General features: G+C 40.5%; 2 protein-coding genes across 3 annotated transcripts; both read left to right on the forward strand.

Moving 5' to 3' along the window:
- The first annotated feature begins 15,419 nt into the window (after nt 1–15,419).
- On the forward strand, nt 15,420–69,539 carry NAP1L1 (nucleosome assembly protein 1 like 1). 2 transcript variants are annotated; one of them, XM_032220993.1, is made up of 15 exons: nt 15,420–15,523; nt 26,356–26,392; nt 31,982–32,070; nt 33,500–33,602; nt 47,210–47,351; nt 47,525–47,605; nt 48,231–48,359; nt 48,806–48,877; nt 49,966–50,105; nt 52,588–52,733; nt 63,347–63,366; nt 66,498–66,620; nt 68,267–68,299; nt 68,433–68,483; nt 68,843–69,539. In XM_032220993.1, the coding sequence occupies exons 2-15, from the start codon at nt 26,376–26,378 to the stop codon at nt 68,876–68,878; spliced, it is 1,182 nt and encodes a 393-aa protein (XP_032076884.1). In that variant the 5' UTR covers nt 15,420–15,523; nt 26,356–26,375; the 3' UTR covers nt 68,879–69,539. The 2 variants fall into 2 exon arrangements, with proteins under 2 accessions (XP_032076884.1, XP_032076885.1); XM_032220994.1 differs by having other exon boundaries at nt 48,234–48,359.
- A 5,588-nt stretch (nt 69,540–75,127) lies between these two features.
- Nucleotides 75,128–78,177, forward strand: PHLDA1 (pleckstrin homology like domain family A member 1). The gene is made up of 2 exons (XM_032220995.1): nt 75,128–75,779; nt 77,270–78,177. Exon 1 carries the CDS (start codon nt 75,291–75,293, stop codon nt 75,759–75,761), a length of 471 nt encoding a protein of 156 aa, XP_032076886.1. The 5' UTR covers nt 75,128–75,290; the 3' UTR covers nt 75,762–75,779; nt 77,270–78,177.
- Nucleotides 78,178–144,179: the final 66,002 nt, after the last annotated feature.

The raw sequence follows: 144,179 nt of genomic DNA on the forward strand, positions 1-144,179 counted from the left end.
TCAATGGCTGGTCAGTCTCATAGCTAGGATATCCACTTGACCGTATCTTCCCACATACCTGATATTTTTTGGTCACATCTTGCAACAAACCATCTGATATTACCTCCCAAAAAAGTAATGTCCCTTGGTGCTATAGCAGGACTCTGCCAGCTTAAGCAGGAAAAACTTGTCATGCTCCAGCATATTAGGAAACATTGTAGATATGTTTACCTTATTTGCTGGGGAGATAAGAAAGCCAGTATTGTCATGAATAGTGAAGAATGTTTTAGTGCCAATATAAATTGTAAGTGAGGAAAGAACCTTGTCAGTCCTTGTCCTTCCCATTGTCAATTTCCCCTCATTGTTTTGGTCCATAGATCCTGTGTGGTTGCTAGGATATTTTGCTACTATATTATTTTATATTAATTTATCTACTTGATATCTGGGAAATATACACCATAAGCATAAAAACAATTTAAAAACAAGTAAAACAATACAAAATAAATATATATGGTCACCAATTAGAACTATTGCCATGGGTGTCAATACAGCCAAGAAAGGGGGCATTTATTGCACTTGGGCCTCAGGCCCAGAAACAGAGCCAAGTCTTCATAGCCTTACGAAAAATCAGAAGGGTCAGGATCTTCCTAATCTATGAAGGGAGAATGTTCTAGAGGGAAAAGGTTACAGTTGAGAAGGCATATCTCCAGATCCCTGACAGATGACATTCCTTGGCTGATGGGACCCATAACATGTACATTTATAATACCGTGTTTCCCCGAAAATACGACTTGTCCTCATAATACAGCCATGCCACATTTTTCTTGTGGGCAAAAATATAAGCCCCCCCCACATATAAGCCCCCTGGACAACCCCCCACCTCTGGCCAGGCAGAGCGCTGCTCACCAACCTAGCAATATCCTGAAGGTGCCAAGTCGCGGGAACCTGAGGGGAGGCAAAGGTGATTGTGTTGCTTGGCGCCTTTGGGATACCGCTAGGTTGGTGAGCAGCACTGTGCCCAGCTGAAGAGGGAGGTTGCTGGGCGGCTGGTCTCTTGCAAGCGGGCTTCCAAAGAGCCAGGCACAGCCTCATGAGAGAATGGCTGTGTTGCGCTGTCACAGCAGCGCAACGCAACAGCTATGAAGCAACCACGCTCATGAGCAGCCACCCGGCAAACACCCTTTGCAGCCGGGTACAGTGCCATTCACTGACCTAGGGGTATCGCCAAGCCATATGAGCGCCTGTTTGCCGCCGTCTGGCTTCCACGGCTTGGCACCTTCCAAATGCCAGTGGATGGCCCTCTGCATGGCTGGAGAGGGGGGTTGTGCGAGCGGCTGTTCCGCTCTCGCTCACCCACCTCCCAGCCTCACGATGCATGGCCCAGCTCTCATTATGGAGCCAGGGCACCTCCTAGCCTGGCTTTTTCCGCGGCTTCCAACCTGAGTCTTTCGGCTGTGGCCGCTCTGGGTGCATGCAGTTTAAAGGACAGAATAAAAGAGCCTTGAAGTAATTACATTTCAAAAATGGATTCAGCTTCATTCAAGTAATGTCTGCAATATACAATTTGATAATAATTCCCACATCAGAAGCAACAAAGGAAGCACAAAGCTTTTACTAAGTGATAGGTAGCAACTGATCCACCAAGTTCTGCAAGATGAACTTTCCACACAACATCATCTTTTGCCTTAGAGAAAATGGCAAACCTGAGCTCCCTGATTTCAAACGAATAGTACATTCTTATTGCTGTTCAGTACATAATCAAGAGCAAAGGTACGCTATAGAAAATAAAAGTCAGGTGCACCTAAGCCACTTCTGTAATACAGCTTTCAGCTTTTGTCTGCAAATAACAGTTTGGGGCACTTTATATAATGTAACCTGAGTCACTGCGGATTATTGGATTTCAAACTCAATACCTCTGGAAAGACAATCGGTTGGAAAAGGTTGGTTTAATGTCTATCTTCTGATCATTCCTCTGTCTTTTGAGTTGCAGGTGAACTTTCCTTAGAAAATAACTTGGTTCACATGCTGCATTCAATATTTAATTTTGTACAGTTCTCTATACAAAAGTATTCTGAAGCTTTTACAAAAGTATAAGATGCATAGTAATGAATCAAAACCAGTGGTGGGTTTCAAATTTTATTAGAACCTCTTCTGTAGGTGTGGCCTGCTTTGTGGGAGTGGCTTGCTGGCCATGTGACCGGGTGGGAGTGGCTTGCCAGCCCTGTGGCCCTGTGGGAGTGGCTTGGCAGTCATGTGACTGGGTGGGCATGGCCAACTTGTAAAATGTGGTGAAACTCATTTAACAATGCTCTTGCTTAGCAACCAAAATGTTGGCTCAGAAACTCTGGCATTTGAAGCACACAAGTCTTAAAGCTGTCAAATTTCGAGACCCTTGCATCCCTAACCCTTTAGAAAAAAAACCCCAGGGGTGTTCAAACTTGACAGCTTTAAGACTTGTGGACTTCAACTTCCAGAATTCCTCCTCTCGCTCTTCATCTTGATGATGTGTGGATGGGCAGGGGGAGGGAGCTGGAACCGGTTTTAAATGGCACTGTAGATTTGTGCAACCTCTTCTATAGAAGAAGTTAGAACTGGCAGGAACCCACCCCTGATCAAAACTGATATGCACATCAGAAGAGTAGAAAGGGGTAAGGAGAAGAAAATAATACAACCTTAATACAAAGAAATATTGACTGATGAGACAGATCTTAAACATGTACATAAAATTTATAATAGGTGCATCCCAAATTTTAAAGACTATGCTTAGGGATAGCGTCTTATTGACATCGACAAGCCTTAAAAACTGAAATGATTGATTGGGCATCAGTATGATCTGTATAAAAGCAGCATTTCCAGTTTCATAAAGACAGTGATTTTATTCTCAGAATGCCTTGCAAATCTGTCATAGCATAAGGTTTTCTAGAGTGGCTAATAGCAAGTTCTTGACTACATTTAAGAGTCATACTGGTGGGTAACATGAGCATACAATGAAGTCCACAGGCAGAAACTTTGTTAAAAGCTATCACTGCCATGCAGTAACCACAACATCACTGCTCACACTAAAGGTATAACTATCTGTATTAAGCCATATCTAATCAGCTTTAAGTAGAGACGTGTACTATTTGTACTCTAGTAATCTCTTGACCCACTATCAACCAGAAAATCAGATGAAACTTTCTTGCATTTGGTGCCAATCTTGATTTTTAATTCCATATATCATCAAAATCATCAATGAGAAAACCCAGTTTGTCTACCCAAAAAATCCCAAAGAACATTTTTAAAAAATCAGTTTCCATATATCTCCAGGGTCCATCATAGCAGTAGCCATAGCATTTAGACTTACATGCCACCCTAGTGGTTTACAGTACACTCTGAGCAGTTTACAAAGTTAGCATATTGCCTCCAACAATCTGGATCCTTATTTTACTGACCTTGGAAGGATGGAAAGCTGTATCAACCTTGAGCCTCATCAGGATTAAATTCCAAGCCGTGGGCTGAGTTTGCCTGCAATATTGCATTGTAAGCACTGCGCACCAGGGTTCTTCATAATAAGTCTTTCAAGTGGTGCAATGAGAATTTGAAGTATACCCATGGCTATTATGGGGATTATGAATGCCTAACTAGCCCTACTAGAGCAGCCCCAGCCTTAGTATTGAGGTTCCTAAGGCCACCAATCTTGGATCTGAGATGAAGCAGTGCTCAGGAACCAAGTGGGGAGGTTCCCAAATCCACATCATCCAATTTACTCATCCCAATTTCAATTAAGTTCTCGTGCCACAATCAAGTCATAAACTAGTAAGATTTTAATACCATCAATTTATCAATACTATTAGGAGTAGCATCCTTAGGAAGAGAGAAACTGAAGCTATGCCATACTTGTGATCACTTGTGGCCATCTATGTTCTCTAGCCCTTATCATATACATACAACTTTGTAAAAGTGAAATTTCCACCTATTGTCACTTATATACTGGGTTCCTAATTTTATCTAAGTTCCTGTTAATTTTAATGGGTTTATATTGCTGTTTTATTGTATTGTAAGCTTCTCAGTATCACTTTGGATAGTAACATGAGTGGCATATAAATTTAATAAATATATAAATAATACTCATTAACTTATCATACCTATCTATAGATAAGAGCAAAAAGCAATTAAACAAGCATTTTCAAGAGAAGAAAAGTACCTTGAGTCTAAAAGATAACCTCTTGGGATTAGTCGCAAAAGGTTTGAATGTTCTGCCAGTTCCCTTTTGTTTTGAATTATGCTATCCTGAATCTAAATCATAGTTTGCCGGTTGCCTGAAGAAATATCATCTGTTACTGAGATGGATTAGAACTAGTTAAATGCCAAGCCTTCCTTGAAAGGTAGGGAAACCAAGTTTCTTAAGCGTTTTGAAGCAAATATCATTTAAAGGTCTTACTTAACTCCAAGTGATCTTTTGCATATTGGGGAGGTAAGTAGGCTAAAAACAATTCAGCCTTTTAATTCCTATTAATTCTGACTCAAGGCGATGGTTTAACCCCCCCCCCTCACAAACACCAATAGCGCCGAGACTGAGGAAAAGAAGAAATCCTTTCCACCCCAACCTCTGGCCGGTTCCTCCGACGCTCCCGCGGGTCTCTGGGACCTGGAGCCGTCACCCTTTGCTTTTCCTCCTTTCGCATGCTTACTCCCCACCCCGTGCGGGTGGCGGAGGGGAAGGAGTCTCTGGTGGCTGCAGCAGCAGCAGCAGAAGCAGAAGCGGTGGCGGCGGCTGGAGCGCAAATCCGGGCTGGTGGCTCTGGATCGCCCTTCCCCGAGCATGTCCCATTACTACTGGCGCCGCTTTTGGTGAATCCGGATGGGCGGTGGAGCTCTTGCCATTGCTGCTGCTGCCGCCACCGGCACCACCACCACCGGAGAGCTCGCCGTTCTGAGCCGCGCTCATGAGTATAGCTGGCCCGGGGCGGCGGCATGCACTTTAAAGTGCCAGTGTGCCTCCCGGCCACAAACCAGGACATGTTTCGCTGTATGACGGGCATGCCGCCTCGGCCGCTTCCCTCCCTTGGCTGGGGAGTAGCAATGGGCACACACACCCCGGGGACAGCAGCAGGAGGCAAGTCAATGCGGCAGCCTCCTCAGTGAGGGAGCAGCGCCACGGCGGGAAGAGTGAGTGAGCCACCGACTGACCCTGCGCGTCCTGTCACCGACTCCAGCTCGGTGGGTGAAGGGCCGAACTCTCATTAGCAGCAGGGATGGTTAAATGTTACATCAGAAGATTGATGGGGTATTTTAGAATGCAATCAGCGCACTAACAACTAAACAGGCAGGCATGCCAAGTGGCACAGGACAGGCAAGAATTTACCAGGGGCTTTTTAATTAGGGGTGGAGGGAGATGGATCTCAATTCAGGACCGCGCAAGGGAGTCCTGTTTTTTCAAGCAAGAATTCTCAAAGAGCAGTTGCTGCCGCGAATGAAAAGCAGCTTTTAACCCCAAGTGCGATGCCACAAATGTCACTATTTCCATCCAAGCCTCCACCGCAATCCTTGCAAGCCGGTGAGAAAGAGGAAACAGGAAGAAAAAAATGAATAAATAACCACCCTCCCAAGCAGCTGGAGCTTGCAAAGGGCGACGTTGCAATGAGGGTCGTACTCCTGCCCCTCTAAAACTCTCGGAAACTCCTTCGCAGCCATGGGGGGGACCCCGTCATGGGAGCAGCCCCACTGGTGGGAGAACGACGGGAAAAGGCACAAGGAGGGGGGATTGACAGCAAGGGTCCATCCCGTCGCTCGCCTTAAAGCTCTCGCCTAGCTGAGCCCTGGGGTTGCAGCCGCTGCTCGCCATTCCCTCAACTCGGAGATTGGAGCGCGCGCAAAACCCTGCCATGCAGGACTCCCCACAAACCTCTCGCATATTCCCCCCACCCCCCGCCTCACCAGATTTCAGGGGGTATCTGTAGAGGGAATTGGACGGGACATCCACCTCTTCCACTCCGGCGTTCTGCCAGCTGGTGAGCGCTCCCATGCTTCAGGCGTGGCGGCAGAGGGCATCCGTGGTTGTGGATGGGGGGCAGAGAGGAGGGGGGTATCAGCTTCCCAGTTCGCCCCTTTGCCCGCCGAGCTGGAGTTGGCAACGAGATGCACGGTGTCGGTCAGTGGCTCGCTCGCTCCTCCCGCCACGGCGCTGCTCCCTCACTGAGGAGGCTGTCGCATTAACTTGCCTCCTGCTGCTGTCCCCAGGGGGATGGCGGTGCCTATTGCTGCTCCCCAGCCGAGGAGGGAAGCAGCCATTTCCGGCACCCCCTCCACTCCTTCCCCACGTCCACCACTTTTCCACAGGAGCACCAAGACTCCTGTTTAGCTGGAGGGGGTTTCAATCATGATTGTGCGGCCGCTCTGCAGACTGCAGTACGTGTCCGGCAAACAACACTGTGCGGCAGTTGGAACAGTGATCCCAATGCGAGCAACCCACTCGGTGTCCCTGGCCCGTGCTAGGAAATAATAGCCCCTGAGATCCCACCTGCCACAAAATCACTTCTGCCACATCACAAACAATTCCCCCAAGCAAAGCCATCAACGTCATCAACGCGCAATGGACGCCAGGCTATGCAGTAATGCCTCCAAGTCCAATGGAAAGCCGGCAAGCGTAACTGATAGGGAAAACAGCGTTCGTCTCCGTTTGCAGAGGGGGTTTCGTTCACGATTCCACGGCCATTCTGCAGAGTACAGAGACTGCAGTCCATGTCCAGCAAATGATGTATTTACTTGCCAAAATTTACTTGTCAAAAACCGGATTTTTTAAAAATGACACGGGACGCGGGACAAATTATTGGAAAGCGTGACTGTCCCGCCAAAAGCGGGATGTCTGGTCACCTTAACTTATAGTGTCTTTTGACACTCCTTGTGATAAAATAAGAGTAAGAAGGACATAATTTATTTTGCCTCAGAAGTCACTAATAGAGATTCTGAATAGGAGAGCTTCTCCCAAAATATTGGGATGTAACTCCAATAATTTCCGTCATGACTAGAGTAAAAGTACTGAAAGGTACTGAAAGGTACAAAAGTGGTGGGACATCATAAAACACAAGTTACTATTCTGAAAGAATATTTAGAGAACTTCATAGCCTTTTATTCCCAGTTGAAAGCAATTAATTTATTTTGTATTCTATAAACTTTAATTGTCATGTACCTTAAGTAAATATTTTCATGTTGTATCCTGCTTGGTACTATATTTTTTCCCATAAAAATCTGATCTCTGTAAAAAATATAATACAAATTAATATATTTTTTCATGTAACTATAACAAGTAATGGCTGACAACCCTTCACGTAAATATGAGAAACTATTGTTGTTGTGAAATGTCATATTATATCAATTCTTAAGTCTGTCAACTGCCTAATAAGTGGCAATAAAATGCAAGGTGACCCTGCCATGTGTTGGTTCAATTTAAATTATATAAGGTCAGTGTGCTGCTGAAGTATAAAAACTAGCTTTGTGTTAGTATCAACACAGAGCTGGTTTTTATACTTCAGCAGCACACTGACATATAAATTGTTTTCAATGTAATAGTGATATAATAGCTTTAATTGCAACTTTAAGGACAATCAATTAGATAGCATTTGTAATGTACAGTTATGGTTCCCACTATTGAATAAAAATGCCTTACTTTATACGTTTTTGTGCCCACAAGTCAATGTTGGATGGAACAAAACTAGTCACTGCATTCTTTCTGGGGCTGAGAGAATGTGACTGGCCCAAGGTCACCCAACTGGCTTTATGCCTGAGGCAGGTCAAGAACTCAGAGTCTCTCAGTTTGTAGCATGAGGCCTTAACCACTACAGCAAACTGGCTCTCAATTAGTTGAGCTCAATTTATTCAGACCGAATAAAGTTCTGCATACTGAGAAAACAAAATTTGTTTCTTTTAACTAATATTGTGTCATTTGTTTATCTAATTGATTTCTATCTAATTGATCATTTATCCTGTCAACGCAACTCTAAACAACAAATATAATTTTAAAATGACAATATAAATAATTATTAATAAAAACAACCTACATCTAAATCATGTAATAAAGAGGAAAAATTGTAGTCTGGTACAATTCCTCAATTGCAATTAACCAACTCCACCAATTCCCATTCCTGGGAAGATAGCTAGGTCTTTCTGGAAGTCCAGCAAAGTAAGGGTGCGTCTAATCTCATGTGTTATAGTGTTTCAAAGTACAGATGCCATGACAGACAGGGCAACTCCCTGCATCCTTAAAGTGACCGGATTTTAAAATTGGTAAAGCGAGACACCATTGACGGGGGGGGGGGAATCGAAGGGGTGCCCAACACGTAGCCCAGCATGCCCAGGTCCTTCTCGCCTGACCTCATCTTCACCCTCTGGCCGCCCGAAGCCTTCCAGCCCGAGCACTAGCAGGAGTCGCGGGGCGGGCTGGCCAAGCGGCCTCGCAGAAAGCTCACCTTGCCGCCCAATGGAGGCTGTCCTGCTGCTGCTGCGCCTCTGCTCCGCCGCCGAATATGCCACCGCCACCCCCTCGCTGGCTCTTCTCGCCCGGACGCCTGCCTCCCAGGAGCCGCCCGAAGCCTTCCAGCCCGCCCGGGGTGAGTTGGCCGCGGTGCAGCCGGTGGTGGGCAGGAAGGCCTCGAGCGGCTCCTTGGTGGTGGGCATCCGGACGGGAAGAGCCAGCGAGGGGGTAGCGGTGGCATCTTCGGCGGCCTCCAGCCCCACAGGCCGCCCTCCCGGCGCACAGCCACTATAGGCTAAAATCAACCTTATATACCCCAAACCCATGGCGCTACTCCTTGGAGGTCTTCTGCTGAGATGTCCCCAAGCGGGGCGCCGAAATTTGGAAGGTGAAGGAGAGGAAGGTCAGCCATGACGCAGCGGCCTCCAATACCCAGGACCCGCACAAGGAGGCCCCGATACCTTTTCCCTGTGCTGAAAATGCTCTGGCCTCTTTCAAAGGGAGAAGCTGACTCACCGGAGCTGCTTTTTAGCCCCTGGCAACCGAAGAGAGAAAACAGAACAGCATGGAGGGGGGGGGGGACCGGTAGCTTGGACCCGCTTGCTGCTACGTTTCACGAACTTGTTGCAGGAGCAAAGTGAAGGCTAGCCAAGCAAAAGGGGAAAACCGTTTCAGCGATGGTGGAGGGGGGAAGATTAGGGCTAGACTCTGCCGAGCACTGCTGCGTTCTGACATCCAAGAGAGGCTTGCAAACAAGCCCACTTGGGTCGGGAGAAGTCCTGCCACTCCGAAACTCGTGGAGGATGCAGCTTAGCGACCCATCATCCAGTGCTTGGCGTTTTGCAGGGAAAGGAAGAGAGGCCTCCGCCCCGAATGGCATACAATCGTGTGGGGATGCAGGCCTCTCCCGGCTCTCGCGTACGAGGTTTGGGGAGGCCAGCCCTCTCTCTACACGCAAAGGAAGGCGGTTTCACACAACATTTCCCTTGCTTTAACCTCCACCCTCTCTTCCTCCCACCTCCCCGCGAACCTGACTTCCTTTGCGGAGTCTCCAGAGAAGTTTTTTTTTCTCCAGCCAGTTGCAGAACAGGCGCCGTGTCTGTTCTAAGCCCCGGCAGAGAAAATTTTTCGGTGAAGAACGTGGGATGTGCAAAGCAGGACTTGTGGCTGCAGCTTCCCAGCCGGGGGAAACCTGTGCGCCTGAGTGCCTTGACCCCCAGACACAAACACACAAACAGAAACACAAGCAGCCCCCCCGCAAGTTGGCAATCAAGTCACGTTTCCTGGCCTTAAACCAGACGTCGAGCTGAGAACCTGAGCAGAAAAACTCCCCACCTTCCACTCCCCTCCCCATACCAAAAACGTTCCTGCCAGGAAGGCGCAACATTGCAATATGTCTCACCCCCCGGCGCCCCCCAATGCTCTTCACAGCGAGTCTTGTGCAAGGACAGCCCCGCAAGCAGAGCCTTTCGGTTGCTCCCCCAGTCCCTGGATTGCAAAACGACTAGAGGGGAGGGAACCATCCTGCAATTCCTTAGCGGCGGCGGTGGCAGTGGCGGCCGCGAGACCTCCTCCTCCTCAGCCACCACCATCTTGGCTCCCCCTCCCTCGGCTTCCCTCAGGCCCCACCCTGCTCTTCCCTCGCCCTCGCCCAGCGGGTCCTGGCAGGACCCAGAGCACACTCCTGTTGCTGGATCTAATGGGGTGGGAAGAGACCATCAAAGAGATATGGTCCCTCCAGTATTTTGGTTCCATTCAGAGCTTCACAGATGACAACCAGTATGTTGAATACACCTAGAGACCTAATGGGAGACCATATAACTCACAAAGCTAGGACATACCATGGGTGAAATAAGACACATGCACAATAGCCTCACCATTGCTTTCTGGGTCATTAGTAGCTTTTCAATAATCTTTAAGGCAGCCCAATGGAGAACACAATCTATTTGGGCAGTAACTACAACATGAGGGACCATGCACAGAGCTGGTCCAGGAAAGGGTGCAATTTTCATCCAACATGGTTGCGCAAAAGCCTCTCCAGCTATGACAACTACGTGCTTCTCTAACAGGAGCTATGACATCAGGAGGACTTCCAGGTTCTGTTGGGGTAAGCCACCCCACCCAAAACTAAGTATGGAAAATCACCATGTCTACTAAAGGTACTTAATCTTCTGAGCTGAATTGAAGTCATATCTTTCCTATCCACACTTCCACATCTCCCAAGCCTAATAAAAGTTCCCCAATATTACTTGGTTGGCCTGGAATAGAAACACACAGGTGAACATCAGCATGCCCATGCTACTGAATGGACAGCAGCTTTATGTAGATGTTAAATTGGAAATGGGAGAGTATAGAGCAGTGATGGCTAAACTTTTCTGCACTGAGTACCCAAAGCGTGCATGTGCAAATGACCAGGCAAATGTGCATGTGTGCCCAAACCCCCAAAATGCAATGCACCCGCGGACCCCGCACATGCTGTGCCCCCGCAGATACACATACAGACCCCCATGTGGCCTGCCCCCTGCGCATACACATGTGCCTCCCATATGCCTCCACCCCCCATGTATGCACTTGAGGCTCCCCCACATGCCCCCCGCACATGCGTGGCAAAAACCCAAAGACCAGCTGGCCGGCGAGAGGCACACACACTGCACAGTGGAGCTGAACGGGGGCAACGGCTCGCATGCCATCAGAGAAGGCACTGTGTGCCACCTCTGGCATGTGTGCCATAGGTTTACCATCATGGGTATAGAGTCCTGAAGCATTCTACGAAACAGAAGGCTTTTAGAGTGAAAAACCATATCTAAATCATTATATTTGATTTTAAAACCTCTTACAGTGCTTTGCATACAGTGTACATACTCCAAATGTAGCAATAACTAAATAACTAGCAATAGAGTCAATTTGATTGAAATGAGCAGCTATAAAAATTGATTGATTGAATAAAATATTAGGGTTACCCAATCGGAAAACTAGAAAATATTTGTCTGGGCAACATTTGTCCTTTAAATACTCACTGATATTTGTGGAGAGTTCTTTACAAGAGGGAGTTTGGTAATAACTCCTTTAATAGAAATGAATTCTGCACTGCAGAATACATTCATTACCCAACATAATGGCAATAATTAAAGAATTAAACAACTAAAGAAAAAAACAATTATCAGGCTTATGTGGTATTCTTATTATATGATGAAAATGGAAATATGCTTGACCATGCTGGTTGGATATGATGGGGGTTAAAATCTATGTTATGTAGAAAATATCAGGCTGGAGAATCACTTGCATTACAATAACATTAATTGCATATCCTGTATTTTTTGCCTTTCTGAAAATAGAAGTTATAAAAAATATATGAAAGTTGGAACAGTATTATTTCTGCAATAGTACAATTACTATTGACCAAATAACAAAATATTATGGTACCATTACAAAATTATAGATGGAGAATGAATAATTATACTATAATTTGCTATTAATTCCTTTTCTAAATATGATACAAGATAAAATTTCAAAATCAATGTTTCAAATTGAAGTCTGACAATAGCTATGGCTATTCTGTGTTGAAATAAAGATAATCAGCACATTTTATTTACTTATTTATTACATTTATTTCTCACCCTTCTCCCTGATATTTATATGCCATGCATCTCCCCAATGAGGCACATGTCAGAGCTACTTTCATCTTTGTTATTTTTAGATGTTATTAGTAAATTACTTTTTCAAAAAGTGTAGACCAAGCTCCAAAATTAAGCCAGTTCTACAGCTGAGCTTTATTCCAAACTAAGAGTTGATATAATAGATGAATAGGTATTTTCAGTTCTTCATTGCACTAATGATAAAGAATGCCTTTCAAACTTTCTTTAAATGCAAGATACTAACTAGTTCTTACACTTCTAATTCACTGAAAGAGATGCTGGTTGTAAGAATATGAAGGATGGCATTCTGCATGCTCATTAGGCACTCAGTAATGGGAATTTGAAATGGGTAAGATACATTTACAAGAGATATTTAGATTTCATAAATTTTAACATAATTTGTATATTACAAAAATCTAGCTCTTAATGTTACATAAGTACTTGTTCGTCTATTCCTATGACATAGAGCAATATGAAAATAATCTGATCACCATTTAGAGGTCTTAATTGCTATCATTCATACAATTGTTAGAATACATAACTTGACCAAGAATGATCTAAGCTAATCTATTAGGTCTATTATTCTTGTGAAGAAGGATATCATTATTTTGATCTTTGTGAAAGCCAGGAAAATATGTATACCAAACAATATAGACCAGGAGTGTCAAACTCAATTTCATTAAGGGGCCACATCAGGGTTGTGTTTGATCTCAGGAGTCTGTGGCCAGCTCAAAGTCACTCGTGTCGGAGGGCGCCTGTGGTGACCTGAGTGTTCTGCCCACAAAAACAGGCTCCCGAGCTCTGTTTTTAGCTGCAACAGCCTCCTACAACCCTCTGCCAGTGAAAATGGAGATCAGGAGGGCTGCCCACGGCCCTCCTGAGCTCCATTTTTGCTGGCAGAGGCACCATGGGCCGGTCCTTTGCTATTTTCAGGGCTGCCATGCAGGTCAGATCCAAGCACCCCATGGGCCTGATATAGACCATGAATGATACCATGAGATTAGACAAAAATCAAAGTCTGTTCCAGTCTCCAATGGAACACATTTATAAAAAAAACAGAAGGTATAAATCTGGGAATTATCAGTTTTTTAAAAAAATGAAACTAAAAGTTTCATTTTTTGTTAATTTTTTAGAAGTAAAAAGATGAAATTGAAAGTTGGTTTATTTTACCAAGATTAAGTTATATTTATTAATTCTTAATGTACTTCTGAAATGACAAAGTTTATAGATAAGATTATTTGTTTATAGATAAGAATTGAGATATTGGAAGATGAGTTCATTTGTTGTTATTTTAAGAGAAAGTGATAAAGTTTATAACTTTATATGATTAAGGCAGCACATCATTTCTTCATATATATTTTCTTTACCATAATCTCATTTTTCCTTTTCTGCACTTATAATTTTTTAAGTTTGTATTAATTTAATATTTAATAATTTTAATTATTTAATTAATTATTTAATTATTATTAAATTATTGCACTGTAGTTAACTATATAAAAGTTTTAAAATGAATGAAACACTGAATTTGGTAACTATAATTTACTTAGCAGGAATGCTGAGAACAAATAATTGTTTAATTGAGCTGCTTCAAAGGAAACTTGGAATTTTCCAGCAGGGTAAAATCCAGTCTTTAAAAGGAAGATTTCATAATGATTTTTTTCTGGTGCAATGGCCAACTCAGCAGGATGGGTGAGGACTAATACAAATTGATCAGTTAGGAATCTGAGTGGTCCAGATCACATAATTCCTGGATGATTTTGATCTAATAAAAGACTGAGTCATGGGTCATGAAGAGTTGATTAAATATAGAGAAATATATATTCTGAGTCTGCCTAGGAAAGTTTCCTGGTCATGGGTATATAAAAGGACATAGAGATTAATTTTACTCCAAATATTTATAATATATATAAATGTCATTTATAATAGTAAATAGGAGCACCCACAGAGGCAAATTACAAGTTATATAATTATTTTAGAAGTTGGGAAACAAATACATAATTGCTAAATTTATTTGATGATATCACTCCGCACTGTCATTTTGGCATCATTGCCTTTTGCATCGCCAATAAAATCTTTGTCATATATTTATCGACTGCCACTGTATCATCTTGATCCCATTACATCTATCTTGTAGTGTATTCTGCTGCCAGCATAATTACTCATATTTCTTTTGGCTTTTGTCATGTAATAGGCCATAACACCCTCCATATCTTCCTGTCTACTCCAAGTTTTCTTTTCAAATCTCTTCAAACCTTTATACCTCATTCTTTCTTGACCCTTATACCATTCTGTATCCCAATTTCAGTTTTGTTCCTGCAGTTCCATCACCCTAAATAATCCAAAGGTCTCTTTTCTCTCAAATGAGCCTTTCCCTTTTGTGCTCAGCACAGCTATCTAAACATGTGACTTCAAAGCAACTTTTACATAACCCACTGTAGGTTAACTGTAGTTAAACTGCTAACACAAATGTTCCTATTTCTTTTCCCCCCTATGGTTTCCCCTGGGTCAAATTAGAAATTCTTTATAATCTCTGTCATTTTATACAGTACCAACATCATTGTAAGATTAATTATAGCATTTGTGTGGATCCAGCTCTTTCCAGATGTTTTGGATTACAGCTTGAATCACAGCCCACTAGCCCGACTGGTGGCATAATCTGAACTCATGGCTAGATGTATGTTGTGGCCTAGTGCAGCTTTGCTGGCTGAGAAACTCTGGGAGTTGAAGTCCACAAGTCTTAAAGTTGCCAAGGTTGGACACCACTGGCCTAGTGCATTCAGGGGGTTCCACATAATGTAAGACCGATATGGATGTATATTAAAATAATAAATTACAGTAACTAAATGTAACTGAAATATAATAAAAAAATAAAACAACTGCATCCACAATTTACACATTGAGTCAATAATAATGTCAATTTAAGATATTCATGTAAGTGATAATAATAGCACTCATATGTAGAAATAGAAGAGAGTTAATTTGGAAATGTCTGCCTCAGAAAAAGGATAATTTGCTGTGTCTCATTCAAACACACACCCAGCACGAGCATCCTTCCTTCCCTTTCGCCTGCACGCGTTGTTTATCACAGAGAGTCCGGGAGCACGTGGCCTAACCGCGGAGCGCCAATGCAGACGCCTGGCTTGAGGTTTGGCGGGTTGATTGGCGGGAGAGAGAGAGAGAGAGAGAGAGAGAGAGAGAGAGAGAGAGAGAGAGAGAGAGAGAGAGAGAGGATTCCTTATTTGTCACTAGGCAGCAATTTAGCCTTGGCAGGCGCGCGCCCGGGGTTGCCTGGAGACCGAGGCGCGCGGGAAAGAGAGGCGGCGGCGGAGGTGGGAGGGGGGTTACGTAGTGACGTTAATTCTATATGAGCGCGAGCGGCGGGAGCTTGGGTCTTTTTACCGCCGGCTGCGAGACGCTTCTTCCTCAATCCTGAGTCACTGCGAGACCCGGCCTGGCGCAGGTAACCGAGACGCGTGGCTTTGAGGGTGGGATCACAGCCGGACCGGCCGCCGGCTGGATATCTATCTCGGCCCACCAGTTGCAGGTTTCCTCCTCGCGTCCAGTCGGCACCGAGGAGGGGGGGGGAGAGAAAGCGGGCTGAGGCGGTGCCCTTCTTGGCCGTTGGGCTTCTTGTGGGAATTGTGCCTCGCTTCGCAGCGGTGGGTGGTTGCTCGAGTGGGAGACGGGTCGCGCGCGCCAGGGGGTGCCAAGGCCATTTTTCTCCTTCCGCCCTCCTCACTTTCGCCTCAGGGCGAGGCCTTTGGCCAGGCGGCTGGATCTGGCTTGGCTTGGCCGGGCCTAGTCTGGCCGGCTGAAGCACAAGCAAACACGTGGAAAACAGGCAGGTCTGGGCCGCCTCAGGCGCCTTTCCCTCTGGAGTCGGTGACCTGTAAGTGGTGCTGCGTGGATTAAAACCTCTTACCAGGGCTGAGACGTTAATAGGATTTTGCCGCGTGGGGGTAGGGAAAGGGGATCGAAATAGGCAGCCGGTTTTGATAGTGGGGCCCCCGGGAGAGGCTGGGTGTGGGCATTTGGGGAGGGTGCGCGTTGCGGCGGGGACTCTTATCACTCCTGTTCCCTGAGGAAACGATCGGTTTACAGATAACTTTACGCTGTTTTTCTCCCCCGCCCTCGCGATTTAAAGGCAGTTCCCACACGAACTAATAAAAAGTCCTTTTCTCACTTTCCCTCCTTTTGCACAGAGAGTGCTGTATTTATAGTTCAAAATTTTCTGACTTAATGGATTGGTTTAATAGCTATTCTAAATGGACTTTATAACTTTTGAGATAGTGCCAGGTTTTAGACAGCATCAGATTAACTGCAAAGATGACTGCACTTTAATCTACAGAACACCATCTGATACTGGCCATATGGTTTTTAGGGCAGGGCAGCATGAAAGCAAGTTTAAAGTGTCTTGAACTACTGGCCCTTGCATCATTGTTTTTTAGTAGATAGCTGGTTGTATTTGATTAGAGGGGTGGGACATGCAGTAGTGTATTACCGCTATTTTTTTTGATGGAGCAACAAAAGAAGATGTGTAAAATGAGAGATATCATTTCAGTAGAAGATTAAAAGATAAGTCTGTTTCATAAATTGGGTAATGGTGGGTTTTGAATATGAATTAGTGGGAGGCCTAAGGTTATAAAATATAAGAAGTGTAGCCAAAGAATGCATATACACAAGACTTGATGTGTGCTTTTTAAAATGTACTATTTAATATCTAGAAAGGGTGCAAATAACAATTGGCATTACCTTAAATTCTTTGCATTCTCTGATGTGGCAAGTGAATTTGTCTTTTTAAAAAACTGGCTTGAAATTTTTCATGACTTTCCAATTCAAACATTTTTGATGGCCAATGTGTTGAGTAAAAACATTTTCACAAATTGATATTTTAAATGTCAAAAATACACATCTAGGTTTTGTCTATTAGCATTAATGTTAAATTTTGAGATATAAAACCCTAATTGTTACAAAATCTGTAGCAGTATTTATTTTAAATGATTGGAAGCTTTTGGCAAGTTAACTTTTTTCTGGTTACCTTTCTATAAAGGGAAGTGATTAATATTCCTGAAGGTGCATGTCCAATATTATAAAAATGCATTGGATCTAGCAAAGTAATGAATACTAAGAGAGTTTTGACTCCATTGGATATACTACTGCATGTAAATATAAGCATTATTTAATCTATTTTATTAAACTGAAGTTTTTCAGATAAATTGAATTGCATTTTGCATCTTTCCAGGAAGCACGGTCAGTTGTGTTGAATCAGAAAAGTGGTCCTGCACTTTACAATCTGGTCATGTCTTAGAGTGCCTTAACAGAGGTTGGTTTACTTGTGTTTAGTAATACAGGTAGTTCTCATTGAAAAAAACATGTTTAGCCTTATATTCAAAGTTATAGCATTGTATGGAGGTGACTTATAACTAAGGAGTTACATTGTAATTTTGGATGTTGGAGCATCCCTGCAATCACATGATCACAACTGAGGCATTTGGCAACTGGCTCACAATTATGACATTGCAGTGTCCCATGGTCACATGATTGCTGTTGCTGCCTTTACTGCCAGCTTCTGACAAGCAAAGTCATTAGGGAAGCTGGCAAGAGATTGCAAATGGCAATCACGTAACCATGGGACACTTAGGTAGGATTTGCCTAACAATGATAACTGGGACTGTTGCAACTGTGAGAAATACCTGTATAAACTTCATGCTACTTATGGATTGCAGTTCAAATAATAAATTTAAAAAATGACCTGTTCAACACCTGATGTACAGAACATAATACTGTACTATGTGCATAGGCTATGTCTGTATAACATTGGCCTATGGACTGCATGTGACCTGCCAAATAGCCTTATGTAGCCCACTGGCATTTTTTAAAATACTCAATAAATTTGCTGCTGCAAAGTGTCACAATCATCAGGAAGGTTCCACTGCTGTCCTGAAAGATACACTGCCAAATGGCACAAGTGTCTCCATCTCTGTTGTCACTACTTCAGTAGCCATTGAATAGTTCATCAAACTACTCCTTTGCAATCTGTGATTATTTTTAACTTACCAGTGTGGCCCATTTGCCTCCACAAATTATGCAGGCCTAGCACATGCTTTTAAAATAACACTGCAAATCAGTTTATGTTCATTAACAATAGCTGAGAAAGTAGTTTTTAATGTGTTTGTATACTGCTGACTTTCCATGTTTTCAGTATCGTGTATTTATCATGTAGTATTTATATTAAATGTATGGTAACACTTAGCTTAAAGGTCATTTAGTATTATTTGCATAATTGATCTGTATTACCCTGATGATCAGCAAAACATAATGAATATCCATGTGGTAATGGAGACAGTACTCTCTTGCAATCATGAATTCCTGTTTAAAAACATCCACTTATGTATCAAACACAGGTAGGAAATTAAAACCTAATCCTTTTTATCCTTCTCTTCTGGAGTATTAAATATAGCAACTAAGATGTCTGGAATGTCTATCCTTTCCCAATATTATGACACAAACATTGAAGTGGGCTTTGCTACATTAAGCAGATACTTTCATCATGTGGATTCTGTGCCAGTGGTGAATATAAGAATTTTGTTGAATAAGACTACCATGTTTCCCCCAAAATAAGACAGGGTCTTATTTTCTTTTGCTCCACAAAATATGGCCTTAGGGTTATTATAGGGGGAGGGCTTATTGCACTCCTAGAACATCTGCTGCTGGAAGACTCGGCAGCCGAGTTTTGGAGTTTGGAAGCCAGAGAAGAAGTTATGTTTGGGGTGCAGTGAGGGCGGGACAGAGCTCCATGCACTGACCTAGAGGGTATCCCGAATGTGCCAAGCTGGAGAGCGGGCAGAGTGCCGCATGCCTTGGCTCCTTAGAGATATCCCCATGGTCAGTGAATGGCGTTCTGCCTGGCGGGAGAGGGGGTTTGCTGGGCAACTGCTCTTGAGAGTGGTCACCTCATGGCTGCTTCACCCCTGAGGCTGCGCCTGGCTCTTCGGGAGCCATTTCGCAAGGGAGCAGCCACCCGGCAACTCCCCCCTCCGGCCAGGCAGAATGCCACTCCCCAACCTAGCGGTATCCTGAATGTGAGTGCCTTCCCCCCGGCTCCCGCGACTTGGTGCCTTCGGGGTACCGCTAAGCTGGTGAGCAGTGCTCTGCCTGGCCGGAGGGGGGTTCAGGGGCCTTATTTTCGGGGATGGGCTTACATTTTTGCCCACGTGAAAAATGTGGCAAAGCGTTAGTTTCAGGACAGATCATATTTTCGGGGAAACACGGTAGTCCATCTTAAATTCAGTATTCTGTTTCATTATTAGACAGATATTTATGGCAAACTCGGAAAGAAATGGGTGCAAAACCCTTTTCTGGTTTTTTCCTCTAATAACTGATGTCATGGAATAGATAACCATACTTTTTCCAAACTCTAAGCACCTTATTTTAAAGTGCATGAACCATTATTGCACACAATATTAACCCAAGCATTGTAGTACCATAGACATATACCAGTGTAGCAATATTGACATTCTTTATTCTTTATTGCTTTCTTAAGAATACCTAATAGGGATTTCCTTCTCAATAGCTGCAAACTATATTAATGCATCATTTTTTTCTGTTTTTGAGTCTGTCCTGTTCTGGAGTCCTTTTCTCAATCACCTTTAGTTTAGATTTCATAGTATACAGTACTGTAGGGAATAGGATCTTTTTCTGTTTTATGACTTTCCAAAATTTTTCATGAGATTTGCGGAATTGAGTCCCTACAAGAAAGTTAAATTGTATGGAAATATTTATCTTACAAATAAACTTGCTGAAAGGGAAATCCTGCTTCACTGAAGTTCTGGTTCCCATAATATTGTGTATCATGCTCAAAATGTGTTGGAAAATAAAATAATCAAATTTTCAACTCTTAACTATAGACAGAGTTGCTTCAGTCAGTTTGTATTTATGCAGTGCTCCTCTATTTAAACTCTAAAAATTCATTTTAGCACTGTTTCACAATCTAGGCAACTTTTGAGATGCTTGGATTTCAACTCCTCAGCAAAGTTGCGCAAATTGGGCAGATATTTTCTATTTACAGAGTACCTGTAGTTTTCAAGATATGTTCATGATAAATAGGCTTCATGATGGTTGTATTGATCATGTGACTGACTTTAATTTACAGCCTTTTGTCATGGCAATCATTAAGTAAATCACTGTAGTTGTTAACACTATTCATTAAGATTAAGGATGTGGTTTTACCAAAAAATGGAAGTAAATGCCAGTTTTTGGCAAAGCCATTAAAAAACATAGTTATGTATCTGCAGGACTTTCAAAAGGCTATAAATGTGGTCTGGTTGCCAAGCGCCTGACATGCAATCATATGACCATGGGAGGCACTGTGGAAACTTTGAATCTGGATTGTAAATATCTGCTGGAACTTTGAATGGTTGCTAAGCAGTTGGTCATAAATCGAGGACTACCTGTACCATAATCTTTTAACCATTTGAGGAAAACATTTAGAAATTGGATTAGTGGAATTTATTGAGAATAATATGATTTTTATAGAATATTTTTCTTGACTTATGACTACAGTTGACCCCAAAATTTATGTTACGTGAGGCATTTGTTAAGTAAATTTTACCCCATTTTATGATATTTCTTGTCACACTTACGTGAACTACTGCAGTAGTTAAGTTAGTAACCTGGTTGTTAAATGAATCTGGCTTCCCCATTGACTTTGCTTGCTAAGAAGATTGCATGACCCTGGGAAGCAGCAACCATCATTAATATGAACCAGGTGCCAAACATCTGGATTTTGATCCTATGACCATGAGGAATGAGGATGCTGCCAAGGTCGTAATTCTGAAAAACAGTCATGTCTCTTTTTTCAGTGCTGTTGTAACTTTGGACAATCACTAAATGAACTGTTGTAAGTTGAGGACTACCTGTATTTGGGGTGTTTTCTGGAAATTGTGTTCTCCTGAATATTTAATAAAGAATGTTGTGAAATGGGGTTAATGTTACTGTTAATCTATTAATAAACTAACATTTATTCTTTCCCCAAAATAAAACAACTGCATTTACATTGATATGTGTACTAGAGGTAGAATTCTAGGATGTGAATTTATTTATGCGGGCTTAGGAGGACTTCATATAAAATTTTACTCTTCAATATTTTCTATGGCATAAAATCTAAGAATATCTATAATTTGGACTGTCATGTGTTAACTATATAAATTATTATTTGATGGTGAAGATATGTATTTTAGCATTATAATTTTCATTAATCTCTTCAAACAACTTTAGTGAATAGGAGTGGGCAGAAGAAATATGTAGTCATGTATTCTGCTAGCTTTATGATTCTAGAGTATACAGTATTTAGAATTTTTTTTTGATCTCTGCAGAAGAAAATGTACAGATACAATGACTTGTTTTAAGCTATAGAGCTAAGAATAGGGATTGTGCATCATAAATAATACTTAATCAAGTAGAAGTTAATGACGTTCTGAATTTCATTGTTTGAATATTTTTACACTGATCAAAATTAGTATTTTTTTAATATGGAAGACCAACTATTTAATAATGTTAAGAATTGCAAATACTTGACATGAAGACATACATAACATAGTTTTTTTAAAAAAAAGTGAAATTGCTTTCAAAGGAGTTTTGATGTGTTCAATCAGTCTTCTTTTCTTTTCATCTTAAGAATACTAGGGGAAAAGGGAAAAGTCAGTAAAAGTTATTCAGAGGCAGTACAGATTGGACAATATCCATGTTTTCATGAATTTTCTGACAACTTTTTAGACCTTAAGGGTGACCTTTATTCTACTTTAAATATTCAGCTAAAACCTGATGACCTAGCTAAAAAGTACTTAAGTGTAAGGTCTGATATTGTCTTCATGTGCTGTTGTTTAGTCTGGCAAGACTTTGTGGTTTTGGTATCTTAAATTAAGGTCTCTTGAATCTCATTGCTATTCTTTCTAGTGGAAAATTCAATGAAAGATTAAATGGTTTTCGCTGCAATGCAGAAAGATAAGAGTGGATAGGATGCATACACTGAACTGGGGGAGCAGATTTTGATATAATCAACCTCTGTCAAATCAAGGTACATCATTGATTAAGTATTTACTTGAAGGAACACCTTGCACCCACCATCAAAATTTAATTTTTTTCTTGGATTCAAAAACAAGCAGCAGAATTCTTGTCCTTCTCTTTTGTTATATCAATCAGCTCCCGGCTATCTGCAAAATTTCAGGATCTGATCCTGAAATCTTCCACTTTTTTTGGAAATGCATGATTTTCTTCCAAATTGTGCACATTTAACCATTCTGGGTGTGCACTACATTTTCTGAAAATAAATCCTACAACAAGTGGCAGACTGTTCAGGCAGTCTGGTTTTAATGCCATGTTACTTCCTTTAGATTAATAAATATGTGTTTTTCAAGAAGCATGTACCCGATTTGGATCTCTTTCTTGAATTCTATTTATAGAAAATCTAGTAATGTTAACAGGAAAACAAAATTAAATGAGTATTTTTTTAAGTTGCCAACTGTTTATGTTACAGTATTCAGCCTATACTAACAAAATTCAAGATAGTTACCATTGCTGCAACTGGTGTTAACTCACCTTTATATACACAATAGATTAAAAATATTGGTATCTTGTACTTTTTATATTTAGGGTTTTTTTTGCTTGAATTGTAAATAATTTTCTTTTGTTACTTTCAGTATGACTGGTCCTAAACAAATAAATATTGAGTAATTGATATTTGGTTTTATGCATACAGCTTAGAGAGATAGGCCGAAAGTTTCATTGGTTCCAGAGATGTTCAACTGAATTTTTGTCCTTCATTCCATTTTTAATCAGATCACATTAGCATTTCTGCATTGATGCAAATTTAATATACAAATTATACTATATCATTCAGAAAAAGAGGACATTTCAGTATAGTTTTAGTTATTGCTTAGAGTTCTAAATTTAATGAATAGAGGAACATGTTGTAAATGCTATCAAACTTCAAAAATATTTTTGTAGAGATTTCATAATGAAAACTGGAATTGTTAGAGACATCAGAATTGTTATTTCATTATATACTATTTAAACAAGATTTTACATAATTCATTCAAGTGAAATAAAATGTTATACAAGAGGTTTTGTATTGTGTATACAGATACATCTGTGTTTGAAACAAAATTTGAAGCTATTTGGATCTAATAGAAATATAGTTCTAAAAATTATGATACAAATTTCTTTGTGCCTTGGATGTAATAGTTTTATGAAGAAAGTCCGTGTTTGAGGATCCTTTGAAGGCAGTCAGTCTTTTGAGACATATCTTAACACAAAATAGCTGGAAACTATTACACAAATGGTAGATACATCACTCAATATAGCTGGAAGTATGAAAACTGATGATTTGTTAAATCAATTTGATTACCAATCAAAATATAGAAACATAGAAAACTGATGCAGAAAACTTTTTAGCCGTCCATTGAGTCTCCCCTTTGAGTTTTTTTGTTTTTGTTTTCTTATTTATTTTTAATTTTTATAAATTATTTTAATTTTTTTTGATGATGGATATGTGTTTATCCCAAGCATATTTAAACTCCGTTACTAATGATTGACCAATTACTTTTTCTATGACGTAATACTTTGTAACATTATGTTTGAATTTCCATTTTATCAGTTTGAGGTTATATCCCTGTATTCTTGATTTTTGCTTAATATTGAACCGAGTGGCTGTTGTGTTTCCCCCCCAATAATTTGGCTAATATACCAACGCTTAGGCTGGGGGGTCAAATTCTATACCCCTCAGATAGGGTCCGCAACTTAGGAGTCCTCCTGGATCCACAGCTGACTCTTGATCACCAGCTGTCGGCTGTGACCAGGGGGGCATTTGCCCAGGTTCGCCTGGTCCGTCAGTTGCGGCCCTACTTAGATCGGGGGGCTCTCACAACAGTCGCTCGAGCCCTTGTGATCTCTAGACTGGAATACTGCAATGGGCTCTACATGGGGTTGCCCCTGAAGTGCATCCGGCGACTACAGCTAGTCCAAAATGCAGCCGCGCGAGTGATAGTGGGCGCACCGCGGTTCGCCCACGTTACACCTGTCCTCCGTGAGCTGCACTGGCTGCCTGTTGGTCTCCGGGTGCGCTTCAGGATACTGATGACCATCTTTAAAGCACTCCATGGTAGTGGATCTGGGTACTTGAGAGACCGCCTTCTGCCGATTACCTCCCTAAATCGACCAATTAGATCGCACAGACTGGGCCTCCTGCGAATTCCATCTGCCAGTCAATGCCGACTGGCGACCACACGGAGGAGAGCCTTTTCTGTTGCTGCCCCGACCCTGTGGAACGAGCTCCCCATGGAGATCCGCACCCTCACCACTATCCAGACCTTCCGCGCAGCCCTCAAGATCTGGCTCTCCCAGCAGGCCTGGGGATAGGCTCCTAATTACCCGCCCGAGTGTTTTGTTTGATTGCTGAATGAAAGTTGGGTTTTATTATTTTTCTGTTGTTCACATATTGTTTTGTTTTGACCTTGCACTTCCCCTCCCCTGTGGTTGTAAGCCGCCCTGAGTCCCCTCAGGGAAAAGGGCGGCATATAAATCCCAATAAATACCTAAAATTGAAACCTATCTGCCTTCTAGAAACTTATTCACACCCTTAATATATTAAATGTTCAATCTTTTAACCCCTTTCCCATCTGTTTTCCAGGCTGTACATACTCAGTTCCTCCAATCTCTCCTAACATGTTTTGTCCCTTGGACCTTGCACCATTTTTATTACCCATCTCTGGACTCGCTCAATCTCATCAATATCTTTTTTTAAGTTGTGTTCCACTAAAGCCATCAAATAGTCTTTAGAGAAGCCATTGAAGAAGTCTGCTATTTGATGAACTTAATGGAAAATTTGACCTTTACTAGTAATGTCTTAATTGGCAAGTTCTTTTAACTAAATATGTCCACAGTTCTAATAACAATTGTTCTTCCGGTAGGAATAAAAATACAATATATCAGAATTCAGTAACAGAAATACTCTTAAATTATTATAGCAATAGCAGTTAGACTTATATACCGCTTCATAGGGCTTTCAGCCCTCTCTAAGTGGTTTACAGAGTCAGCATATCGCCCCCACAGTCATGGTCCTCATTTCACCCACCTCGGAAGGATGGAAGGCTGAGTCAACCTTGAGCCGGTGAGATTAGAACTGCTGAACTGCAGATAACAGTCAGCTGAAATGGCCTGCAGTACTGCACCCTAACCACTGCACCACCTCGGCTATTATCTACTATAGTCTTGCATTCCTGAGTATGCAGCTTATATACAAGAAGCAACTCTGCTCAGTTAACAATGACCAGTTATGTGCTTCTGTCTGTCACGGATATCTCTGCAAATGAGTAACAATATTGGAGAAGCAAGTGCTAGGATGAATAAGATCCTTCAAACAAGAGCAATGTTTCTGAACATTGTTACAATTTGCACAGAAAGAAGTGAATAAATTTTTACATGCCATAATCACACATTCGCTTTGTTAATATAGATAAAAGGGAGTTAATTGTGATGACTAACACAAATATAATTGGTTGCAGCAATATCAATTAAAAGTATCTATTTTGAAATAGAGTAGCAATATTCAATTGCATTTCCAGTGAAGGTGGGTGCTACCACTCATCTTTGAATACACAGACAACTTTCTTTTCAAAGTACAAACTATAGTTTGAAACATCAAAATTACTTCTGTAATATACCACTGTTTATTTCCACATCATTACTGAGAAAGATATAAAAATGTGTCCATGTAGTTGATAGGAGATGTTCATGTCATGAGTGTCTTTTTCTGTACCAAGATACATATTGGATTCTTGCACCATTCATAGTGTGTAACATGTAGTTTAGAAATTTTACTTAAAGACTTTTCAACCTAATACATTGGTTGTGATCACACAAAAAGAGGAAGATAGCAATAGCAGTTAGACTTATATACCGCTTCATAGGGCTTTCAGCCCTGTAAGCGGTTTACAGAGTCAGCATATTGCCCCCAACAACAATCCGGGTCCTCATTTTACCCACCTCGGAAGGATGGAAGGCTGAGTCAACCTTGAGCCGGTGAGATTTGAACAGCCGAACTGCAGAACTGCAGTCAGCTGAAGTAGCCTGCAGTGCTGCACTCTAACCACTGCGCCACATCGGCTCATCATGGTTCTGACAGGCTGAAAAATGGTTACAATATCATACCTCTCCCAGATCCATTGCAAGATAGTTCAACATTAGTATAATTTCTGCTTAACACAATTTTAAATTATTTATTTTATTTTCTTAAAGGTTTGCTGCAGTCTGGAAATATGGCAGACATTGACAAGTAAGCATACAACTTTTTTCACATTTTGATTGATGTTAATTTTTAAAAGAGCTTAGATCTGCAAAATTCATCCTTTCAACTTGCTACCTGTGACATTTAATGCTAGATTCAGAGCAGTTAGGCATATTTGCTTTAAACATTAGATATTAATGCTTTTATGTTTGCAAGTAAATTATTTTAAATTCAAAGAGTTGATTCAAATGTGTCATGATGGTTTGTTACATATTGTAAAAGGATGAACAAAGATATTTTCTATAGTTGCCCTTTGACAAACTTTTGAGGATTAAAAAAAGAAATTGATATAGGATTGTCAAATATCTGTATCATAACTCAGTTTTCATAAAGTACAAAGGAACAGTATGTTTCTTTTCCAGCACAATATAAATAAAATGTTTTTCTATTAAATATATGTATTTGATCTGGAGCACATATTGTGGTAGAATAATATTTAGTGATAAAAATGTGTTTAGTATTTGTTTACCTGATGGCTGAGCCCTAAAATGAATAAATTCTGCAAAAATAATTTGACAAATTTGCTATGGAATGTAGGTTGTCCTCAACTTATGGTTTTAAGTGCATAACTCTGAAGTTAAACACAGAAACCTCAGGCTTGTAATAGGTGCAGAAGTTTGACAGATTTTTTAAGGATTGTGCCATGCTTTTGATTCAATTCTGAAAATGTTGCTTTGGCGCACACAAAGATACAAACTTTGCATATCTGTTCCTAAAAAAGCTTGCATTTCTTTAGGACTGTGTGATTCCTTTGAGATGCGTTTTGGTTTCATTGCCTGCTTTAAAGCACCTTTTTCAGACTAAAAGTCAGAATAACGCACAGGCCTAGTTTCTACAAGCGGCCTAATCATTCTCAAGATATTTTTAACCAGCATACGTTTTATAATCTTATTCAATGTTACTTCAGTTAAAATCAGATTTGCTTGTTAAAAACTATTTTATATTACTATGCTATAGTTAGTATAAGATTGTTCATCACCATTTCTGTATTTCTGTACAAAGTTATTTGAAGTATTAATAATGAGATTTTATTCTTGGACATACAGGTAGTCCTTGACTTAGATCCATAATTGAGTTCAAAATTTCAGTTGCTAAGCAAGGCAGTTATTAAGTGAATTTTAATAAGAATTTATGACTTTTTGCCACTGTTGTTAAGCAGATCACTGCAGTTGTTAAGTGAATCATGGAGTCATTAAGTAAATCTAGCTTCCCCTTTGACTTTGCTTGTTGGAAGCCATCTGGGAAGTTTATAAATGCTGATCACATGACCCTGAGACAATGCGGCTGTCATAAATACCAAGCCAAGCATTCGAATTTTGATCATCTAACTATGGGGATTCTACAATGGTCATGAAAAATGGTCATGTCACTTTTCCCAGTGCTGTTGCATCTTTGAACAGTCACAAAAGGAATGGTTGTAAGTCAAGGACTGTATAATTCTAAGCACGTTTTTAAACAGATATTTCTATATTTTTCCAATAATGGTACCATAACAATGATTTAATTTTATGGTGCCTGAGAATATCTACATGTAACAATGTTAAATTTGCTTAAAATAATGTTTTATCCCAAGGATTCTTGTGGGCTAACCATACTTAAGTAATGATAATAACATACAAGATAAGATTGTTGCCCTTTAAGAATTCAACATAAATATGGAACAAGTGAATAGAAGAATAGAATTGAGGTTACATACGGATATAATAAAATATCAGTGTTTTGTTGTGCTGACTTATAAATACCAAATGTAAAATAGTGAACTTAACATGTCTTAACTTCTGCTCCAATGAGAACCGAGTGTCAGATTCATGTTCTTATATAAATTTTAAAAATTCTGTTCTGAAACCAGTAGCTTTATGCTTGACCTGACACTTTGCTCTTCATTCTGATCAATAATGCTAAATTGGAATGACAATGTTGTCTTACTTATTCTTTAAAATGTCAGTTACAGTGTTTTGTGCGCCAAAGGCAAGACAATGTACATTTGGAGAATATAAATGGAAAGAGGGAAAGTGCAGTTAGAATAATTGGAAATGTTGCATAAATATTTAAATGAGCATTTTACTGCAAGCAATGTATACAAGTTATATTCCTTTGTATAATCCCATCAGAACAGTAAAAATCAATGTGAAGCCTTACAAACTAAATTCCAGTAACATCTATCATTTTTGGCACTTAGATTCTTTATGTAACTATAGTGCTGAAAACTTTGATCTTCGTGTATTGCAGCATAATGCAAATTTGCATCACATGTTCTTTTTGTAGGGCAGATAAATTGATTCATCTAGCACCAAAGAGCTTGAGTGTCTTTTTTATTTTTTATTAATATTTATACATTTTAATTTTTTTAAAATAATGTTGCTTCATAAATGCTCACATACGTATTGTTTAGATGCTTTTAATTGCAGAAGCTTATCACAAAACAAGATGCACTATACATTGCCCCGGAAATATTCTCAGTATCCTAAACTGAAACACATTTAATTGCAAATTATCCAGGAGTTCCATAAGCAGAACAAGGATATTTTCCACTTTTGCTATTTTTGGTTCTTAATGTTGAAGCAGAATGCTGAAATAACAGAATCTGATGATTTTTGCATTAATCAATGCATTTTTGCATTGATTTGAAAGACTAACCTTTTTTTTTTTACAATGTAAATGTGTTTTTATTTTCCATTTTCATTTTCGTATAGTCACATATATATACTGTGCATAACCAGGGCCATATAACATTAAACAATAAACACAGCCATTCCTCTTGTCAAAAATAGAAACCCAATGTACCTCTTCGACCCTCCATACACCTTTTCTTTCGCCCCCCTCCAACTTTCAATCTTCCCTCCATCATTCCCCTCTACCCTATTTCCCCTCCCCCTCTACCACTCCTCTCTCCCGGTACACACCCTCCCTTCCTTCTCACCCTCCCTCCAATCCTCTCTCCCACCCTCTCTACCCCTCTTTCTTCTATCCCTCTACTCCTCCCTTCGGTGTATTTCTACTATCTATTAATATATTCAGCTTGTCCTATTTTTACAGTGGGATTAAAGAGCAACAGTATACAAGTGCAGTCGCGTTACTTAAAATCTAACACATACTATGTATCCCCCCCTACCCCCCTAACACCCCACCTCCCTTCCCCCCCCCCGACTTCCCAGAGCCCGTAAACAGTATAGGTTTTTAACAAATACAGTCTAAAATATATTAAGACAAAGGAAATAAAAAAAGAAGTTAATAACATCTCTGCATTGAACTGAGCTTCTTCCTGTTACACTAACACTGAGCAGTTTAGATTATTCCTAATCTTAAGCATAGGCTATCTGGAATTTCTTAGTCCCGTATTTGTTTTGTATATAGTCAATCCATTTTTTTCAGTCTCGTTTATATCTCTCATTTGAATGGTCTTTAAGATATGCCGATATTTTAGCCATCTCGGCTAGGTTTGTAACTTTCAATGTCCATTCTTGAGTTGTAGGCAAGTCTTCCTTCTTCCAGTATTGCGCCACCACCAGTCTTGCTGCCGTTATTAGGTGCAGAACCAAATTAGTCTCTACCGCTGTAAAGTCAGTACATATACCAAGTAAAAATAACTGAGGAGTAAACTTTATCCTTCTTTTAAAGATATTTTGCATAATCCACCACATTTTTATCCAAAATGCCTTAACCTTTTGACAAGTCCACCATATATGAAAATATGTAGCATCGAGAGAACCACATCTCCAACATTTAGGCTGTACATTCGGATACATAGAAGCCAGCTTTTTAGGATCTAAATGCCATCTATAAAACATCTTATAAAATTTTTCTCTCAGGTTTTGTGCTTGTGTGAATTTCACATTTCTTACCCATATTCTTTCCCATGTGTCCAACATTATTGGTTCTTCAATATTTTGAGCCCACTTTATCATACAATTTTAACAAATTCTGTTTCCGAATCCATCTGTATTAGTACATTATATATCTTCTTTATATGCATTAAACTTTGATCTCTTATTTGTTTAAACAAATTATCCTCAACTTGGATAAAACCAATTTTTTGGTCTATTTTCCACCTGGCCTGTAATTGGCCATACTGGAACCATGTTTGAACTACCTTCTCCTCTTTCAATACCTCTAAAGATTTTAGTTGTAGAACCCCCCTTTCCAAAGTGAGAAGTTGTCTGTAGGTGGTTCTATCCTGTTTTTGTGCTATATTCATATTTTCAATTGCATGTCTAGGAATTGCCCACATGGGTAACTTGTCATTTAGTTTATATTGATATTTTTTCCAGACCCGCAGTAAAGCATTTCTTAAGATATGACTTTTAAAATTCTTATCCAATTTTTTGTTGAATAACAAGTAAGCATGCCAACCATATACCAGATCGTGTCCCTCGATATTCAGTATTCTATCGTTGATTAAATGGGTCCAATCACTAATTGCGGATAGCGCCACTGCATCATAATATAATTTTAGGTTAGGTAATTTCAAGCCTCCTCTCTCGCGTACATCTTGCATTATTTTCATCTTTACCCTCGGCTTCTTTCCGGCCCATACAAATTTGTTGATACCCTTCTGCCATTCTAAAAGATTCGCATCTTTTTAAGTATAGGTAACATTTGAAAAAGAAATAAAATTTTTGGTAAGATGTTCATTTTCACTGCCGCTATCCTACCCAACAAAGATAAGTGCAATTTCTCCCATTTTTTCATCTCTATCTGTATACTCCGCCAAAGTGGTTCATAATTGTGCTTATATAATTTCCTGTTTGAGGCTAAAATATTAACCCCAAGATATTTGACTTTTTTGACTACCTCACATCCTAGCATCCCTCCTAGTTCTTCCTTTTGTTTAGTATTCATATTTATAGCTAATATTTTTGTTTTTCCTAAATTTATTTTAAAACCCGACACTTGACCATATTGATTGATCGTATTCATTAAAACCATACTAGATTCCTGCGGTTGTTCCAATATTATGACCAAATCATCCACAAAAGCGCGGACTCTGTATTCTTGCTGCCTAATCTTGATCCTTTTTAGATCATCCAAGCCCCGTATTTTATTCAACAATACTTCCAAAGTTATAATGAACAATAGTGGGGACAAAGGACAGCCCTGTCTTGTACCTTTTCCGATTTGAAAAGGGTCTGTTAAACTTCCGTTGACTATGATTTGAGCTGTTTGCTGTTGGTATATTGCTTTAATTGACCGTAAAAAGCTATCTCCTATCTGCATTTTTTGCAATATCTTCAACAGAAATTGCCAGTTAACTCGATCAAAGGCCTTCTCAGCATCCAGAAATATGAACGCAGCAGGGATTTGGTTGTTCTTTCCCAAATATTCTAATGCATTAATAATTAGTCTAACATTACTCTTCATCTATCTCCCCTGTATAAAACCTGTTTGGTCGGTATGTATCAATTGTTGAATAACCACCATTAACCTATTTGCTAGTATTTTAGTAAAAATTTGATATTAAATTTTAAAGACTAACTTCTGTACATATTTTGAGCAGAATGTTGACAATATATTTGAAGTATTAACTTTTAAGAAAAATTAAAAATCTGATAACAAATTGAAAACTCTTGCTTTGAATAGTAAAGAACAGGCTGAGCTTGACCAGCAAGATATGGAAGATGTTGAAGAAGTAGAAGAGGAAGAATCTGGTGAGGATGCTAACAGTAAAGGTAACGACAGAAACAAATATGAGATCATTAAGTTTGTGACTACTGTAAATCCACATTTTCAAAGGTAATATGAGGCCTAATAAAGCAAACACCTATTAGTGATATGGGGGAACAACACCTTGGTAAATGCAATTGTTATCTTTTAAGTCATAGTCAAATATTTTCTAATTAATATTTGTGAAAAGTACTTTTTAAAGAGGTTTTCTATTGCAGCCTATATGGCTTTATTTCTAAATAAGCTGCTGTCAGCCTTATGAGGTAGACCAGACAGGAAGTATGAATAGATGAGCTTATTTTATTTTATTGTTATTTTAACAACATCTTGCAAGTCTGAAAGTACTTCTCTCCCCTGTCTAATTTACTGTCCAGCCCATATTTATGCTCTGGGCGAGTTGTCTTATCTGATGATTCTCTTGGTTGTATCTCTTCCCTTGTCTCCCAAGGTCATTCCCACATATCATTAGACTTCCACTGAATAGAGTGGACCTTATTTTAGTGTCAATACACACAAGATTTCAGTCTTCATAATGAACACACACTAAATATAAATGCAAAATTTCTCATAAACATATAGTATTTTGTAGACTTAGTTTATTTTGGGGTAACTCTATAGTTTGTTTTATGTTTTACTTGACAAAATAAAAGAAGCACGCTTAAATGCAAAAACTAGAAGATAGATAGTGGCTGGGAGCATGTTTCCCAGATTTTTGATTGAAATATAGAAGTTGAAAACAAAATTTGAAAGTAGAGTATGCTTTGCAGGACAAAAGTAATAAGGATCAGATTTCTATTTTGCATCAGGAAATTAATAAATTGAATGTGTTAGAAAGGAAAATTAAATCCAATAATGAATGCAATATGAATAGTGAGAGTATAAATGAATTCTAATAATGTTTTCTTGACTTTAACCTCATGTCCTAATTTATTTTTGTTAGTATTTCTGACTTTTTGTACTTTATATCAGAGTTCCACAACCTATCCAGGTTGGTGGCCGGGAGTGGGGAAGAGAAGATGGTTTTGCGGGCACCTGTTGCTTGTGCAAGTGAGGCCACGAGAGCTCAGGAGTAATCCACCAGCCAGCCACTCATGGGGCCCAGTTGCGAATAGGCTGAAGCCCAGTAGTGTGCTGCAGCCCACAAATTGGGGGTCCCTGATTTATATACACTGAAAAAGAAATATTGTAATAATATTTATACATTTATAATTTTTCAGCTAGCCAGCAAAGTTTAAGAGACTTTATCCAAGTACCGTAATTTCTTTTGCTGTTATTGTCTAGTAATGAATATAGCTGTTATATCTTAACTAATTAGCTTAAATCAATGATCAAATTGGGGACAATTATTTATGTTGTGTTATTTATTAAAACAAATACAAAGTTAACAGTATTTTATAATAAGAGTTTTAAAAAATATGGTTTGGTTTTCTTTAGCACGCCAACTAACTGTACAAATGATGCAGAATCCTCAGATTCTTGCAGCCCTCCAGGAAAGGCTTGATGGCTTGGTTGGAACGCCTACAGGATATATAGAAAGGTACATTACAGTCTATTATTTTACCATCTTATTGCTTGATAAGTTAATTTTTTGTGTGTGATACCATACACATAATCATTTGGCAAAATAATGGAAGGAATGTGTCTTATATGTGTAATGAAATTGTACAACTGACAAGTACTGGTTACAACAAAAATTGAGACTAGAATTAGTATTAGTTAAGGAAAACACTGGTTAAATGGGTCTCACACACTTTAATAACCTTTTTTGTCATGGTTAAGCAAATCTCTGCAGTTATATGATTCATGTGGTCTTTAAGAGAATCTGGCTTTCCCAATGACTTTGTTTTCCTGAAGCCTGCTGGGAAGGTTGTAGGTAACAATCACATGACCCCAGAACTACTACAACTACTTACATACATATTGGGTATCAAGCAACCAAATTTTGGCCCCATAATTATGGGGACACTTAGTTGAGAACTGGTTATAAGTCACATTTTTCAGTGCCATTATAACTTTGAACAGTCACTAAATAAATGGTTATAGATTGGGGACTATCTGCAATCTGTTTCAGAGAATGTCAGTTGGTCCTACCTGAACTGCATGTCTCAAGGGTGGGCGTGGGAGCAGTCACTGTGTGGGTATTGTTACGGCCCAATTGCCTGGAGACTGAGGAAATCTGAGGTCACACCCCCTGTTCCTCCTGGAGACTCCCCAGATTAACCGATGGTTCGGAAGAAGGACCTGGAAGGGAAGAGAAGAAAACAAAACCAACGACAGTTTCTCTTCCTGAAACGTGAATGGTCTGTGAATGCCACTCAGGCCCGGCGCTGGAGCCTGACGGGCGGGAAGTGACTGCTCCCATGCCCACCCTTGAGACATGCAGTTCAGGTAGGACCAACTGACAGTCTCCAAGGTGGGGCATGGGAGGAGTCACTGTGTGGGACATACCCAAGATAGATGTCCATGGGAGGGATTATTGGGCCAGAGTTTCCTGAGTGTCCAGGACACCCTGAAGAACCCGCCTCCAGAAGGATGCCTCGGCCGAGGCATAGGTATCTAGCCGGTAATGTTTGATGAATGGTGAAGGAGAGGACCAGGCTGCAGCTCTGCAGATGTCCTCGATGGGGGCCTGGGTGGACTAGGCCGCTGAGGTGGCTGCACTCCTGGTGGAGTGTGCAGTAATGCCCTGTGGCACGGGCAGCCCTCGGGCCTCGTAGGCCTTGGAGATGGCCAGCCTAATCCACCTGCTGATGGTGGTAGGCAAGACCTTGGTGCCTTTGGCAGACGTGTGGTAGGAGACAAAGAGTGCCTCCGACCGTCTGAAGGGGGCTGTGCGCTTTAGGTAAATGCGCAGGGCCCTTACGTCTAGGCGATGCCAGGACTTCTCCCTCTCGGAGGAAGGGTGAGGGCAGAAGTCTGGGAGAATGATCTCTTATCCCCTGTGGAAGGGGGAATTGACCTTGGGCATGAAAGCTGGGTCAAGTCTGAGGACGACTCTGTTATTGTGAAAAGTACAGAGGTCGGCCCTAGAAGAAAGAGCGTTAAGCTCGGAAACCCTCCTGGCCGAGGTGATGGCCACAAGGAAGACAACCTTGAGGGTGAGAAGTTGAAGGGTAACTTCCCTAAGGGGTTCGAAGGGTGGCTCCAGGAGTGCCTGGAGAACCGTGGGAAGATCCCAGGTGGAAAACAGGTGGACCACCAGAGGCCGGAGGTTAGCCGCTGCCCTAAGGAATCTCTTGATGACTGGAACCTGGGAGAGGGACTGTGAGCCCTCCCCTCGGAGGATGGTGGCTAGAGCTGATACCTGTCTGCGTAGAGTGTTGTGAGCCAAACCTTTATCCAAGCCATCCTGGAGGAAGTCCAGGACCTGAGGGACGGAGGCTGATGAAGGCTCTACCTGCCTGGGTTGGCACCAGACGGCGAAGGCGGCCCATGTCGCGTCATAGATGTGGGTAGTGGATCTCCTTCTGGAAGCCTCCAGGGTGTTGATGACTCTAGAAGAGATATGGGACACCCTCAATTGCTCCCACTCAAGTGCCAGGCGGTTAGATTGAGCCACTCCGGGTCTGGGTGGATCAGACTCCCGTGGCGCAGCTCTACCCTCTCCTGTGGGAGACGCCAAGGGGGAAGGACTGACAACTCCACCAGATCCGCGAACCAGGGTCGCCGTGGCCAGTGAGGGGCTACCAGGATGATCTCTGCCCTCTCTGCCACTAGCTTTCTCACGGCCCCTGGTATGAGAGGGAGCGGGGGAAGGCGTACAGGAGGCCTGCTGGCCACCTGCAACGTAGTGAGTCGGTGTCCACCGCCCCCCGGGTGGGAAACCGGGATATGAACTTCGGAACCTGTGCGTTCGATGGAGTGGCGAAGAGGTCCACCGTCGGATGACCAAACCTCTGGCTGATCTTGGCAAAGGTGCTAGGATGAAGTTGCCACTCCCTGTGGTCCACCGTCTCCCTGCTGAGCCAGTCTGCCTGTTGGTTGTCCACTCCGGAGATGGGCTCCGCTCGAATTGACAGGAGGTTCCGCTCCGCCCAGCACTCCAGGCGTTTTGCCTCGTCGCGAAGAGCCACTGAGTGAGTGCCCCCTTGCTTGTTGATGTGAGCCTTTGCTGCCACGTTGTCCGTGAGAACCAGTACGTGCTTCCCGGTGACCGTCTGCTTGAACCGGCGCAGGGCTAGGTGGATTGCCCTTAGCTCCAGCCAGTTGATGTTCCTCCGCAGGTCCGTTGGTGTCCACCGGCCCTGGGCCAGCTGGGACTGTAGGTGGGCTCCCCAGCCGAACAGACTTGCATCTGTGGTGAGGACCAGCCTGTCCGGTTCCCTGAACAGAAACCCCTTCTCCAGAGAGGAAGGCCTCCACCAGCGAAGGGAGAGCAGTACCTGCGGGGTCACTAGAACCTTGAAGCTGGCATCGGATGTTCCGTTCCTCTGGTGGGGAAGTAGGAACCACTGCAGGTCTCTGGCGTGGAAGCGAGCCCAGGGGACGATCCCGATGCAGGAGATCAGCTTCTCGAGGAGCCTGGAGAGAAGTGCTACGGGAACAGATCGGAGCCTGCGAATCTCCTGGACCAATTCCACGATGCTGTCCCCGCGCTCCTGGGATAGGAAGACCCTACCTTCCACTGAATCTATAATGGTACCCAGATGTTAGAGCCTGGTGGCGGGAGTTAGGTGGCTCTTCAGGGCTGATAAGGTACTGATGGTGGTAGCTAAATCCCTCTCTGCGCGGGGAGCTGAGGGGGCTAGGACTAAGATGTCATCTAAATAACAATGTAATCTGACCGGAAGGGAACGGAGGTAGGCCGCGGCCATTACCTTGGTGAAGGTTCTGGGAGCAGAGGCCAGACCGAAGGGAAGGACCCTGTATTGGTAATCGTCTCTCTGGTAGGAGAACCTGAGAAACCTGCGATGGTCGGGGGCGATCATAATGTGGAGGTAGGCCTCCGTGAGGTTGATGGAGGCTAGGAAATCCCCCTCCCTGACTCCTTCCAAGATGGATTTGAGTGAGGCCATCTTGAACTTCCAATAGACTATCCTGGAGTTCAAGAGCTTAAGGTCTAAGATGGCTCTCCATCCCCCTGAACCTTTGCGGACTAGGAAAAGATGTGAGTAGAAACCTGATCCCTTCTCCTCCTCCGGGACCGGCTCTATGGCACTATTGTCCAGGAGGTGGTGGATGGCTTCGCGCATGAGAGCGTGTTTAGCGGAAAGGTGCGAAATCTACTGGGTGGAAGAGAGCGGAACTCCAGGTGGAGTCCCACCTTGATGGTTTGGAGGACCCAGGCATCTGAGGTGATGCCTTCCCAGTGAGCTGTGAAAAAGGAAAGGCGACCGCCGATGGGTAGATTCGATCCTGAATCACTTACCCCTGCGGAAGGAGCGGCCTCCCCCTCCTCGAAAGGGCCGCTTGCCGGCCTGTTGGGGTCTGAACCTCTCTCTGGAGAACTGCCTGTCCCCCTGTCTGGAGTACCTGGGTGCAGAGTACCTGTGAGTCTGGTTGTCCTGTTCCGGCGGTCGGTACGAAGCACTTCTGGCGTATGGCACCGCTCAGTGGTCTGTTCATCTGGTGGTGGACGGGAAGACCTTCCTTTTATTCTTATCCTCGATGAGGATGAAGTCCAGAGCGGGTCCAAAGAGCTTGTCTCCTGTGTATTCTGCCTCCGCCAGGGGCCACTTTATCCGGAAATCAGCCTGCCAATGATGAAGCCATAGAAGGTGTCTAGACGCCACAGAAGATGATAGAGCCCTGGAGGAATACTTTACCGCATCCAGGGTTGTGTCGGCTGAGAACTGGGTCGCCGCTAGCAGCTTCGTGATGTCCTGTTGAAGTCTTACGTCTGAGGCCGGTGTCCTGTCCCGGATCTGCTCCAGCCACAAGATGGAGGACCTATTAAAGAAGGATGCGGTCACCGCCGCCCTGATGGCCCATGAAGCGGCCTGGAAGGTCTTACGCATGACCAGCTCCGCTCTCCTGTCTTCTGCCTTCAGACAGGTGGAGATGTCTCCTGTTACTACGGAGGAAGTGGAGGCCAAGGCTGCCACTGGAGCGTCCACGGAGGGCATTTCAAAGCTTGCGTGAAAGCTGGGTTTAAATTGTAGAACCTACGGTCATTGCTCCCAGGGGTGGGGAAGGACCCTAACTTGGTCCACTGAGACTTGAACGCCTCCATGAAAAGGTCTGGAGTTGGAATCTCCTCCTTTTCCACCGGGGGCCTGTGAAAAGGGCCCTGCTTCTTTTCCTCACTAGTGCTGGGGGTGGGGTTCTGGTTAGCCTCTGGAGGAGGCTCCAGGTCTGCTGTGGCCCTAGCCTTGCACAGAAGGGAACTGAATGACGAGGGGGAAAACAACCCTGCAATGTAGGAGACTTCTGAGGGAGATGGATCTTCATCTTCTGAAAACCCCAAATCCTTCTGCTCTGCCCCCCCCCCTGACTCTGATCCCTCGCTGGCAGTGGAAGGTGATGAGGCTTGGGGGTCCCTGGCAGGTGGAGAGTCTGGCCTGGCTGTGTGATCCCGTGGGTCCCCACGGGTAGACCGGGGCCTGGCTACCTGAAACTGGTGCTGCATGCCTGAGGAAATGCCATCTGCAGTCGCCTTAGCCAGCACAATCTGGAATCCCTCCGGCAGTTCTAGGTAGGCAGGGGAAAGGGTAGGAGGTTCCCTGTAGTCCCTGCGTTCTGGGGCCTGAGGGGCCAAATGGTGCCTGGAAGAGCCCCCTGTCCTGCGCCCAAATGGATCCCCCCTTGGCCCTGGAAAGAGATAGAGGGGGGAACAAGGGGCTGCGTTCCCTTGAGTGCCTCGCTGGACCTGGGGATCCAGGTTCCTGGGAGAGAGAAGGGGGCCTGCAGGGAGAGCGAGATCTAGCTGGGGAAGGGCTGATGCAATCCCTAGCCCTCCTGTTGGTCGCCCTGGTAGATAGGGCCTCCTGCCTAGGCCTCTCCCTTCCAGAGGATTTGGAAGAACACTTCCTAGGGGATGATCTCCCCCTGGGCCTGGGGCCCTACCCCCTTGGAGGTTCCCTCGCCCGGATCAGCAGGCCCTAGAGAGCTGGGAGCCCTGGCTCCCTTCCTCCTCGTGGCATCCGCCATCGCAGTACTCATTGTGAGTCTTTCTCTCTTTCTACCTCCACAAGGCCTCTGCTTGCCGATCCGGTGCTCCTCTGGGCTCCTGTGGGTCAATCAGAGACTGCTGCACCGCCTGCACTGGGCCTCCACCGATGGCCGAAGGAATCTGGCCTGAAGAAGCTTTCCTCTGAGGTGCTGGTGAGCTGGGAGACTGCAACAGTCTCCTTAGTGCTCTGCGCGTGTGCGCCCACGAATCCAAGATGGCGACCGCCGACCATGCGGTCCGTGCCTAGAGCGGTTCCTGCTGAGCCGCTCCTTCCTCTTCTCGCTGCCCTCGGAGTCTTTGTAGCTCTGATGGCTTCCTCTTCACCTCTGGAGGGCAGCTGCTGCCAGGCCTGGCGTCTTGCACCCCCCCTTCACCGGGAGCCGGTACTGCGGGGCCTGCAAATCTGCACGAGCGCGGATTGCACCTAGGCAGGCAGGAAAGGGCGCAAAATTCGAGGTAGGAGAGATGGAAAAAATCTTTAAAAGTAGAATAAGGCTGTAGGAAAATCCTGTGGATGCAAAAGGGAGAAAAAGTCTACAAAAAAATCCTAACTAACACTATTCACTGGAGAGTCACTGAATAGCTCCTGTTAGACCGAAGACTGAGGTTAATCTGGGGAGTCTCCAGGAGGAACAGGGGGTGTGACCTCAGATTTCCTCAGTCTCCAGGCAATTGGGCCGTAACAATACCCACACAGTGACTCCTCCCATGCCCCACCTTGGAGACGCTGTCATAATTGATGGCTTAGAAAAGAACAGTCTGCAGTACTATTCAAGGTTTCTTAGAAAAAAGTATTTAACAGTGAGAATTTTTAGTTATCTATATATCCGTGATGGTGAACCTATGGCACGTATGCCACAGGTAGTACGCAGAGCCCCCTCTGGGGCACGCCAGCCATTGCCCCAGCCCAACTCCACTGTGCATGCACGCATGCCTCCCACCAGCCAGCTGGTCTTCAGGTTTCTGCCGTGCATGCATGGGGGCAGGGCACATACATGCAGGGCTTTCGGCATGCAATGACAAAAAGGTTAGCCCTCACTGCTATATAGGATTCCACTAATAATGTTGAGAAGAAAAGTATGTGGTTTTCTTTATGGAAGGTAGTGGGGAGCATATAAAAATAAGACAATTATAAGTTTGTACAATCTATAATTAAATGCCGTTATATGACTGCTTCCTGTTTTCTTTGACTTTTGTAGAACATAATGTTCTTTGAAATTTTTATTCTGCTTTGCTGTTTCTGTAGCTTTACTTGAAATAGAAAAATGTTATTCATTTTGGCAATATGAATATGTATGATAGTATGAGAAATAGTATCAGTGTTTCTCAAAATGCAGACATTCCATAATACTTTGTATTTAAAAAATGGATGTAATTGCTGCTTTGTCCAGATCCATATTCTGCTTATATTATAGCCAGTGCAGTAGCTTTATTTATTAGGCAGTTCAAGTATAAATAATGGGTAGCACATCTTTATCCATCAGGAGGCTTATTCTCTTCAGGATTGAGTGTTGAGAATCGAGTACTTCTAGGCTTTCCGGCTGTTTCTTAATTTATCCCTTCTTTCTTTATTCTAACTCCAAAATCTTAAAAGTGCTAAGTGATAATATAACATTTCCCCAAACCTTTAATTCATTCTTACACCACCAAGTTGTCTCTCTTTACTCTGTTTTCATAATCTGTTGCCCTTTTTAATGAGAATCAGCTGGAGAGAATTGCTATTTCAAGATATGCAAGGCTAATATATTAATAAAATAGTAAGGAAAATATAGTTGTGGAACTGCCTATTAGAATTAAAGATGAAGAGCAGCACTAAGGTATGGCCCTATTGGTCAGAATGAGGTAGTTCTAGACTTGTCCTGATTTAAATCATGGATGGCTACTCCTATGATTTGTTATTGTGCTGGACAATTTACTCGTACATACCATAATAGCGGTCTGTGTTCCCTTCCCTCAGATAAAGTCAGCCTCAGATAAAGTTGTTCTGGAAACTTTTCTCAAGTGTGACAATTATATAATAATGTAAAACTGTTATACTACAGTTGACCTTATCTGAGAGGCCTAGAAGCAATGTCTGAAAGATTGGACTAAGACATCTTAGCTAAAATAGGCTGTTTTAGGTTGTGTGTGTTGAAATATATATTTTCCTATCTTTTTTTCCTCCGTGCTGCAAATAATCTTTTTAAAAATTCTTTATCCTGACTTCTTTTTCATATGCAGCTCAAGGTGTTAAACATACCAATACTCTTCCCTGATCCTTTTTGCCAACAACAATTTGAGTTACCGTATTTTCACCCATATAACCCGCGGGTTATATGTGTTTTTCACATACACAGCACGCCCCCGCGGGGTATAAAAGTGGGCGGGGTATACGGAAAATATTTTACACAGATTAACTAAAGGGAGAGCTTGGGACCACCACTTTCCTCGCGGCAGTGGGCTGGCTCGGCGGCTCGGGCTCCTTTTCTCCCTTTTCCTGCTTGGGTTTCGGGACGCCTTCGTGAAAACCCCGCCCCTGGCTATGGGCGAAGCGACCAGGAAGAAGCAGGAGGCGAGAGGAAGTGCAGGCGGTGCTCGGCAGCCCGGATTCTGCTTCGCCGCCAGTTCAGCAGCTCCTCGCCTTCTCTGGCTTGGAAGTCCGGCAGGAAGGGAAGGCGGCGGCGCGTGGCTGTGGCTCCGTTTTCAGGCCAGCCGCCGCCTCCCCTTCCCTTCCTGCCGGACTTCCAAGCCAGAGAAGGCGAGGAGCTGCTGAACTGGCGGCGAAGCAGAATCTGGGCTGCCGAAACCTTTCAGTGAATATGCTAATGAGGAAGGAAATTAAGATGTTCTCCCAGGCTCTGGATCTCTGCAGTCACTAACTGTAGATCTTTTTCTGCCAATCTCAAAAGCATGGAAGCAAAGCAGCCACATAACTAATCTTATATTTGCGTGGGGCGGGCGAGCGGGGGGAAAGGCAGCCGTGGTGGTCTCCTCACCTTAGTGGCCATGGTGGGCTTTTGGCGGCGTGTCTCCCCGCCTCGGGAGGGAGCGACCAGGAAGAAGCAGGAGGCGAGAGGAAGCGCAGGCGGTGCTCGGCAGCCCGGATTCTGCTTCGCCGCCAGTTCAGCAGCTCCTCGCCTTCTCTGGCTTGGAAGTCCGGCAGGAAGGGAAGGGGAGGTGGCGGCTGGCCTGAAAACGGAGCCACAGCCGCGCCGCCGCCGCCTTCTCCATCGGGGACACGTGCAACCAGACTGGAAATACTGAGGGATGGTGGACTGGGAGGCGGAGAGAGCGACCTCATCTCTCCCTGGCTGCACTTGCTGTCACAGCATCGTTTCCTGATCTGCTTTCTTTTCTAAACATGTAGTTGCTTGTGGATGGCAGGCTTGTCTGCCCAATTTACATTTGGAAGCCAACATCAGGCTGAGCCTTAGCAGCAGTAAGCAAAAGGAAAGAAAAAAAGGAAGATCTAAGCTATGGAAAATATTTTCCCTGTAAAAACACTGAAGGGAGGAAAGGAAGCCAGCCTGCCTCTAGATTTGAAGCTGGGGGGGGGGGGAATTGTAGGCCCTTCTGTCCGGAGGTTTCCTTGGGTTTCCACTCATACTATCTTTCCCCCCCCCCCTTTCCTTCCCCCCCCTCGAGGTTTGGTTTCTTTCTCGGTGGGGATATCTTGAGGCACTCGACCCGCGTCCCCGCTCAGCGCTTTGTCTCGCGCAGGAGCGACGAGCGAGTCGCTGCGAGTCACACAGAAGCGGCTCCCACTAGCGACCCCGCGCATCGCCCTGGAGACGATCCAGTCAGTCTCCGGGGGCCGGGGAGGTCGTGAGGTCGGAGAAAATGTAAATAAGGGAGGGGGGGGTCTCTGCAAGCCACCTGCTTCTTAAAGCGTGTCGCCAGGTATAAGGGAAGAGCAGGCAAATGGCAGGGCTCCTCAACAAGGTTGGGCAAAGAGCGAGGGGAAGAGATGTTGCCCCTTTGGAAGCGTAGGTTTCTGTTTTGGGGGGTTGGTTGGTTTTTCTTCTCGGTCACGTCTTGCGGTTTCTCTCCCTACCACCACCACCACGCCCCGGCGCATCTTTCTTTCTCCTCGACCTGGCTGAAACTTCTCTGGAACTTGGCGAGAGTGTGCGGGAGGAGGCAAAAGGGGATCCCTCTCGGTCCCTCCCGCTCTGCGTTCTGCTGGGCGGATTTCGCACCGGTGCGTTTTTACGCATACAGCAATTTCTCTCCAGCTTTTGGCAAATGGAATAGATTGAGGGGTGGGAAGGCATAAGGAAAGGGTGCTTGTCAGGTGACCCTCTTATTAACCCGATTTGTGGAGCAGTGGAAACTCCACAGAGACGAGCTTAATGATCAACATTTGTAATCGTCGATGTCCGAGGCTGGTTTCTCCGCCTTTTTTTTTTTTAACCCCGAGCTGGAACTGCTGCGACGACTGGACTCGAAGCGGTTTAAATGACTTTTCGAGGGAGATTTCCTTCCTGCGGGGCTGACTTGCTGCTCTTTGTATCTTTTGCTGCTATTTGGCACGAGGGAGCGGAGACGCGCCGGGCACAGCCTCCCCTGCGCCCCCTTCTTGCTCCTCCTATCCAGTTGATTCGGTAGCGGCGAGTACTTTTTCCGCCTGCGTTTGCACGAGAGACAGCTTGCCTGTCTGCCCGCTCGGGAAGCCTCGCCGTAGCAAAATATACTGAACCGGCCACGGATCGAAGCGGGAGCCTCTCCGGCCTTCGTTTCTTTTCTTTTCCTTTTTTATTTTGCCCTTCTCTTGTTTATCTATACTATCCCTCCAAACATCATATGGATTCAGAAATGCATTTTTTTAAACTACAAAAACTTTCAGTAATGATACCATTTCTATCTTGAATTTCAAGATCTCTCCCTTGAGTTGAGTTCCTCCAACCCCTCCCCAGCTCGCCCAGGCTTTCTCCTCCGTTGCCGCCTCCCGTCCCTTCCCCGATCTCAGCACGTTCCCTTCTCCTCCGGTCCCCCAACCCCTCCCCAGCTCGCCCAGGCTTTCTCCTCCGATTGGTTTTAATGGGAAGGTCCGATGGAATAGCGCTAATGTAATGTTTGCCGATGGCTTACTCGTCGCGGGTTATATAAGAGGGCGGGGTATACAGAAAATATTTTACACGATCTTGGAAACCTGCGGGTTATTCGCGTGGGCGGGTTATATGGGTGAAAATACGGTATTTTCTCCTAGAAATCATAGATCCTAGCATGAGAAATAGCTGAAGTAGGATGACAAAATATAGAATCAACAGAAATAATCAAGTCTTCCTCCAATTGTTTCCTATTGTCAAGGAATTGGAAGCTGTTTATTTGAACATATCCATTTGTGCATGACATGTTTTGATCTTTATAGATTACTTTGCTGGCCATAATTGATCTCAGAAGTGCTGTGATCTTTCTTTCTTTCTTTCTTTCTTTCTTTCTTTCTTTCTTTCTTTCTTTCTTTCTTTCTTTCTTTCTTTCTTTCTCATAGTATATTTAAGTAACCTCTGCTAATCTGAAAAGTCCTTAATCCAAGATCAGTAAATTCTTTCTGGGTTTAATGATGCTGCTTTCAATGAAATACTATACTTTTTGAGAAGTTTCAGAACCTTGATTTTTATTACAAGTATCTGAATACTAAAAATTATGTGGCGTGTCAGCTATGCCAGTTTGAAAATAGTTAAATTAATAAGAATAACACAGAGAACTGTATTTAATATTTTGCATGTTCACTTGACGTTAAAATATTTTTCAGGCATATTTTACATGTCTTAACTGAACAGTTCTGATGTAATTGTTTACACGTAGGATATACATTTCTTAACAGAATCAATTCAAGCCAAGCATTATTTCCCTCCTTCGAAGATTCTAGCCTTAGAACCATCTACTAAAATCGTTCTAAAATTGCAGACATAGCTTTTCTGAAGAAATACTTCTATTTTCTTAAGATCTTGTTATTTTAACTTGTTTTACTTATCCCCTTCATCCTATGTCTCTATTTAATTTTCATTAGAGATATACCTTCTTGCTGTATTTATCACACTAAAAGCATTTTGCTTTGTTATGCAACTTTATTACTTCTCTGCCTTTTTCCTCTGAGGAGTGTAATTAGCTGGTGCACTTAGGACTAAATAGAAAATATTACAGAATTCTTTCTACAGTTGAAAGCTTAGTTGTATAAAACATTGCATGTTGAGTGGTATTTGATTCCTTTCCTTAAGGGGTTTATAAAAATGATTCTGTGATAGGGAGAGGGCTATTCTGCATTATGATTTTTAATTGGACCTGTAGCTTTTTTGTAATCCTATTTATAATTTAAATGCTATGGATTCCTACTTTTACAGGTAGGAATGCAGGTTTGGTAGCCCCTTTTTATAAACTATTGGCCAAATTTTGGTGGGCATTCTATTGAAAAACTGGGATTTAAATGTCTTCTTAAAATATACTTCCACAGACCAAACAAAAACAAAAAAAACACAGAATCTGCTGAGGTGTCTTAAATGTTTCTGTTCTCAATATTGAAGCTCTAGAAATTGGCAGCTTTTTATCATGAAAGAGTATGGCTGCATATGTTCATTAGGAAAATGAAGATTGTCATGTTTGAACATGAAGAACACTATCCCCAATTACGTTGATAAATGTAATATGAAAAAATATTCTGAGTAGAATACATTGGAACTATTTCTTCCAATATGATCCAGCTTGCACAATATTTAAACAATATTAGAGAAATCCAATTGTTTCATGAGGGATTTTGCTAAAAAATAATTTTTAATTTTACAGTTTATGTTTTGCTAACAAATATATTTAATATATATTTGATAAGATATATATATATATATAATAAATATGAAAACAAATTTGGTATACTCCTTTTTTCTCTAGTTAAATCATTTTGTGAGACACACACTGGCATACATGCCCTACCTTTTGGGATTATGAATCCATGGTGAAAAATAGTCATAAATAATATATTTTAGATAACCAAGGGAAAAATATTATATGAATTCCACAACAATAAACACAAGTGTTATTACTATAGATTTAGGACAAAAAGTTCTAAAAAAAGGTTCAGAATTATGAAATATAAATAAATAAACAATTACAGAAAGGAATTTTGATCAGTGAGTCACAAATCAGTGCTTATTAGTTTGCTTCTTACTGAGTTATCAGTAAGTTATCAGTTACTGAGTACAGAAGCATGGATCCATGAATCAAGTTTTGTTACCAGTTTGCATATTTAGGTTTGCTCCATGAACTTCCTCTGTAAAAATACTCTTGAGCAAAATATTCTCACTTTCAGTTTTTCCTAATATGTCTCTAAGTTACATTGCTATTTGAACTCTTGATTTTTTTTGAAAAGGAATTGTATTTTAAAATGTTATCCACTACAAACCATTACTATCTGAGTTTTCCTATTTGTGGATTTTAAGAGAAGTAATCTTGGCAATTAAATTGAAAAGTAGAAAAAAGTATAATTATTACCTAATAATTGAAAAGTAGAGGAAAGTATAGCTTTCAAGTATAGCTATGTAATCAGTATATGTATGCATTGAATAAATATTTTAACTGATTATAGGATTAGTAAGAATGTTAATCACAAGCAGCACTTCTGTAGTATTAACAGCATCCTATCATAATATTTTATGATAAAGTATATTTATGTCGTTTAAGTTGAAATAACTTTTAAAATTTAAACAGTGAGAGAGAAAAATTTTGAATTTTTTTACTTTGTTGAAATAATAAACAAGATAAAATGTGTTAATAGAATAGTAAGGTTTATATTTAATGTGTATTTAATAAAACTATGTAAAGATAATAGATAACTGCTTAATCCTATAGTCCTATAGTAAGTAAAATGAAGCTGTTTCTAATTTTTTTTCTGCAATTGTGCTAATGAATGGTATGTCACTGTACTATTTTTGTATAATGTCAATAGTTCTAGTTTTGCATTGCTACAAATTATAGATTTCAACCAACATATTTATTGACATTTTTATTTTTAAATGAATTATTGTTAGTGTAATCATACAATACACTTCCACTCTCCACAGCTTGCCTAAAGTAGTTAAGAGACGAGTAAATGCACTCAAGAATCTTCAAGTTAAATGTGCACAGATAGAAGCAAAGTTTTATGAAGAGGTTCATGAACTGGAAAGAAAATATGCTACCCTTTATCAGCCCTTATTTGACAAGGTAATCTTTATGATTTTACTACATAATGTTGAAAGTGGGAGTGCCTGAAGTTCATGTAGATTTTCTAATTTTGCAGTTTTTATTTCCAAAAAGAATTGTGCTTTACCACCTTATAAAAGGTATTGGGTCATATTAACATGGTAATCTGAAAGAATGATGGTTTGATCTTCCAGAGAAGTGAAATAATCAATGCTGTTTATGAACCCACTGAAGAAGAATGTGAGTGGAAAACAGACGCGGAAGAAGAAATTTCAGTGAGTACCTGTATGTTACTGGAAATAGACTTAAAGGACAGTCCTGCCCTCTTTCATGGGATGTCTAATAGGAAGGTAGTCTAAAGCCTTTTTGTGTTTGCATTATGAAGCAGAAGGGATGGAAGAATGGATTTTTGTTTCTTTTGATATTGTTCGTTATTCAAATTCTCTCCCATTGAAACTAACAGGAGAGAAGTGAATTAGATTAGATTAAAACCAATTGAAACTTACATATGGTGGCAAAATTAGTTTTGCATTCAGGCATGGTCTTTAGGGACCTCCTGTTTTTTATTGTATTCATAAATATAAAGATAAGAATTAAGAAAGTTACTGCAAAACGGGGAATCTGGAGTCTTGAGTTTTTTCATATTGGCTTTTGGGATGGAAAATTTCTGGTCCTCTCAACAACAGTGGAAAAACATGTAGCCTAAAAGTAAGGACATTGTAGTTCATTGTCTGGTATATAAATATACTTTATAAACAGTTTTGAAACTGTATATAAATATTTTAAATAAGTGAAATAATTGAATGTTCACCCAATTTTTGTAGCTGGCTGTATACCACTAAATTTGATAGGTATTTAGCGCTCAAATATTAGAAAGATTAACTTATTAATTTTAACAAGGAGGAAATGAAAGAGAAGGCCAAGCTTGAAGAGGAGAAAAAAGATCAAGAAAAAGATGATCCTAAAGGAATTCCTGAATTTTGGCTGACAGTATTCAAAAATGTTGATTTACTCAGTGATATGGTTCAGGTAAGGGAATAAACTTAATTATTTGAAATATTGGTGATAAACTAAACTTTAAGAATTAGAATATCTTATTCAGAACTAGGTAGCATGGACATCATTAAAATATTTCTTCTTGGCTGTAGCTTTATTTTGTGCAATGTTCCATCAGTAATCCTTTCTAGGATTCTTCAATCTCATATTTGGTAGAAATACAGTACTAAGTATATAATAAATTTCCTTATTTCTGCAGAAGTCTTTTTTATGTTATATGGAAATAAATACTTCCATGATAAATATATATTATTACCGGTACAACCTATGAAACTAACAATAAAATTGTTTAATGTTAAATGTAATCTGATAATCTTGATTTTCCTCTATTGTATTATCATATTATTTCCTACTTTGTAATTGCATTAAAAGTATAAAAAGCATTGCCTAGGTATTGAAATTTTACTTTACATGTATAGGAACATGATGAACCTATCCTGAAGCATTTAAAAGATATTAAAGTGAAGTTTTCAGAAGCTGGAGAACCCATGGTAAGCTTGTATTGTTAAAAATAATAAAGAAGCTAAAATATTCTTCTATTTAGATTATGATTAAATTTTTATGCTAATCGACTCCCAATGGCAAGGATGAAAAGAACCAGACAGGAAAGAAAGAGATACATGCCACACCATTTAGGAGAACACATTAATCCTTGTCAACAAGATATGAGTGAAGAACCAGGTCTTTATAGCTCTCCAAAACACTAGCAAGCTGGGGCTATTTGCATCTGCGGAGTGGGGACCCATTCCAAAGGGCAGGTGCTATTAATAGAGAACGTGTGTTTCTTGAGTCACAATAGATCGTACATGACCTGTGTGACTTCATAGCAAAATTAAACACTGAAGATATGTGTAACAATTTGATATTTCATAACAGTAAAAACTTCTTTTGGACTCACACCTAAATTAAAATGTTAAGTAATCAGAAATGGCTATCTCTAATGACCAGCCCATTAATTATTATATCAGTTTAAAGCAAAAGACTGTTTTTAACTAAGATTCCCAAATTACTGAAACTTTTTAATCTTCAGCCCATAAGGATGCCTGAAAAGGAAAATTTTAAAGAATTTATTTAAAGTTCACTGCCTAGTTAAGCATACTCAGTTAATTTATTTTGGTGAGAGTTCTATTGAAGTTATACCATAGGGAATTCTTCAGAGCAAGTTCTCTAAAAGGAAGAAATTAATAGCAAATATAATACTAGTATTTTTTTGAGATTACACAGAGGGGAGAAATATTTCTTTAATAGATACAGAATTCATATTCAGCCATAATTGTCAGCCTGTTGTGGCGTTTGGAGAAATGAAGAGGAAGATGGACTTTATGTTTCTTGAAGAAGTGCAGAGTATTGTACAAAATAATATAAAAGTTGTCAACCTCCCTTAATTTATGGCTGTTGGTTGTATTTGCTTAGATTGATTAAAATTACAGTTTAACAGCATTAAGAACTGATAACTTCAAAGGCAGAATTATTGATCTTTTAGATAAAAAAATATAATTAGTAGAGAATGTAATGGAGTTTAGCTTTGTGGTTCAGATTATAATTATGTATACTTATTCTGACTTGTACTTTTTCAAAGACTTTTACTTTAGAATTCCACTTTGAACCCAATGAATTTTTTACAAATGAAGTAGTAACAAAAACATACAGAATGAGGTCAGAACCTGATGATTCTGATCCTTTCTCCTTCGATGGACCAGAAATTATGGGCTGCACAGGGTAAGTGTAATTTTGTATAATAAGTGGTCAAGAAATATATGTCAATAAATATGTAAAGTAAATAAATAATGTATTTTAAATAAATACAGGTAGTCCTTGGCTCATTCATTCAGTGACTTCAAAATTGTAATGGGGCTGAACAGGTTCTTGTAGTTTCAGTCATTGTAGTGTCCATTGTCACTGATTGTGATCTAGGTTCTTAGTGCCCAGACTGCTGTTAATAACATTGAGCTGAGGTTATGTGATTGTGATTTCCACAGAGTCAGTGGGGAAGCCACTAGGAAGTTGTGGTCTCACTTAATGATGGCAGCCAGGCCTGACAGAACTGCCTTTACTGACATAGTCATGTGACATTATGCTTTATGACCACCTAGCTTAAAACTTAAAATCCAATTGCTGTCAAGTCAAGGACTATTGTAAATTAATTATATACAGGGAGTTTTCGTTTACCAATTATCTCATTCAATGACTATTTAAGGTACATTTGTGCTGTTTTCAGTCATGTAATTGCCATTACATTCAGTACACTTTGTACTGTGTATGACTTACTGTTTTTCTTACCCCTCATCTTTGCAGACAATTGGAGAGGAAGGAATTACAAGAAAGTAAGCAGACACACAATAGGGAATACATAATGAAAGCAATGTGCTGGCAGCCAGAAGCTCACTGCACAACCAACTCAGTGTATTCCCCGTTGTGTGCTTGCTTACTCTCTTGCATTACCTTCTTTCCCCATCTCTCTGCTTTGCATTGGTGATGAGGACAAGAGAAAAAAAAACCTAAAATATATGATGTAGAAATTAATTTAACCATTGTTTCTATTGACCCATTAACTGTTATCTTAGCCAGAAACTATGTGAGTGTTCAAAGGATATAAGCTAAACTCAAAGATCAAAGGTTGCAATTTTATATACAGGTGGTCCTCAACTTATGACTGGTTACTTAATGACTGTTGATAACAATTTACGTTTTTTGCCAGAAACAGGAATTAACCTCTACTTTTCAGGAAAAATGCCCATTGAGCGCACTTAATGGCATTCACTTAATTACCACAATATTTTTTAATGACCATGGCATTTGCTTAAGAATACCCTCCCCCAAAGGGTAAAATCTGTCATGGTTACATGATGACCCATTTAACCACTGGCATAACTTACCATCTTAGTTCTGGATTCAGTTACAGTTCTAAGTCAAGGACTACCCATAGAAGCACAAGATATAGAACAAGGAGCTGGATAACACCAAGTAAAAAGAGGAATCAGCACACTTAACAAATACAGCTGACAACAAGATAAGCTAGAGTACCAAATGCAAAGCTGCAAGCAGCGCTAAAAGGATGTCTACTAAAAGAGCATCAGAATCATCTGAAATTAAAGCAGGCATTGCTTCATAAAGAATAAATTTGAGGCAAGCAAATAATACCCACATCAACAAATGGATTTAACTAAAGTTTCTAAGATCAGGAGATTTTAACCATTAAAAGTAGAAATCATAGTTGTTTAGAGTGAAGTGGTAATTCTTATATGACAATCCAAAAGTATGCATGGATATATTTTAATGTTATAAAATAAATGTACAGATGTCAGCTTTTTGCTGTAAAGAAAATAAACATTCTGTGCCTAGCACTCCTAGTGTTGGAAATAGCAATGTTAACAAATAGGACACTTACATTTTCTGTGTTATAACCTTACACACTGAATTCTTACATAATTAATGCAATAATTAACATGCCCAAATTACAAAACATGCTTTCAGGTTACTGTGAATCTACAACATTTTGCTTTATTTTTTCCCTAGCACTTGAATTAGCTGAAATTTATAAAAACAATGGAAGATGTTTTCCCATGGGATCTGTTCTGATTTCATTATCATGATTGTTTATTCCCTGATTGGTGCCTAGGCTAACCTTTCCTAACCTAGCTTCCTACTAGATATGCTAGGCTAAAGTATTTATATTCATTGTGCTGCATTGGGGATCGGTGGATAGAGTTTAGTGTAATATATCTAAGGCAACGATTTAAATTGTCTTAGATGCTGAATTTTCCAGCACCACTTGCTAGATTACCTGAATGCCATAGTTTCATTGGAATTCGAATATCTGTTTGGACTGGGATGGTAGATTTTTCATTTTGCAGTAATAGGTGGAACATGTATAGAGGAACTCTTATCTGTGCTTTCATCTTAATTTTATGGCAGATTGAATACATTGCAGAATTTTGAATTGTTTAGTATGTATGTAAAATTTTCAGAGGGAGAAAACCTATTTATGTTGTGGTCATAAAAAGTAATATGTACTGTATTATTCATTCCTTAGTATTAAAGAATTACATTCTGAGAAATCTAAATGATATTTGTTGTTCATACAGTTGAATTACTCAAGTATTCAGGATCCCATTTGGTTGTGTGATACGATGTGCCAGGACTATAATAGTTAAAATGAACATGTAGGTATGTGCTTGGTTTCATAACAGTTTTCCCATAGGTGTCAAATAGACTGGAAGAAGGGGAAGAATGTTACTTTGAAAACTATAAAGAAGAAACAAAAGCACAAGGGCCGTGGAACCGTTAGAACAGTGACAAAAACAGTTTCCAACGATTCCTTTTTCAACTTTTTCAGTCCTCCAGAAGGTAAACTTTATTTACATTCTATACACTGTGTGCAAAATTATTAGGCAAGTTGTATTTTGGAAGATTAATTTTATTATTGAACAACAACAGTGTTCTTGGTCAATCTAAAATGTTAATAACCTCAAACCTGAATATTTAAGAAATTAAAAGTGAGGTTTTGGCATCCTTAAGAGACTACTTATGTGTGCACAATTATTGGGAAACTATTAGTGTGCAGAATTATTATGCAACTAAATGAAAAATGAAAATTTGCCATCTCACTCATTTATTTGCATCTGTTAAAGTGAGAATAAATGTACAAATAAACATTTCTGACATTTTAAACAACAAAAAAAATCAGTGACTAACATAACCACCCTTCTATTCATAAGCCTTCCATTAATGAGGAGAGGGAAGCCTTTGGCAGTTAATATGCTTTTTTTCTTAATACGTTTCTTGTGACTCTTGACTATTTGCAACAAAACATTTGATGGTTTTGTGATCACGTCCCAATATCTTAACAATTTCAAGAGTGCTACATCTCTCTGAAAGACTTTTTACAATTTTTGACTTTTCAGAGTCAGTTAAATCTCTGTTTTGCCCATTTTGCTTGAGTAAATGAAGCTCCTTAATAATTATGCACATGTTGATATAGGGCTGTGATGGTGAACCTATGGCACGCCTGCCGCAGGTGTCACGCAGAGCCCTCTGTGGGTGTGGCAGCCATTGCCCCAGTTTAGCTCCACCACACATGTGCGCGCCTCCCGCCGGCCAGCTGATTTTCTGTTCACACATGTATGTGCGGGGCTGGGGGGGGTCACACACGCATGTGCGGGGATGGGGGGGGCGTAGGGGGGCACAGTAGTCTCCCCGCAGCCCATTTTTGGTCCTAGGAGGCTGCAGGAAGCCCTACTAGACTCAAAACAGGGCACGGGGTTGCACATGCATGCGTGGGGGAGGAGCAGAGGGGAGTCGTGAGTGCATGTGCACGGGGCAGGGCCCAGGGTGGTGTTATGTGTGCATCACATTATGCTTTTGACACGTGACAACAAAAAGATTAGCCATCACTGATATAGGGTGTTGATTTCCTTAGGCCTCACCTTCCCTCATTACACAAATACACAACACCTGATATACTTGTATCTACTAAGCATTCAAATTTATAGAGCTGGGGATTCGACCGGAAGCTTTCCAGCTGGACAGATATGGGGTATATGTATGAGTTCTCAAGAGCCTCACTTGAACCCTGTCTGACAAACCTATTCCAAGATCCTTTTTGGATCAAAACCCCCTGGAGGGGGTGGGGCGAAGAAGGGGCAGCGTTTCATCAGACCCAGAGGGAGGCAACAGCTCCCTCACAGGTTGGAGATTTGCCCTCTGAATTGGAGTAGGGGCGGCAGCATGGCTACAGAGAAGCTGGCTTCCAGCCAAAGCACTGAACAGGAGTGTACAGGAGACGAGATGAAAGACCGGTAAGAAGATTCATTTAACCCACAGTCATAAATCAAAACTTGGAAAAGGTAAAGAATCTTGATATTAATAGACGGATCTGGATTTTGGCAAAAGGAAAGAAAAAGGAAAATGGAAAGTTGAAACACTAGCCCCCCGAAAAAAGCTATTTGTTTCAAATAATTTGGACAGAAAGGTAAAAAGCAGAGAAGTGACAAACCCACTCAAATATAAACTCTAAATTTGGTTTTGGATTTGAAATAGAAACCAAACGTTCCGAAGGAATCGTCTGAACGTTTTCCAACTAATATATCTTAAGCAACTCCAATTTGGGAGAAAAATCAAGGAAGAAGCACTACCTTCTCACTGATAACTGATAACCTAATCTTGACTGTGCGGGGAGTTTTAATTAACCAACTGCCATAAATCAGAATTTGGGAAAAGCAGGAGGCAAAGAGATCAAGATGGCTCCAGCTTCTCTTCCGTTTTTACATAAACTGAATTAGCTAAATTTAAGGTGGACCAGAACCTCGAAATAAGGTCTGCATAACTAACTGCAATTTTGGAACTGGACGTTTAAGGAAGAACAAAAGACCAAGATGGTTCCCGTTGCTCTTCCCCATAGCAGCTAAAGTAGATAAATTTAAGGTGGACCAGAACTCTGAAAGAAGAACTGTATAACTAACTGTAACTTTGGAACTGGACATCATGGAAAGCTGGGAATTTGAAGAACTATGAAATTATAAAAAATATGCACAAATCATTAAAATCAAGACTAAATAGAATTCTGAATCCAGAGAAGCAGGGATTTAAAGAAGAGGGGAAAGAAGAATGGGGGAAAGATAATGAAGGGGAAAAAACGGTGGGAAAGAAAAAGCAGACAAAAAACTCCATTGGGCTTGGCAGTGCTATAAGGAAAATGGTAAAGGAGAGATGTGTCCCAACAAAAGGGAATAAAAAGCAGACACAAGATATTTCAGAGGTTGACAGTGACATAAGGAAAATTGAAATAGGAGATTATGCCCCAACAAAGAGAAATATAAAAGATTTATTTGATGGTGGAGTGGGGAAAATTGAAGAGGGTAGATGTGTCAAAAAGGGAGAAGGCAGAAACAGAGAAGTGGGACAAAAGACTTACTAGGAAAAAAATCAGACAATTAGAAATTGTTATATGGGAAAAGATAAGATAAGGGGTTTACAAGAACCGAGGTGGCAAAGTGGTTAGAGTGCAGTACTGCAGCCACTTCAGCTGACTGCTAGCTGCAGTTCGGCGGTTCAAATCTCACCGGCTCAAGGTTGACTCAGCCTTCCATCCTTCCGTGGTGGGTAAAATGACCCAGACTGTGGGGGCAATATGCTGACTCTATAAACCGCTTAGAGAGGGCTGAAAGCCCTATGAAGCGGTATATAAGTCTGACTGCTATTGCTATTTCTAAATATGACAATAAAATGGAGTTGCTAACTGATTGAATATGATAATGGAAAGATAACTAAATAAAGGTCAAAGGACATGGGATATGGATACATATGAAACTGATATGGGGAGATCGTAAAGCAGAGGCTTGTGGTTCACTTTTTACATGATAATTAAACAGTTGCTAATTGATTGAATATGACAATAGAAGGACAATTAAGCATGGGTTAAAATATATGAAACATGGAAATATATAGAACCTTTAAGATGATGAATAAAGTGAGATGTGTACCATTTGTTATTCTACATAGTAGACTAAGGGAATTGTAATGAACATTGAACAGCAAGGATTGCTATTTATAGACAATTAAGGGTAATCTAATCCAAGGTATGTAAAAATGGAGAGGGAACATGAAATATATTTTCAATGGGAAACTATTGAGATTTAAAGACAGAATCACAAATTAGGGACGTGTAAGGATGTATAATGTTGAGAATAGTTGGGAATTGTAACCAGGTCTACATCTTGGCCAAAAATAGGCGGAGGGTGGGTGAGTTTAAAAGCACAATGATTATATATGGATACTTTTTTGTTCTCTTTTTTTAAAAAAGGAAGGAGGAGGAAGATGCATGTCAAAATTAAATATGTATACTGAAAAAGAATTATAAATACCATCAACATAAAATGGAGTTCGCTCAGAAGCTGAAATACACCAAGTAAATGAGATGAAGAGTGTGAAATAGAGGAGAGAGGTAAGGGAAGAAGAGAGTGATAGGAGAGAGGGCGGGGGGGGGGAAGAGGAGGAGAGAAAGGAGGAGTGAAAAGGGGAGAGGAGAAGGAGAGGAAGGGGAAGTAGAGAAGAGAAGGATGACAGAGGGAAGAAAGGAGGTAGGGAGGGGAGGAGAGAAGGAGAAGAAAGTGATGGATAAGGTACAAATATGGTGTATGGAGAGCAGAAGAGCCAATAATTGTTTTTGGGAGCTGATGGTAAGGTGAATTGATGTAAACATTTAATAATACAATATGATGTTGGTCATGTAATAGTATACATATGATTATATATTATGAAAATGGAAAAATAAAAAAAATTAATATGCAAAAGCAAACAAATTATAGAGCTTGGTGGTGGAAAATATGCATAAAAATGACGATATGGTCAAAATACTCACTTGCCTAATAATTGTGCACACAATGTATATATAAAAGGAACATAGATTAAAATTCCTCTAATGTCACAAATGGAAAAAAACCCTGAACTATTGAAGTAACATCCAGTTAAACAATAAAAATACTGTATAGTAAATCAAGAATGTTTTGGTGGTTGGTTTTGACACTTGAAAGGCTTTCTAGAAATAAGTATCCCATAGCCTGTAGCACCATAGTTGAGAAGCCTTTGACTTATGCTTAAACCATTCTGAAAGCAAACATGGAACAAAACTTCAAGGATAAATGAAAAGGTGGAACTGCTTATGTGAGAAGCAGGATTTCCAGCATTTCGTTCCAAACTGTTTTAAGATTTTCCAGATGATCATAAGAACCTGCTTACAGAAACTTACTGAAAGTCAGCATATCATGGAAGTGATATCCCCATGAAATGGAGACATTTGAGAGCAAATCTTAAAGATTCTTTGTCTGCACTTGATTTTTAAATAGGAGTGCAGTTCCATTTATACTTCTCTATATTCTAATACCTATCAATTAGCAGTGCCTCTGATTTGTCTTTTCTCCTAGGCGCTGCTTGGAAAGTCCAAGCATGGGTTAACACAGTCTATCTGCCCTAGGACTGAGTATCTTTTTTCTTTGACCACACCTCCCCTTTGCCTCTAATATCTCAGTTTAAAAACTCAGTCCGCCCGATTGGACGTGAAATTGGGGAGTTCCTTGGTCTTAGGACAGATAGACTGAGCTTCCCATTGGAGTTTTTAAGTGTATTTGTTTGCCATCCTACGACCACCAGGAAAAGTTGGAACTGAGTGATATCCTCTCAGTCACGGAGATGTCAGATCGCCGGATTGCTGCCTCGGCTGTAAACATACGAGGCATCCTGTGAGTCTTTTGTCCGGCGGAGGCCGGTGAAAGGAAGGGGAACCGGCGGGGGAGGATTCTGTTACCATCTTCTCTCCCAGCTGCAGTGCATTGAGAAGCACGGCTGAGCCTCCTCGGAGCTCTGGCGGGTGCGGCGACTCCCTAGATTGCCCGGTAGTTGTGGTGGCCATTTTGGGCTAGCTTCGCTCGCTTTTCGCTCGGCAACAAGGGCAATGGTGGTTCACGCAGCCGCGGCCATTTTGTGGCAGTTGGAGCCGGGTGTGACAGTGAGGGAGACAGCGCCGATTGGATCAGCCAGAGCGCAGAGCGCAGCGGCGATCGGTTAGACAGCGTTAGCGGCCACAATGAGGCGCGAGCTGCAGCCTTATGCACAGAGGCTTGATTCACCAGCAGCTAGCCGCACGGACATCGAGGCCTTGTGTGGGGTGCCAGCAGGCCTCAACTCCCGTAGAAAGCCACCAGACAGCAGCACACGGCCAGGAGGAAGGGTATTGTCTCCAGGGCTTCCCTCTCCTCGTTCAGATCTGAGGACATTTGTTGCCAGCAGGCTCGTGTCCTATTCCGGGTGATCGATCCAGTCCTTTGCTCCACAACCCCGCTACTGAGCCACCATGCCAGACAGAGGTTCAGAGGGCCAGGAGGCACAATCAGGGCCCCCAGCCAAAAGAAGCAGGGTGGAGGCCCCACCTAAAGGGAGCAAAGGGGGAAAAGGATCATCTAGTAAAGGCCCTGTGGGACCCTCAGGGAGCAATGATAAGAGGGAGAATCCGAAGCAGCACAAAGCGGGGGTGGGTTTCCCCAGGCCAAGGGGACAAGGACCTTCCCCGAAACACAGGGAGATACCTGAGTCAGTCCCTGACCAGAAGGTTGACAGGGACCCTGTCTCCCCTCCGCAGAGCAGGTCCCCTTCATCTGAAGGTAGTCTTTCCAGAAACTCCTCACCTGAGGCCTCTTGGGGCTACTCCGATTCTCCAAGCTCATCATTGAGGGAGGAACTGGACTCTTTTCAGGGCATTCCTCCCTTGGAGGTGGGCTCCCATTCTGAAGGTAGCATAGGCCGAAGGGCCTCCAGCAGAGCCCGCCACAGGAAGAGTAAAAGATCAGGCCTCTCCGATGAGATGAGGGAGATTATAACTCTTGCCATCTCTCAAGGAATTGCGGAGGGCATGAAGCAGAAAAGTGGCAGTAAGGCAGTGACCTCCAAGAAAGCGGACCCCAAGCAGGTGGCCGAGCAGGCTCCGGCCTCTCCTAGCAGCTCAGTCGCTACGGAGGAGTCCGCCCTAGAGGAAGGGGAGGTAGAGGATTTCGAGCTGTCTGAGGACGAGGATCTTCCCTCTGATAAACCAGCATTCACTGGTCTCTTTAAGCCTTCCCTCTTTAAATCAATTCTTCATAAAGCGAAGGCCTCCACTGAGTTGGATTCTATTCCCAAGGGTTCAGCTGCAGGGACTTCTTCCACTAAGGACCACAAGGAGGGCCTGTTTAAAGAACCGCCCTCAGTCCAAGAATCCATTCCGGTCCTGGACCTTTTTATGGATGTGGTTCAGAGGCAGTGGATTCAACCTGGGACCCTGACAAACCCCAGTGGGGGGGGGACAAGACTCTCTATGCCGTAGAGAATAGGATGGAGGAGGCACTGAAGCTTCCAGAAGTGGACACTCCGGTGGTCTCCCTGACCTCTACCTCGAATCTGCCGGCGGACCTCTTGGAGGGTCTCAAGGCAGAAGACAAAAAATGAAAGAAGGCGTGTCTGAAGATCCACCAGGCCGCCGCCTGGGCTATTAGGGCTTCCACTCTGCATCATTTTTCATCCATTCCTCGCTCCTCTGGTTGAGGCAGCTGAGGGCGAAACCCCCCTCCCGGAGGTCATGGTGGAGACACGACTTCACCAAGATTATCACCGCGGTCGAATACTCCGCGGATGCTTCTCTGAACGTGTCCAAATTTGCGTCCAGGGCACTAGCTTCCAACGTGACCTCTCGCCGCTTGCTCTGGCTCCGCCGGAGATCAAGGCCAAGTGGAAGCTGGCCTCTGCCCCATTCAAGGGGAGCCTCTTGTTTGGGGAGGCATTAGACAAATTCACTATAGAAACAAGGGACAAGAGAAAGATCTTACCTGTGACTCTTAAGAAGTCGGATCTCAAGGGGCCTGGCTCCTTTCAGAGGCAGTCCTTTTGGCCCCAGGACAATGCCCAGCCTTCCACCTCTTCTTCGTATACCAGACCCTACTCCCAGCAGGGCAATAGGACACAGGACAGGGGGTCCTTCAGGTTGCATGGTAGGCAACAACACCATCACTCCTTTTGTAAGCCCTTTCGTGGCGGTTCTAATTCCAGGAACTTCCACCGCAGAAAGTGACCACCACAGGGATCCCGCCCATAGGAGGTCGACTGCAATTCTACGCAGACAGGTGGGGGGAGATAACCACAGACAAGTGGGTGTTGAGCACGGTCTGGATGGGATGCTGGCTGGAGTTCCTATCCCTCCCCCAACGGACCTTCATCCGTTGTCCCTCGCCCAGGAGCCTCCTGAAAAGGGAAATCCGTCATCTCATACAAATAAGGGCTATAGAGCCGGTATCCAGGGAGCAGCAGAAACGGGGGTTTTACTCCATCTTATTTCTGGTGCCCAAGTCGTCCGGGGGGTGGAGGGCCATCCTGGACCTGAAGCGCCTGAACCACCATCTGGCATACAGCTGGTTCAAAATGCAATCCCTCATTCCATCTTGGATTGCGTGAGGCGGGGGGACCTCCTTACCTCAATAGATCTGAAGGAGGCCTACCTCCACGTGCTCATACATGCGAATCACAGGAAGTTCCTGAGGTTCTTCTTCGAAGGGAGCACTATCAATACCATGCTCTTCCCTTCGGACTTTCCTCCGCACCCAGGACATTTACGAAGCTGCTGGCCATAGTGGCGGCTCACCTCCGGAACCGTCCCATCCGCCTGGAGTGTTATTCACTCCTCCAGCCAGGCCCAGGCGCAGCGGGACGTCCAGACAACCATTAGGACTCTCCAACAGCACAGCTTCTCGATAAACCTGAAGAAGAGCCACCTGGAGCCAACCACACGCATACAACACCTGGGCGTCATTCTGGACTTGAACTCTTGTCAGGTTTTCCTGTCCCGGAGCGTCTGAGGACTCTCAGGGACAAAGTGCGAATTTGCAGCGCATCCAGGTCAGTGCAGATTGTCCAGTTATCCCAACTACTGGGCGTCATAATCTCATGCCTGAAGGTGGTTCCCTGGGCTCGTCTCCATGCCAGGGAACTACAATGGTTCCTCCTGCCCTTGCAAAGGGCAAAGGACAGCAATTCGCACAGGCACGTCCATGTCCCTCCAAAGGTGACTCGCTCCCTAACCTGGTGGAGGTCGAAAGTGGTGAAGAGAGGGTGTCTGTTCAAAGAACCCGGAAGGGTCGTTGTAACCACCGACACCAGCCTACAGGGGTGGGGAGTACATTGCCAGGACCATCTGGCCCAGGGACTGTGGAGCCAGAGGGAGTCTTCCCACAGCATCAACTGGCTGGAGCAGCCCGGCTGGCTCTACATCAGTTCTCCCCTCAGGTTGCGGGCTGGCACGTGCTGTTGCTCACCGACAACGTAGCAACGAAGGTCCACATCAACAAAGAAGGCGGCACACACTCCAGGTCACTGATGACGGAGGCGGAGGCTCTGGGCAGGTGGGCGGAACGGCATCTGCTCTCCATCAGGGCAGACCACATTTCAGGGACCAGCAACGAGGAGGCGGATTGGTTGAGCCAGCAAACGATAGACCATTCGGAGTGGCAGTTGCACCCGGACATACTCCATCAGATCGTGAGGAGGTTCAGCGAACCACAGGTCGACCTCTTTGCCACCCGCCTCAACACCCACCTGCCGAGGTTCTACTCCCGTTACCGGTCTCCAAGGGCAGAGGGAACGAACGCCCTGAAATGCAGCTGGCCTCCCGGGCTCCTGTATGCATTTCCCCTGCTCCCCCTCATCCCACAGGTTGTGGCCAAGCTCCTGGAGGAGGAGGCAGAAATCCTGCTCATGGCACCCCATTGGCCCAGGAGGTCCTGGTACGTGGACCTTGTCAGTCTCTCCGTACAAAAACCCTGGAGGATTCCTCAGGAGACCATCTCCCTCAGCCAGGGGGCAATAACTCACCCAGAGCCCCAATGGCTACAACTAGCCACCTGGCACTTGAGGGGGACCACCTGAGGAGACAGAAATTTTCTGACAAGGTCATCCAGACCATTCAGGCGTCCAGGAGACCTTCAATGAATAGAATATATGAGGCCACCTAGAGGGCATTTTCTACATGGTGCCAAGACAAAGGTTTGTGGGACACTGAGGCGTCTCTTCCGCAGGTGCTGGACTTTCTGCAAGATGGGTTGGATAAGGGCCTGGCCCCCAACACCTTACGCCGCCAGGTAGCAGTTCTGTCCACCGTTATTTCCAGGGGCTCCTCTCATACCTTAAGCCAACAACCTCAGGTGAAGAGCTTCCTGAAAAGGGCGTCAAACATCAGGCCTCCTACGGTGCACTGATACCCGTCATGGGACTTAACCATTTGTCCTTCGTGCATTGACGGGAGCTCCGTTCGAGCCGCTCCGGACTACATCTCTTCGACATCTGACCATTAAAACAGCCTTCTTGGTTGCGATCACCTTGGCTAGGAGGGTGTCAGAGCTAGCGGCCCTTTCGGTCAGAGAGGACCTATGCATTATATACCCGGATAGGATCATTTTACGGCTTCACCCTGCATTTGTGCCTAAAATCAATTCACTCTTTCACAGAGCACAGGAAGTGATCCTTCCTAACTTCTGTCGTAAACCGTCACATCCCAGAGAAAGGGAGTGGCACAAGTTAGACATAAGATGGCCAGTTCGCATCTATGTCAAGAGGACCAAAGACTTTAGACGCTCGGAAACGTTATTCATCTCCTTTCATCCTGGGTCGCAAGGGCAAAAAGCATCGTTGCATACCATTGGACGTTGGCTACTGGCCGGTATTAAACTGGCATACGAGACTCAAGCCAAACCAGTGCCGGGCCGGGTGACTGCTCATTCTATGAGAAGTGCGGCCACATCTGCGGCATGGGTGACCCAGGCGTTGATCATTGACATCTGTAGGGCAGCCACGTGGGCATCTCCCACGGCCTTCATCCGTAACTGCAAGATAGACACCTTTGCCTTGGCCGAAGCCTCCTTGCAAAGAATATTGCAGAGGGTTGCAGAGGCTCCGGACTCTAATGGTTCTCCCCGCCCAGGGACATCATAGCTTGGGTATGTCCCATGCTTGGACTCTCCAAGCAGCATCTAAGAGAAGGAACGTTGGCTTACCTGAACGGTCGTTCTCTGGGCGCTGCGGGAGAGTCCAAACCCGCCCAGAATCAGGATTACCTTCAAGGTGATATTCAAGGATCTGTGGAGGCGGTCCTTAACCGAGTGTTCTTCATTTTTAAACTGAGATATTAGAGGCAAAGGGGAGGCGTGGTCAAAGAAAAAAGATACTCGGTCCTAGGGCAGATAGAGTGTGTTAACCCATGCTTGGACTCTCCCGCAGCGCCCAGAGAACGACCGGCCAACGGTCTTTTTTAGCTGATTAGCTTACATTATATATTATATAATGGCATTTGAACAATGGTTTAGGACATCTTTTATTTTGTTACATGGAATATAATAATGTTATATATATAATGTTATAATATATAATATTACATCTTTTTTTCATTTCAGTTCCTGAAAGTGGAGACTTGGTAAGTTTCACAGTGATTTTCTTTATAAATAAAAACATAACTTAATTTTTTTTTCATTGTAATAAATGTGTATGTATGTATGTATGTATGTATGTATGTATGTACACACACACATACGTGTATATTTATAATTTGCTGATAAATAAATAAAGAGAGACTAGTATAGATCTATTTCAAGCTATTTAGCGCTCATCAGCTAGCCATACCCTTACTGGGATTTGAATATGTGCTGTATTACATATTAGGCAGTTGTGTTAGCCACTAAGCCACAAGCTCTCCTCCTTTATCAGCTAAGCCAGGGAAATATTATTTATCAGTACAAATGCAACAAAAATGTAACAAAGGCAACATTAAGAATAATGGCTTTCTGTCTGGATGGTCTCCTGTGGTGAGCCGATAGACAGAGAAAGGAAGCAGTATGCTTCCTCCCATATTTGGGCATACCAGGGGTTATGACACAATACATACGTATACATACATCCATACATACGTACATAGGGGTTGTGACACAATACATATACATACATATATATACCCATATATACACCTGCGTACGCACGCGCGCACACACACACACAGACACACACACACAGACACTGTTTCCTGAATATACAACCTGTGCTGAAACTAAGTCTTTGCCACATTTTTCACGTGGGCAAAAATATAAGCTCCCCCCCTGAAAATAAGCCCCCTGGACAACCCCCCTCCAGCCAGGCAGAGCACCGCTGACCAATCTAGCGGTATCCCAAAAGCACCAAACCACGGGAACTGAGGGGAGAAGTGCTCACATTGCTTGCTGCCTTCAGGATACTGCTAGGTTGGGGAGTGCCGTTCTGCCTGGTCAGAGGGGGGAGTTGCCGGGCAGCTGCTCCCTTGCGAGCAGGCTCCCAAAGAGCTGGGCACAGCCTCAGGGGTGAAGCAGCCATGAGGTGACCACGCTCACGAGCAGCCGTCCGGCAAACCCCCTCTCCTTCCGGGCAGAGTGCTATTCACTGACTTAGGGGGTATCCTTAAGGCTCCAAGCCACGTGGCACTCTGCCCGCCCTTCCAGCTCTCGCGACTTGGCACAATCAGGATACCCCCTAGGTCAGTGCATGGAGCTCTGCCCGGTTGGAGAGGGTGGTTGCGCAAGTGCCTGTTCCACCCTCAGCTCGCATGCCTCCCAGCCTCACCATGCCCTGGCCCAGCTCTCCCTGCTGGACCAGGGCCCCACCGCGTTCTGAGCATAACTTCTTCTCTGGCTTCCAAACTCCGGAACTCGGCTTCAGATTCTTCCAGCAGCAGCCGCTCTAGGAGTGTGCTCTATGGTTGTGGGCCCTATGGCAGCTGTCCCACAACCATAAAGCGCACTCCTAGAGCGGCTGTTGCTGGAAGAATCAGAAGCCGAGTTCCGGAGTTTGGAAGCCAGAGAAGAAGTTATGCTTGAAGCGCGGCGGCAAAAGCGGCAGCGGTGCCCTGGCCCTGCATGTATGTACGTGTGTGTGTGTGTGTGTGTGTGTATGTATGTGTGTATGTATATTTGGTTAGTTGGTTGTATATCTTTGGTTATTCGGGTTTTCTCCCGCGTAAAATTGGAAGTGTCTTGGCGACGTTTCGACGAAGTCTCATTCGTCATCTTCAGGCTTGTTTGCTCGGCTTCGTGCTTCCAGGAGCAATGTGAGATCTCAGCTGTTTTTTCCTTTTGATTGCCAGTGGGGGTTTGAACTGATTGGAAGGGAGCTTATGTGGGAGAAAACCCAAATAACCAAAGACCTACATACTAACACCCACGAAAACCTCAGAAAACACATACACACACACACACACACACACACACACACACACACATATATACATACATACACATACATATACATACATACATACATACATACATACATGCACACCAATAATACAACAGTATTAAACGATCACAAGTTCCTAAAAACAGAAAGAGAGTTGATTGCTCATGTGAAGGATCCAGGCTTTCGGAGTATAGGACGCACCTTTTTCCTCATTTTCCATGAGAAATGGGCCGTTTTTTCCTCATTTTTGGCCCCACAACCCCGCAAGAGCACTCTACAAACCACCTAAAGGCTATTCAGGCCCTTTTTTGAAACAAAACAAAACAAAACGGGCCGTTTTTGGAAGGTCTGCAGAGTGCAAAAATTTTTTTAATTTGCCTCTTCAAAATCTTGGTGCGTCTTATACTCCAGTGCATCTTATACTCCGAAAAATACTGTGCTTGCCATTTATGCAAGTACATGTAGACAGCATTTCTCATATTGTATGTATGAAAGGAGCCAGTGCAGAGATCATATTATCCACTTAAGAGTTAAAACCTATAAATTTTTGTGTGAGAGAGTCCAAAAGATAATGTTAAAGTATAACTTAAGGAAAAAGTATTGTAACCGTACAATCATAAAGTCATTGTCTATGAATTCATGGAATATTGCAGGGTTTGGGATTGTTGTTTTTTTAGTAAGAATTGATTTACATTTTATCAACTGATGTTCTATTAAGGAGACCTGACTGAAATCAGCTACAGCCAAGTGGCTGTAATGATCTGAAATTTTTCTTCCATTTATATAAAGTTTTCACCTATTATAAACATTTTTATATACAGTTTGAAAACTTACAAAACTTATAACCTTGCATTTCTCTTTTGCTATAAACTTCATGTTAGATTAGCATTTCTAATGATTTGACTACTGTTTTATTGTTATTTATTAATTAATGCAAATTTTAATTAACATACTTTTGCAGACTACTACAAATTAACTGCCAGGAGAATCCAGAATCAAATTTGATAATAAATATTTTGTGAACTAAAGAATTCAATATATCTTAATACCCAATAAATGATATTTTTGTAAAAAATAAAATAAAATTATACATTGAAGTGTCTAGACCAGTATTTTTCAACCTTTGTAACTTTTAAGAAGTATGAACTTAAATTCCCAGAAGTCTTCGACTAGAATTCCCACTCCAGTTGGGGAATTCTGGGAGTTGCAATTGACACATCTTAAAGTTGCCAAGATTGAGAAGGATAATAGAAAATGCTGCTGACACTAAAGATGTTGAATGAAATTGTGTATTTGCATTTAGTAAATGCAGATAGTGGCATTATATTTCTTAATTTATGTATGCAGGATGATGATGCTGAAGCAATTCTTGCAGCTGATTTTGAAATTGGCCATTTTCTACGGGAGCGCATAGTTCCACGATCAGTATTGTATTTTACAGGAGAAGCCATTGAAGATGATGACGACGATGTAAGTTGTGTTTTAACTTTAGTTACATTAAAATTATTATAATATTAAATTGATATAAAGCTAGATTGGCCTGTAAGTAAATATGCATACATACTGTATATACTTACCATACTATTCCCTTTCAGGCTGAACAGTGATAGCAGAATTTAGGAAAGAAATAGAAGCAAATGAAATTAAGGGGCGATATAGGAGAATTTAGTGAAAAAATTTCAACTAAATGCATTTGAATTAAAGCAAAAATATTTCTGAAGATCAACATTAGATATTCATTATTTTGCCTGAGTTTTGTTGAACTCAGTATGCTGTTGTGTATCGTGGTGATAAGCCTCAAAACTCTGAAATTGCAGTTACTCCATTAGAGTAGGAGGATATGAAACCATTTTGAAGAACTATAGAAGCTAAAGAGCTCCAAATTTAAATTAATTTTAGCCAATAATTCCAATAATTCAAAACTACACCTTGCAACAGGATGAAATATGCTTCCCATTTCAATACAGACTATGGCACATCTTGAGGTACACCAAACATTTCTGATACTTGTATTCTGTTACAGAGTTTAATAGCAATCTTGGGGGACCAAAGGTGCTTAGGTACCATTAATCACTTACAAATATGGAAACCAAATAGACCACTTGAAAAGTAACAATGAAATAGTTTTGAGGGAGACTTCAGAAAGATATTGACATATCTAAGCTCCATAAGGTAGATAATTCAGGGCTTTTGCCTTGTATATCTTGTTGCTGGTATATGATTTTTGCCATTTTTCTTGTGAAGCACAGCATGGCTTCTGTTTTTATAAATTCAAACTCTTGATTGATTTTGACCTCGTGCAGGTGCAGAAATTTGTTCCATTTATGAAATGCTTAGCTTTTGATCTGATGTACACCATATGACAATATAAAAATGGATTTTAAATGACTAGTGCCTTTTCCTGAGAGGATTTAAAATTGCTCTATGACAAATACCAAGCCTATTAGCATGAAGATAAACTTTAAACAGCCATTAAAAAGAACTTTCCATAGACTTCTACTACAACAACAGTAATTCCAATTGAAGAATCATAGTGGAGAAACATTTGGAGCAGAGAGATCTTAGAGAACATTGTGCTGTTTTAAGAGGGCTGTGCTCTGTTTAACAGTTATGATGCCACTTTTGCTTCAAAAACTTTAAAAGCCATTAGAAATTTCCTCAGAATAACAATATCCCTCGGAGTGACAGATATGCTAATATTGCTTATGTGGAAAATAGGGCATTTCATTGGTTTAACTTGAATTGTGTATTTGAACTTTTTATTTTAAAGGCTTTAAATCTACTTAAAATAATGATAGGAAAAGATATCTAAAAAACAATCCTATTTGAATTTACTTTGAAGTAAGTCCTGCCTTCACTTAAGACTACTGAAGGAACCTGCTGCCTTTTAGCTATTGCTCAGTTTCAGCTTGCAGCAGGCCCACTAGCATGACTAGAAATTAATTCTGAGAACTATAACTCATCATCATTAGTAGGTGTTTAAGTTCTCAACTTTGATTTTAAGACTAGCTACTCAATAAGCTTACAAGGAATAACAGCATTAGTTGGGGGCTTTTTTTGGAATCTAAATGTTGTGGTTGTCTTGGAGCTTATGCATTTCTTTTTTCACTTTCTAGTATGATGAAGAAGGTGAGGAAGCTGATGATGAGGTAGGCTTTATTGTGGATTTCATAAGCATTAATAATTTAATTGATTTTAGCAATTTAAAGTTATAAAAAAAAAGTAACTGAGGGGAATTTTAGTCATGGCCAAATATACTTATATACTATACATGTATTTTAGGAAGGGGAGGAAGAAGCAGATGAAGAAAATGATCCAGATTATGACCCAAAGGTATGTGATCAGTTCATACTTCACTGAGTAATATTGAGTAATGAGTCATGATGGTGTAATGGTTAGAATGCAGTACTTCAGGCTACTTCTACTGACTGTAGGTTGCCTGCAGTTTGGCAGTTCGATTTTGAATGGCTCAAGGTTGACTTACCTTTCCATCCTTCTGAGGTCGGTAAAATGATGCAGATTGCTGGGGGCAATATCTAAGAGACTCTAAGCTGCTTAGAGAGAGCTGTAAAGCATTGTGAAGCAGTGTACAAATCTAAGGCCTATTTGATCATTAGATTTAGAATTATTGCCTGCAAATTCCTGCAGCAAACCTGTTTGAACACTGATGTATCCTTTTCTTTCTTCAACAGAAGGATCAAAACCCAGCAGAATGCAAGCAGCAGTGAAACAGTGTGTATGTGGCCTTGAGGATTATCTGCACTGTAATAGCCTAAATACAACTATTAGTTACTTACAGCCTTATGTTTTGTATCTTGGTAGAATTAAGTAAATATTTTGTTAAAACAAACTGACAGAACCCGGTTTAAAATGTAGGTTCCTTGTACCTAGCATTTTAATAGTACTTTTCTGCCAATATGTAGAATGCAGTAAATCCTAAAGCATGAATTGTTAATTCATTGCTATATATAGTTTGGTTCTAGTGACGTCTGTTGTCATGTAGCTATTAGACTGCAGCTGTGAAGATATCAGAACTCTTGACGGAGACCACTATTTGTTTAGAAAAGATCTTTTCCCAGAGAACCAACCAAAGTATTTTTTGGCCCAGTAGTTTAAATGGGTTTAAGTCTGCTTGCACTGGCTGTGCCTTCATTATTTTGTCATAGAAATAGCAGTGACTTGTACTAATTAGGAAATGACATACATTTTCAAATTTCATAACTTCCATATAAACTGTTAATTTCCATCAAGACCACATTGAATGTTCATAATTGTCTGCTTGTTTATGCTCTAGGTTTTTGTATTTTGTGATGGTGACCTAAATCTCTAGAAACATCATATTAAGGTTGTTTATCACTGGGATGTGAATAAACCTAGTATTTTCAGAAACTAGTTGTACTTGTGTATACATTTTAAAATCTTATAAGCAACCAAAGTTGTGGGAAACATTTACTGTTGGAAGCAATCCTTACATATAGATTCAAAACACTGCAATGTGTCAAATGCTGTATTTCTCCATGAATTCATTTCAGTAGGCCTTGCATTTTGCATAAATGCGTTTTGACAATATTGTAGTTTGATTCAGTCACTTGACACCTATGCCTCCTCACAACAAGGGTGAAGAATTAATTAATCTAGCAATAAATCACCTTACAGCTCTAACCTTAAAGCTGCTTTCTGATTATATCTAGATGTGTCAAACTACTGCTGCTAGTTTCCAATCAATATTGTCATGTTAGCTGGAAAATCTAATAATGCAACACATTAACTTAACACATTAATGTAATTCTTGAGTGATGCCTAGAAGCAACTTGATTTCTTAAGATAATGTATTCTCTTTTAGATCATCTACTTTTACTGAGTTTTTAAAAATGTGTTATTATTGTCTTGTTTATGAAACAAATGATAACCATTTTCTTCCTAAAAGGGATGATCTGTACATGGCTGTTTGATGTAAATAATAACTTAATCTTTAGTCGAACAACATTTCTAATAGATTCCAATCAACACTCAAATGACAGAATTGAAGAAAGGCAGAATTTGGAATGATTTGTAAAAGTTGATGGTATGGTACCGTAGAATCACCCAATTACAGAAAAAAAAACTGATTATGTTTCCTAGCAATATCTTTGCATCTATAGCAACCTAGGATTTACATTGCTAGAATTCATGGCATTCAGTTAAAAAATAATAAAATACACATGAAGCTTCTGGCTGCAGAAAAGTTAGCTGCCCAGCATAACTGTTTTGAATGTAAACAGATTCCAAGAGGACCTTTGTTTCTGGAGAAGCATTGGATAGTTCCTCATAAAATAATACTCGGTTAATTATTAAAACACACATTCAATTTCACAATCTATCCAAACCTAGTTTTTATTTCTCTGACGATCTGTATAGCCCAAATTTGACTTAGAACTGGTTGGGAGATTGTTGTTGATTAAAGTCTTAATAACAATGGCAACATTGTACAAATAAAAACATGACTTGGGGCAACAGTGTTGAAACAATGTAAAACACTATAATGCAGTTCTGTAGTTCCTAATAATGATTTGCCTTTCTTGGGGATTTTGTTACCTTCTGGGATTTTTTGTTGCTCTGGAAGTTTTAAAATCCCATTTTGTACTTTTGATTGCAATGCCATTGATAGAAATCATCTAGAAACTGTTAGCATGGCTTGTGAAAGAAATTATAGAAACCATAAGCCTTTAAAAATGATCCAGGTTCAGATAACGGGATCATAGAATGAGATATGTTTTATTAATACATCTGTGGAACATTTAAGATTATTGAGGAAACAAATGTCTTCGCATTCTGGCACATACAGGAGGAATAATAATAAAAATAGCAAACTTTATCTTTAGCAATAAACTTGAAAATGTTTGTGTGTTTGTGATAGAGATGCTTATGCTATTTTTTTTTAATGAAATGTGCTCTGGGCCAGAAGGCAGGTGCCCTACAGTGGAGCTTTAAGTTTTCTAAGTATGATAGCTCTGTTCAGCAGTTCAGAAATCAGAATAATTAGATCATTGCACATTCAAGGAAATAGTGACCAATCTTATGTTTTTCTGTAAATTCAAGATTTCCACTCTCAATTACCGATGTAAGCAATAACAACATTGCCCAGTTACAATCTCAGAATCTGACAAAATCCTTGGAGCTGCTATATTTGCATCAGAAGATCTAAACGTCGTTGGTCAAAGAGAAGCTGAAAAAAGATATTTCAGTGAGGCAGTGAAACATAGCCTTCAAATCAACTGAAATACAGAAGAGAGAGAAAGGCTTTGAATGGTTGTCACAGTCACCAAATTAAAATATTGTTCAAAATCCAAGGAAATTTAAGCAATTCATTCAAGGGGCCCAAAGAATATTTCTGAGACTACTTTTGCAAAGAAGAGTAGTAAATAGAAATTCTGACAGCAATAATGGGAACACTTAGTAACCTGTAATAATGTTTGGAAGCTGTTATTTCTGCCAAGGTGTTATGGGGTACTGATAGGAATTTTGCACCTCCGTATTCATTTTTTAAAATATGCATAAACTCTCAGATTCACGGAAAATTCATATATATCAACTTGCATTCCCAAAGGCATTGATTGAAATGCAAAAACAATAAACGTTTGCATACAATAGTATGCAAGTGGTTTCAAGATGCCAAATCAGAGATATCAATCCAGGCCTACTTGGGAAAAAAAAGTAAATCACATTTCAGTTACATTTTATTCCCTTTGGTTAACATGCAATATTTCAAATATTTTTAAATAGCTTGAAATGCCATATTTGAATGGCTTGAGTTACAATTTCATCTTATTGTGGAGTATGAATAAGAAAAATGACCCTAAAATTCCATTTAAGATTTGACTAGAATATTGATAGTTTTCTTAAAACTATCCTTGTCACTTCAAGGAAAAACTGCTAAGAAATATTTATAAAATTGCATGGCTTAGTTGCAAGCAGTTCAAGAGACAGTACATCCCATTAAGCAAATCACAAATGTGCACACAGTTAAGCTTGACACTAGGAGGCGTACATGTGTTACAATGTCCTGATATAAAATTACCTATACTATGTATGATACAATAGAGTTGAAGAACTGGTAAAATTAATACTGTTCCATGTGTATTTGTCAAAACTATTAATGATCTTGCAAATAAAACTGCAGGCATAGACTTTATGCACATAATTTATCTGATGTATCAGTAGTTTTCCATTTCCTCACAATGAAAATTCTGTTTCATCACTTCCCAACACTGTAACAGGCTGGAAACAGTATTAAGAATTCTTGTGGAGGTAGGTAGGTAGACCTTGTTTGTGTCTGTGACCACATTATTCATTGTATGCTAAAAGATCCTTGGTCTCTTCAGCGATACTGCCAGATGTTTGAAACAAATATGAAATGCTGAACTGATATCTGGAAAACTAGGTTCAAGTTCACCTTCCATCATAGAAATTCATTAAATGACTTTGGGCCAAGACCCCATCTAGGATAACAGGATTGCAATTATTTGAGTGGAGTAGAATGAGGCAGAATGAAAAATGCCTCTAATTTTTTATCACTTCAGAAAGCAAACCACTCTAACATTCAGAGAACTCTATTTTAACATTGGCCCAACATTACCTAAGAGATGCAGGATGCAGCATACCCCAAGTTAGCCACGACATTGAAACTTACTTCTTGTTGCTGCTGACTTAGATGGTTTTAATGCTTTCTAATTTTAATGATGGGATGCCAAAACATAAAATACAAAAAAGTTACATGGGGAAAGGGGCAGACAATGGGTGCAGAAAGAATAGGCATATAAATTCAAGAAAACAGTAAATGGTAAAATGGAATTAAAAGTGAGCATGTACAAAAAAAATGAGTCAAAGCTTTTTAAACTATATTTCCCAAACTAGTATCAAAAGGCTTTTATATATAAACCATATTAATCCAGGCTTTTGGATTAATAAAGATAAAGTCTGTAAGGAAATTTGGAGAAGTGTACCCAATTCTGTTTCCAGGCAGTTTGGGTATGTATAATTTTAAACATAGGAGTTTTCCTTAAAAGCAAGCAATGTTCTTATGGCTTCCTTTCCTATATATAAAACAGCAAATACACAGATCCCTTCATCCATATTTAAGTAGCAATGTATTATCTTTGATTTCTTTCCTTTTCTCCCTGTTAGACTTGTCACAACAAAGCAAAAAGCCCTTTACTTTACAGAAACTCACAATCAAACTCCAGTAATCTCATGTCTAACTATTTCTTGGCTTTTTCTGTGAACATCTGTTGAACCCAGCATTATAATTGTCCTGGATTCTGCTGCTAAAATAAGTATCTTACTTGGAGCATGCAATTTCTATTTCAAACTCAATATTTACTTCTTGTCCTCAAGATTTCTTCATTCTAAAAAAAATTCTCTGAATTATGTACTCCATTATGGTACTATGACCCACATTTCTCTTTTAGCAGCTTTTCTGCCTAGCTACCACTTAGGTATTTCTAGGACCTTTAGTTATTGGAAATTGCATTTTTCTTTGGAAATCCGTTAAGAACCTATGATTTTGAGAAGGATATTTTCCTATTTCAATCATGGGCTATTGTTACAACTATTAGAACTTATGTTGGCAAAGGGTAGCTCCACAGGTTGTGTTTCCAAAAACCCTTCTCAAAATATTTCATATACTTGGAATAGGAGGAAAGCTTTAGATATTGAATTAATAATTGGAAAAAGAAAGAAGAGGTTCTTTCAGGTTCTGAGCTGCTTTAGGTTGTAAAATGACCAGATAATTCACTCAGATTAATTCACTACTGATATAACCTTATTATGTATGCCCTCTAGATGGCTGTTCAGCTATGGCATTTTCAATCTAATTAGTTTTTCTGAATGACCTATCAGTATATAAAATGGGCCCATTTTCAAGGGAAGATGGTGTTGCTGAGAGTGATGAAACAAGTAGGAAAATTTTAAGGCCTGGAGATTCTTACATCAGCACTCTGAAATGTAATTTTATCCTACTGATGTACATATAGTTTTGTTTCTCAGGGCTTTCTTTTGACGTTCAGGCAAAATAAGCACAAAATAAGTACATGTCTCATTTAAAGAACTAGGAACATTATCTTACATTAACAATGGGATTTTTTTTTAGCACCAAAGGTAATAATGCTGAGCATTCTGCAGTTGTAGGCTTCTGAACAATAATCAATGACAAAGTCTTTTTCCCCTGAAATTACTTAGGTGTATGCTGCGTAATACTGCTGTATGTATGCTGTGATTTATTAACGAGTGAAATAACTTTGCTGTTAGTATGTAACAGAAATTGAAGTGAATGTTCCTGTTAGGTTTTGAATCCTATATAGCGGATGCTTTCTAGCTGGTATGAATGACATTCAAATAGTAGGCAAGCATTGGGTTTGTTTTTATCATATTAGGCATTTCTCATAATTAATACACACACACACACACACACACACACACACACGAGAGAGAGAGAGAGAGAGAGAGAGAGAGAGGAGAGAGAGAGAGAGAGAGAGAGAGAGAGAGAGAAGGAGGTTTTCCCTGTTGGATCTAGGCATCCCTGCCCCCGAATTGTTGCGGCATCCAGAAAGGGTGCCAAGATGCCATCCTGCCGCTGGCACTGACAGCTCAAAAGTGGCCTTTCTCCAGCTTCAAGCGGGCCGGAGGGGCCTCCTGAGTTCCAGGAGCGGGAAAGGCTCGGCTGCCACCTGAGTCAGGCTTTGTTCTTCGGTGCTATTGCGACCGGGAACCTCTGCAGGCTTCCGAGGGGAGAAGAGAGAAGAGCGAGCCATCAGCCTCCGCCTCCGTCCCTGAAGACGGGCAGGCGAGGACGAAACGGCCGGGCTTTCCTCGGCCAGCCTCTTCGGCAGGCGCCGCCCCGCCTTTCCTTCGCCCCTCCCCCCTCCCCGAAAACCCGGTGTCGCTGAAATGAAAAAGCCGCTTTCAAAAACAACGGGAGGGGGACGGAGGGCGCTTCCTCCAGCGGTGCGGAGAAAAGACCGGCGGCGGGACCAGATTAAGCCCCTGGGCTGAACCTGCCCGTCGTTCGGCAGAAGGCGAAGCCTTTCCGGCGCGTCCCGGGGAATCCCGCTCGCGCGCGCCTTCTTTTCACTCCTTTCGGAAGTTTTTGGCGGCGGCGGGAGGATGCTGGAGAGCGGCGGCGGCAAGCCAGTGAAGGAGGGCGTGCTGGAGAAACGCAGCGACGGTTTGCTGCAGCTCTGGAAGAAGAAGCGCTGCATCCTCACCGAGGAAGGGCTTCTGCTTATCCCGCCCAAGCAGGAGCCGGCGGCGGCGGCTTCTCCTCCTCCTGCTGCCCACGGAGAGACGGCGGTGGCCGCCGCCAAGATCAAGCAATTGCCCTTCTCTACCATGAAGACGGTGGACTGCGTGGAGCGGAAGGGCAAGTATATGTATTTCACGGTGGTGATGGCCGAGGGGAAGGAGATCGACTTTCGGTGCCCGCAGGACCAAGGCTGGAACGCCGAGATCACGCTGCAACTTGTGCAGTACAAAAACCGGCAGGCCATCCTGGCCGTCAAGTCGAGCCGGCAGAAGCAACAGCACCTCGTCCAGCAGCTCGGGACCCGCCTCCGAAGCTCCTCCAACTCCGCCTAGACGGGGCCACCCAGACAGGTACTCGCTTCGCCCGCTTCCCGTCTTGTGCCCGGGGCCGCCGGACTTGGCTTCGGCCGGGTAGGGTACGAGGGGAGGTGTTCTCTCCCCCGCCTCCCCCCCTTCAAGCTCTCCCCACGTCGGAGGAGCACTTCTCCCAAAACAAACAAGTGAAACGCGGAGGCAGCTTGAACCTTCTTTTGTTCTGCTGAAGCGCCCACCCTTTGCTGTGTGCGGCTGCTGCTTTTCCGACATCTGGGGAATGGGAGACCCCAGAGACCAGAATCAATTTTCCTGTGATCTTCACGTGTAGGGGCTTTCTTACATAAACTCAGTACATATGCAGAGACACGTGGTGCAATAGAGTATGGGAAAGAAATGGCCCTACATGGACTTTTTATCTTTTCCTACAAACCCTGCAAAAGTGTGGAGTTACAAGGACTACAGCTGCTGGAAAATTGGATAACTATCTTGCAGATTCTTCTGTTTAGAACTAAATGAGTAATTCAGTTCTTAATCAGCTAATTGTGTTCCTCTTGCTGTGTACAGGTAGTCCTTGACCAGTTGTTTAATGACTAGTCAGAGTTACACCAAACCACCCAAAAGGTACTTTCAACCTAGTTCCATTGGTTCCCACCTACCCACCCACATAGTCACATGATGGCATTTTGGGTGCTTGGCAATTGGCTCACATTTATGGCCATTTGCTATGTCCTGTGGGCAAGTAACTGTGGTTTATGATGTTCTTGCTGAAAAATGGCATTTACTTCCAGTTTTTGGCAAAGATGTTTCAATATTTGCTTTAAAACCATGGTGTACTGTTAACCAAAAAAGGTAGTAAAATCAAGTCAGTCAGAGGGTGATCCAATTTATGACTATTATGACCCTGATGGGCAGGCTCTGTTATGGTCTGAGTGTAGTATGGATCCTTTTGAATTCAGGTTCTGGGGTAAAAAAAGAGAGGGACCATGTTATTTGTAATTTCTTCCCCCCTCCCCCTCCCCCCCACTTCATACAATACCAAATCTTTACTTGGAATGTTTTTCACCTACAAATAATTCCCCCAAAACCTTAGGGCTGAAAAATGAGTAGAAAGAATTAGAGGTTAATTAATTCAGTACATTTTTACATGAATAGTGTCTCATCTGGGATGGCAACCTGTTCATGTAAAGCAGCAATTACAAATATGTTCTCTGTAAAGGCATAATTAGAGTTTTCTGGTGACTGGCATGTAACCATCCATGACTTCTCAGCAATAAGACCCAAGCCAGTTGGTGATTGTGTGCTTTACAGTATTGTCATAGGGACGTGTTGAAAGCAGTGAGAGTCTTCACTAAAGTTTAAACTACTTATGCAATTCGTTGCAAGAGGTTTGCTAACATTATGCTCTTTTGTGAAAATATTTCATGAGGAGTATTGGATTAAAAAAACAAGCAATGGGTTTGTTTGTAATTTGCAAGCACAGAATGCTGCTATGTTACTCAGATCATATGTTGTGTGTATTGTTATAGATCAAATTGAAGAGGCGCTTCTGGAAGTAAGAAGAACAGTGATCAAAGGCTGGCAAAGTAAAGGAGGACGAAGACAAGAGCATCAGTTCAGCCCCTGGATTTTGTCCAGTTTTGACACCATCTGTGGTTGCTTTAGAGAAGTACTTCAGCTGTTCTGGGTTTGGGCTACTGCTTAAACTTAGGAAAGGCATATTTGACCTCAAAGGACATATGTCACACTGTCATTTTTAAAATTCCACCATGTTTTATTTGTATGTATATTTATTAGTGGGGATTTTAAGTTTTCAGGTTATTTCTGAATGTAGATCATCCAAGAGACAATGAAGTGCGGAAAATGCTTGCTTTGGTGAATTGCATAAGCTGCTGTAGAGGGTGGAAGAAACTGAAGCAAGAAGAAAACAGAAAGATGAATAATTTACCAGGATACAAACTTTTCATATAGCTTTTACATACTGTTTTGAAACAGTTTTCATCTCAAAAAGTGGAAGGCTGTTATGAAATGAATGTATGAAATGTATCTTGCTATATTGAACTATTGTACCAATATTCTAAATAATGAGAATACCCGCTCCAAAGAAAGCAATGGCTTTGAATTAAATTTCTGGATGGTTTTTGTTTATTCAACAGTCATTTGACTTGTGGTATTATACATCAGGGGTCTCCAACCTTGACAACTTTAAGATTTGTGGACTTCAATGCCAGCTATGCTAGCTGAGGAATTCTGGGCTTTGAAGTCCACAAGTCTTAAAGTTGCCAAGGTTGGAGATTCCTGTTAATAGTTAACAGTTATACCAGGTTTCATATCCTTACTTCACAAGCAGAAAATCTTAGTTGACTTACCAGAAGAATGATTATAAAAAAGTTATGTTCTTTTTTATATGAGATTTTTTTGGAAAAAACATGCTAAAGACAACTCATTGCACTTCTTTATTTAAATTTGTCCCTAGCCTATAATATTTCTTACTGTGGTTTTACTTGATTTATGTTTTTATGGAATCTTTGCAAATTCCTTATTACATTATTTTATATAGAATGTCTTAAAGTACTTAATTAGATAACTTTATCAATATTACCTATCATTTTGGGGGGTGGGATTATGCCCTACACAATATTTTTCATACCACCTATATCAAAATTATTTCTTCTTAGAACAGAGATTTAAATAAACCATAATAATGTCCAATTGAATATTTAAACTATGTTCCATTTATTTTTTGTCAGTTTAATAGAATATTCTGGTCATCTTGTGATATTTGGAATCTTAATATAACAGAAAAATTCTAAAACCCTTTAAAGAATCAAAGCCCTTTATTTATTCATTTACAATATAATATTTCTTAATTACTAATTTGATAAGATAATATATGCTATGCTTTTCAATCTGGATATTCTGTTTTGAATGATGTGTAATCTTTCAAATCAATCTAGTTTTTCATGAAATAAAATTCATTATGATTTAATTAAAGCCAAATTAGACACAGCACAGTGTCTAAATATTGAAATATTAAATATTTGTATGAAGTTCTATACATTCTTATCCTGCTAAATTATGGAAGGTTTCTGTAAGGTTTCAGTTCTTACTCTAGTCTTACAGAAATGACTAAGTATCAGCTTAGCTCCCACACTTCTCCAGTTGAGAGTGGAGCTAACAGGAAATTCAAAAAGCTCAGTTGTACAGAAATACCAGATATAAGAATTTCAACTATAGCCATTCTGATATAGGTGCAATCTTATATTTGGGGCAAATGTGACCAAATTATGACAAGTGGGCTATCATAAGTAGATATTTCAACACTAAAATTTGAAATAAACATAGATGGGAAGAATAACAATAGTATTTCTGGCTTCCTTCTGACTTATTGAAAAAATATTTTTTCCATCCTGGAGCATGTTCTAGAATGGCTGTCAAATTTGATTTCATTGAGGGCCACATCAGGGTTGTGTTTTACCTCAGAGGGCTGGGGGTGTGTGTGCGTGGCCATGACTGGCATGGCCAGGAGAGGAATGGCCTTGGCGGGCATTTGACACAGGCTCAAGATGTATTTTTTCCCCTTCTTTCTTTCAACAGTTCTTTACTATAACCATTTTGCTATCTCTTCTAACAGATATTACTGGCAAAAATTTATTACTTATTCTTCATATTCTAATTAACTTTTTATTTCTAAATTTATACCCTACTGTTCAATAGTAAATTGCTTTTCCAGGCAGAAAAGCTATTTATACTATTGTATTTTTATTATTCAACTAATAATAAAAATACAATAGCATAAATAACATGGTAATACAACATGTAACACCAGAGGTAAATTTCCAGGACAGTGAAGAGAAATGGCTGTCAATTATAGATTGTTGATTGTAGAATAAATGGATCTACATTATGTTACATCTGGCATTAAACTGTAGTATTAACATAGGATGTTGCTTGTTTTCTTTTCAGATCAGGCATTTACTTGAGGCCACATAATTGTAATCCAGTCCAATCCAGTCCTTCTGCAGCACTCTGTTGGCCGAAAATGGGCTGCGTGGAGGTCCTGCGTAGCCCATTTTTGGCTGGCAGAATGCTGATGGAGGACAGGGAGGCCGAAAATGGACTGCAGGGGGGCAACATGTCTCCCGAGCCCCTGTTTTGGCTGGCAGAGGCACCACAGCCCAGTCCTTAGCTATTTCCAGGCCGGCCCCGCGGACCAGATTTAAGCACCCCTGTTCTAGAAGGATATTTTGGATTGAAATATTAAATGATAAAGGGCTTTACCCCACACACTGGCCTCGGAAGGATGGAAAGCTTAGTCAATCTTGAGCCAGTCAGGATTGAACTGCTGGCAGTTGGCAGAATTAGCCTGCAATACTGCATTCTAACATCTGTGCCACCAGAGCACCTACTGGGCTCTTTGGAACTTCTGGGTTATTTTACTTCTCATCCAAGGACTAGCTACATTCTACCTACTTACCTTCCAGGTCCTAAAAAGGTCAACCAGATGCTGCCATATTTTATGACACAAATACAATAGTATTAATATTTAACACATGCACTCCTTTTATATATAACCTGATCCAGAGTTTAGAAGGGAAGTTTCATGAATTAGTAACAGCAGTTGGTTTGCATACATATATTTAGGAATTTTTACCCTTTTTATATGGTGCTTACCACCAATACTGTGACATTATATAATATTTTAAAGAAAATAGCCTTTATGTTGCAAACAAATAGTAGGGTGAAAAATAATATTCCGTGTCATATATTTGTTTTTCAATAATACAAATGACATATTATTTTAAGTTTTTGGCACAAAGGATATCATCTCACGTTTTTAATGTTATCTTCTGAAAAAAATTGTGTTAATTTAAAAAATAGCCCCAGTTACAAATACTGGCTTTTGCAGATTAGTTGCCATGATGTGGTTTCAGGCATTCTGAGCTAAAACTATGTATCAAACCAATGTATGTAAATAAGGTTCAAACCAATGTATGTAAATACAATTCAAAGTTTGGAGAAATGTGATTTATTTTTCAATATGCATTCCATTTCAAATAAAAAAATCTTTAGGAATGTTTAGATTATATGATACAAAATATAAAATCTATGAGATATCCTGAAACTTGGTTTTGGATTACAAATGGACTCCTGCTAATCTCATTGAGTTCAACAGAATTTACTTATCAGCAGGGTTGATTGCCCTGGAATTAGGCAGAATGTTCATGATCAACTTAAAATGTATAGAGAACAGGTATCAGTAGGAAATGTGAGTAATCACTGTTTAGAAATTCAAAATGCATGGTTTTATTTAGAACTACCTATATCTAGAGGGACATGGTGGCTCAGTGGCTAAGATGCTGAGTTTGTTGATCGAAAGATCGGGAGTTCAGCGGTTCAAATCCCTAGTGCCACGTAATGGGGTGAGCTCCTGTTACTTGTCTCAGCTTCTGCCAATCTAGCAGTTCGAAAGCACATAAAAATGCAAGTAGAAAAATAAGGACGACCTTTGGTGGGAAGGTAACAGCGTTCCATGTGCCTTCAGCATTTAGTCTTGCCAGCCACATGACCATGGAGACGTTTTTGGACAGCACTGGATCTTCGGCTTTGAAACAGAGATGAGCACTGCCTCCTAGAGACAGGAATGACTAGCATATATGTGCAAGGGGAATCTCTACCTTTTTATATCTAGAGTGCAATTATCTGTTCTTTTCTGTATCCTGTCATCTAATGGTCACTGAGATTTTGGCAACCCAGATGATACTAAACAATACAACAATTTTATCATGAACATCAAAATCTGTGTGACTGACAGTGAACTTACTACTTTGCAAATGCATGGTTTCAGCCTGCATCTAGAAAATAGGTAGAAAGCCTTTAAAGGGAATCTGAAGTATAGTATCGAATGCAATTTTATCCTATTTCAGTTAGCATTTCCAAAAAAGAAAAGAAACAAACTCCTGCTATCAGTGAACTGAAAAAAGATGATCTTCCACTGAACACTGAAATCAGTCTGTCAGATTGGCATAAGTAGTTGCAGAGCTGCTTGATCCCTATATTTATCATTTATTATTTTGTGGGGTGGGCGGGGTTCCTACAAAAGCTGTGCTAATTTCACTTGGACTAATTCAAATATGAAATGGGAAAATGCCAAGTTTAAGGAGAGACATCCTTTTCAGTGAAAATGAATCACAACACCTTCAAAGGTAAACAACTATGTAGCAGGCCAGATAAAATTCACTTTAGTTTCATTCTCTTGATAGCCATGGATTTGGGAGGAGGGGAAGTTGAATCTTCAAATCATGTCCTTCTTGGTCAATGACTTATGTGATCACAAATGGAGATCTTACAAATGAAACAAGTCACCTTCGGTTTATATTTAGTTTTGTAAAGTAAATGCAGAACCTCCCTCTATCAGAATATTAATATTAAATATTACATTGCAAATATTTCTTTATTTTCTTGAACACAAACATGGCTAGCTATGTTGATCCATGCAGGGGGAAAAAATCAAAATCCGTATCTGGGTGATATTAAATAAATCAAAAATAATTCAACAATATAGGCAAGTCTTTGCAGAACTCATTACAAAAATGAAATAGGGAAAAGAAAGAAAACCCAGAATGTAGAGTAACCCTATTAAACTGTGATGTCTGCAACACAAGTAATTCCTAACATGGAACTTGGGGTTAAATATAAGGCATTTCCTGCTTGTACCTAACCCTGAAATCCATATGCTGCAGTTCCATAATTTTGGAACTGCAGCATGAAGACACTGTCTTCATCTCATATTCATGAAGGACCCATAATTAAGTAGCCTTTATCTATGCCTGCATTCTCTTCCTACCCTACTCCTTCACTGCAAGAGGGGCTATTCAAGAACAGCCTCATTTTTACAGTCATGCGAAATCCATTCAGTTTTGTGTCCTACTATTTTTTGTGGGAAATTAGAAGATTGCACTAACTCTGAACACAGACCACCGAGACATAATAAAGGTTCAGCAAGATCAGCAGCAAATGTCCAAATAGTTTTCTGCTGACCCAAGAATGGTTGGAGAACATATCACTCGGGGGAGAGGGAGGAGAGACACTACACTATTAGATATTATGGTTTTAGATTACACCAATCCTCAGGGACAGAAGAAATGTGTTCTTATCCCAGCTGTTTGAACTGCATGGGAGAAACTAAACATGAATTAAATCTCACAGGTCCTAATCCTGATCTTTCTTAAGGACTGCAATCATATACATTCTTACTTGCGAATATGTTCTGCAGATTCAGTTATGTTTACTTCTGAATAGTTGCCTGGTGATGCAGAGGATGACCAAAAACAGAGATGACACCAGCATAGTGTCTGCATATCATACATGATTCTATGTTCCCAACAGTGATGGCATCTCTACTTCTGATAGTTGTCCATTCAGACTTTTACTATGTCCAGAAGAATAACAAAGGCAAATGACAATTCATCACTTTGGTCAACAGAGATTAAGAGTCAACCAAGAAGAGAAAACCCATAATGCCAAGTTCTAAGCTCAATTTTCTATATACATAGGTAGAATTTAATGTGACATATTGTAGAACATGAAAAATGCTGTAGGTTACACAATGTTAAAGAAATTAACCACTTAATTAATCACAAATTAACTTGATTATCTAGTTGTTTGTAAGAAAAATAGAAAAACAACAGAAAACAATAGGCTTTGAAGCAAAGCTTTGTTCAGACTGGATGATTTCATGCACCCTAGCATCTGATGTGCATTCAACTTACATCAGATCATTTTGACCTCTATTTTACACAAGGAAATTGAATGTAGAAGGAATTGTTTAGTCACACAGCAGGCAGGCAGTAGGTGGGAGGAATGTACAGTCTTCCTTTTGGATGACATGATAATACTAAACTAGCCTTTCCCTTCCCATCTTTACTAAAAACAATTTTTTTCCGGATAAGGCAGATGATTTAGACATAACATTTCCCATTAAAAAGCAGTGCCTCATTTCATATATTTTGTCAACCATCAACTAGCCCTTAGAGAATTCCTTTTCATAAATTACTCTGGGGAAAATTCAGAGCGTTGTACCCCCAACACATTAAAGGGCACCAGCGTCCCAAAAACTGTGATAGAAGACTTACACTTACTGCAGCCATATTTTGTTGATTTAGTGCCTGCCATGTACCATCAACAACAGAAGTGCAAACGTGAGGTCAAAGCAATAGAGAGAACAGAAAAAATATAACAGGATTTTATTTCAAGTCTGAGAACAAAGAAAGCAGAATAGAGCAAGGAGTGCAAATGCTACCATTTTATTTCTGATACAGATTATTTAAAGGGCTAATAAATATATTTAAGTGTTTTCAGACTGAATTTAAAAAGGATTTAAATGTGAATTACATGAAAAGGGTTAGACTCTTAAGATTGGAATAGATGCTGAACAATGAAGGTCTACTGTAAACATTCATCAAGGTACAGCAAGTCTCTGGATTAAGAACACCCTAGTTCAAGGATGGCTCACAGTTAAGAATGGAGCCTATTGTAGCAAAATTTAATTTAAATGCATAATACTTCCAGTTAAATACACAGGTTCACTACACAATATTATTTATGCTGTATTATACAATGGTATTGTTTTGGTATACATGTGAATTTGACTTAAGGACAGACCTCGGGAATGGAATTTGTTCTTAAACTGAGGACTACTGAGGGCATCAAAAAAAGCAATAGTGGTTGTCTCAACTATTTTTAACTATTGAAAATAGTAGATTTATTACAGAGATGTATAAACATTTGATATCTAATATTATATAATATAGTATCTGAGTTACTAACAAGCATTAGATGGCAGCCAAAAAGATACAGAAAACGGCATTTTTTTTCTTGATTTTTTTTGGGAAGCCCAAGATTGTAATCCTATGTAAACTATATTTCACTGCCTTCTCAAGTAACTTGCAAGGCTAATTTAAAATTTACCACTGCAATATCCTTGTTCCAGTGCAATATTTTCCACATCCTTTTTGCTAAGGGCACATTCTTAAATCATCTCTATCCCTAGCAAGGCAGCTGTGGAGCGGTGTTTCCCATATTATGTCAAAACAAGACAATCTGTGATGATGTTGTGGATGAAAGGTGGCATTTCTGAAATTACTCTTGACATGGAGTCATTCTAAAACCACTTTATTCACTGTATTTTGTGGTAGGTCAATCTATGCAGGTGCCAAGCAAAACCTCTTTCTGAAACTCAGTTTGAGTTCAAATAAATTACCTTTATTATATCACAGAATGTTTCAAAATGGTTACAAAGCTCAGCTTAAGTTAAGTAAATATTTTGTAGATCAGGGGTCCCTAACCCCCGCACCACGGCCCACTACCGGGCCTTGAGCCATTTGGAACTCGGCTGCGGAAGTGGCAGGTGAGCACATGTTTGCGCATTCCCACTGACGCATACTTGCTCGTGAGGCATACACTTGTGAGGAACCATTCTCTCTCCCCCCGCTGCCAGGACGCAAAGCCAGAAACATTGGGGAACTCTGTTCTAGATAATTGACAGAAATAAAATGGGCAAATTAAAATACATTATAAACATAAGTAACAACATTCTAAAAAAATATTTAAAACTCAGTAAATTATAAGTAGCACTAGCACTAGCAATATCACATATACTACTCCATAGTGCTTTACAGCACTCTGAGTGGTTTATTATATCAGTATATTCCCCTCAATAATCTAGGTCCTGACTTTACTGCCCTTGGAAGGTTGGAAGACTGAGTCAACCTTGTTGGTCAAGACTGAACTCCTGGCTGGGGCAGAATCAGAATCAGAATTGATCAGAATCAACCACTGCACCCCCATAGCGCCAATTTGTGAATACTAAATCAATAAAATACGTAAATGTGAAACTACTAAATAACCAACCTGCTGAGTGGACCCCCCCCCCTCTCTCTCTCTCCTCTCCCTCCATTCCTCTGTCCATCCCTTCCTACACTGAGCAGTTGAAAAATATCTATTTATGTATCTGCATTGGACTTGTGTGATACATAAAATATACTGAGGGTAGGGAACATGCTTTCTTCTAGGCACTGCTGGACCACAACAACTACCAACACATTTTGGGATTGACCATGTTAACATTTAGCAAGGCAAAAGACCCCCATCGTGGGGGTCTCAGGCAAAGCTTTTTAAAACAGCATAATTGGAATTCTGCAGCAACCAGAAAAAAATCCTTAAATCATAATAACAGTTTGTGGGTTTCAATACTCTTTTCTGCAGTCTTTAAAACAGTCAGAACACAGCCTTGTATTTCTATAACTCCACTACTCCACTAAGGAATAATGGATAACAATGCCAATTTTAGTTGGCTCCATTTCTTAAAAAAGCAAACAAGCTCCAAGAAGAGCAATGACATGCCCTTTGGCATCCCAAGAGATTTTCAAGCCACGTGCTCCACTACAGCTTCACTGCATTTGCATTCTCTGGTCTGCAAAATATTCTCACTCAGCATCTTTACTTTTTGTTCTGTCAGCTCATCACTACACATTGGAGAAACTGTCCATTGGACACAAACATATTATAAAAAAGTTTTGAATGAAGGATTATTACAATAATGCTCTGTAATTCAATAAATATTCATGAGGCAAACCTAGCTGACAGTGCATTGTTAATGCCTTCTGAAGTTGGATTTTATAGCATCTCACCTTCTCTCCATGTGCACCTTGCTCTCTTCTTCTCAATCTTGTTCAATTTAATTTTAACTGGATTTTAAATTTAAACTCACTATTTATTGCTTAAATGTTTTATGTAGTATTTTTACTGGATGGGTGTAGGCTGCCTAGAATCATCTTTGGCAAGTTGGGTGGCATGTAAGCTTAATAAATAAACGATTCCCATAAATGAGATTTTCCCTTTGCTTTGTGTATACCATATATATGCTGTCTGTGTATTCTCATTCATTCATTCATTCATTCATTCATTCATTCATTCATTCATTCATTATCACTGCACCACCCTGGCTCTTAATAGGGTTTCCTGCTTAAGCAGGGGGTTGGACTAGAAGACATCCAAGGTCCCTTCCAACTCTGTAATTCTATAATTCATTCATTCATTCATTCATTCATTCATTCATTCACTCACTCACTCACTCACTCACTCACTCATTCATACATTGAAAGTAACCTCTCTTTTCTAAGATTACTATTGGGTGCCACATGTAGCATTTTTATACTTTGTATTTCAACACATTTGAAATATAATTTGTTATGTGTGCACTTAGAAGTTCAAACTGTGTAATATCTTTTTTTAATGCAAAACTACCTTAGCAAACTTGCTCATTATTATTGATATTTAACTAACAATTGGAGTAAGGGGAATCAAAGTTATTTATCTTCTTGGGTAATTTCAATAGCAACAAATCAGGTTAGATATATCTGAACATGCAATAAAGCTCTAGGGTGGTTAATCTCTCAAGACTAAGTTACAGAACATTTTGAACACTTTTACTTACTGCAATTACTGTATATAAATTGAAATCTTGGCTCCCCTCCTAAAATCTTGTTTTGGAACAGTCTCACTGGAATCAGAGTGACATGTTTATTGCAATTAATTTCAAAATTGGACACTGTTATTATGGGATGGTAGTTTGATTAAATAGCAAAGGAAAATTATATAGCTGATTCCAGAAAATGCTGAACTTCATTTTAAATTTCTACTCATTTGATTCTGCTAGAATGATATTATTGATTTCATGAAATCTTGTTTAATAATTTTGATGGCTCTGATTATACTGGGGAGTGACCAATCAATGTAAGATACACAATTGCATTTTTTGTTAACACATTAGTGGTTCATATCCATTGTTTTCCAAGACACTGGCTGGCACTGTGGTTAGAATGCAGGTTTAAGGTTGACTGAGCCTTCCAATCTGAGAACCCAGATTGTTGGGAGCAATATGCTGACTCTATAATCTGCTTAAAGAGGGCTGTAAAGCCCAGTAAAGCGGTATATAAGTCGAAGTGCTAGTGCTATTGCTATTTGTAAATTGGCAGACAGGACCAAGGATGGAAGCCTTTTGTGCTGCAGCACCCATCCTTCAGAACAACATTCTCCCAGGGTAGTGGTTAGATTGGTCCTGCCGCTTTCGCAAGCTTTGAAGTTATGGCTTTGTCATTGGGCTGATCCGGTTATGATTTGGAGCCTGCTAAAATGCTACATTTATTAATGCATAACTTGCACTTAACTGTTTATTAAGTTTCATGTTTTAGTATGGAATTTAATCTGGTTTTAATTGGGTTATTGTTTTAGTTATATCTATATTGTGTGTATTGTGTGTGTGTGTGTGTTTATTTTAATTGTCTGAGCTGCCCAGAGTCATGAATGTGAAATGGACAGCTATACAAGTTGAATGAATAAATCATAAATAAAATTATTGTGTATTCTGGAACTTAATATCTCCAGAATTTGGAAAGTGGTACAATTGGTGCCTATATTTTAATAACCTATCGGGGTTAACCAAAGAAGGTTTATCTTTTGAGACAGAAATAGTGGTATTCACACAAAATTCTCTCCATGAAATTAATGTGCATGGTACCAAGGGTAAGTCAATTTAGTCTGGGCATCCGAAGCAGAAAAGCCTGCAAATTAGATTGCTAATACTTTGATTAATTAATGGCGTTCAAGTTTGTGTCTAACATGAATGCATCAACACTGAATTTCCCTTTAGCACTGATCCTTAGAGTAATTCTGTCCTGCTGCAGTGTTCAAAAGAGCAGCTTGTGCAGTGATGCATAGTTCTTACTCTCTTAGCTATATTACATATTTTGTTTTACAGACTAGAAAATAAGAAATAAGGCTGCATCAATCATGGTCTGGGGATTCAAGAAGGTCAGCTTCATCTGAGCAGGGAGTAAAATTGAGGTTCTCAAGCCAGGCCAGTGATACTATAAATCACTTGTGGAAAAAGACACTAATTACCAAGGGGAATGATGAATTCTGATAGTAAAACATTTTATAAGGCAATTCATGCATGCACTTCAGAGACTACAAATATAAAATAAATAATAAAAAATAATAATAAATTAAATAGTATGCTGCCCCATTGCTGCAATGTCAACAGCAGGGAGGTGACACGGGGCTGGATCCAGGCGGTTGTTGCCGCCTCCCTTCGGGAGGGGGTCTTTCCCCCCGCATTAAAGGCGGCGGTGGTGAGACCCCTCCTGAAGAAACCATCTTTGGATCCAGCCGTCCTAAACAACTATCGTCCAGTCTCCAACCTCCCCTTTGTGGGGAAGGTTGTTGAGAAGGTGGTGGCCTTTCAGCTCCAGCGGTCCTTGGAGGAAACCAGTTATTTAGATCCATTCCAGTCAGGCTTCAGACCTGGCTACAGCACGGAAACTGCTTTGGTCGCATTGACCGATGATCTCTGGAGAGCCAGGGATGGAGGTCATGCCTCCATCCTAGTACTCCTTGACCTCTCTGTGGCTTTCGATACCATCGACCATGGTATCCTTCTGCGACGACTGCGGGAGGTAGGGGTGGGAGGCACTGTCTTACGGTGGTTTTCCTCTTACCTCTCAGACAGGTCGCAGTCGGTGTTAGTCGGAGGGCAGAGATCGACCCCTAGGCCCCTAACGTATGGGGTGCCGCAGGGTTTGGTCCTGTCCCCCCTTCTCTTTAATATCTACATGAAACCGCTGGGTGAGATCATTCGACGGCACGGGATAAAATACCACCAGTATGCGGACGATACACAGCTGTATCTGTCCGCCCCGTGCCAACTCAATGAAGCGATGGACGTGATGAGCCAGGGCCTTGAGGCTGTTAGAGACTGGATGGGGGTTAACAAGCTTGTACTCAATCCAGATAAGACCGAGTGGCTGCTGTGCTTCCCTCCCACTAATTGGCCAAGTGTTCCATCTCTCAGGCTGGGGGGTCAAATAGTACGCCCCTCAGATAGGGTCCGCAACTTGGGAGTCCTCCTGGACCCACAGCTGACTTTTGAACATCATTTGTCAGCTGTAACCAGGGGGGCATTTGCCCAGGTTCGCCTGGTGCACCAGTTGCGTCCCTACCTGAACTGGGAGGCTCTCACAACAGTCACTCATGCCCTTGTGACCTCTAGGCTGGAGTACTGCAACGTGCTCTACATGGGGCTGCCCTTGAAGAGCATTCGGCGACTTCAGCTTGTCCAGAATGCAGCCGTGCGAGCGATCGTGGGTGCGCCTCGATTCACCCACGTAACACCTATCCTCCGCGAGCTGCACTGGCTGCCTGTTGATCTCCGGGTGTGCTTCAAGGTGCTGGTTGTCACCTACAAAGCCCTTCATGGTATTGGATCTGGGTACTTGAGAGACCGCCTACTGCCAATTACCTCCACTAGACCAATAAGATCCCATAGACTAGGCCTCCTCCGAATTCCATCAGCCGGCCAATGTCGACTGGCAACTACCCGGAGGAGGGCCTTCTCGGTGGCTGCTCCGACCCTCTGGAACGAACTCCCCGTGGAGATTCGTACCCTCACCACCCTCCAGGCCTTCCGCATAGCCCTTTTTTTTTTTTTTTAACAGAACTTTTTTTATTTTTCTTTAAAAAAAACACAAATATGTCATCATTTGTCAATCATTAAGACATTGAAGTACAATTTTTTTTTGATGTGTGTACCCCTCCCTCCCTCCACCCCCCCACCCCCCCTCCTCCTTCCCCCCCCGACTTCCCAGAACCCGTACACGGTATGGATTTTTAACTAACACAGTCTAAAATCTATTGAGAAAAAAGAAATAAAGAAATTAATGACATTCTAGATTGACCTTAGCTTCTTCTTACTGAACTGACTTTTAACAGTTTAAATCATTTCTGATCTTAAGCATAGGCTAACTGGAATTTCTTAGTCCCGTATTTATTTTGTATATAGTCAATCCATTTTTTCCAGTCTCGTTTATATCTCTCATTTGAATGATCTTTGAGATATGCCGATATTTTAGCCATTTCAGCTAAGTTTGTTACTTTCAATGTCCATTCTTGAATTGTAGGCAAGTCTTCCTTCTTCCAATATTGCGCCACCAACAGTCTTGCTGCAGTTATCAGGTGCAGAATCAAATTGGTCTCTACCACTGTAAAGTCAGTACATATACCTAGTAAAAATAACTGAGGACTAAACTTTATCCTTCTTTTAAAAACATTTTGCATGACCCACCATATTTTTATCCAAAATGCCTTAACCTTTTGGCAGGTCCACCATATATGATAATATGTAGCATCGAGAGAACCACACCTCCAACATTTAGGCTGTACATTCGGATACATAGAAGCCAACTTTTTAGGATCTAAATGCCATCTATAGAACATCTTGTAAAAATTTTCTCTCAGATTTTGAGCTTGTGTAAATTTCACATTTCTTACCCAGATTCTTTCCCATGTATCCAACATTATTGGTTCCTCAATATTTTGAGCCCATTTTATCATACAATCTTTAACTAATTCTGTTTCCGAATCCATCTGTATTAATACATTATATATCCTCTTTATATGCATTAAGCTTTGATCTCTTATTTGTTTAAGCAGATTATCCTCAACTTGAATAAAACCAATTTTTTGATCTATTTTCCACCTAGCCTGTAATTGCCCATACTGGAACCATGTTTGAACTAGCCCTTAAAAGCTGGCTGTTCCGACAGGCCTGGGGCTAAAGACTTGCAACCCCACTCGAATGGTATGACTGTTGTGCTTTTTAACGGTGTATGGTTTTTCATGTTTGTAACGTGTCTGTTCTTCCCCTCCCTTGAATTGTGAGCCGCCCTGAGTCCCCTCAGGGAAAAGGGCGGCATACAAATAAAGTAAAATCTTTAAAAAAATCTTAAAATAGTAATTGCGGCTTACGGCTCTTTAGCTGATCTCAGTATAAAGTGAACATTTGATACCAAATTTGAAAACATGGCTGTAATGTCAATTGTATCTGCTGATAACAAATGTAGTTTGTCAGGCAACACAGAATAAGTTGCCTGACAAGGACTATAGCACAAGCTATTAGTATCAAGACTAATGTTTGTCATTTTTAATGAATTTGGCTTCTTTTCTGTTCCCTGATTCAAAGTTATGGACAACACAAATATTTGCATATTTTTTTCATTGTTATTTTAGTTGAACTTAATGTATTGCTAAATTGTGCATTATAGAGAGGGACTTTTTTTTAAAAGATCAACGAAATCTTTAAATATTCTAATTGCAACAGATATATATGGTGCATATATATATATATGTATATGTATGTATGTATGTATGTATATATATATATATATATATATGTGTGTGTGTGTGTGTGTGTGTGTATATATATATATATATATATACACACACACACACATATATATACACACACACACACACACACACACACACACACACACACACACACACATATATATATATATATATATATATATATATATATATATATATATATATATATATATATATATATGGTGACTGGATCTAACAGAGGGTCTATTTACCATAGTTCCAGATTCAATATATTCTTCTGCTTTGGATCATGAATGTTGATTCATGCAGGTAGGTAGTTCTATATATTATCAATATATATATAATGTAAAAAAATGCAAACATCTGGATTAATTCAATAAAGGAGATCCATTATCCTCCTGGAACTGGAGATGTGAAAGGAGGGATATTTTTAATTTCTACAATCAGTTAAGGCACCTAACAACTTGCTATTATACCACATCCCATGCTTTAAAGCAATGATATTAAAGCGATATGAAAAAGAAAACCAATATCAACCATATGTTGAATATATATATACTCACTTCCATTCATCAGATAATTGGTAGCTACTGCTATATACTGTAACTGCATTAGAGAGGGTGAAGACTATTCTGCTGCCATGGAATAGCTAAAGGAGTAAGAGATACCACTTGCTATTCAAGCAAGAACACAAAGGAAGGAAGATCAGCTGCATATAAATGGCTGCTTATAGCTCATCACTTTGTTCTGGTCTTGAGAAACTGATCTCCATTGTTTCACTCTACTTCCTTTCTTATGTTTTTAAAAGAGCCAGTCTTGTCTTTTTGTATCACTGTTGATTTAAACTAAAGCAAATTTATATGTATTCGGGTCTTTTCCTGTGTAAGATTGAGATTGTCTTGGCAACGTTTCGGCGAGGTCCCACTCGCCATCAAGCTGGTGTTTTCGGCTTCATGCTTGTGTGAGTAAGACATGGTCAGAGCTGTCGTCTTTCTATAACTCTTGGTGGGGGTGTGTGGAGTGCTGGCTTTGTTGCTGTAAGTGGGTTGATTGGCTGTGTAGTTGCATCCTGATTGGTAGATGGGGTTGATGTTTGTAGATTGGACGGCTATTTTGTATCATCCTATGTGACTGAGGTGTTGGCTGTGTGTCCATTGTTCTTTTGTGTTGTAACAACCTGGGTGGTGGGTGTGGTTCGTTTGTTGACTAGGGCTGGTTTACAGATGTCTGGTAGGCAGGGGGTATCATCACGTTTATTCATGTTGTGGGGGTGCTTCTCTATTTCTATGGCTTCCATAATTATTCTCTTGTTGCACAGATCAACTCTGTAGCCAACACCCTCATCTCCAGAACCAAACGCCTAGCTGACAAAGACCACCTGAAAACTGAATTACACACTCTCACAAACATATTAATCTCCAACGGATTGCAAAGAAAAACAATTACCAACATAATCCAAAGGGAGACTGGCCCCAAGAATAGAGGCACAGAACAGAACAACGGCATCACCCTCCTCCCTTACATCAAAGGCACCACAGATAAAATCAGCAAAATTCTCCACAAGCATAATATCAAGAACAGCCTTCAACACTGACCAAAAAATAGCCAACATCTTAAGAAACCCCAAAGACAAGATCCAGCTAGAAAATCAAGGAGTCTACGAAATACCATGCAAAATCTGCCCTGCCACATACATTGGACAAACTAATAGGAGGATAAATGCACGCATCGCAGAACACAAGAACACAGTCAGAAAAAAAGAAAAAAAACTCCCCCCCCCCTTTCCAGCACCTTAAAGCAACAGGACATGAAATTGATTTTGAAAGAACCAAATTAATCTCCAAAACAGAACACTTCAACAAGAGAATAATTATGGAAGCCATTGAAATAGAGAAACATCCCTACAACATGTTGTGTTTCTTTGGAATCCGTTGGAAATTAATACATTTGTGAGAGTGTGTAATTCAGTTTTCAGGTGGTCGGCTAGGTGTTTGGTTCTGGAGATGAGGGTCTTGGCTACAGAGTTGATCTGTGCAACAAGATTTGATCTGTGCAGGGTGGTGATGGGATTGTGCGTTTAATATATTTATTTATAATATATTTATTTATTTATGAAATATATTTATAGAAAGACGGCAGCTCCGACCACGCCTTGCTCTCACAAGCACGAAGCCGAAGGCACCAGCTTGAAGATGACGAGTGGGACCTCATCGAAATGTCGCCAAAATATTCTCAATCTTACACAAGAAAATACATACATACATACATACATACATACATGTATGTAACAAAAAGGCAACAGTAAAAATATTGGGTTTCTGTCTGGATGGTCTCTTGTGACGAGCCGAAGGACAGAGAATGGAAGTAATGATCTTCCTCCCATATTTGGGCATACCGGGGGTTGTAATATATATATTTATTTATATATATATATATATATATATATATATATATATATATATATATATATATATATATACACACACACACATACATACATACATACATACACACACACACACACATACATACATACATACATACATATATCCAGATCTGAAGCAAGGAAAGATCTTCTGGAAAAAGAAAAGAGAAATGTTTTATTTGCTCACCAATTGAAAACTAGCTTTGCAAATATTCGTATTAGATTTAATATGACTTTGTCGTTCTTCCTGCAAAATAGGTCAGAGGAAAAAATAGGAAATGAAACTCAACAGCATAGTGTGGCTTGTTGTTAACTGTCTTTGACATTCTTGCTTGTTTAATGAAGTATTTCCAATTACAGTTTTAATGGGCACCTTGAAATCCATCCTTATTGTGTTAGGGGTCAAATGACAGATGAAGGAAGCACTGAAATGTTGGTTTCATGCAGCTATAGTAATAAGATCAAAGCTATTTTCATGTAACTGAAATTTAGACCCAACTGGAAACTAGAGTGATTATGCTTTCACTCATTGAAAGAACGTAGTCTAACATAAATGCTTCATCTAATTCCTGAAGGTGAGGATCTGAGCTTTGCTAATATTAGCCTGATTTCTTCTTACTTAAAATACAAACTGACTGTAATATCCATGACATTAATGCAATGCACTTAATTCTGAAACTTTCAAAGAGAATCACCTCAAGAACATCTTAATTATTCCAAAGATATGTATGATAACTCTGGTGATAGAAAATTCTGTAGCTTTCTTAGTTGAGAGGGTAAATAATTCCTAGACATTGTGGCATATATTTCATTAGCAAGGGCATGCACCCTTTTAGAAATTAAGATGTATTCAAGTAAAACAAAGGTATTAAATCTAGGAGGCTATTTTACTGTTGTTTTTTTAAAGCAAAGAATTAGATAATGTGGCATTATTGGAATTGAAAAAGAAGGAATTTTGGTAGAGATGCAGAGCAATTCCAGATGACTCTGGTGAAGATATTAGGAAGCAAAATTGGAATAAGATGATATAAGATGCAGAAAATAGTAAAATATATGGAATAAATGCAACATTTGTAAAAATAATAAATGTTCCATGGCACGTCCTTATACACTTTGTCAGGAAGAAGAAAAAAGATCAAGTTTTGAAGCAGCCTTTTAATACACAATTGAAGAGAAAAAAATGCAGATGTGATTTAAGAAACAAATTCTGGTTAGAATATTGAGTAAAAATGCTCCTTTTGACTGACTCAAACAGAAAAAGATTCAATTTCAATGGGGCAGATTGGAAGATATGATCTTTATTTTAAACAGCAGAGGCTTTGTCTGAATTCTGTCCAAGGCGAGAGAATTTCCAGGGGGAAAAACAAACAAGAATTGGAGGGGATTTGGCTGGAGAAATCAGATGCAACAGGAAATTGGCATAATATTGAATTAGGTGCTAAGGGGCTGAATTTTCTAAAATTTTGGCTTAATCATGTTTTTCAATGTTTAACAGAATATCAATGGAGTAAATGCTCCTTAAAAGAGAGGGGGAGGAAAGTCATTTGAAAAACATTAAAACAAAACAAAACAAAATCTGCTTACAAGACAGAGGTAGGTTGCTCCCGGTTCGACCTGGATCGGGCGAATTGGTAGTAGTGGCAGCGGAAGGCTCCGCCCACCCACCTGGATGCTTCTGCGCATGTGCTGAAGCATTGTGCGCACGCCTGAACCGGTAGTAGAAAAATTGGCACCCACCATTGTTACAAGAGAAACATATTAGAAAAAAAGAAGGTGAAATATTTGATTTATAAAAAATTGTCTCAATGTAACCTCCCATTTAAAACTAGAGCATGTACTGACTAATGAGTATGATAGATTTGTTGGGGTGAAGTTAAGTTGCAGTTGGCTAAGACTCAAATATTGAGAATTTATGACATAAATAATGTAAAGGACTTATGAAGAGATTAATGGGCCTTTCTTATGAAATTTGGGTTTGATGAAGGATTGGATTGAAGCGATTTGCCACAACTGGACAGAACCTCTAAGAATAATATAAGAATTATTCATGGCAACTTGCCTTTAAAAAAAAGTACAATTTAGGATTTGTTGATATATGGAGACAGAAAAATGGCATTTCAAGAGGGTATAGTTATCTTTCTGAAAGACATAGATCCTTTTCAAGAATATATATGAGCTGGATCTTGAAAAATGTGTCTTTCTATTTTTTCTTTTCATTTTTTTTCTTTTTTTGCACTTTTAGCTCCCTCTTTGATTTCTTTCTTTTTCTATATTACTCTACATTACTTTGCATTAGTTTTTACTTATTTCACTTTTATATATTTCATCTTAAATATCTTCCTTACTATTAGATGTGACAGACTGAAAGTTTATTCAGAATAATGGGGAAGTTGCTTACCCATTTTTTTTTGGAATATAAGATGCACCTTTTTTCCTCAAAAAAGAGGCCGAAAATCTGGGTGCATCTTATACACTGAATACAGCATTTTTTGCCTCCCAAAACCCCGCCCCCTTCCCCCAAATGCCTGTGCATATTCTTATGGAGGCTTTCAGAGAGCTCCTGGGGGCTGGGGAGGGCAGAAATGAGCAAAAAACGGGCCGTTTTTTGCCCCATTAACCCCCAGCAGCATTCTATAAGCCTCCTTACAGAAACCGCTTTGGTTGCATTGACCGATGATCTCTGGAGGGCCAGAGATGGAGGACATTCCTCCATCCTGGTCCTCCTTGACCTCTCAGCGGCTTTCGATACCATCGACCATGGTATCCTTCTGCGACGACTGCGGGAGGTGGGAGTGGGAGGCTCCGTGTTGCGGTGGTTCTCTTCCTACCTCTCGGACAGGTCGCAGTCGGTGTTAGTGGGGGGGCAGAGATCGTCCCCTAGGCCCCTAACTTATGGGGTGCCTCAGGGCTCGGTCTTATCCTCCCTACTATTCAACATCTACATGAAACCGCTGGGAGAGATCATCCGTAGGCACGGGATCAGATACCATCAATATGCGGACGATACCCAGCTGTATCTGTCCGCCCCGTGCCAACTCAATGAAGCGGCAGACGTGATGAACCGAGGTCTTGAGGCCGTTATGGACTGGATGAGGGTTAACAAGCTTGTGCTCAACCCAGAAAAGACCGAGTGGCTGTTGTGTTTCCCTCCCAAAGATTCGACCAATATTCCATCACTCAGGCTGGGGGGTCAAATTTTATGCCCCTCAGAGAGGGTTCGCAACTTGGGAGTCCTCCTGGATCCACAGCTATCGTTTGACCACCACCTGACGGCTGTGACTAGGGGGGCATTCGCCCAGGTTCGCCTGGTGCGCCAGTTGCGACCCTACCTGGATCGGGAGGCACTCACAACAGTCACTCGGGCCCTTGTGACCTCTAGGCTGGAATACTGCAATGTGCTCTACATGGGGCTGCCCTTGAAGAGCATCCGGCGACTTCAGCTGGTACAGAATGCGGCCGCGCGAGTGATTGTGGGTGCACCGCGGTTCACCCACATAACACCTATCCTCCGCGTGCTGCGCTGGCTACCTGTCGATCTCCGGGTGCGCTTCAAGGTGCTATTAGCCACTCATAAAGCCCTGCATGGTAGTGGATCTGGATACTTGAGAGACCGCCTCCTGCCAATCACCTCCCTGCGACCAATTAGATCACACAGATTGGGCCTCCTCCGTATTCCATCGGCCAGCCAGTGCCGGCTGGCAACTACAAGGAGGAGGGCCTTCTCAGTAGTAGCCCCGACCCTTTGGAACGAACTCCCCGTGGAGATTCGTACCCTCACCACCGTCCTGGCCTTCCGCACAGCCCTCAAGAACTGGCTAGCCTGTCAGGCCTGGGGACAAGGATAGTTACCCCTCCCGAATGATGAATGTATGTTGCTTATTACTTTTATTATATGTGTCTATGTCATTGTTTGTACTTCCCCTCCCTGATTTTATGTGAGCCGCCCTGAGTCCCCTCAGGGAAAAGGGCGGCCTACAAATGTTAATAAAATCTAAAATCTAAAATCTTAAGGCTATGCATGCAATTTTTTTTGACAAAAAACGGTCCCATTTTCGCAAAAGAAATGGCTGTTTTTTGCTCATTTTTGTCCCCCCACCCCCTAGGAGCACTCTGCAAGCTCCCCCCCAAGGCTATTCATGCCTTAAAAAAAAAAAAAAAGATCCATTTTTGCGAGAAACAGGCCATTTTGTGGAGGTCTGCAGAGTGCAAAAACTTTTTTTCCCTTTTGGAAAGCTCTTTAACTGATTGATGAGAATTACATTGATCAAGTGGTGTGCCAGCAGAAACAAAGTCTTAGGTGCTGCAGATTGTCAGCAATTTCCTTCTCCAGCACCTGGAGAATAAATACACCTGGAAACATCTACCTACCTACCTACTCTCTCTCTCTCTCCCTACCTACCTGCTGTATTTCCCTCTCTCTCTCCCTCTCTATCTACCTACGTACTTACCTACTCTCTCTCTCTCTTCCTCCCTCTCTACTGTATTTCTCTCTCTCTATTTCTCTCTCTCTATCCCTCTATCTACCAACCTACCTACTCTCTCTCTCTACCTATCTACTGTATTTCTCTCTCTCTCTCTATTTCTATTTCTCTCTCTCTCTCTATCCCTCTACCTACCTACCTACATACACTCTCTCCTCCTACCTACCTACTGTATTTTTCTATCTCTCTATCTCTCTCTATTTCTCTCTCTCTCTATCCCTTTATCTACCTACCTACTTACCTACTCTCTCCATCTCCCTACCTACCTACTGTATTTCTCTCTCTTTCTCTTCCTCTCTATCCCTCTATCTACTTACCTACTTTTTTTAAAAAAATTGCCTCTTCAAAACCTTGGTGCATCTTATACTCTAGTGCATCTTACACTCCAAAAAATATGGTATGTAGCATATTCTGTATTTACTTCTAAACAGGCTTTTCTATACTCTAGAATGCTAGGAGCAGTCTTTGATTTCATTTCATTTCATTTCATTTTAATTTATTTGTATGCCACCCTTTTCCCTGAAAGGGACTCAGGGCGGCTCACAACTCAAAGGGAGGGGAAAAACAAACAAAGTTATAAAAAACATAAAAACCATGCATAATTAAAAAGCACAACAGTCATACCATTCGAAGTGGGACAGCGAGTCTTTAGCCCCAGGCCTGTCGGAACAGCCAGGTTTTAAGGGCTATGCGGAAGGCCTGGAGGGTGGTGAGGGTACGAATCTCCACGGGGAGTTCGTTCCAGAGGGTCGGAGCAGTCACAGAGAAGGCCCTCCTCCGGGTAGTCGCCAGTCGACACTGGCCGGCTGATAGAATTCGGAGGAGGCCTAGTCTGTGGGATCTAATTGGTCTAGTGGAGGTAATTGGCAGTAGGCGGTCTCTCAAGTACCCAGATCCAATACCATGAAGGGCTTTGTAGGTGACAACTAGCACCTTGAAGCGCACCCGGAGATCAACAGGCAGCCAGTGCAGCTCGCGGAGGATAGGTGTTACGTGGGTGAACCGAGGCGCACCCACGATCGCTCGCGCGGCTGCATTCTGGACAAGCTGAAGTCGCCGAATACTCTTCAAGGGCAGCCCCATGTAGAGCACGTTGCAGTACTCCAGTCTGGAGGTCACAAGGGCACAAGTGACTGTTGTGAGAGCCTCCCGGTTCAGGTAGGGACGCAACTGATTGTTTATTTCTGTACAGTCAGAAATTAGACAAATCTATTTCAAGGACACTTATTTATTGATACTTAATAATGATTTATTTTCTTTGTTCTAGAGAATTCACTCCTGTTTTTAATCTGGCAATTTCCAAGAACCATAGGATTTTACATGGAGCATGTTGTAAAAGCTAGTAAAATATATTTCAGATTTTACACTAAACTTGACGATCCATTATCTGATTTTTATTTCAACTGTGCAATATGCCTAGTGCAGAATGCCAGGATGCTTTTAATCTTCACACATGGACTTTTGTGTTGCTTTGCAAGGTCACCATTACGAGTCATTACTTCCTCTCATCTCCAAAGGATAGTTTACAAATGAAGAATGAAGCAGCAAGTCTCTTAGAAAAACAAGGCCTCGGGCAAGAGAATCAGACAATCTGAGCAGGATTGGAAGGCACTTGGAGACCTAATCCCACCTCTGTCCCCTTTGGGGCTAAATTAGAATATGGAGGCTATAGACAGATCCTCAGTGTTTTCTTGGGGTTAGAATTTCTTTCATGAAAAGCTTGTGGTGGAAATTAGTTGAAGAAACACTTCAACCTGGAGGCAGGTTGAAGTCAGGTGAAATTCCCCATTCTCCAGAGATCAGAAAGAAATGTCTTGAGTTATGGTGGTGCCTGGCTGTCCTTTTTTCCCTAACCCACCTGCCTCCCAGTTCTAGTTTCCTGAAAATCTATCACATTATTATTGTGATACCCCCACTGCTTCCTAGCCAAGAGGATTCTTAAAGCAGCTTACATTAGTTAAAATGCAGTAAAACTAGGCAGCATAGCACTTAATTGAGTAATAAAAACAGCCCAACAGAGGCTCATAAAAATCAATTGCAAAGCACCACTTTCTATCTAAAATGAATTGTACAAATGTTAAGAATATTACTATTAAAATATGCTGTAAATACTGAAAGTTTAATACAAATTGGAAGTTATAAACCACACGAAATTCCCCAGATATTGAAGCTTGGAAAGTTGAGAACCTTTTGCATGCTCTTCCAAAATATTCCATTTTAATGTTTTCGTTAACCAGTTTTTATGTGCATTTTTCTCCCTTCTGCTTGCAATAATTTGGGTTGTTGTTTTGATCTTTGTGGCTTGTTGTAATGTGGGATCCTAGTGCCTTGTGATTAAAAAGGAGTACCTAAACTTTCAAGGGTGAAAAGAACAAAAAAAGGAAGCACAAAGAAAGTGTGATAGGACAAAAATGGACAGGCTCTCAGTAATTGTGTTTGGGATTGTAAAGCTGATTCATAAACCACTGCTCCTATGGAACAGTCTGCATCTGCAAGGCCCCTAGCTAGGACCAGACAAAGCCAGAATACTAAGTAAGTCCAATATAGGTGTGGTGTGTGCGACTGAGTTTTATGGTGTCCAGATTGCTACATTATGATTATTTTAATGTTGCATTTTTTGTTTGCATAACAGAGGTATTATTCTATTGTTTTTGTTTTCTGTTGTTAGTTGCCCAGGGCTCACATGCCAGATAGGCAGCCATATAAAACTTCTAAATAAATAAATGGCCAGCACTTGGGAAGTACAGTTCTGACTAGATGCTATTGAAGGGAGTCATGGTAGCCATTGCTAGCCTATCCAAAAATGGGTGTCTTACTTGATGCATTAGCCCAAGCCTACACATGTGCACAGTATCATCACCACCATCACCTTTGCATACATGAGGACCTGTAAAATATGTTGTAATTGTATGCTAACCAGGGGTTATGTGTGCTTATTTATTTGTTGGATTTTTACCTAGTAAAAATAAAGCCTAGTTTATTGCATCTTTTCCAGACAGTTGCTTATGGTAGGAAGATGTTCCAGAGGACAGGCATTATGGCAGAGATGGCATGTCTCCTGGTCACCACCCAGTGGTGGGATTCAAATAATTTAACAACCTGTTCTCTGCCCTAATGATCAGCTGGGTAAGTGTGGCTCGGTGGTCATGTGACCATATGGGCGTGGCCAATTCAACATCACTCACATCGATGGGCGCTTCGCCTGTTACAAGGTAATAAGAGAGAGGCAGTTTCTGTAAGCAGGGCAATAAAGATTAGGCTAGAAGCAAAACCAGAATGTTTCCTTCCTGCCTTCCTTACAGGATTAGCCCTACAAAGTGGAAAAAAAGAAAAGGAGAGTTCTTCCAACAACTAATTCTCCAAACTGCTTAGAAAGTTAACAATCGGTTCTCCCGAATTGGTGCGAAATGGCTGAATCCCATCACTGTCACCTCCAATTGACATTACTTGGCTGATGGGACGTAGAACGTGCCCGTCCTGGTAGACTAGACTGGATTGATAGAAACAGCTGGGTGAAGAATATCCTTCAGGTAACCCAGTCCCAAATCATGTAGAGCTTGAAAAGTAACAACCAGTACCTTTACAATCCATGGAGCTGCACCAGTTAAGGCTCCCAGATGTTCTTCAAAAGCAGCCCCATGTAGCAGGCATTGCCGATAGGAGGTAACAAGGGCATGAGTGACAGTGAACAGAGCCTGGAACGTTTCCTGGACATTTTCTGCAACCCCCAAGAATACAGGCTAATATAACAGTGGCCTCAGTTTTAAAGACAGAATTAAATCAACTCTTTTCATAGGTAGGACACGGTCATATTTAATGATTTAAAATATTATTTTAAAATATCTACCATTTAGTGACATTGTATTCATATTTGTGTGCATACACTATATAATATCTTGACATAAATCACAACTGCCAATAAGTTACTTCTGCATTCAAAATTTCATGGTGCTTAAACTGCAGCCCTATATATACATCAAAATTGCAATAAGTTCTAGAATGTATTCCAGGGTGTGCTTCCTCCAAAACCAAGGTGCATTTTTTTCATGATTCCCCCCCCTCCATTTCCTACTCTTCCATTTTTTTACCCTAAGTGTTTGGAGGCAGAATATAATATTAATTCTGTAAAGAACTAGAGCTTCAGTTCATATATGTAATATGGTAAAAGGATCCTTGCCAGATGTAAATATACTAAGGACTGCAATAACTTCGTGTTCCAGTTCTGGATCTTTATGAGACTTGTTCTCCTTAGCAGCCTTCTCTGACAGATTGTCTTTGTTTTGTTTTGTTTTTAAAAGAGAACTTATGTTCTGCTACTGCTGCTACTGTTTTGTGGCATGTATGCTGTGAAGCAGTCAAATTTAACCAACTGACAAGAATCCAATGCAATACCCGGAGAATGATATCATGCATTGTATTACCACATTGAATTGAAAACTGTCATAGGCTATTTTAAAAGCAGTATCACATTCCTTTTGCTGTGTATCATCCAGCAGTGACAAACCATGAATAGTGTTAATTGCTAGTTTCTAGGAACAGTTATGTAACATATGGTACTCCCTGAAAACACGCCCATGTATAATATACAAGACTATTCAAATATTAGTGAAGTAAATTTTTCAAAGTTCATGGTTGACAAGGCTGCTAAGAGAGTAAGTATGTGCTTTATGTCAACAGAATATTTTATTTTTGCTTCATGACATTCCAAAATAGGGGACAGAATGAGATGTTTCATATGAATTTAACACACCGGTTTTATATTATGAAAAAAATAAAACCAACCACCGACTTTTTCTGCAACATGAATTTTTTATAGACTTTGCAATGTTTATGAACAAGAAAGCCCCTGGATCAGGTGAGGGGTCCAAGGAGCACAGGCATCTGTGCCATCTAATAGTTCATTGTGGGCATATTAGAAGATTACACCTGTAGTCACCAGGGTGATTTCCCTGTTTGACTACCATTCCCAGAAGCTGGTCTAGAACACGTGCTGCCCTTGGGTTCAAGTAGTATAAATGTTCATCAATAGCAAATACCCATCAAGACAAACCTCCTACATGGACTAGTCCATCTATTATATTCTTCTAAATTTATGGTCTTTGCCATGACATATCTATTGGTCATACATTCTAGTTTTTGTATGCATTCAATAAAGAACTTCCTTTTACTGGCCCTGTATCTCCCTGTATTCAAGAGATGACCCTGACTTTGTGTTACAAGAAAAGGATTTATCTAAAATTGCCATTGTTTTCACAATTTTACATATTGTTTCCATTTTTATTACTCCACAATTTTCCAAATTAAAAAAAAACATTATAATTATTGTACTCTGTTTGTAGTGTTATTTGACCATTTTAGCTCCTCTGTACTTTTATCAGTACTACAAAAACTCATTCATGTTACATTATTCTTTGTATTCTTGATTTTATTGCATTTTAGTATGTTATTTGTCCATTCATTCATCCTGTTTTTCTGCGAACAAACCCTAAAGCAGCTATAATAAAGATATAAAAAGGGAGATCAGTTGGCCAAGATAGCTTCCTCCTTACAATACAATTCTCATTTCATCCATGAGTTGAAACAAAACTTCAGCAGGCTTTTCAAGCAGTTTAAGCTGGAAAATTAGAAACTCCGCATTAAGCTAATATGTTTTGTAAAATGCAACAACCATAAATGTGCACTTTTCCAAGCGGGTCATACTTTGTATTTGTATTGAAACATTATAATGTTGCCAGTTTTGTTTTCAGTCTCTTTCCCACATGACATATGTCTTTCACAGTTACCATATGTTAGTACTGAACTGACATTTTAATTGTTGTAGTTGTTAGTAATCTTGTATTTCAGAAATGTTCATATTTATGTCCAGATGGTAAAACCATTAGTCACATTAATTCTAATTACTGAATAACGTTGATTTCATCACCGACTTGCGCAACTAAAAACATCCTTATGGAGGTCAGTAGCACTACTGTGGTGAATATGTGGTGTTGTAATTTTTTAAACTGAAAATAGTTTTGAGATTGTATTGTATCAACATTGTGCAATATTTACAATACTAATCTTCCTGCTGTTGCATAAACAATCATAACATGGATTACGTATCTTTGGGCTGACTGGTACATTATGATACTCTTAAAGTTCTTCTTTCTGGTATGCAGAACATATTAAAGACAGGGATTGATGGGTTCCTTTGGCTTAATTGTCCTCCCCTCCCACCAAAGTTTACCAGCCTGGGAGAACCATCAAGTTATGCTATGTAATGGACCTGAGGTGGGAGGGTGATTTTGACCGATGACTGGACTGATAAGGTTTGTTAAAACTTGCTCTGATTTGGCTCATTTCTTTGCTCTATTTTTGCTCATGTATGAAGGACAACAGTCAAGGAAGAGTCTCCAGACACCATTTTAAAGTAGCCACAAGTTATTAAACTAAATCTAGATTCCAAAGGGTCACCACCTAATCAGGTGGTGACTGACATAGACATTCCTGAAGTGTATCAAATTATATTAATACAGAATCTGTATAAGGATAATAGAGGGAAACACTAACTCTGGGCATTAAAGATAATTTATGGCTGGCTTAAGAATGGGCTTTGGTTCAGATAAAGGCCATGTCATGAGGACACAGCTTATGAGAGATAGGGGCATTTTGCACAAAAATGATTTGGGCTTGCCATTTTTTTTTTTTGAGCCATTTTCCAGAGCATTTTACTGACTTCTCTATCTTACAGCCTGGTAAGGCCTCTACCATCCAGTACTAGGTTAACCAGGCTCATTCCTGCTTAAGCTTCTTAGCTTGGACAAGATCAGCTCAGGGCTGCCACTTTCTGAGACAAATACAAGAGCCAGCCAACTAAACTAAATAGACGTAGGAATCAAATGTTAAACTTATGAATACTTTTCAAACCCATTTTACCATAGTGACAACCAACTCATCTGTGATAGATTTCCTAATAACCTTTTCTACTTTGCTAATGAACTATTTTAGGAATAAAAGATAAGAAAAAACAAAGTCAACAGCTGACCTTGGCTGATCTCAAAAAAGCTATGCATGGTCAAACCTAGTAAGTATGAATTCACCAGGAAATGTTAGGGTTATATGTTGGTTTGGTTATCTGAAAAAGGCAACACCAAACCACTTCCTCATTGCAACCAAGAAAAAAAAGGATATTCTTTTGAAATCATCAGAATCTCAGCTCAAAGGAATCTTTAAAGCTAGTTTTACTTTTTCTTTATGTAGAAAAAAATAGCTGTACACTCTACAAAAAATTAATCCTCTTCCTTCACTTGTAAATATATATGATCGTTGTAGCTTCTTTCTATTAAAAATATGGTGTTTGGAAAAATCTTTTATTTGTAATCTCTCTGCTTTATTCATAGAAATTTGTTCTCATTTATATTTACATTCCATCCCTTTGGAAAACCAGGGAATTTCTGAACCATGAAAAATAAGGGCAAACTTTTACAGGAGCAGGAAGGAAACATGGTGGCTCAAATGATTTACTTTTTCTTACAAATAAGTTCTGCTTAATTTAAGTTTTTTTCCAGAAGATATTCCATTGAAATAAATGACAGTTGCATTTAATTTTTTTGTACATCCCAATAGGAAATAGTGCTGGGAATTTTTCTTTCAAAGGTGCTTTTTTAAAAGGTAACTGGACTGTTTTTTTTTCCTTGATAAGAAAAAAAAGATGTTTCATTTCTCATTCAATAAGCTTCATTGGTTCTGAGAATTTTATATCTCAGTCTTAAGCCTTTTCTTTTACCTCACTCAATATTGTTACAAAATCAGAACTAGGAAAATCTAAAGGTCAAGGACATTTTTATGGGTTACTGCCTTTCCCTACCCAAATTCTTTGGAAGTGACACACTGTAAATGCATCACCCACAACAAAAATCATACGCCCCAGCAAATTATCATTGGCAGCATTTTATTATCTGCAATATTTTAAGGCCATTGACAAATTGCTTAAGCATTTATCAGTGGCTGTAGCAATTCTTACAACATTGTTCATGAGTGCTTCAGGGTTTCTTGTCTTTTTGATTTTCTTTCTGAAGATCCTTCAGCCTGCCATGACACCCCAAAATAGAAGTAGCTTTAGGTGCTGATTGCAGAAAGCAATGAGCCTGCCCCCAAGTCAGGGATGCATTTAAGTAGAAAAATAATTGTAAGTATCTGGCCTCAGTTACTTCTTTTTGAAACCCGCCACTCTCCTAAACCCTTCTATGTGCTCAGAGGCTCAGTGCAGCAGTTTGATGAAGGTTTCCTCTTACCAAGTACTCTATTTAGAACATTTAACTTCAATAACTCCATAGCTGGAAATACCCTCATCCTATTGTCCCAGAATCTTATCTGACCACTTGATAATATAGTTTTCATTCTTTTGAGGCAGGAAATATGTGAAAACTGCAGACCAAATCCTATACATAGGCTTCAGATGTTAAGAAACCCCAACCCTGCTCATTTGCACCATTGTCCTATCCACTGTAACCCTCAGGTTCCTCAAAGTGTTAAGGATGGTCCCAAGCCATCAAAAGGCCCACCTTTTCTTGAAAGCTTTTGCCGTTTCTTGATTGTCTGCCACTCTGTGTGTATTTGTTTAGATAGGCTCTGCATATTTGCTTCTTTCAGAAAGATGCAACCTGTTTAATAAGGCCTTCTGATTCATTTTTAATACATTTAGTATGCATTGCTGTGCATTTTAAATGACTGCTGGTTGCTTTGCCCATAAATCCAGCTTGCCCCGGCATGAGCTATCTTGCTGTTTGTTGAGGACATGAAAGCATAATATCCTTGTTAATGCTTGCCTGTCTGTCATAAGGGTAGCTTCCACCCTTCTTTTCTTGCTCCACATCCATCCTACTTTTTGTGACTTTGGCTTGCACAAGCAGTGCTTTTGAGTCAGTGACACCTCCACTGATCCATGTTCTTGAGCTGTTGGACTGCCTGTCTCCATTCAGAAGGAATCTTTTCCTAGAAAGCCTGATTGCATATCCCTTTGCAAAGCACATCTCAAGTCTTTACTTACCTGAAAAAGATGATGTTTTGTGACAAGATCTTCACAATTAGCCTGTGTTTTTCTATGGAGCCTCTTTCCTTGTAGTAAACAATCCATTTCAGATGAGGAAAAAAAATGCAGGATGCATTTTTTAGCATAAGACACACTCCCCCCTCCTCCAAATATGGAAACTCCCTTCATCCGACTTAAGATAGATCCATTGCTCTAAATACAATTAAGCTTGGATTTCACCTGTCATTTCATGCTTTTGTAACATAAAATGCAGGCTTAAACAGGCTTTAATAAACAGTTATCTGGGAATTTAATGGCCTTGTTTCATTTAATAAATAGATTCACCTTAAAAAAAGCAAAACACTGTAGTATCTTTATGAATTGTAACAATCCAGTTCTAGACTTTTTGTATTTTGATCTCCAATTTCATTTTGCTCCTCTCTGGAGCTGATAGATACTGCAAGTAAGATACCAAACATCCAGTAAATATATTTAAAAGATTAGCACAAACTGGTAATTATAGGAAACAATGGCCCATTCAAACCACTGCCATAACTGTTCTTTATGTCTATAATATGTCCTAAATATTTGGAACCTGTATAACATGAGCACCCAGTAAGGCTACATCTTAGTTAATTTTTAAAAAAATTGTTATATCCAATCCAATTTATAAACATTTGGGAAATGTTTTAGTTGAAGGACAGTTGGGCTTCACTGCTTTCTTAGGAGGTTTCTCCCTGATTTTAATAAATCAAATATGTATGTATTTATTTATTCAATTGATATAGCCAACAATTCAATATGGAACTAAAAAAAAGTCACACTTTTACAGTTCAATTTGCTTCAACATGCCTGATAAAAAGAATTACACAGCTGGCTAATTCTAGTTGTAGCAGCATTAAATGTTCTGCTTGAGCACTTTAGATTGCAAAACTACCACTACCCCACCAAATCCCAGGCAAGCAAAAATTAGGCCAATCTGGAAATTGCTAAGTGAATTGAGGATGGGCAAGCTATGAGATAGGAAGCAATTGGGCAGCAAATCACTAACATGACAAAAGCACCATGTCTTTTCAACGTACAACTTCAGCTCATTAACACTCAAATATATTTGGCTGCAGGTAAATATTGCCAATTTTACTTGTGAGGGCCTAGAAAAATGATGTAAGAGATTCTACATTATTCTACAAGCAGAATGCTTCTTGATTTATTTTTAGACCTTCTGTGTCACAACCTAATGAATAATACACATTTGCTACTTTACCGTAGAAGCCTCAATGGAACCATATTTAATATGAATGACTAAAGTCAAATATAAAACCTTCAGAGCGTAGCAAACCAGCTTAATGAAGTAAATAGCAACTCTCTTTGGCTGATAAAGATAAGCTTCATATACAGTTAGCTGAGAGAAATAATCTAAGATAAATACACACACACTGTCTTGCATGCAGGTACATCTACATACATAATGCCTTCAAGTTATTGTTAACTCCTGGTGACCACCTGGATAAGCCCCTGAAGTTTTCTTGGCAGGATTTCAAAAGTAGCTTGCCATGGCCTCTTTCTCTAGGCTGAGTAACTGGCCCAAGGTCACCCAGCTGGCTTTGTGTCTAAGATGAACTAGAACTCATGGTCTCTTGGTTTCTAGTTTGGTGCCTTAGCCACTACATGACTCTTAAGAAGTGTGTATGTATATGTATGTATGTATGTATGTATGTATGTATGTATGTATGTATGTGTGGGTGTATTTGAGAATCAGCTGTTTGCTTAAATAAAGATTTTCTGTTATGTTATCTTTTGTGGTGATAGTTTTAATTGTCTAACACTTCAATCTAAAACTCAAAATGGATTTTTTGTTATTTCTCCATGACTACTTTATAATATTTGAATTGTGTATTACAATGCATCTTAATATAGGAATTTCAAAGGCTGTTTTGTGCTGGTGGTTTTTTAAATAAAGAGCTCTCATTTTATGGGTACTTCCAGATGAGGCTTTTATTTTGTAATCAATCTAATTTTTCAAGGACTTTTATGAAATGTAGAATATCATCAGCATTTCCCATGTTTAACTCTGCCATTTCCTTTTTTATGCTTTTTAGCCACAGAAAATATGTTATGAGATAAGACAAAACAGCTACAGAGTTGGGTTTGGAGGGTGGGTTTTTTGTTTGTTTGTTTGTTTTAGTCCTAACATTATGAATGATCTATCTGGAAGCGCCTTCAGTTTATGAAGAATTCTTGTAAATTTTCTAGGCTCACTACCATCTACATGATTCTAGGCCAGTGAATCAGATAATTTTGCTGCTCTTTCAAGAAAGCAAAAAGCAAGGGTATTTACAAATAATGCTGAATCTTATTAGGAAAATTCAGAGCTAGCAGAGAAATCAAGTTTTTAATTTTGTCTGCATTGGGTCATATTTTCATACAAGGAAGCACATTGTCTCTTCTTTTCCCAAAGCAGCTCTACTTTTAAATGTCTGTGGGATCATTTTGCTCTTCATGCTTATCATGTTATTACTTACTGCTCTTCAAACTTTCCCACAAGCAGTGAAGGACCTAGATATCGCTTCCTGGTGTCAGATGATGAATTAATGGTTGCCATATTATGGGCAAGGAATCTGAGAACAGTCCAGCCCAGAGAGCAAGATGTGATTATTCTTAACACAAATGCAGACTTTAATAATGTCTTGGTATAACACAAGGGGAATCTTATATGAACTCTACTCTGAAAGATTCTCTATTAGTTCAATGGGACCTTGCCTTAGCTAAGTACATACCCTTGTATTTTTCCTATTTTTGACAAAAAAAACCCTCCTAGTAGCATTCTCCTTTATAGAAAGATGGTGGCTGGCTGGCTGCCCTGTTTTTCCTCCCCACTCCTCACATGTAGAGGCTCTGATATTTGCTTCCAATGAATAACACAACACAGAAGATTATAAACCAGGCTAAATAACTTTCTTGCATACTTTGCCCTTGTACAGCATACTTGGGGCTGCACTAAAAGAAAGTTGACAAAATCAGGTGATAGTTTGAGAAATTAATATCCCTCTTTGACCTGATATAAAAATAAAAAGACAAAGAAAGGATACAAATTTATATTTTTAAATACACAACTTCTGAAAAATAAATGCAATTTTGGTAATCAGCTCTGCTTTTGACCTTTGGAAGTCACTGTGTTGTGTGGGGATAGTGGCTTCTGGGATTCTACAAGAGCATTACAGTCTAGAAACTTGTAGGCCACATGGTTCACATTCCTGTTATAAACACTTATCTGGGATCATGTAATTCATCATTTATGAGGAGAGATAGATAGGATTATGCTCCTGTAGGAAAAGTCTGGTTGATTGGAAGTGCCAAGACCAGACTCACCAAGATTTGGGAAGCCCAACTGGACTCCTTCTTGCATATCAGTGTGAAAAGGGGAGAGGCATTTCATTTCAATCTACGGTAATTTCCCTGGCCTGAGTCCAATTCCTTTAAAAGGTTTGGGGAATGCCAGATAATCCAGGCACAAAACAAAAACAAAAACACAAAACCCACTTTTCTTCTGTGGGAAGTTATCATCTAGCCCTCTCCCAGAAAAATGAAATATCCTAGGAAATATTGAAAAGGCAGAATATTTCTCTGGATATGAAAAGAAAGAAACATGTTTTAAAAGGCAGAATAGTTGCCTGTAGCTTCCTGCCCATCCCCACTGTTAATGGGCCATTAAGAAGGCCAAGATAGTCCCTTTTACATAATAAAGACTTCTTCACTGCAGCCCCAGGGGGGATGGGAGTAAAGGCATGATAATATTGGCCCTTTACTCAACTGACCACATGGCATCTGAGAACTCAACTAAATCTGGATTCAAAACAAGCCCAGAGAGTTGCCCCTGCATGGCCCTATGGGAGTCTGACAACCAAACAGAGTACATTTCTTACACAGGTACAGGAAACAGAGAGGTGGGACTAAACAGGTTATAAAAAGCCTAGCAAGCCCCTCATTCAGCCCTTCTCTTCTTCTCCACCAACATTGAAGCATGTGATCACCTTTTCTGTTCAGGGCTCAAGCAGGGCTGGATTTTCCTATAGGCTAATTAGGCTTCAGCCTAGGGCCTCAAGATCAAGAGGGGCCTACATTCAAATTGTTAGCAAAATTAAAATTACACTATTCTAAAAACAGTGAACACTAAAACACTGAACCGAAAATAAGGAGAAATTCTATGCATATGACTAATAAACAAACATAAAAATGTATTGGTTAAGATCGTTCTAGCGCCGCGGCAGTTGGGGAGCCCGCCCATGTTCCCGGCACCGGCGGTCGGGCGAGAGGCGTGGCCGCTCCCAGTAGCCGCCCCATCGACGCGGAGCCCACCAGCGGCCAGGCAGGTGAGGGCGAGGGGGCCGAGCCAGGCAGCTGAGCGCAGCAGGGGAGGCGGCTGGCCTCGCTGCCTTGACCTCAGAGCAGAGCCGCCCTCCGTCGGGAGGCCAGCTATATATATTGATATATATCACAGTAATGATGTATTTTATTGTCTCTCATGTAATTTACAAACTTAAAAATGGGAGGTGAAAGGGCCTCATAAGTGGAATAGCCTAGGGCCTCTTTTCATCTAAATCCGGCCCTGGGCTCAAACCATGTGGCCCTGTCCAACAATAAACCATCTTTCCAAGCAGCCTCCATGTCTCCAGTGTCTTTTTCCCCACTTGGAGCCGAACCCAGAAGGTCATTTTTTTCATCACTTCTGAAGAGTGATCCAAGTGGAAAAGAAAGTTGGACTGGCATTTTAGAAGGCAATGGGTTTCCCATTGTATTAGGACAGACAAAAGACAAACAAATAATTCCTGGATATGTAGAGTGGGAAAATCAGATCTGGCTTAATATTTAAAATCTTCAAGTGGAAACTAAAACTGCCCAAATGCTTGGAAAAATCCTGGGAAACAAAGGATAAGGATTTGTGTCTTTTTATTTTGGTTGCATTCTGTCCATTTTGCCAGGACAAGCTGACAAGGAATCTATTTCTAAAAGCAGAATTTGGCTTTCAAGTTCCATGTGCAAAATATCTGATGGATGGATTGATCAACATTCTTTTGTTATTGTTGTTGTTGCTGGTTTCTCTGAAGGCACTGCAATTATATTCCTTCCTAACAATCAAAGCATACTGCTGGCTTTTGTGCAGGTGTGAGACAGAAGGTAATTGTCAACAGCAGCAACCATGCAGAGACATCAATAAAATAAACATCAGGGTTTCTTCTGAATACCTGGTGAACCTCCCCAGAGACAAGCGTTTTCCTTATCATTCCATAGCCAACAATTGTACTACTGGCCCTACTGTTTGGCTTCTTTGCTTAAGGTTAAACCAAAATATTTTTCTCATCTCTTATCTTTTCCAACCAATTTCTCAAAACACATATGCTGAAGATAATTGTGGAAGGTATTTTTTGACGTAGCCTGTACATCCCACATTTATCTACATTATAAATAGCCCACATGCTGAGGAACAATGTAGTGTTGGATATACTGGTGACATTACCTGATAAAACATCAGCCTGATTAGGTCTACTGAATACAGGCATTAGAGAACAAAGCACGGACACTTGGCTGGTATTGACTGGGAGATGTTTTCTCCTGTGACTTGCTAAATAACCTTTGGGTCTGATAGAATCACTGAGATTGACAAAATCCTCTGGTAATTCCAGTTTTGCATCGATTGGAGTGAATATAAGATATGTCTTCAGTTATTTATTGATTCACCAGAATAACCTGACATTCCCAATGTCACCCCTATCTCATTGATGCTGTCCTTATGTTGTCCTCCAATAACAATTTCTGCAGAGGTGACTTGCCATCTATTGCAGTTTGGCCAGAACTATGATCCTTTGGAGGATCAGGATTTTTCCATCCTAAAAGAAAGTTAATATATACTTTTAATACACCTGCATGCTCCATTCTCTTCATTGCCTTACTCCTTAAGATAGGGAAAGAGAACTACCACTGCTGCCATCACAAATATCAATCACCAGCCCGGCAGTCTAACAGAGGTGACTAGAAAAAGCCATGAATATAGGGTAGAGCTTGGACTGCATGAATAGTAGAATAAACAATCTTTGTGACCTGCCTCAGGTGAAAGACATAAAACGTTGGATAGCAAGCAGGTATAAATGCGGCTGCCATGCTATGGCAGTACAAAAGCTAATAGGTTTATTTAAAACAACTTCACCATTCATGGAAAAATTGCTTCTGCTGCTCTTATTTTTAAACATCAAGTGCATATTTACTTTGAATGCAATCTCTTTCCTTATTCTCAGTGCAACAAGAAAATATAATTTGAAATAATTTGTTAAAAGTAACTGAGTGTAAGACAACATATCTTTGGAGGCAGAATGCAAAGCTCCCATCATTCCTGTTTAGCATCAACATTCCATTGTCTGGAAATGATTGGAGTGTTCCAGTGTTCCAAGAATGCATATCTTTGAAAAATCCATTAAATATTGTATGTTTTAGTTTCCAAATTTTAATGTGACCAGGCACATAAAACTTTTACTGTTTGAAAACATAGAATACAATTCAATAAAATAATGGAAGCTCTTAGATTACACTTAAAATGCTGAATTATATGTTAGATTCTACCTTTGGATGATAAATTTACAGATTTGTTTATGAATTCTTTTCTTTTCTTTTCTGTCATTCTTCACTGCCAGGACAAGTCCTGCAGTTTTCTAGATAAGCTTTTTTCAGAAGTGGTTTGCTCTTTCCTTGGGCTGAGAGAGTATCTGGCTCAAGGTCACCCAGGTGACTTTGAGTCTAAGGCAGGATTATAACTTTCCCAGTTTTTAACCTGGCTCCATAACCAATATTGGTCTCCTTCTGTAAAGGAACATTGGTTCTTACCTGAACGTCTCTTTTTGGCAGGATAGTGGGAGGGGCTACAGCAGAGTTTTGTTTAAGCCTGATTGGCCCAAAGACTGAGGGAAATTTCTTTAAATATCCTCCCTTCCCTTCTGGCTCCCAGATTCCTTGAGGTTGCATGAAGAAGCTGTAAGACAACAAACAGGAACACACCACCGCCCGACCACCCTTCACCATTCTGATCAACTAAGAATAACTAACTAGGGCGGGATGTAGCTCCTCCCACCATCCTGCTGAAAAGAGACTTTCAGGTAAGGACCAACGTTCCTTTTCTGGCAGAGATGGTGGGATGGACTACAGCTGGGACATACCCAAGCTAAGTCCCAGGGAGGTCGCCACTCGTTGCAGGATACGGCATCCAAAGGATGATGCAAAACTGATCCAGATGATAGTGACGGATAAAGGAAGTCGGAGACACCCAGGTGGCCGCCTGACAAATATCCTCGAATGGGGCCCAGGTGGCCCAAGCTGCCATTGTGGCAGCACTCTGAGTGGAGTGGGCCGTAATCCCCACCGGAGGAGGTTGACCTGAGGCTTCATAAGCAGCAGTGATAGCTTGCTGTAATCATCTGCCAATAGTGGCAGAGGAAACCCTATCCCCCAGGGAACCAGGTTGAAAGGATATGAAAAGAGCCTCAGACGTTGCCGTGCGCTGAAGATAGATGCGCAGCACACAACGGACGTCCAGCCGGTGCCAAAGGCGTTCCAACTCATAGGAGGTATCTGGACAAAAATTGGGAAGCATTACCTCTTGCTCCCTATGAAAGGGGGAATTGACCTTTTAGAGGAAGGTTGGGTTCAGACGGAGGACCACCCTATCCTGATGGAATTGACAGAGTGCATCTTTGGATGACAGTGCCCCCAGTTCGGATATCCACCTAGTGGATGTCACGGCCACTAGAAATGCTACCTTTAGTGACAGGAATCTCAAATGCACTATTTGTAACGGTTCGAACGGAGCCCCAGTCAATGCCCTGAGGACTAGAGGGAGATCCCACGTGGGGAATCGATGTACTGTAGGAGGGTGGATGTTAGCCGCTCCCTTTAGAAATCTCTTAATTAGGGGAACCTGAAATAAAGGAAACTGTCTGTCCCCACCAGAACGGAGGATAAGGCTGCTAGGGGCCAGCCCTTCATCTAAACCTTTTTGCAAAAAGTCGAGGACTTGAGCCACCAAAACCTCGGTTGCAGCAATGCCGGAAGTCTCACGCCATCTGAAGAATGCTGACCACAATGCATTGTAAATATGGGTGGTCAATGGGCACCTGGAGGCCTCGTTGGTGGAAATGACCCTGGCAGAGAGGTTTGTGTCCCTTAGGAGGTGCCACTCAAGTGCCAGGTGGTCAAGTGGAGCCACTGGGGATCCGGATGGACCAGGACCACCTGACACAGGGCAATCTCCTCCTGAGGAACCCTCCACGGGGGAGAGATGGACAGTTGGACAAGGTTCACAAAACAGGACTGTCTGGGCCAATATGGTGCTATCAGGATAATGAGTGCCCTCTCTACCACTATCTTCCTCAGGGTCCCCAGGATTAGTGGGAGAGGGGGGAAGGCATAGAGTAGGCCCAGAGGCCATTTGCTCCTGAGAGCATCTGTTCCTTCTGCATTCCGGGCCGGGAAGCGGGAGTAGAACCGTGGCAGTTGAGCGTTGCCAGGCTCGCGAACAAGTCCACCAACGGTGTGCCGAAGCAAAGACAGATCTTTCGGAGCAGCCCTGGAATCAACTGCCATTTGCTGTGGTCAACTGTTGTGCAGCTCAGCCAATCAGCCTGATGATTGGCCGTTCCAGATATGTGTTCTGATGTTATTGACGCCAGATGCTTCTTTGCCCAGGAGCCGAATTTCAGAGCCTCCAGCCAGAGGAACTTGGAGTGGGTGCCCCCCTGAAGGTTTATGTGGGCCTTTGTGCCTACGTTGTCCATCAGGAGAAGCATGTGACAGTTCAGGATCGAGTCTCAGAAGTGAAGGAGGGCCAGGTGAGCTGCCTTCAGCTCCAGCCAATTGATGTTGTGGTACAGGTCTGAGATCGTCCAATGAACCTGCGCCAACTTGGAGTCCATCAATGCCACCCAACCGTAAAGGCTCATATCTGTTGTGATCATAACCCAATCAGGCTCCTAAATCTCCGACCCTCAGTGTAGGGTAGGAGACAGACACCACCACAGAGAGAGATGAAGTCCTGGTGACAGGGGAATGGTCCTCTGGGAGTTGCTCATGCGTTGCTGTGGAAAGGGAATGAGCACCCACTGCAGTGGCCGGGAGTGAAGGCGGGCCCAGGGCACTATCCCTATGCATGACACCATCTTGCCCAATAGGCGGGCCAAGGTTAAGATTGAAACGGACCAACTTGCGTGAACTTGATGTGCCAGTGACTGAAGATTGATGAGTCGTTCTGAGGAAAGACGAACCAGTCCCGTAACTGAATCTATTATCGCCCCAGGTGAAGGATCCTTGTCGAGGGTGACAGATGATTCTTGGGGAAGTTGACAGAGAACCCCAGGAACTGTAATGTCTGGGTGGTGAGCTGCAAGTTGTGGGCCATTTGTGCATGGGACTGTGCCTGAATGAGCACGTCGTCTAGGTAGCATTGGAGTCTAACTGGAGATGCCCGCAGGTGAGCCGCCAATGCCGCCAAGACCTTTCTGAATGTGCGAGGGGCTGAGGCTAGGCTGAAGGGAAGAGATCGCTATTGGAAGTGGTACCCATTGTGTGAGAACTGGAGGTATCTGCGATGGGATGGCAGCATCAGTATATGAAGATAGGCCTCTGTTAAGTCCACAGACACTAGGTAATCTCCCCGCCGGATTCCCAGAAGGATGGACCTGAGGGAGGACATCTTGAAGCGCCTGTAAACCAGATAAGAGTTGAGGTACTTCAGGTGCAGAATTGCCCTCCAGCCCACCGAACTCGTCAGAATGACGAACAGATTGGTGCTCCGCCACTGCGACTGCCTCTACTGCCCGAATATCCAGCAGATGTTGGATGTCTAGTTCCATCAGGCAGGGCCGTTCCAGATCCAGGGGCAGGGGGAAGGTTCTGAAGAGTGTCAGAGGTGAGGAGAGAAATTCCAGATGGAGGCCATCCCTGACAGTGGACCTGACCCATGCATCTGATGTTATCTGATCCCATTGATCCGCGAAGAGAGCCAGGTGGCCGCCAATGGGATGACTTGGGTTGGAGTCATTTCCCTTTGTGGAAGGGGTGCCCCCGCAAAAGGGCCGCTTAGACTGCCCCTGGTATTGCCCCCTGTCCTGGTAAAAGGGGCGTTGGTTCTGCTTATCTGACCTATATGGGAAGTACCTTTGTTGACGGTAGTCTGGCTCAGGGACCCTGAATGAAGGCCTACGGTAAGAAGTCAGGCGAGAATCTGGCTTCTTGATGTTTGTGGGTAAGTCCTTCTTCTTATCTTTATTTTCGATAAGAAATGAGTCTAACGATTTCCCAAAAAGATTGGGACCTGTGTAAGGAGCTGCTGCTAGGTTGCACTTGGATTTATTATCCATTTGCCAACTGCGCAGCCACAATAGGTCTCTGGAAATCACTGAGGTGGATAAGGCTCGGGATGAGAATTTGACAGCATCCAAAGTGGCATTTGTAGAGAACTGCATGGCAGAAATAGTTTTTGTGAGGTCCTGGTGAAGATCCTCATACTGGACTGGGATACGATCCTGCAGCTGGTGAAGCCGCATGACCACTGTGCGATTGAAGTAGGATGCCGCCACGGCAGATTTAATAGCCCAAGCAGAAGCATTGAAGTTCTTACGCAAGGTAAGTTCTGCACACTTGTCCTCTGGTTATAGCTTATTCGCCACATCCCCTGACACCACTGTTGAGGCATTGGCCAAGGCTGCTACAGGAGCATCGGCAGTATGGAGTTGAAGGGCCTGGGAGAAAGCCTGCTCCATATTGTAGAAGCGGCGATCATTGCTCCCAGGATTGGGTAGGATAGAAGATAGGGCCCACTGGTTTTTAACCACTTCAAGAAATAGTGGAGGAGCTGAAACTTCCTCCTTATTCGTGTTGGTGTTGGTAAACATGGCCAGATTAGGATCCCTAGATTGTGCCACAGGGGGAACCCCCCTCCCTATCTTGGTGGTCTTTTTAGCCTTATGTAGAAGAGGCTTGAACATTGGGTGAGAGAAGAGACCAGGAAAGGCCGGGGGATCCGGAGGAATGGTGTCCTCATTCTCAGAGAACCCCATATCGTGGTCCGTGTCCTCCCCCAGAACTGACCCCTCACTGACCACTGAGGGAGAGGTCAAGCATGACTCTGTCTATGTGAAGAAGATGGAGACCTATGCTGTCTGGAGTCAGAGTGATGTCTCCCCTCCCCTTGGAGAGAACACTCCCTTTGAGAAAAGCCTGAAACTATGCCTTTTGTAATCGCAGATGATATCAGCCTCCCGATGCTTTCAGCAAAAGCTCCGAAATCCTCCAAATCCTCATCAGAAGGCCCTGCCATTAAAGGGCCCTGAGGTGCTAGATGTGAAGCCTGAAGATAATCTTAAAATACACCTTCCAGAGGATCCCCATTCCCACCCCTAGGCAATCCAGGAGAAATGGGAGGTAAAGGAGATGCCACCTGCCTGAGAGGCCTAGCCAGAGAAATGGAAGGGGAGGATGGGCTAAAGCCCCTGGGAGGGGATTCAGAGCAATGAGAGCTGGGTCTAATTGGAGATCTGGACCTGATGAGGGAGTTGGGCCTAGCAACCTGGGCCTGCTTCTCTGCCCTGGCCACTCTTTTATCTAAGGCCTTCTGCTCCTCAGCTAATCTCGAACTATGGCCCTGGAAGGGCGCTGGTCAGCCGTTGGCTTGGAGGCCACCGCCCTGGTACTGGGCCTGCTCTGTACCTCTCCACCAATTTCACCTTGGGCCCCCATGGAGGCCTGTGCTGGGTCAGGGCCTGAAGTGGACATGTCTGATTCACGTATGCCATGAAGCCAAAAGCAGCTCTGCAACAATTTCTGGTGTCTCGATTTATGCCTGCCGACCTTGGTTTATGGCCACGATGCAGGCTGACTCTCAATAACTGCCTGCCAGCCTCGATTTGTGACCGCGATGCAGGCCGCCTCCATGTGGTTGCACAAAATTTCTGCCGTGCCTCATGGGGAAGAAGCAGCGCCCCCCTAGCTCCCACAATGCTCAGAAGTCAATCTCAGGTAAAAACAAGAGCTCTTGAGCCGCGGGGTTTCATTGAGAGCCGCGGCGCTGTCTTTGAAGCTGCAGCTGCTAATTCAGCCACGGCGCACTGATTTAAAGCCACGGCGTGCTGATTTAAAGCCACGGTGCTGTCTTCCAACCCGCGGCTGTTTTTCCAACCCACGGCGCTGTTAGAAGTTGCAAAGGCAATTAGAGAACAGCGTGAAGACTTCTGGGCTGCCAGACTATCAAGGGATGCCCACCCACGGCAGAAGCCGGAAAGAAAGCCCCTCAGCTGCTCAATTAGGAGTCTGCCACCCCCGCAGGCCCAGGAACCGGGCAAGGCTCCCTAAGGCCCAGAGGCAGGATCCAGGCTATCCTACCTCCTTATGAGACAGCAAGATAGTCTCTATGGTCAGCAGCAAGAAATTTAGAATTTGGTTTAGCCAATTAACCAAAAGAAACAATTTAGTAAAATCACAATACCTCGAAGGAACCAAAACTAGTGCTTGGACCAAAGACTGAGAGGAATCTGAGAGCCAGAAGGGAAAGGAGAATACTTAAATAAATTTCCCTCAGTCTTTGGACCAATCAGGCTTAGACAAAACCCAGCTGTAGCCCCTCCCACCATCTCTGCTGGAAAATTGATATGTTTTTACTTTCAAAGGGTACTTTACAAACAAGGCATTGATGTGCACTTATATGTTGGGTGTGTTTGCATCACTACAGAATAGGACTATGTAAGAAAATTTAAGGACAGCATGTCAAAACTTACATAACCACAATTAAGTATGTTTATGCTAATATGCTATTCTATGCAATCTAGACTTTTCAATCGAAAGATCACTGCGCAAATCAGTATCATTTTGGTCACATGTTAATTTAGAAATAGATGCAGCATGTTGATACACATGGTCAAGATACTGGGAGCAATTGGCTTTGATTTTAAACATTGCACAAAATTTTAAACATTGCATTTACGGTAATTAAAACAAATGATTTCTGTGCTGATGACTTACACAATCTTCACAGCACAACCCAACCATCTTTATATAGGTTGTCCTCATTTAAAGACTGCCTTGTTCAGCAACCATTACAAAGATGATGAAAAGTAAACTTGCAACTAACCTTTGCGTATACAACCTTTGCAAGTCTATAAAGCAAAAGAAAGCTGAACTTAAAATCACTTAATCACCATTTTGCTTAACAAGAGTTGTCAATCTCAGTTGTGGTTGCTAAACAAGGACCACCTGTATTGATATGAAGTCTGCTCACATGACTGTTATATTGGCACAATGCTTACGTGATTCCATGACATCATTTAAATTGCTAGTGCAGAAAGGGATACAGACAATAAGTGAAAGCCCCTATGGTTTTGTCCTGATGGAGAAGAAATAATTAATTATATGTTTTAACACACTCTCTCACCCTTTCTTTCTGTAAGTGTGTGGGTTGTTCCTCTTAATATAATTAGTTCCTGCCTTTCATCATTCATGATAATTTTCTTTTCTGTGTTGTTATCCTCTATTCTTTCCATGCATTTAGATGGTTCCTTAATGAATGGTGTAGCATAAAAGACCCAAAGCCTATTAAGATCTCCTTACCAATTATTTCCATCCAAAAGGGGAGAATGTGAGAGTTTGATGTCAAACATTAAAATGTCATTAAAACATGTTGTATAGGCTCTACTCAGGGAAGAATTATATTCAAGACTGTTAGTAAAGTTGAATTGAAAAACATCTTTGGTGAAGCTAAAGTTGTTTGTGAATAAATTAAGGATGCGATATGACTAATGTTTATTCTCAGAATTTGGAATTAAACAAATGTTTACAGTGGAAGGCCTAGGCTGGCTCATGTTTAGCTGCTGGGCTCAAGTGGAATTGGCCTGTTTGGTGAAGCATTCTCAAAGCAGAATAGTTAGAATTCTTTCTCACAAGACTTTAAAGGGGTGTGGGAGCCATAAGCAGTCCTTCTCAGTGGTGGCCCTGATAAAGGCAACTCCCTTCTGAGAAACAATTAAGTGCTATCTGCTGTCTGGAGAAATAATTCTGTGTTCATCTAAAGTTCATCTGTTTCTCAACCTTGGCAAGTTTAAGATGGATGTACTTCAACTCCTATGCTGGCTAGAGAATTCTGGAAGTTGAAGTCCACTTAAATTGCCAAGGTTGATAAATACTGATCTAAAGCAGTGGTGGGTTCTAATTTTTTTTTACTACTGGTTCTGTGAGCGTGGCTAGGTGGGGGGCATGTGACTGAGTGGGCGTTGCCAACTTGACATCAATAACACACACAGTCACATGACCTCTCCACCACCAAGCCATGCCCACCAAAACGGTGGTGAAAATTTTTGGGACTCCAGTGGAGGGAAGGGGAGTGGAAGAGAGGGGGAAAACTCCAAAAAATAGACTGCCGGAGGATTTAGGGTGTGGAAAAGCCATAGGTTTCCTAGTAAGAATTGAAACATTCAACTTTGCAGCCTGGAGGCCACTCCTGTGTTTGTAAATCTGGTGGGAGAGTGGGGTGGGGAGAGAACAATGGGAAGGAAAGGGTGGGAGATAGGAAAAACTGCAGGCGGGGGCACTGGACTGTGCAAACAGGGTGGGTGGGTGGGGGAAAAGTTCACCTGATCCTGACTTGGGACAAGGTGGAAAAGGAGGAACACATGCGCTTGTGCCCTCCAGTCTTGCGTGGTACCCCCACCCTACCCCGGGTTCCTCCTTTTGCATTCCATTTTCATGCCTTCAGATGAAGCAGAGGAGCCACTTGGCTTCATCAAATTCCTGAAATGGGTAAGTTGAGCGATGGCGATGGAAGGTGCCCAGCCAAGCAGGGACCAGACAGGCTCAGAGCGTAGAGCCAGGATGCCATGTAAGGCCTGCTTCCCTCTACCCGAAAAAACAAAAATGGAATACAAAAGGAGGAACTGGGGGGGGGGGCACCATGCATGACTGCAGTACACAAGTGCACATGTGCAATCTTGGCTCTCTGATTTCCAAAGTTGAATGCTTTGATTCCTTCTAGGAAACTTATGGCTTTTCCTGGCTCTGTGCTCTGGAGCCCGCCTGGACCCTGCTTGGCTGGGTGCCTCCCTCTGCCACCGCTCAACTTACCCATTGCAGGAATTTGATGAAGCCAAGTGGCTCCTTGGCCGGCCCCAGATCCAAACTAAACCTGGACATTTCCAGCAGGGAGCGAGCGGAACACAAGGGAGGAGTCTCTTTCAGTTTCTCGCTCTGGGACTTGGGATGTCGCCCTCTCCTCCCACTGCCACTGCCCTCTCCTGCTGCCACCACTTTCTCCAGCATGCTGCCCCCATCCCTGGCGTGGCTGCAATGGTGGCGGCTTTGTGAAACACTGGCCAGTGGGGAAAGGGGATAGGCTAGCATGAATGCTTACCTGTGTGTAGGCAGGAGGAGGCAGTTCTGTGGATGCACGTGGTGAAGGCGAGACTGGTTCGGGGGTGTTGCCAGCCAGCTTTCACTACCGGTTCAGCAACCTAGGCCCAATTACAACTACCGGTTTGCCCGAACCAGTCCGAACCAGGAGCAACCCACCTCTGATCTAAAGGGTTGGATTGTTCCATAAAGTCACCTTCTTGGGAAAATTTGGATCAAGCAAAGTCAATTTTATATCTCTTTTTAAAGTGTTCTTAGATATACATTGCACTACAACATAGTTTGGATCAAGCAAAGTTATCATTTTTAAAAACCATCTTTAGATATGCATTGCATTACGACGTAGAACAGTAGGAACATTTTAAAGTTATTTTTTCCTATATTTTTTAGTTAGAAACCTTTGCATTCTTCTATAATGTAAAATACAAATTTATTAATGTTTGACATGCAATTGCAACATACCTATATGCTGGTAACATGCCTGCTGAGAGGAAAACCCTATTGCACAGTATTGGAGGTTACCAAATGCTGCTTTAGAAGGCATTGCTTCTATTCTTTAAGGACTTCCATTTAGAGATTGTTGTTTTCCTTTCTCTCAGTTCTTGTGTTCAGCACACAGCATCACTACAATAAGGTTTCACTCTCCACCTCCCACAATACAATTTTGGTGTCTTGTTCCTGGAACTTCCAAAGTGTACACATAGAATTTCTCTCTTCTTCTCCAATTCAGCTGATGCAGCAGTGTGCAAGCATGGTTTAAGAAGATGCGTGAAGCAGAACTGCTGGCACCCTACTGTTACAAATTGCAATGATTTGGAATGCAACAGAGGTATGCTGGCATGGCAGCTGGGAAGCCTGGGAGGGCCTTCAATGCATGTGTTTATTTGTTTGTTTGTTTGTTAATAATTAATCTCCCCTCATGTGACTTCTCAAACTGGTTCTGGGGTTTGATTTATTTATTGCAAAACAACAGACAAATATACACAAATACATGCAGTGTGGATGGAAGTGGGCTAGTAATTTATTTTATTTTGTGAGATGGGAAGAGGGGATGTTTAGTCACAAATAAGATAAAATCCTCAGTTATGAGTCATCTTGAAAGGAGCACCCATGGATTAGCCAATAGTTCTCTGCTTCATAACTGACCAGCATTCAGGGGAGGGGGGGGGCAGGGATTGTTGGTTGATAGCTCTCTCTGAATTCTAGCCTTGCAGCTATAGAGGCATGCTTATGACTCTAACATAACAATTTGGCTTATTTGAGCTGGGTTGGGAGGTGCCGGGAAAAGAAAAAGCTAGCCATCTGGGATATTTCAGTATTCTGAAACCTCGGGTTTTTTATTTCAAAGATTCCTCATTTGAGGTGATCAGAATATTGTTTTTAGCTGGAATTAAGTAGGTAGCAAATGTTTTTAAAGAGAGCCATATTTTCCGTTCTTAATAAAATCACAGTATACTAAATAATATTTTCAATTAGCAACCTACTAATAAAAGATTAGTTAAAGATTGTGTGGGTAACAGTTCCCAATTCTTGTTTTTGAATTATTTAGATTTTTATTATCAACATTTGGAGGATGGACTGTTAATTATAGATAAACGTATTATATCATACATGGCTAATATATAGGGCTTATCGGAATCCCTTTTGGGGAGTGATGTTATGTAAACAATGATTAAGCAATCTGCTATACATACAGTATATGTATGAGTCAGAGATCAGCCCCTTGTTATTTGGAAGAAAAGCTGCAGCAAATTTTAATTAGTAAAGCAATTTAAGATAAATAACGAGCTTATAGAGAGAGAAAATACAGACTTCAAAACAACAAAAATAACCCCAAAGAATCTATGGTATACATAACATAACTTCATTGTATATATGGTAGCAAAAATATGCTATGGACTACATGACTTTTTTTTTAAAAGAGACACAATACAGGATTTCAGAGGTAACATAAAACATCAAACGATATAGTATTCTACAGTTTGGAGAATTTTATCAACATGACTTTATGAGGTGTTCATCTGCAGCCAACTAAGAAAAAAATGGAAAATTCAGTAATGGCAACTATAGCATTCAGGAAGAAAACAAGTTAAATGGCAATGGTAGCACTTGAAGAAAAAAACAGAAGTAACTGATTTTTTTTAAAAAAATCCTAAACGTATTTATTGATGGGATTTATTATCCTATTTACTGCTTAGAACTACTACTTAGGTTGCAATTTTATGGACTTGAACCCAAGCAAAAGTGAACATTATGGGGCTTCTGAATATAAAATACTTAAAATTCTCTGGGAAATTATATCTACATTTTAAGGATTCATGAAACCCTCTTAACTGTTCTGTTTTCTAATCTGTTGCATAGAACAACTAGCTTGATTCTTGGAGACAAGTACACATTGCTTTAATTGTAACGTTTTAAAAGGCTTTATTTATTATAGGAGACTTAGGTTGCCATGTAACTATCAAGTAGAATTTGAAAAACCCATGTTTCAACAGAGATTTTTTACCATTAGATACATATTTTGATGAACTACCAACTGGATTTATGATTTTGACAACTCTGAGATTCCATCAAGCATTTCTCAGTGTAGTCACCTATAACTAAAAGTCACCTATAACTTTGAGGGCTATTTTGGGGGGGAGAGTATCCTTTGTATTTCAATTGGATATACCTAATTTTAATCTGTTTTTCTCTGAATGAAGAGGAGTGATGCTGCAAGTGATCAACAATTGTGGTTAGAAGGGGCTTTGAGGATTGTGTTCAATCTTTGGCCACAGTTTTGCCCATTCTTTAATATTCCTTCAGTATTTAATCACTGACAAAAGGAACCCTTAAGTTATTTTCTAGTTTAGAGATTATTTAGGGTTTTAATTTCATTATAAGGCATTGTAGTTTGAGCACTAATAGAAAAGATATATGAAAAATCCACTATACATCATGTATGGTTCCAGTACTGATTTTTCTTGTTTTCACATCATTAATGGGGAAAAAATGAAAAAAAAATTGAAAAATTACAATCATTTAATTTTTGAAATAAATGCACATTGTTTTACTCCAGATGTTACATTCATATTATTGAGATCTGCAGTTACAGTATATAATATATATAGTTCAGATTGATTTGACATCTGGGAATATGATGTTTGGTAAAGTTAGAGTGAATTTATAAATAAGACTGAGCACAAACAAAATGAGGAAATGCGTAACAGAAAAAAGAGAGTTGTTTTTCTTGGAAAGGAGTCTGTTTAATTATTGACCAAAGAAGAACTTAGACCAATGTATGATCTCACTTCCTTGTTGATGCCACATCACAAAATCCAGGTTTATATTATGACAGAATAGGGAAGCAGTCTATCTTTTGCTATGGACTGGATCATACATTTCTTTGCTTGGAAGATAAAGGGATGGAATGCTAAATAGAAAACATGCCAAAGTAAGCCATCTGAAAGACCTTGAAAAAGGAGACAAGGATGCTGATATCTTGCTCAGCTGCAGATGCGTGGTCATTGTTTTTAGATTAGGCAGGGCACTATCTTTTAAAAATATGTTTCTTTGGTATTATTTACTAAAACAAAGAAAAAAGAAGCCGGTTGTTATGACAAAAATAGAGTTACTCAGTTATATTGTTTTTTTAAAGGAAGAAAAGGAGCACCGTCATCCATATATGCAAAATAACTCCAGTAGACCACTTTGGCTTGGGAATGTTTTTAGTTTTGTATATACTGTATATATGTGTGTGTGTCCTTCATAATATTATATTACAGCTATATGCTTAGTTGGTAAATTTTTATCCTGGTTTGTTTGTTTGTTTGTTTGTTGGATTTATAAGCTCCTCAACTGCCAATCACTTTGAATGACTTCCAGTTAAAAAGCAAACAGACAACAAATGGAATCACATCAAAAGAAATCATAAACAGCTCATCCAAAAACTTCCTTCCAAGAGTGGCTCAATCCTCATTCTATTCTCAAAGTCTGGGAAAATATGCAGGTGTTTAATAGCTTCCCCAATGTCATCAGGATTTGAGCAATATAGATTTCTTATACATTTTTATACAATATAGATACCTCTTTATACATGTAGAAGCATTCCAGCAGTCAAACCCGCTCTGTTTTGTTTTGTTTATGATTTTATTGAAAATCACAATTAAAAAGACAAGAATACAAATAAAAAAGAAAAACTGAAAAAGGAAAAAAAAGAAAAAGAAAAAGGGCAAAAAAGAAAAAAAAAAGTCATATGTAAAGAAATTATTTCCCCCAGGGAACAAGTATAAACAAATTAGTAATGTATCACTTTCTCTTAAAATACAACAAATGACCTCTTCCTTTCATATCTCATCTCTTACTTATAAACAAATTTTTAAAGTCTCCTCATTCAGTCCTTCAGCAAAAATCTATTAAATGTTAGCAGAGATAACAAGGCTATTTTAGCCTTGAACAAATAAACCAATTTTATATTCCTTCCTTTTTCTTTTAACAACGTTGATCTTTTTATATTCCTTCCTTTTACTTTTAACAATCCTGATCTTTAATTCCCTCAAATAAAGTCTTAGAACTTCATTTCATTTTTTAATCCAGTATGAAATAATTATCCAGGTCCTAATTTGGTCAAGCATCAACCAGTTTCACTGCATATCCAGTGTGACCTCTCTTTCTGCATTATTCCCATAAATCATCATTTTTAGATCCACATTCAAATCAATCTCAATATTTCAATTATTCATTTGTTTGATTTGTGTGGCTACCCATCTCATCTAGCTTACTCTGGACATCTCAATTCCTCCAATGCTTTGCTAAACTTAAGGGGTATTCTTAGATACAGAGAATTAGTGTTCTCTAATATCTATGAATTGGAAGTGTGTGCCTCTCAATTTTTGATAACTATGTTTTTATTTTGTCTTCTCTGCTTTAAGATAGCTTGGCTATGAAATAGTCACATTACAAGTATTGGCGAGTTGTCCATTATCATATTAGGTGGCCTATAATAGACTGAAGATTAATAAGGTCAAGTTGTAATGCTATGCATCTCAGAAGTCTACTTTAACTTAAAAAAACACTTTGCGAGATACACCTTAAGTAGATGTTTTATTCATTGATTATTTAACTTTGTATCATATCAAGATGACCATAGTACTGTACAATGCAAATGTTGTATACATACATATTGTAATTGCCCTTCAGATCCCACTAGCTACCTTTCTGCTTTTGCAGCTGATTTTATAATGGCAAAGTATATCATATTTTACAAACATTTCAGCAATCACTGAATGCTGTCAGTTTTAAATATTAACATTGTAGTGGCTAATGATGACATAGGTTTGCTTCACTCATAGGCTGAGAATGATGAAGGCAATGTTGTGATATCACAGTAAAAATATGTTGACAAGATACATTATGTTTGTAGTGTACTTAGGTATAAGTGGGAAAAGGTCATTGGCAATCACAAACCACTGCAGTTGCTAAGTTTGAATATTAAAAAGTCCTCTTTATTCATATGTTACTTAAATAGCAGGGGGGAAACCTCATTTATGTTCATTTTCATTAAAGGATACCATGTAATCAAGTATGTCACTTGCAGTCATTGTTCCAAAAATAGTAATTATTTCTCAAGTCAGAAGACAAATTGTATGAATAATTCAGGATGTAACAATTTATTTGATTTTCTGCTTCAGTGATGGTGTACTGCAGTAATTTATTTGCTAGTGATAGCTAAATAAATAAGACAAAATAAGCAAGATGCTAAAAGTAGGTATTTCTTTCATGAACAAAAGCAGTCAGATTATTGCTCAGTGTTGCTCATCTAAAAAAATCCAGCAATTTTTGGTTAGCTGGGATGAAAAGAATATCAGGGAAGGGAAAGTAAATATACCTTTCTGAACTACTGCTGCCTAGCTAACTCTTTAAGTGGGATGTAGGATTTTTTTTCTGAAATGTTTTTTTCCAGATCTTGGTTTGATCCGGCTATTTTCTTTTAACCCAGTCTTCTTTTTTTGGTTTCTCCTATCATACCAAATTTGATCCCATTTCCATTGGGTTGAAAAAAGTAAGAAATTTTAATAGATACTCATAAAAATTCAGACTGTGAACTCATGGCAACATGTAGAGTATATAATAACTACTAGTCTAGTCATGATAAACATCTTTGATTTTAATTGAATTTTTAATATGACCTTGGAAAACACATTTCAAAATATTATACCAAAACAGGTGCGCCATGTGAATTCATTTGAATTTCCATGGCTACTTTTTATAGTTGGAATTCTTTGTGTGAGTGTAAGATTCAGTAAATATAGAATATTTTACAACTGAAGTTCACTCAAAAATATTGTACTGTTCAGGGTAAAAATTGCTTCCATTGTAATTAATTTCACATGATGTAATCAAAGGAGCATTAATAATTATATAACATATTGCTCTTTCCAAATAACTTGTTTATAATAACAAGTTTATTTCAGTTACTTTCAGATGGTTATTGGATTGAAAAAAACAAAATAATTTGGTATATTAGCTTAGTAATAGGGTTTTAATTAAGATTAATTAGACAAGATGCAATGCTGCTTAAGCATAATTATGAATCTCATTACCACATTGATGTCACCTTCATTTATCTGTTATATTTTCATTAACTATGTTTTGTATTCTATAGCAGTTTTGTAATCCATTATCCATTATTGGATTTTATTGAGATCAGTGCTTATGATCTTCATTAATCTCTACAAGCATTCAGTGTATATTTGTAGTGAGGGTTTTTATGTGTCAAGGTCAGTGGTGGGTTTCAAAATTTTTTAGAACCTCTTCTGTAGGTGTGGCCTGTTTTGTGGGAGTGGTTTGCCAGCCATGTGACTGGGTAGGTGTGGCCAACTTGTAAAATGTGGTGAAACCTGTTAAATATTAGTTAAATATTCTTGCTGCCAGTAACACCCTCTAGCTCTCTGATTGGCTGAGAGCTCTAGAGGGTGTTGCCGGCTTAACGTTACTGTTGATTGGCCGAGGGACTGACGTCAGCAGTTGCTGTCTCGTCCCCGGCCAGTGATTGGTTTAAAAAGAGTATAAATACCTTGGCGCGAGTTTTCGTTCCTTGAATCGCCGTCAACCTGAATAAATAGTTTTGTTAGTTGAAACCTGGCTGCGCATCGTCCCTCCGTCAAAACTTAAAAAAACCCACTTAACAACACTCTTGCTTAGCAAACAAAATGTTGGCTCAGAAACTCTGGCATTTGAAGCACCCAAGTCTTAAAGCTGTCAAATTAGAAGACCCTTGCACCTCTAACCCTTTAGAAAAAAAAAAACCGGGGGTGTTCAAACTTGACAGCTTTAAGACTTGTGGACTTCAACTCCCAGAATTCCTTCTCTCACTCTTCATCTTGAGGATGTGCGGACAGGCAGGAGGGAGCTGGAACCGGTTCTAAATGGCACTGTAGATTTGTGGAACCTCTTCTACAGAAGAGGTTAGAACTGGGAACAACCCACCCCTGGTCCAGGTGTACTGTATCTATTATTAGATTTAAGGGAAGTAAAATAACGGATTTAGAGGAAATAAAATAGCTTAATGTGAATGCAATTAATGCAAGCAAACTGGCATGGAAGTATAATTATTGTTGTTATAAACATCATTATTATCAAAATCTAAAGCTCGATATTTCCCCCCTAACTACATTGGAATTAGAATGCTTTTTCAGTATGGATCCACTTGGAGAAGAAATAGTACTCAAATACTTCCCTTTTCAATGTCATTTGTAATGAATGATTAAATGGATGAATCAGTTGTAATGAATGTATTGATGTAATGACGAGAGGAAGACATTCTCAAAAAAGTTAGTATAATGGTTAAATACCTAAACTATGGGGGTTAGAAAGATTCAAAACAGAATCCCAAAAGAGGGAATCCAACATTGTTTATATAGTTAAAATTATTTTATGTTTGTGTGTATGTGTGTGTGTGTGTGTGTGTGTGTGTAAAACCAATACGTTTTTCATTAACCTAGGGAAGGTTAATGTTTCTTTTTTTAAATTTTCATCTATGAAACTTTCTTAATGGTAATATAGTCTTTGAGACATTCAAACTAATTGACAGAATAAAATTGTGGAAATTGTCAAGAAGAGAAGCCAAAGTCAAAGAAGACAAAAGACTTCAGGAATGAATTTAAAGAATTTCAGATAATTATTAAAAGAGACACATGCAGCATTATAGTGACATCTGTAAAGATATTGGAGATGAAAATAAATACAATCTCGGAAATTAAAAGGAACTTCCAACATAAAATTGGTACGCTACAGAATAACTGATTCCAGCAAAAACCAACGAAGTTGGAGGTGTATACTGAATCTTATGAACATTGAAGATACGTTAGAAGATGTTCTCTACTCAAAATAACCATTAGTATTGGAAAATGAAGTTAGACAGAAGTCTGATCATCACCAAGCTAGAAAGTTACAGGTATTGATAGAACATCTACAGAAATATGGCAAGCAAGAGAAGAAAAATCTGTAAGAAGTTCAAAACAAACTTAATATTTGATTAATATTTGATTAATATTTGATCAATTAATCTGGAATTAGCCAACAAATTGGAAGAGGTCTGTCTACATATCAAAACTGAACAGAGAAGACTTACTGTAATACAGGTAGTCCTTGACTTACTACCATTTGTCATTCAAAAATATGAAGGTGTTGAACTAAGGGTGGTTATGATTGCTTCTCAGAGTTCCAGTCATCCCAGCATTCCCAGAGGTGCACTTATGACTAGTTGCAGTGTCCTACGATAACTGGATCACCATTTGCAATCTTCCTTGCTGGCTTCCCCAGAAAGTCAATGAGAAAACCATTAGGGAAAATCGCAGGTCACTGAGGTAAAACACAGCATCACTGTTTTTGCACCATGCTGGCTACGTGCATACTTCCACACAACTTCCCTGAGCCTTGCCATTATCAGGTTACGAAAGGTTAATGAAAACAGCCAAACACTGATGAACTGACCAACAAAGCACTAAGGCAATCACCTTTTATATCACCTTTTATAGTTACTTGGTAATAAGGCTATACTCCACCATCACGCAGCCACACACACATCACCTCATGACCCAGAGTGAAAACCACCCAGCAATCAATCATGGATTGTTCACAGTCAGTTATCAGTTCTGGAATGTTCTCAGTGGAAATCTCCTGGCAGTCAATCATGAAGAACTTTGTAGAGTTCTCAACTGGACTGCTTGTGGAGGAGGGAAATCTCCATCTGGTAAGCACAAGTCTTGGCAGCTGGCCCAGTTGTCCCCCCCAAATGGCAGCCGGAGCTGACAGCCATACTTTCCTCATGCTCTTACCTACCCATTCACATCTCTGTGTATCCTCCCTGAGCCTTGTTACACTTTCCTTGCACCCTAATATACCCCCTTGTACTGTCCCCACACTTACTTGTCTACCAATCTGCTTGCAAGCTGTCTGTCTTCAATTTCCTTCTGGCTACCCCACTGATTTCATTATGGGATGTTGGCAGGAAGTTACCTTATATAATGACCATGGGATTTAGTTAACAATGTTTCTCAAGGTCCGAAAGGTGATTTTTCCAAAAGACAACTGAGCTTCCTTGGTTTTTTTCTTTGAAAACATTTCATTTCTCATCCAAAGAGCTTCTTCAGCTTCTTGGATGAGAAAAAAATGTTTTCAAAGAAAAAAAACCCAAGAAAATCTAGTTGCTTTTTGGAAAGAAGCTCTTTTGGGACAATCATGACCTGAATGATGAGAATCTCCATAGATAAATGCTTCTCAATTTAATATTACAGAGAATAATGTGTTAATAATTCAGTAACCATTATAAGCATGGGTTAGACACCACAGCTAGATGTAACTGCTTACCATGAATTAAATTAAGATTTCTATTGTTCAACTACTTTATAATGAGTTTAGTTTCATGTGGTGGAATGACCTGTTTTATATTCCTTAGGCTGTGGGACAGCCGTGGAATAAGCTTACTACAAAGCTCAAAGTCTACCAAGCAGTAGTGCTAACTACCCTGATGTATGCCAGTGAGACTTGGACTATATACAGGAGGCACACTAGGCAATTGAACCACTTCCACATGACCTGCCTACATAGAATTCTGAGGATCCAGTGGCAGAACAAGGTGCCAGACACAGAAGTCCTCTCCAGAGCAGGCCTGCCATCAGTTCACACCTACTGATGAAAGCCCAGACATGCTGGACAGGCCATGTTGCAAGGATGCCAGCCCATCGCATCCCCCAACAGCTCCTTTATGATGAGCTGTCTCAAGGAAAGCAATCATACAGGGGACAAAGGAAGTGATACAAAGACATGTTGAAAGCCTCCTTCAAGTCCCTGGAAATTGACACCACCTCTGGGAAACCCTGGCACAAGATCGATCAACATGGTACATGCTGATCCACCAAGGTTGCGAGACATCTGAGGACAGAAGAACAACCATAACACAAGAGAAGTGAGCACTTTTCAAAACCAGAGCTGCAAATGCTGCAACAATGGTGCCCACACATGTCTGCCTGACATGTGGCAGAACATTTCATGCCCATATAGGCCTTACCAGCCACCTGCGAATACATCATGGACAGCCCACAACCTGTTAGATGTCAAGGTCCTCTTCAAACACGATGGACGAACATCATTCCTCAGGCTACACATATTTTGTTATAACTAGACAAGCTGTGGCACACTGGGTTATTGTTTCAGGTGTACTTCCTTATCAAAACAGAGAAACATAAAGACTATGGGTGGGCAAAAAAGCAGTGGGACCAGGAATGACTTCTGACTTTATGCCAGGTTCTTTATTGAGTTTCCTTGTGGGTAACTAACCCTAACCCACCCACCCACCCTTCCTCCCTTCCTTCCTCCCTCCCTCCCTCTCTCCCTGCCTAAAATTCCTGCCAGCTTCCCCATTTACTTTGCTTTCTAATTTTTGTTGGTTAAATAGGTTGGTTTGAATCTTTCTACTGCAGAAGATTGAAACTTCACCATGCTCTCCCATCTTTGATAGACACAAACTCCAGTCTTCAGATCTTCCAAAAGTGTTATTTCCAACTGAAAAGCTTGCTGTTTCCTCGTTGTTCAATTTTGCTTCTCCCTCCTTCCATATTAATTATTTTTCAACTTTGAACCATTCATCTCCATTAGCCCTCTCCCTATTCATTTTTTTTAATTTTTTATAAATTTTTATTTTAAAAATATAAACACATCAACAAAAACAAACACAACATGACTTAAAACAACATAGGAACAAGAAGTTCCATCGTATTTCATACAGCAGTTCCATATCGGTTTCTTTGCAGTTAGTGTTTTCCCTTCTATACATTTTCTATCTTGTATTCATGGTCTCCTTATTCGTTATCCATTTTTATGTACAATTCTATATTTATTTATAATTAGCTATTTATAACCAAATATTGTTTACCTATATTGTGCTTTATATTCATACTGTCATTTATTCTCTTACATACAATTAAAGGTATACATTCACATAGTTATTTTTTTCTTTGCCCTTCTTATACTATTGTTATTCCATTTAAAAGGTTATAAAGTACAGTTTGGATTGCTTTGTTTACCATCCCTAGAGCCTGTTGTAACACCACCTTATTTTCTCTTTCTTTTCTTTTCTCCTTCCCTTCCTTCTCTACTTCCTTCCTTCCTCCTCTCCTTCCCCTTCTTTCTTCCCTTACCTCTCCCCTACTCTTACCCTCTCTCTTCCCCTTCCTACCCTCTCTCCTTCTCTTTCTCTTTCCCTGTTCATTTTTAACTGTATCCTTAAAATGTCCTTCTCATTTGAATGCACCCCTGTGCGTCACAATGGTTTGGGCCTCCATGGTAGCGCCATCTACTGGCAATTGTTGGTATGCCTGCGCCATATCCAATTTTGTAAAGATTTTTCCTGGACTGAGCGAATGTAGAAGGTGCTGTACAATGGGTACAGAATAGGCGCTTTGTTGTAGCACTTTATTAATTGTGCACTAATAGTCTGCTCAGATGCGGACGGACCCATCAGGCTTGATAGGTGTCACAATTGGTGTCTCCCAGTGTGCGTGATTGACTGGTTCTAAGATGCCCTGGCTCACAAGCTTGTCAATTTCTTTGTCAATTTTAGGGCAGAGAGTAAAAGGTACTCTCCTGGGTTTTAGCCTAATTGGGGCTATTGTGGGGTCCAAACTAAAGGAAATTGGGGTTCCTTTATGCTTACCCAGCCCGGTGCCAAAAACGTCCTCGAACTCCTTAAAGACGGGTTCAGTGCCTTTGTCCCTCACAGAGTTGATTCCAGTCACTTCCATCCCCAAAGCTTGGAACCAATCAAACCCCAGGAGGCTTTGAAGGTTTCTGCTGACCACTGTCATGGGGAGATTTTCACTGAATCGTTTGTAGTTCACCCAGAAGGTGCCTTGGCCCACGATGGGGACCTGGTTCCCCTTGTAGTCGTGCAGGCAGACGTCAGGGTTTCAGAGGTGATGCTTCTGTAGCTTTGGGATCGCTTGCTTGAGGACTGACCATGGAATTATGGTCAGTGGCGATCCGGTGTCGATCTCCATCTCGCATGGAGAGTCCTCGATGAGGACAGTGACTTTTAGCTTTTTGGGACGCCTGGTGAGGATTTGTCTAACTGGGACAGTGACATTCAGAGCAGATTTGTGTGATAGACGTATGGTTGGCAATCCTATCGTCACCTTCTGACTGCCATGGGTACATCTGCCAAGCCCCTAGTTTGGACCACAGTTGGAGGCTTTGTGAACCTTTGGGCTGTCTGGTGGTGGTAGGAAAGTCGCTGCAGCACACCTTGGTGATGTGCCCCTTCCGCTCGCATCCCTGGCACGAAAAACGACAAGATGCTTGTGCATGGTCTCCTCCACAGCTGGCGCAGGGCAGAGTTTGCAAGTTGAATTTTCACACTGGCTTGGTGTGGCTACTGTGCATACAGTAGCTCTCGTCTTCCCCGCTTTCGGAGCTCTTGGGCTCGGTAGTCTTGCGAAGTACGTAGGTACTCTTCTGCGCGTCTTGAGGTGCGCTCTGGCACTGTAGGGTTTCCATAAATTTGGTGGCTGATTCAGATGCCCTAGTCTTGTCTAGTGCAATCTGCAGAGAGAGGTTAGACTTAGCGAGTAGCCTCTTCTGCAGAGTAATGTCTCACATGCCGCAAATTATGCTGTCCAGAATCAGCTTGTCCAGGTCTCAGAACTCACAGTAGGCTGCAGCTTTCCGGAGTGCTGCTACATACTCATTGATAGATTCACCCTCCATCTGGTTCCAGATGTTAAATTTGTGCCAGCGAATGTATTTTGATGGCTTGGGCACATAGTGGGTCTTCAGCGTTTGTTGCAGTGCAGGCCAGGATACTGTTTGAAGCGGTGTTGGTTCTGAGAGGTTTTTCACCGTTTTGAACACTTTCCGGCCATAGTAACCAAGGAACATGTTCTTCTTATGGGCTTCTGGAACGCCCGTGAGATTGTTTGCTTCGAGGAAACATTCGAATCGTAACATGTATGATTCCCAGTGCTCGGTAGCTGGATCATATGGAGTTGGTGGGGCATGCATAGCCATCCTGATTTAATTTTGTTTTCACCGCTGGTTTGCTCAATGCCACACAGGATACTCCCGTCTGGATGTACTTGCAGGATCACGTTTGCTCTTTTTGTTCGCCTAGTTGCCTTCCAATCCCACCTTTGTCGCCAGTGTCAGATCGGGTAAAGGAAGGCACACAAGGGCTCTAGTAACAACAGCTCTTTATTGCAAGTCAGGTAAAGATCCAGCTCAAGACGGGTCGGGCAGCATCCCCTTTTAAAGGGATTTGTCAGACTTCTTGACCAATGGGATTAAACCTCTGTTCCCGCTGGAACAGAGGACCTTGGTGGAAACCTCTATCAGTGGCGGGGGGATATCTAACATAGGGGAGTGGATGTCCTCTGCTTTTAGGTATGCTTCTGGATATTTTATACCTAAGATAATACTGTGCTCAGTGGTGGGATTCAATTTTTTACTACCGGTTCGTGGGCATGCTTTGTGGACATGGTGTGGCTTTGTGGACATGACTTTGTGGACATGACAGGGGAAGGATACTGCAAAATCTCCATTCCTCCCCACTTCTGGGGGAAGATTAGTGCAAAATCCCCATTCCCTCCCTCCCCCCTAACCTGCTTTCCAACTCAATTCTCCTGTTCAGGGCAACAAAAGAAGATCAGCTGGGAGGCAGTGAGGCGGGGCCATCTTATTTGCCAGTTCTTTGATCTACTCAAAATTTCTGCTAGCAGTTCTCCAGAATTGAATACCACCTCTGACTGCGCTTCTACAGAACCTAATCTCACATCAAAAGATTTCAGTAACCAGTGGCACGATAGTAAAAGTTCCTTTCAGCTTTTTTTTTTTTAAAAAAAAACCATCTGATATTCCTTGTACGTGGCGGGCATATATTTATCTAAATTATTTCTCAAAATAAAATTCACAGTTTATGCCACAACTATGTATTTGCTTTGGACAAGGATGCCCACTCTCTTCCTCACTTTTAATGTCTGTGTGAAACACTTGACCTGGGTTATTGGACACATAGAGAGATCAACAGAATTCAGTTGAACACATTGGTTTTATTAGTAAACAACATTTTTCTTGTTTACTTCTAAACCTCATACTAGTTTTGATGTGAAAGATCAAAATGGCAGAATACTTTATTAACTGGTGCAAATTAGAACTGATGTCAAAAAGTGAAAATTGGATTATCCTTCCATTTAAGCGATATCATAGTATCATAGAATCATAGGACTGGAAGGAACCTTTGGAGGTCTTCCAACCACTTGCTCAAGGCAGGAGTCTTATGCTATCCCAGTCAAATGATTGCCCAGTCTATTTTTGAAACCTCCAATGATGGAGCACCAACAAGCCCAGGAGGCAAGCTATTCCATTGATTAATTATTCTTACTGTCAGAAATTTTCTTCTTGTATCTCTCTTTGACACATTTTCACCCATTACTTCTTGTCTTTCCCTTTTGTAATAGGAAATAGGGGATAAGTAAATTCCCTATTTTTTGTGATAGCCCCTCAAGCCCTGGAAGACAGCTATCATATCCCTCCTGATCTTTTTCTTCAATAGGCTACACATACCTAGGTCCCTCAACCATTTGTCATATGATTTAGCCTTCAGACCCTTTATCATCTTTGTTGCTCTTCTCTGCACACTTTCCAGGGTTTCAACATTCTTTTTGTATCATGGTGAGCAGAACTGGATGCAGTATTTCAAGTATGATATCATCAGTGCTGTATAAACTGGTGCTATCATTTCTCATTGTCATCCCTCTGTTTATGCATCGTAGGACTGCATTGGCTTGTGTATTTGTATCAAATACATTAACTATTATGTATACATCAAAGTATATAACTCAGTAAAATGTAATGTAAATTAAAACAACAAAACTCTGTATGTGCTTTCTTTTTTCTGATGGTGTCAACCTTTTCTGCTGAAAATGTAATTATGGCTTATTTTTGGTGCACTTTGGAAGATGGTTTTGATACTTAAACCTGGTGAATTGCCAAAGATGTATAATGGTACATCAAACATATGTTGGAAATGTAATCACTCTGAGGGCACTTTTTATCACCTTTGGCAGACATGTAAGAATTCTAAGAATTATTGAAATCAAATATATAATTTAATACAGAGAATTCTTGTACAATTGAACCAATGTTTTTTTTTTCCCTTTAGGTTTGGTGGATAAGCAGTGGGAGAAAGAATATGGGACTTTATTTCTGTATATGAAAACAGCAGCAAGACTTTTGTATGCACAGAGATGGAAAGACTTACAGATTCCCACAATGGAGTAATGGGTAGTAAAGTTAATGGTTTGGCTGAGATAGTAAAATTAACTACCTTGTCTAGCTTTGTTTCTATGTGGAAACCACTTTTGGGCTTTTTGCTAGAAACTGAAAGAGATGCTACATTAATTTTGGTATTTGATAATTAGAAATGTTTATGATTAGAAAAAGTGGGTGTTATTGAATTTTAGATTAAAGGTTAATTTACTTTATATCTGTAACTATTGAATAAACTTAGAAGTTATTTTTCTAATTTTTCTTAATTTTTTTTGCATCTTCCCTTCCTCTATCTTTTTTTAAAAATATTTTTGCTTGTTTTTTAAATTCTATTTTGTAACATTTAATAAAGTATATTAAACAAAGGAATCCTGGTTTTATTTCAGTTTAACTGTGCTTTGTCACCTAAATGGTAAGGTAATCTTACTGAACTATAATTTACAATTATATTTATTTTGATGTCAGGCTTATATCTTGTTCAATAATTAAGGGAAGAGATTAGTCTTCCATATTTGTTAATGAAATCCTGTTCGGCCTTTCATTCTATACAATGAATTGCTGAATTAAAGGAATTATTTGAACTTAGTGACGGCAAAGGATAAATATTTTTTCATTTCTAAGGATAAATATCTTTTTATGGACTATATTTTACCTGTTGACTCTCAGTAGCCTCAACTATAGATGGTTTTTCCCACTGAGGACTTCCAGCTGTTTTTTTAACTATTAAAATTATTTTTTTCACAGACATCAAACTGCAAAGATTTATAATTATACCATGCACCATTTAATTAATATAAAAATAAAATCTTGATTATTCCTGTTGTTTTGTGTTATGCACTTTTATTTTTTTAATAAATGCATTTAATTATTTTCTTTTAGTACTATTTTCTGAATCTTAGAATATTATTAATATTTTTCATTAAGTTTGTAGTACATATTATATTGAACTTCCTAATAATCCTGAAAAAGATTTCTTGAAATTATTTTTTCTTAAACCCCAAAGCCCTAGGCACTTTTCAAAAAGATAGAGAATAAGACATAGGATCACTTGTAATGGAAATGATTGATGACATCTTTCAAAATGTTTTATTGAGCTGAGGTTAGAATGTCTCCTTCTTTATGCCACAACTAAATCTGTTTGGGGATCAAATTTCTGGGCTTGGTCACCCTATTATGGAAGATAAAATCCAGAGTCAAGTCACGATGTTTTTGACATTTCGTAAAAAATATTAAATAATTTTGACCTAGACAAAATATATTGGTATGGATTTATATATTTCAGTTTAAATGGCCTGAAAATGAAATATTTTGATTAATTTGATATGCACTTACAGGGTTCAACGTTTATCAGATTTGTATATCACAGGTAAGCCCAGTGAAATAAATTCTAGATGTACTATAGAAATGCACAGCTATAAGGAAATGTATTGTACTCATGATTCATAAGGCCAGGCTATTGCTGAGAATTTATTGCAATCTATACCAATTCTTACTATTAAATGGACTAAAACTTCTTGTCTCCCAGATGTATTATATCTCTTAATTTAATGACACATTATGTTATAAAACATTAGACAATCTAAACAATTATATGTTGGTTCTATTTATTGAACATATTCAGCAAATAAACTGTAATTTATTTACATTCCATTCCATTGACAGAATCCCATTTTTCAGTACTATGGGGTATTTTATTCTATTCTCAGATATAAATAACCAGAAGCTGTATTATATTTAATTATTCTTATTGAATGTTTATAAGCTGCTTATTCTTAACGGGCTCAAGGTGGCTCACAATTTTTTAAATAAATGAAGCAATTGTAAATCCATTATTACTAAATGTATAAAGATGTGTGAAAAAATATATTTTGATTCTTGTCCTAAACTATTATCAAAGGAATCCTGTTTGAGTTTCAGAAGAATGTTTTTCCATAACAAAGATAGAGCTGTATCTGGGTCAGGACCATCTACTGTAGTTTGTGATCTAAGTGAACAGGGCAAAATACTTGGGAATAGACGTATTGTAAATAATGTAGACTGAAAATGTGTAAAGCTTTGTATGCCCAAAAGCAACCAGCAGTTTCAACATGGCAGTAAAGTGGTAGTCCTAGAAATGCCATCCATTTTGAACAAAGTACAATTTCCCAGTTATTTTTAAGGCCCATTCTTCTTCAATAATGTAGTTTTGTGAATGCTTGCATGCTTCATCAACATCACAAGAAGAGATGCTGATATTTATCAGCCAACATCAATAAAAATCCAATTTGTTATATAGCTATTAAGTTCAATGTCAGATACAAGAGAATCTCCAAAATTTGGAAATTGTTCATTGTAGAAAGTTCATCCACAAAAAGCACATCTCCTGCATCCTGAAATTCGTGTACTTTAGTAACTTGTCCAAATTCAAATTTGCTCTTCTTTACAGCTTTGAAACTGCATAGAAACTCTTCAAATAACCAACATTTTAAGAAATCAAGGCCAACTCTGTGCCAAATCCAATCCATTAAACCCTGATTGCAAAGATTATAGGTAATCCTCTAAAAGTTTCAGATGCAGGAGAATATAAGAAAAGCTGTGCACAGGCCAAAGACTTATCTAGTTCAGTATCCTGATCCCATGCTCCTGCAAATGGTTTTCAGTGTACTCAATAATCGGGAATGCATAAAATTAATATCTTTTAATATACAGCAGCCCACAAAGAATCCAAGGTTCATTTTCAAGTTAGCTAGAAATATGAGCAACTTCCAAAGCCAGATTCTGAAAGCAAAGTTCAAGCCAAGACCCAAACCAGAATATTCACCAAACATATCCATGTTGAATGATTGGAAATAAATTACTCCAAAAGATACTCCTTTTTACTAAGGGATAGTTAATATGAATGGAGAATTAATAGTTTTGAAATGGAGCTCAATTAAAGGTGCTCAGAGTTTAGGTACTTCTCTCAGTCCTCTATTTCCAAAATAAATAAAATCTGTGAAGTCACAGCCTGTATACAAATGCAATAATTATCTTGCCAGCTGCCAATGGGACATTTCAGTGCCTGGTGCAATCAAATTGTGTAATGCAACCCACTATTTTCAGCACTGATGATTCAGAACAGAGGATTTATATAAAACTAAAGTTATTAGGATCTGCTTATGCTCCAGCTGCCAAATGTCTAAGCCCTTTAGAAGAAGCAATTTTTATAAAGTTGGAGAGAACCTACACTATGAGAAGATGCTTTACTTCCAAGTAGTATCTTAGATTTTCAGTGACAAGTCCTTCAAACTGGGGTCTGAACCCAGAAATGCTATGCTCCTTAGGAATTGGTGGGCTTACACTTTCCATCCAAGGGCTCTAAGATAAGCAAGACACTTTGCCACTTCTCCTGCCTGACTTCCATCCTCTGATGAGAATGCTTTGGGGGTGGAGGGTGGATAACAGAAGCCCACAAGCAGAGCATGAGCTCTTGGGGTTGGAGTGTTCAAAGATATATTGCTCTGATATTAATATTTATACAAACAAAACAAGTATCCAGTGGTAGCTTCCTGAACGTGTCTAACTGTCTTTGTGAGTGGCCCAATTTGGCATTCATCACTGTATCTTGCAATGTAAATTCCATTGCATTTTATTATAGAAGAAGTGCTACTTTTTTTTAGCTTTACAGTACTGGAAGACCAAATGGAGCATCAGGAAGCTTGCATTTCATGTCAGGTTTGCCCTTCTGTACAGGATTTAAAACAACAATCATGTCTGGCATATTCAACAGATGTTCCCAATCTCACAATTCCCTGGCTTTTTCATCTTGGTGTAAAGGACCTGGATTCAGATTGAGTGGAAGGCATTGGAAGTGATATCCTTTTCTTGCCTTTAATCCATCTGTTCAAAATTTCCATCCTCCAAAGTACACCCCTAATTCCAAAGAGAAAAGATACAGACATTTCTCCTTCAAAAAGTTTTCTTCCTTCTTTGCCTCAAGATAGCATCTATTTTTTAAAAAGTGTTAAGCTTATTAATTTTTAGAACGGTGCAAAGCCTTTCAAAGAGGTGCTTCAGATATATGGAAGCATGTATAAAGTGCCTTGGTTGAATTGTTAAAACAGACCTGCTTTTTCTTCAGGCTAACATCACCACTTCTGGCTTTGCTTCACATGGCATTTATTTATTTTTTGAAAAGGGAAGCTTTGTATGTGTACTCGCGTATTCCAGAGCATTGTACAACCCTAATTATTTAGTAACAGATTAAAAAAATTGCATTATTGCAGTAAAATACAGCCTCTTAGAAAGTTTAATGTGAATACTTCATATATCATAAAGAATATTATAAAGAATATTGTATAAGCATAAAAGTTCTTTTTCAAAACAAATGGAAACTCTAGAATTAATTGTTAGGAATATCTTTCAATTTGTTTAGATAAGTTTTACTTTTTTTTAATCCAAACAGTGTAACTCTGCCTAAGAAATAAATCTAACATTAGCAAAAAAATTCATTGTGATAAAAATATACAGAAGACAGAACAATTAAGAATTAAGCAATTATTCAGTTTTTGTTTTCTTATAAACAGGTGGGTATTTTCTCTAAAAGAAAAACTCTATCCAGAAACATTTCACTTGTGAGACATTTGACACACAAAACTGTTTTTTTAAACTGAACTTTATTTCTTAAGATATTTTTAGCTATTACAAAATCATCCCAAATTATTTTTTATTATTTATGACATTCACATTGCAGCCTTTTTCCATGAAGGTAAAGCAATATCCCAGATGGCTTCCACAAAAGGTAGTGCTCATAACCCTGTGTCATGTTAGGCTAGTTTCCAATTTCCAGACACAGGTTCAACGATCTGTCATTAAATGTCTGAAAACAGTTCTGTAGTAAAACATCAGACCTAGTTTATGATTGGAGCAGGGCAGTCACAGCCACCAAGGGATTTAGCAATGAGAACAGTTTGTGTTTAAAATTCAATTTTTATCCCACAACATTTCAACTTAATAAGCCAAACATCTTACGGATCTGCTTGGTCAGCAGTCAGTAGTTTGAAGCCAACTATAAAAATCAATTCCCTTCTAGC

Source organism: Thamnophis elegans, chromosome 7, assembly GCF_009769535.1.
Source record: "Thamnophis elegans isolate rThaEle1 chromosome 7, rThaEle1.pri, whole genome shotgun sequence".
NCBI lineage: Eukaryota > Metazoa > Chordata > Lepidosauria > Squamata > Colubridae > Thamnophis > Thamnophis elegans.

What these genes read in the sequence shown, in the direction of transcription:
- NAP1L1 (XM_032220993.1), top strand. An exon ending in TGAGGATGCTAACAGTAAAG is followed by an intron (nt 32,071 to 33,499) that starts GTAACGACAGAA and finishes GGTTTTCTTTAG; the next exon opens with CACGCCAACTAACTGTACAA. An exon ending in ACGCGGAAGAAGAAATTTCA is followed by an intron (nt 47,606 to 48,230) that starts GTGAGTACCTGT and finishes AATTTTAACAAG; the next exon opens with GAGGAAATGAAAGAGAAGGC.
- PHLDA1 (XM_032220995.1), top strand. Translation starts at nt 75,291, where the DNA reads ATGCTGGAGAGCGGCGGCGGCAAGCCAGTGAAGGAGGGCGTGCTGGAG.